Here is a 144,179-nt window from a genome sequence, read left to right on the forward strand (position 1 = left end):
ACAATCTGATTAAGGGAGACTACCTGGGTGTGAGGACTAAGTTAACCTGTCTGGAGAAATGAGTATTCGAGAATCCTTCTCCACAAGAGATATTAACATCACAAAATCACCCAGAGATAGCTACCCGTCAACATGGGTCTGGAAAACCATTTCAGCATATACATCACAAAGAGGCCCAATCCAGCCTCTATGCGAAAAACTAAGCACAAAAGGACATTGCAATTACCAAACTAATAATTCCATCAGGAAACAGTTTTCGAACATCAACTCACCCAAGACGTATCAACTTTTAACGAACCCGCCAAAATATTACAAGAAGAACCAAGCCCGCCAAATTTAAACAAAGAATTCTGAACAGATTTGGCGCCAAGATTAGAACCACTGAAATCGTATAACTGGCCCCTGTTTTCAACAGAGGGGATGACATACTTGGCTATACAACCAAGACCATGCTTGTGTCATCAAGACAAGGAGAGAAACCAACGCGACAGTTGTGAACTAACTTCTCCAGCCTCGAAGTCCTGAAGTCCCGAAGGAAGGAAGAACATCACCATCGCGGCAGCAACCGACCACAGTCAACGTGGTATCAACGGAAAACCACCGCGATCGACCAAACTCGAACAAAACTCCAACAGGGAAAAACCAAAGAATCCAAAATGCGCATTACCACGTCAGTGGACTCAACCCAACTGAAGATTGCGTAGCAGAAAGTCTTCTCCAACATTTGGGGTATGGCAAGCAGACCCTACCAGCGAACCCTGAAACCGCGATCTACCGCTAACTGTCAAAAGGATTGGTAAGCATAGTCCCTGCCTGCCCTGGAGTCCAACTTAGCTAGAATTAGGTATTGGGAGGTGGGAGGTATCATTTTACTGTGACCCCCTTTTGAATGTGTAGTGTATGGTTCTTTATTAGAGTGATTATAAGTTTGACATTGTACCTTTCCTTGTTTTGTTTCTTATTAGAGTAATTCTAAGTTTGTAGTTCCTTGACTGTAATAAAATCAAAGTTCTTTTGCATCAAACCAGTGTCCTTTGCACTTTTGTCACACCCCCCAAATACATCCAGAGACTAGAACCCAAGGGAGTGGGAGCAATTCGAACCGCTCAAGTTGGTCAGAAGGAAACCTGACCCCCTCATAGAGACCACCCCCTTACAGATGTGTTTCATCCCATTGCGGGTCATGAATTCCTTGAATTCAGCACTGGTGAAGCATGGCTCATTGTCGTGACTAGCACATTAGGCAGGCCGTGCGTGGCAAACATGGCTCATAGGCTTTCAATAGTGGCCATGGACGTGCTTACAGACATTATCGCACATTCAATCCATTTTGAGTAAGCGTCCACGACAATTAAAAACATTTTGCCTCGAAATGGGCCCGTGTAGTCCATGTGGATCCTCGACCACGGTTTGGAGGGCCACAACCACAAACTTAGCGGTGTCTCTCTGGGTGCATTGCTCAGTTGAGAGCAAGTGTTGCACTGCCGCACGCATGACTTTAAATCTGAGTCGATGCCGGGCCAGCACACATGGGATCTGACTATGGCTTTCATCATTACAATGCCTGGGTGGATGCTGTGCAGTTCACAAATGAACATATCTCTGCCTTTCTTGGGCAAGACCACACGATTGCCCCACAACAGACAGTCCGCCTGCAGGGACATTTCGTCTTTGCGCCTGTGGAACGGCTTAATCGCCTCCTGCATCTCCGCTGGGACGCTGGACCAGCTCCCTTGGAGGACACAGTTTTTTACCAAGGACAGTAAAGGATCTTGGCTGGTCCAGGTTTTGATCTGGCGGGCCGTAACGAAGGGACTTTTCATTTTCGAATGCCTCCATGACCATGAGCTAGTACGCTGGCTGTGCTATTTCCACCCCGGTGGTGGGCAATGGCAGCCGACTGCGAGCATCTGCGCAGTTCTCTGTGCCCTGTCTGTGGCGGATTACATAGCTGTATGCCAACAGCGTGAGCGCCCATCTTTGGATGCGGGCAGAGGCATTGGTGTTAATCTCTTTGCTCTCAGAGAATAGCGATATGAGCGGCTTGTGGTTAGTTTCAAGCTCAAACTTGAGGCCAATGCATGCCAGAGCCTCTTTTTTAATCATGCTGTAGGCCCTTTTGGCCTTGGACAAACTCCTGGACGCATAGATGATCGGTTGCAAAATCCTCAATTCGTTAGCCTGTTGTAACACGCACCCGACCCTGTATGACGACGCATCACAAGCTAGCACTCATCTTTTACAAGGGTTGTACAGGACAAGCAGTTTGTTTGAACACAACAGGTTTCTGGCTTTCTTAAAAGCAGCCTCTTGTGAATTTCCCCATACCCAGTCGTCTCCCTTACGCAGTTAGCGCATATAGGAGTTCTAGCAGGGTGCTTAACCCGGGTTGGAAATTACTGAAATAGTTAAGGAGTCCCAGGAACGACCGCAGCTCCGTCACGTTCTATGGTCTCGGCGCGTTCTTGATGGCCTCCGTCTTGGCGTCGGTGGGTCTGATGCTATCTGCTGCGATTCTTCTTCCCAAGAACTCGACCTCCTGTGCCAGAAAAACAAACTTCGAGCATTTCAACCTGAGCCCCATGCGATCGAAACCGACTAAGAACCATTTCCAGATTCTTCACATGCTCAATGGTGTCCCGATCTGTAACCAGTATGTTGTCCTGGAAAACCACGGTGCGAGGAACCGACTTTAGCAGGCTCTCCATGTTTCGTTGGGAGATTGCCGCGGCCGACCGAATCCCAAACGGGCACCTGTTATAGATGAACAGACCTTTGTGCATGTTGATGCAGGTGAGACCTTTCGAAGACAACTCCAGCTCCTGCGTCATGTAGGCCGAGGTCAGGTCCAGCTTGGTGAACGTCTTCCCTCCAGCCAGGGTTGCAAATAGGTCGTCTGCCTTGGGTAGCGGGTACTGGTCCTGTAGCGAAAAACGGTTAATCATTACTTTGTAGTCCCCAGAAATTCTAACCGTGCCGTCTTCTTTCAGTACCGGGACAAACGTTGAATTCCACCGGCGTGATGATGCCTTCCAGCTCAATTTCCACTTTCTCACGCATCATGTACGGTACCGCCCGTGCCTTGTGGTGGATGGGTTGCGTACCGGGAACCAAATGGATCTGCACTTTCGCACCCGAGAAGCTTCCAATGCCTGGCTTGAACAACGATGGGAACTTACTCAGAACCTGGGTACATGAGGTGTCGTCGAGAGCGCTCAGATGTCCCAGTTCCAGCGGATTTTTCCCAGCCAGCTTCTGCCAAACAATGTGGGGCTATCCCCTGCCACAATCCACAGCGGGGGTTCGTGTACGTTTCCATCATAGGAGACTTTGGCTTCTGCACTGCCAATTACAGGGATTAGTTCCTTGGTGTAAGTCCTTAGTTTGGTGTGAGTGGGGCTGAGCTTGGGCCTGTGTGCCTTTTTGCCCCACAGCCTGTCGAAGGCCTTTTTATTCATTATGGACTGAGTCACACAAGTATCCAGTTCCATAGATACTGGAATTCTGTTCAGTTCAACATTATTGGTAGACATTTCGTAGTGAATGTGTGTACCCCATACACTTCTGCCTCCTCGGTACGAATCTCCAATTCAGCGTGATCTGCAGTGGATTGATTTTCCTCTGCAATGTGGTGGTTTGCAGGGTTTGCAGCTCGCCTGCACATTCGCTGGAGGTGTCCCATTGTTCTGCAACCATTGCACGCATAGTGCTTGAAGCGGCATTGATGGGGCCGATGATCACCTCCACAGCGCCAACAAGGTGTTAACTGCCTCACATTAACGATTGATGGCGGACTCTGGGTCATCTGAGGTCGGGCAGCAGCAGCCGGCGTGCACGTTCTGCCATGTATATTTCTGCTCGAAAACGACGTTACTTTATGCACAGTACTGGCCAAAGCTTCTTTACTCTGCGAAATCTGTTTGGTGTTGTCACTAGTGGACATAAATGCCTAGGCTATCGTTATGGCTTTACTTAGATTCGGAATTTCAACAGTCAACAGTTTGTTAAGGATTGCCTCATGGCCAATGCCCAGTACAAAAAAGTCTCTCAGCATTTGTTCTTGGAATTCCTGAAATTCGCAATGTCGTGCGATTTGCCTTAGTTCAGCGACATAGCCTGCCACTTCCTGGCCCTCCGACCGTTGACACATGTAGAACCGATATCTCGCCATCAAAACACTTTCCTTAGGATTTAGGTGCTCCCGGACCAGAGTACACAATTCTTCATAGGATTTCTCTGTTGGTTTTGCCGGAGCTAGGAAATTCTTCATGAGGCCATAGGTTGTTGCCCCACAAACAGTTAGGAGGATCGTACTTCATTGGGCAGTATTCTCGCCCCCTTCCAGCTGGGTGGCCACAAAGTATTGATCGAGTCTCTCCACAAAGGCTTCCCAATCATCCCCCTCTGAGAACTTCTCCAGAATACCAACTGTTCTTTGCATTTTCGTGTGGTTGTTCGTTACCTCATCGCCAATTGGTACACTCATAATAAAGGATGAAACTGAGTACTGTGTACAATGAGCAAGTGTGACCTTAGCTCCTTTAATAAAACTCCAGAGTGCAGGTACCTTGTGGGTGGCCTACTTATATACCATGCTCCCAAGGGATGCTGGGATCCCTTGGGACTCCAACAGGTAGGCCCTCTGGTAGTAGTTTAATACAGGTTGCAAGGGGTTAAATACATAACAGATATTAACAGACTTCAGGAGGACAGAGACAGACTGGTGAAATGGGCAGACACGTGGCAGATGAAATTTAACGCAGAGTAATGTGAAGTGATACATTTTGATAGGAAGAATGAGGAGAGGCAATATAAACTAAATGGTACAATTTTAAAGGGGTGCAGGAACAGAGAGACCTGGGGGTAATGTACACAAATCTTTGAAGGTGGCAGGACTAGTTGAAAAGGCTGTTAATAAAGCAAATGGCTTTATGAATAGAGTACAAAAGCAAGGAACTTATGCTAAATCTTTATAAAACAATGGTTAGTCCTCAGCTGGAGTATTGTGTTCAATTCTGGCAACCACACTTTTGGAAAGATGTTAAAGCCTTAGAGAGGGTGCAGAAGAGATTTACTGGAAGGGTACCAGGGATGAGGGGCTTCATTTATGTGAAGAGCCTGGAGAAGCTGGGGTTGTTATCTTTAGAGCAGAGAAGGTTAAGAGATTTGATAGAGGTGTTCAAAATCAATGAAGGGTTTTGGTTGGGTAAATAAGGAGAAATCTTTTCCAGTGGCTGAAGGGTCGGTAACCAGTGGACACAGATTTAAGGCGATTGGCAAAAGAACCAGAGGTCACATGAGGAAACACTTTTTTTTAAACACAGCGAGTTGTTAAACTAATATTGCAGGGGGATGGGAACCTATACAGGGAGACAGAGGGAGACAAAAAGGAGGCAAAAGCAAAAGACAGAAAGGAGATGAGGAAAAGTGGAGGGCAGAGAAAACCAAGGCAAAGAACAAAAAGGGCCACTGTACAGCAAAATTCTAAAAGGACAAAGGGTGTTAAAAAAACAAGCCTGAAGGCTTTGTGTCTTAATGCAAGGAGTATCCGCAATAAGGTGGATGAATTAATTGTGCAAATAGATGTTAACAAATATGATGTGATTGGGATTACGGAGACGTGGCTCCAGGATGATCAGGGCTGGGAACTCAACATCCAGGGGTATTCAACATTCAGGAAGGATAGAATAAAAGGAAAAGGAGGTGGGGTAGCATTGCTGATTAAAGAGGAGATTAATGCAATAGTTAGGAAAGACATTAGCTTGGATGATGTGGAATCTATATGGGTAGAGCTGCAGAACACTAAAGGGCAAAAATCGTTAGTGGGAGTTGTGTACAGACCTCCAAACAGTAGTAGTGATGTTGGGGAGGGCATCAAACAGGAAATTAGGAGTGCATGCAATAAAGGTGCAGCAGTTATAATGGGTGACTTTAATATGCACATAGATTGGGCTAGCCAAACTGGAAGCAATACGGTGGAGGAGAATTTCCTGGAGTGCATAAGGGATGGTTTTCTAGACCAATATGTCGAGGAACCAACTAGGGGGGAGGCCATCTTAGACTGGGTGTTGTGTAATGAGAGAGGATTAATTAGCAATCTCATTGTGCGAGGCCCCTTGGGGAAGAGTGACCATAATATGGTGGAATTCTGCATTAGGATGGAGAATGAAACAGTTAATTCAGAGACCATGGTCCAGAACTTAAAGAAGGGTAACTTTGAAGGTATGAGGCATGAATTGGCTAAGATAGATTGGCTAATGATACTTAAGGGGTTGACTGTGGATGGGCAATGGCAGACATTTAGAGAACGCATGGATGAATTACAACAATTGTACATTCCTGTCTGGCGTAAAAATAAAAAAGGGAAGGTGGCTCAACCGTGGCTATCTAGGGAAATCAGGGATAGTATTAAAGCCAAGGAAGTGGCATACAAATTGGCCAGAAATAGCAGCGAACCTGGGGACTGGGAGAAATTTAGAACTCAGCAGAGGAGGACAAAGGGTTTGATTAGGGTAGGGAAAATGGAGTACGAGAAGAAGCTTGCAGGGAACATTAAGGCGGATTGCAAAAGTTTCTATAGGTATGTAAAGAGAAAGAGGTTAGTAAAGACAAACGTAGGTCCCCTGCAGTCAGAATCAGGGGAAGTCATAACGGGGAACAAAGAAATGGCAGACCAATTGAACAAGTACTTTGGTTCAGTATTCACTAAGGAGGACACAAACAACCTTCCGGATATAAAAGTGGTCAGAGGGTCTATTAAGGAGGAGGAACTGAGGGAAATCTTTATTAGTCGGGAAATTGTGTTGGGGAAATTGATGGGATTGAAGGCCGATAAATCCCCAGGGCCTGATGGACTGCATCCCAGAGTACTTAAGGAGGTGGCCTTGGAAATAGCGGATGCATTGACAGTCATTTTCCAACATTCCATTGACTCTGGATCAGTTCCTATCGAGTGGAGGGTAGCCAATGTAACCCCACTTTTTAAAAAAGGAGGGAGAGAGAAAGCAGGGAATTATAGACCGGTCAGCCTGACCTCAGTAGTGGGTAAAATGATGGAATCAATTATTAAGGATGTCATAGCAGCGCATTTGGAAAATGGTGACATGATAGGTCCAAGTCAGCATGGATTTGTGAAAGGGAGATCATGCTTGACAAATCTTCTGGAATTTTTTGAGGATGTTTCCAATAAAGTGGACAAAGGAGTACCAGTTGATGTGGTATATTTGGACTTTCAGAAGGCTTTCGACAAGGTCCCACACAGGAGATTAATGTGCAAAGTTAAAGCACATGGGATTGGGGGTAGTGTGCTGACGTGGATTGAGAACTGGTTGTCAGACAGGAAGCAAAGAGTAGGAGTAAATGGGTACTTTTCGGAATGGCAGGCAGTGACTAGTGGGGTACCGCAGGGTTCTGTGCTGGGGCCCCAGCTGTTTACATTATACATTAATGATTTAGACGAAGGGATTAAATGTAGTATCTCCAAATTTGCGGATGACACTAAGTTGGGTGGCAGTGTGAGCTGCGAGGAGGATGCTATGAGGCTACAGAGTGACTTGGATAGGTTAGGTGAGTGGGCAAATGCGTGGCAGATGAAGTATAATGTGGATAAATGTGAGGTTATCCACTTTGGTGGTAAAAACAGAGAGACAGACTATTATCTGAATGGTGACAGATTAGGAAAAGGGAAGGTGCAACGAGACCTGGGTGTCATGGTACATCAGTCATTGAAGGTTGGCATGCAGGTACAGCAGGCGGTTAAGAAAGCAAATGGCATGTTGGCCTTCATAGCGAGGGGATTTGAGTACAGGGGCAGGGAGGTGTTGCTACAGTTGTACAGGGCCTTGGTGAGGCCACACCTGGAGTATTGTGTACAGTTTTGGTCTCCTAACTTGAGGAAGGACATACTTGCTGTTGAGGGAGTGCAGCGAAGATTCACCAGACTGATTCCCGGGATGGTGGGACTGACCTATCAAGAAAGACTGAATCAACTGGGCTTGTATTCACTGGAGTTCAGAAGAGTGAGAGGGGACCTCATAGAAACGTTTAAAATTCTGACGGGTTTGGACAGGTTGGATGCAGGAAGAATGTTCCCAATGTTGGGGAAGTCCAGAACCAGGGGTCACAGTCTAAGGATAAGGGGTAAGCCATTTAGGACCGAGATAAGGAGAAACTTCTTCACCCAGAGAGTGGTGAACCTGTGGAATTCTCTACCACGGGAAGTAGTTGAGGCCAATTCACTAAATATATTCAAAAGGGAGTTAGATGAAGTCCTTACTACTCGGGGGATCAAGGGGTATGGCGTGAAAGCAGGAAGTGGGTACTGAAGTTTCATGTTCAGCCATGAACTCGTTGAATGGCGGTGCAGGCTAGAAGGGCTGAATGGCCTGCTCCTGCACCTATTTTCTATGTTTCTATGTTGTGGAATGCGCTGTTTGAAAGGGTGGTTGAAGCAGATTCAGTAGTAACTTTCCAAAGGGATTTAATACTTGAAAGGGAAAACATTGCAGGACTATGGGGAAAAAGCGGGTGAGTGGGACCAGTTGGCTAGCTCTACCAAACAGCCAACACAGGGACGATGGGCTGAATGGCCTCCTTCTGTGCGGTGTCATTCTCGGATTATATGATCGAACAATAGGTTCATAGAACCATAGAATGGTTACAGCGCGGAAGGCCATCCAGTTGGGGGTTCTTTTTTGTTTGCATACACAGCTTTCGTGCATTTAAACCCAGTTGTCTGCTTTTTGCTTCCGGAGGGTAAATATGTTTGTTGGAAAGGGAAAGTGAACACGTGCAACCCCAGAGATCACACAACGCCGTGACATGAACGGAGCACTTCATGAAAGCGGAAGAATGGAGAGAACCTGGTGACATGTCTCTGTACAGGAACGCCGCGTGGTTTCTGAAGGGGTTGCGGGAGTATACAAAGTGAGTACTGATAAATGGTCACCTCCCCCGACAGCAGCAACACTGATCGGCAGTGTCCTTCATCTATCGTCTGTGCCTGTTCACACTAGTCAAGATTTGGTTTTATTCCTGCTGTTAATTTTGCTCGGGGTATTTTTTCCATTTCGTACCAACAGCAGTTCTTGCAAAGAATGTATTTAAGAGCTGTGCGTTCAGTTGGGACATTGATGTTGAGTTTATTCTGTCCATTGCCTTGCAATGTTTCCACCTCCATCCAGTGTTGCATAAACTCCGGGACTGCGTTATATAAATAGGGGTAGGGTCACCCAGCACTTCTATAGCAGAGAAAGCACCAAGAGGAATTAATCTGGAGGTGTTGAGGAGATTCTGTAACATCATAATTCCGGAATAAATCAGTCTTTTTCAGATATTCACTGTAAAGGAGGGAACGTTTAATGTAAAAAAAAAATGGTGCTACCCTCTGGCGGATCCAGTATGTTCCCATTACATTGGAGAAGCCGATTTCTGAGTCATGTATATCAGTTAAAAGTCAAAGTGTCCGGCTTTAGTCGCATTCCCACGGTGGTTGTATCAGCAGCAGTGTTCAAGGGATGCTGGGACTTGTAGTTTCTTGTGCCCTGTTGGCGTTCCTACTTCTGGACTGATCAATTACCAAACTGTTGTACAAGCCTCTTCCCCTGTCAAAAGCTAATCTCCCCCCCAACAAAAAAATCATAGCAACAATTCTGGTGTCATGTTACTTGCTCTTTACATGCAAATTAATTAAATAATAAACCTTTTGAAACGTTAGGTTATAGGGAGAACCACAACTGAAGGTGCTCACAATAGAAGGCAGAAGCAAGACAATCCTGCTGACCATCGAATCTAAAGATTAAATAAAAACCTTTAAATGAAGTATAAAGCATTAAATGTTTATTGTTGTAATACATTTACAGGCGCATAGCATATTTGCATAGGAATAGTAGAGTTAAAAACAGGGCCTCTTTTCCCTCAAGACTGATATGTGAACATGAAAGATAAAAGGAAGCCAGAACGTACATTTATATAGCGCCTTTCGTGACGCCAGGATGTTCAAAAGCACTTTGCAACCAATGAAATACTTTTGAAGTGTAGTCGTCGTTGTAATGTAGGAAACGCAGTAGCCAATTTGCACACAAGCAAGGTCCCACAAACAGCAATGTGATAACTGACCAAATTATCTATTTTTTACTGATATTGGTTGAGGGATAAATATTGGCCAGGAGAGCTCCCCTGCTCTTCTTCAAAATAGTGCCATGGGATCTTTTATGTCCATCTGAGAAGCAGTCCATTTTGGTTTAACTTCTCATTCTAAAGACGGCGCTTCCGTATAAAGTAGATCTGTGTACTAACAAGATGTGCCATAGCATGATAAGGTATGGTTTGTGTCTGCTCACATGGAGTGGGGGTTTCTAGTCAGGGACGGGTGCATTTGGGGAGGAGAAGGAGAGGTTTTAATCCCTACAAACAAAGGAGAGAAATTGTTTCATCAGTTGGAACATATTCTAAATTTGGGCTGTGTTTCATTATCATAGAAAAGATTCTTATTTGAGTTGGTTAAAATCTGCTGATAAATCACCACGAGTTGAGGTAAAAATCAACAGAAATATCTATCTATTTGTGCCTTTAAGTTTCTATCATTGTAAGATCATGATAGTGTTGTTGGTTAGTTTCTGCTAACCAACAAACCAACAACTCTGCTAATCATCACCATAGGCAATCCCTCGAAATTGAGGAAGACTTGCTTCCACTCTAAAAGTGAGTTCTCAGGTGACGATACAGTCCAATACGGGAATTACAGTCTCTGTCACAGGTGGGACAGACAATGGTTAAAGGAAGAGATGGATGGGGAGTCTGGTTTGCCGCACGCTCCTTCCACTCTCTGTGCTTGATTTCTGCATGCTCTCGGTGACAAGATTCGAGGTGTTCAACACCCTCCTGTATGCTCTTCCTCCACTTTGGCCAGGGATTCCCAGTGTCGGTGGGGATGTTGCACTTTATCAAGGAAGCTTTGAGGGTCTTGAAACGTTTCCTCTGCCCACCTGGAGCACGCTTGCCATTAGGTGTTCCGAGTAGAGCGCTTGCTTTGGGAGTCTCATATTGGGCATGTGGATGATGTGGCCCACCCAACGGAGCTGGTCGAGTGTGGTCAGTGCTTCGATGCTGGGGATGTTGGCCTGAGCGAGAACACTGACGTTGGTGCGTCTATCCTCCCAGTGGATTTGCAGGATCTTGTGGAGGCAGCATTGGTGATATTTCTGTAGCGCTTTGAGGTGTCTACTGTATATGGTCCACATCTCTGAGCCATATAGGAGGGCGGGTATCACTACTGCCCTGTAGACCATAAGAATGGTGCCAGATTTGAGGTCCTGGTCTTCAAACACTCTCTTCCTCAGGCGACCGAAGGATGCACTGACACACTAAAGGCGGTGTTGGACGTCGTCATCGATGTCTGCCCTTGCTGACAGTAGGCTCCCGAGGTATGGAAAGTGGTCCACATTGTCCAAGGCCTCATCGTGGATTTTGGTGACAGGAGGGCAGTGCTGTGTGGCGGATCTTTGTCTTACGGATGTTTAGTGTAAGGCCCATGCTTTCGTATGCCTCGGTGAAGATGTTGACCATGGCTTGGAATTCAGCCTCTGAATGTGTGCAGATGCAAGCGTCGTCCACGTACTATACGATGACAGAGGATGGGACGACCTTGGATCTAGCCTGGAGGCGACGAAGGTTGAACAATTCCCATTGGTTTAGTTCCACTCCAATGGGGAGCTTGTTGAGAGTGAAATGGAGCATTGTAGCAAGGAAGATCGCGAAGAGCATTGGCGCGATGATGCAGCCCTGCTTGACCCCGGTCCGGATGTGGATTGGATCTGTGGTGGATCCGTTGGTCAGGATCATGGTTTGCATGTCATCGTGGAGCAAGCGGAGGATGGTAACAAACTTCTCTGGGGCAGCACAAACAGAGGAGGACGCTCCATAGTCCCTCACGGTTGACAGTGTCAAAGGCCTTTGTGAGGTCAAAGAAGGCCATGTACAAGTGTTGGTGCTGTTCCCTGCATTTCTCGTATCACATGATCAATCTCGTCTGGAAAATCAATTCCAGAAAAACACACAACACAGCCATCTTGCTCTTCACTCGTCCCCCAGCTCATCTCGACTCCTCTTTCTCCCAGGCTTGCCACTGCTGGGAAGTCCCATGGTTCTCTTCTTCCCCCTCCTACCTCACCACCATCCCAAATGATCCTCTACCCGCCGACCCATATTGGCAGCTGCTCTGTGACAACTATGGATATCTGGCTTTCTCCACTCCCAACCTGACTGATCCTCACTGCTATTTTTGAACAGCTTTTCCCGCTGCACACTATCAACTCTACCCTCCCCCCACATCTGTTCTCTCCCTAGACCGCCACCCAATTCGAACAACACAAAGGAGATCCACTTATAGTTACTTAAAACATGGCCTTTATATTGACAACATTGTCCATTAATGGACACAAAGATAATTGTTTATTTAAAATTATGCTTCCATGATATTCACTGAAAGCCTTACCAGCAAATAATGTTGTAATTTCTGTTTGCGTTTGAAAACTAAGGGACTAACCTTCGAAGCAGTACGATACAGCGAGCCATCGTTTACAGCAGGGGTTTTCAATCCTTTCGCTTCCGAGGCCTCCTCCCATGTTATAAAAATTCTGCTCCCCCCCATAACACAATGCAAATATTCTGTATAAATATTAGTTATTAATAGCCTGATTACACCTTGTGTAAAAAAGAATTTATTAAGCCCTAAATTTACATAAACAAAATGCTGCGAACGCAGGAAATCTGAAATAAAAACAAAATGCTGGAAATACTCAGTAGATCAGGCAGCATCTGTGGAGAGAGAAGCAGAGTTACCGTTTCAGTTCTGACAAAAGATCATCAACCTGAAACGTTAACTCTATTTTTCTCTTCAAAGATTCTGCCTGACCTGCTGAGTATTTCCACTATTTTGTGTTTTTATCCTAAATTTACATAATGTGCCCATCTGCTGCCCAAGGCCTGCTCCACGCCATTTGTTATGTCCAGAATACATCCACAGGAATATATCGCAAGCTCAAACTGTTGTGACCTTGGTCTCTTTATTCAGACTCCAGAGTGAGGAAGCAGCATGATGAGTCACTTTTTATACCTGCTTGCCCCAAGGTGCACAGGTGACCATTATGTCTCCCATAGGTGTGCCCCCTAGTGGTAAGTTTTACATTTAGGTAAGGTTTACATACATACATAACACCATCAACCATTTGCTTAACAGGAAATGAACCAGGAGCAATAAGCACTGCTCACTACAGGCTCGGTTTGTGCACACTTGGTTAGACTGGACTAAAATTCTGGGTGTACGTCCTCCATTTCGGAAACAGAACTTTCCTCTTATTTCCATACCAAAACCCAACACGGCAGTGAAAGCCAGCGACTTGAATTAACAGCACCAGTAATGGCAGAGGTGGATGGCACATGGAGAAATGGATAAAATAAACAGAGCCCTGGCCTATGAGTGACTTTACCCACCCGACCTCATCGCCATAAACAATTTAGTGACAAAGGCAGCCGCCCTCTTTCTTCCTCGCCAACCCTTTCACAAATAGATGGCGGTAACTCAAAGAACACAAGTGCCCAGACTAGGCCTATCCGTCCTTCAGTTAGAGAAACACATGGCCATGAAGATAAAGCTCCAAGTCTGAGGTCATTTTCTCTTATTTTCTCACCTGTTTGCTTCACCTCCATTTTGTGTGCCTCATTCAATTATTTTAACAGCTTTTTGTTCTTTTGCCTTTTTATTGCTGCATTCAAACAAACAACGGCTTTGTTGGTCAATGTATTAACTGCTCCACGGGGTTGTAGTAATATATTAGCATGGATAGAGGATGTGCCACACATGAATCACAGCTCAGTTCACCAAGGATGGGATTAAAAGTAGAAGGTCAGACAAGCAAATGCTAATACCTGATCCAGAATCCAACAATGTTTTTTCCCCTATAGTTTCAATCCCCATGACTAACCGGAATAGGTTCTTCTGCTTCTTGATCCTAACTGCAGCAACCATATATTCGATAGCCGAATGGACAATGGCTAGTAAACCTGTAATAGTTTCCTAATTCCACTTCAATGATGACAAAAGCTTGGAGGTGAAATTATTCAAATGGAAACAACTGTGAATATCAGTCATTTATTTCCTGAACAAAATCATTGGGTTCTGGATGCCCATCGGGCTTTACTGGTGTCATCCAAAGCTGCCTATGTCCATTCTATGGCCCAAGGTTTATTATGACTCATGAGCCTGTGGATGCTACTTCAGTACAGGTGGGACCAACATACTATTGACCACAGGTGAATTCTATACTACTGCAACCCTCACGCTAGATGTTATGGTGAATGACGTGGTTAGATTATCAGTCTTACTCCATAGTGAGGGCAACGTTGTCTAGATAAGATGGGAAATTATTTCTGCTTCCCCGTCCAAAGATGTTACCTCACCCAAGTATCCTTTCTTCACGTGTGAAACTGAATGCTGGGCTTTCAGGTGCTGGTTGCAGATTGGTTGTGAGAGAAGACTTTGGGGGAGAAATTCGATTGTGCCTCAGTTGGGGCGTTGTCCTGGGCGGAGTGGTAAATTTTGCGGCAGAAAATTGTTTGCGTCTGCCGCAGCAACATTCATCAGCTGGGCCTGGAGTTTATAGCGGGACGCTAAGGGAGGCGTTGCATGCTTCTTTTGGGGCGCTAGGCCGGTTAAGCAAGGGAAAATCCCGAGCTAAACAGCCAGCCTCGGAGCGCCATAACAGAGGCCTGGGCGTGAAAAAAAACCTGAAAAAACCCACCAGAAACCTTCCCAATACATAGCTCACGCCACCACAACATAAATCGCAAAAAAAAAATTGAAAGTAACAATCTCACTTACCTGAGGTCGACATTACTTCCCTCACTGCAGCCGCTACAGCTTGGAACCAGCACCAAATTTCCCGGTGGGCCATTGGAAGCTGGCCGCTCGTGCTCAAGTGCTTTCCGCCGCCATTGCCGCCCCTCCAGAGCGCTAAGAGGGGCGGCAGAAGACCAAAAATCCAGCCCATCATTTTTAATGTGGAGCCAACCTTTGATTTGTTGCATTTTGAAGTGTGTGTGGGGCGAAGACTCGCTCAGCCCTGTCCATCATGCTCAGTGTTGATTTGTGCCCTGCAGAAGTGGATATGAAGCTGCAGCACTACAGTTTGCTCCAAAGGACCTAGATATTGATGTGTCGGGAAGGTGCTTCCTGATCACTGGAGGGAACAGTGGGATTGGCAAGGCCACAGCACTGGAAATTGCGAAACTGGGTGAGTAGTCCCACAATCTAGCATCATTCTGGTTGAATGGTATTCAGACAGATTGTGTACACCATGTGCTTGTTACAATGAGGATCATTAGTCTGGGAGCAGGCGCACGAGATATTTATACACAGCAACAGGACATCTATTCTGCCCATGTTTGCCAAGAGTGTGTTGTGTCTATTACGCCTTTCACCACCTCAGGATGTCCCAAAGCGCATTTCACCCAATGAAGCATTTTGAAGTGTAGTCACTGTTGTAATGTAGGAAGTGAATCAATCTCATTTTCCAGTTTTCTCCATCCTGAGGATGCTGACCCGTGCTGGGTATGGTTCCACAGCCACCGACAGCCCACTGTTCCCTTCCCCAGGTGTGCATTCCTCATATGATCGTGGACGGTGAGTGCTGACAGGTTATTCAACCATGAAGGGTCTTGCAGCCTAATCGAACTTGCAACCTTTGGGTGTATATGGCTTAATGTTTAAATAACAATTCAGAAAAGGTAGTTGTGTATTGGCAGTTTTTAGGAATTTCCCGCATTACAACAGTGACTACACTTGAAAGGTGCTTCACCCATTGCTTGTGAAGCGCTTTGGGACATACTGAGGTTGTGAACGTTGCTGTCAGTTTATGACAACATTCAACTGATTTGCAGACTGGGAGAGTAGTGTCCTCGCCCTGTATTTCTGGATCACAATACGAATGCTGAATCCTTCAGAGCCTCGAATGGTTGTAAAGCAGTATCATCATCATAGGCAGTCCCTCGAAATCGAGGAAGACTTGCTTCCACTCTAAGGGCCCAAGTTTCCACACGCGCCTAGAACGGCACAGTCCCGACCTGGACGCCCATTTTTCGCGCCACAAAGTGCGCCTAAAAAAATCCTCGGTATTCTCCACCTACTTGCAGGTCCTCTGGCCCTCGGCGCAGCCAGCACAAGCTGTGGGGGGGGGGCGGAGCCAGGTCCCTGCGCTGAAAACAGTGCCGGGACCTCTGCACATGCGCGCTACAGTGGGCACGCAAGTGCAGTAGCTCCAGGCGCCGAACTGTGTGGGAGGGGCCCGAAGCACGCAGCCCCTAGCCCTGGCTGAATGGCCTCACTGGGGCTGCGTGAATAAGGCTCCTCCCACGGCCAGCTCCTGCTCCCACCATCCAACCAGACCCGACACTCACTCCCTGCCACCCCCCTGCCTCCGGACCAGACCCGACACTCACTCCCCCCCCCCCCCCTCGCCTCCGGACCAGACCCGACACTCATTCCCTCCCCCCGCCTCCGGACCAGACCCGACACTCACTCCCCCCCCCCCCCCCCGCCTCCGGACCAGACCCGACTCCCGCTCCCCGCCCCCCCCCTGCCTCCGGACCAGACCCGACACCCGCGCCCCCCCCCCGACTGACCCGACCCGACCCGCGCTCCTGTTCCCGCTCCCCGCCTCCCCGACTCAACCCGCGCTCCTGTTCCCGCTCCCCGCTCCCCCGACTGGACCCGACCCGACCCTACCTGCGCTCCTGTTCCTGCTCCCCGCCTCCCCAACTCGACCCGCGCTCCTGTTCCCGCTCCCCGACTGGACCCGACCCGACCCGCGCTCCTGTTCCCGCTCCCCGACTGGACCCGACCCGACCCGCGCTCCTGTTCCCGCTCCCCACCCCCCCGACTGGACCCAACCCGACCCGCGCTCCCGCCCCCCGACCCGACCCCCCCCCCCCACTGGACCCGACCCGACTCCCGCTCCCAGACTGACCTCCCCCCCTCCATTCCTCTCCCTCCCCCCCTCCCTCCCTCTCCTTCCCCCCCTCCCTCCCTCTCCCTCCCCCCCCCTCCCTCCCCCTCCCCCCCTCCCTCCCTCTCCCTCTCTCTCTCTCCCCCCCCGACCCGAACCGAACCGAACCAAACCTCCCCGACCCGACCCAACCCAACGCCACCTACCTGTAAATCTGGTGCTGGGGACGGGCCCTGCCCGAAGTCTCGGGCCGGCCTGTTCCGCCTTCGGTCCCGAAAGGCCTGCCTGAAGTACTTTCACACAGGTAGGAAGATGGTTTATTTAATCTTTTCTTTGCTTATAAATGTTTATTCAGGTTGGATTTATTTGTATAATAGTTGTATAAGTATAAATAAGGATTTATTATAGAATTTAATGAGTTCCCTTCCCCCCCCTCCCCCCCCACCTCGTTCTGGACGCCTAATTTGTAACCTGCGCCTGAATTTTTAATGTGTAGAACAGGTTTTTTCAGTTATACAAAAATCTTCACTTGCTCCATTCTACTTTAGTTTGGAGGACGTTTTCACTGTGGAAACTTTCAAATCAGGCGTCAGTGGCCGGACACGCCCCTTTTTGAAGAAAAAATTCTGTTCCAAAGTAGAACTGTTCCACCTGACTAGAACTGCAGAAAAAAAAATGTGGAGAATTGCGATTTCTAAGATAGTCCGTTCTCCACCAGTTGCTCCTAAAAATCAGGCGCAAATCATGTGGAAATTTGGGCCCTAAAAGTGAGTTCTCAGGTGACTGAACAGTCCAATACGGGAATTACAGTCTCTGTTGCAGGTGGAACAGACAGTGGTTGAAGGAAAGGGTGGGTGGGGAGTCTGGTTTGCCGCACGCTCTTTCCGCTGCCTGTGCTTGCTTTCTGCATGCTCTCGGCGACGAGACTTCCAGTGTACTGTGCTCGTGAGTGACGAGATGTAGGTTTGAGTCTGCAGTTTCCCACATGACAGGCTTTCTGACGGCACCTTTTCTATCATGAGTGCTTGCAGAACGGAGGTTGAACACTTGCTCACGAGGAAGGAGGAGAAAGTTAGAAGGCTAGTCAACAGGTTTTCTTTTGCACCTCACATATATTTTTATAAAGGCCAAGGGACAGGTCTCTAACATATGCCCTAAACAGAAATTGTGCGCGGCAAGGGGGTTGAAGAATGACGTAGAAACATTTTTTACATATCACATAGAATTACCTGGAATATACGGCACAGAAACTGGCCATTCAGCCCAACCAGTCCATGCTGGCGTTTATGCTCCATACAAGCCTCCTCCCATCCTTCCTCATCTAACTCTATCGGTATAACCCTCTATTCCCTTCTCCCTCATATGATTATCTAGCCTCCCCTTAAATGCATCTATACTATTCGCCTCAACCACTCCCTGTGGCAGTGAATTCCACTCTCTTGGTACAGAAATTTCTTCTGAATTCCATATTTGATTTCTTGGTGACTATTTCATACTGATGGCCTCTAGTTATGCTCTTACCCACAAGAGGAAACACTCTATACACTCTATCAAAACCTTTCATCATGGCAGATGCAGTATAATGTGGATAAATGTGAGGTTACCCACTTTGCAGGCAAAAGCATGAAGGCAGAATATTATCTGAATGGCGGTACATTAGGAAAAGGGGAGGTGCAACGAGACCTGGGTGTCATGGTACATGCAGGTACAGCAGGCGGTGAAGAAGGCAAATGGTATGTTGGCCTTCATAGCTAGGGGATTAGAGTATAGGAGCAGGGAGGTCTTACTGCAGTTGTATAGGGCCTTGATGAGGCCTCACCTGGAATATTGTGTTCAGTTTTGGTCTCCTAATCTGAGGAAGGACATTCTTGCTATTGAGGGAGTGCAGCGAAGGTTCACCAGACTGATTCCTGGAATGGCATTCTGACATATGAGGAGAGACTAGATCGACTGGGCCTATATTCACTGGAGTTTAGAAGGATGAGAGGGGATCTCATAAAAACTTATAAAATTCTGACGGGACTGGTCAGATTAGATGCTAGAAAAATGTTCCCGATGTTGGGGAAGTCCAGATCTAGGGGACACAGTCAAAGGATAAGTGGTAAGCCATTTAGGACTGAGATGAGGAGAAACATCTTCACTCAGAGAATTGTTAACCTGTCGAATTCCCTGCCGCAGAGAGTTGTTGATGCCAGTTCATTGGATATATTCAAGAGGGAGTTAGATATGGCCCTTACGGCTAAAGGGATCAAGAGATATGGAGAGAAAGCAGGAAAGAGGTACTGAGGTGAATGATCAGCCATGATCTTATTGAATGGTGGTGCAGGCTCGAGGGGCCGAATGGCCGACTCCTGCACCTATTTAATATGTTTCTAAAGACCTCTATTAGGTCACCCCTCTGCCTTTTCTTTTCAAAGGAAAAGAGACCCAGCATATTCATCCTTTCCTTGTTGCTATAACCTTGCAGTTCTGGTATCATCCTTGTAAATCTTTTTTGCACCCTCTTCAGTGCCTTTCTATCCTTTTTATAATATGGAGACCAGAATTACACACAGTACTCCAAGTGTGGGCTAACCACATTTTTTTTGAAGAGTTACTGAATCTTGAAAAAAAGCTCCAAGTACTCAATCTCTTGCCTCCAACCTTCCCTTTCATTCCAAAGTCCCGAATGTATCACTGCTTTTCCCCTTCACTCCCACCACTCTATGATCACGGGCCTCTATCCTTGACCTCTCTGTTCCCATTAACCATTCCATTCTCCTCCAATGCCTTTCCTCTGTGGTCCATCTCCATGGAACTGCTCTTTCCTGATTCCGCTCCTCTCTGTTGCAATGCAGGCATTAAATCGCCCCATAGCGGCTTCTCCTCCTCTAGTTACGCTGTCCCCTCCCTTACCCCAGTTTTCCTTCATTTGGTCCCCATCTGTTGACTACTTACATGCTACCACTTGGCGATATCACCCGGAAGGATGGGATCAGCTTCCATCTATACGCCAATGACACTCACCTCTACCTCTCTGCCTGCTCCTTTGGTCTAAAGGCTGTTGGCACATTCTCCAACTCCATCTCCAGTATCAAGGCCGACATGAGGCCGAATTTCCTTCAGCTTAATTTTGGCAGAACTGAAATCATCCTCTTCATCTCCAAGCAGCACCTCGGTGCCACTGGCATTCACTCCATCAATTATCCCAGCTGCCATCGCGGGTTGAGCCAGGAGGTGTGGAACCCTGGCTTACTGCTTGAACCTGAGCTCAGCTGCCTCTCCCACATCCACTCCATTAACAAGATTGCACTCTTGTACCTCCGTAACATTGCCTGACTTCTGACCCTCCCTCTAATTCACTGCCAGCAAAACTGTAGTCCATGCGTCCATTACTTGAAGGATTGACTTCTCCCATAATCCTCTTCAGTTAGCCTCCATGTCTCAACCCTCCACAAATGGCAACTCATTTGAAAGGCAAAAGCGTGTATCCTCACTGACACAAAGTCCAGCACTCCAACTGCCCATCTCATCTGCAAACTCCAGTGACTCTTGTCCCATCTAATGAGATTAGTCACCTACTAGAGGTCTTAAAATTATGAAAGGGTTTGATAGGGTAGACGTGGAGAAGATGTTTCCGCTTTTTGGGGAATCCAAAACTATAGACCATAAATATAAGAAAGTCACTAATAAATCCAGTACAGAATTCAGGAGAAACGTCTTTATCCAGAGAGTGGATAAAACATGGAACTTGCTACCACATTGAGTTGTTGAGCTGAATAGCATAGATACATTTAAAGGGGAAGCTGGATAAACACATGAGGGAGAACGGAGTAGAAGGATATGTTGATAGGGTGAGATGAAGTACTGTGTGGAGCATAAACACTGGCGTGGATCTATTGGGTAGAATGGCTGGTTTCTGTGCTTTAAATTCCATGTAATTCTATGTAATCTTGCTGACTTTAAAACTGTCATCCTCGCTTTCAAGTAACTCCCTGGCTTTGCCCCACCTTTAGTGATCAGCTCGAGTCATACATCCCCACTCTCTGCTCCTTTAACACGTCCTCCATCCAATTATTGGTGGCTGCATGTTCTCCAGAACTCCCGGCCTGAAACCCCAATCCTTGACCAGGCTTGTGTCCTCTCAGTTACCCTCTCCATGTTACCTCCTGCTCGATGTGCATTACCTTTTCCTCCGTTTAATATGAAATGCTTTGAGATAATTTTTTGCATATAGAGAGCAGGCTAGAAATACAAATTTTTTGTAGTTTTAGTTTAAAACAAGCTGCATTGCAGATAGCATTAACGGTTGATAAACTGTGAAAAAATAGAACTCTCCTGTATAATGTTTGTAAATGAAAGACACCTAAACTAGTTGTAGCTCAACAGAGATTTTAGTTAATTTGCAAGTTCACAACCAAAATCTCTATTATATGAACCTGGGCCAGTGGAAGTGTTAAATGTGCATAGTATTGAGTTAATCTGAAACAGCATAGAACCAACCCTACAACTGGAGGACTGGCCATTGAGTACAATAATCCTAGTTTTATAACTTTAGGGAAGTTATTTTTTTCTTCAGATTTCAGTTCTTTTGAAGATCGAATGTATAGGATGTCGTTAAAAGGCTGTAAAATTCTGACCTTAAACCGGAAGCGCAGCTTGACTGGTTTAAGAAAGTTCTCCTGAGCTGAGAGACTGCAGAACAAATCCGAGCTTTGAGAACCTGTCCAACATATATATTGTGGATACTGGCTAACAGGTGCGCTGTTAAAATGGGATTGAGTAGAACTTGCAAAGACTGCGAGAAAGGAGGTGTGTTTCCTACATTTTATTTCCCAATGATCTTGGATGGAGGAATATTACTGGAATTCCAGTACTTTGCCTTTATCTAGTATTCTGGGTGCTGAATATTCTAATTAAGGAAAGCCTTGGTTTCCTTCAGGAGGAACCGTTCACCTTGTTTGTTGAAATAAAAAGCGCGCTGAAGAGGCCAAAGCTGAGATTGTGAAGGAAAGCAGTAATGAGGTAAATGAGTCGTCGATGACCAATTTTATAAGGCGTGTGGAGATTTAGTGACCGTAACTTGTTTTTATTCACTATTTTAAAAATGTATTCTCGGGATGTGCGCAAAGCTGGCATTTACTGCCCACCCCTAGTTGCCCTGAGAAGCTGGTGGGCCGCCGCCTTCTTCAACTGCTGCAAGCGGTTTGATAGAGCGAAGTGACCACTTCAGAGTCAACCACTTTGGTGTGAAACATAGAAACATAGAAAATAGGTGCAGGAGTAGGCCATTCGACCCTTCGAGCCTGCACCACCATTCAATAAGATCATGGCTGATCATTCACCTCAGTACCCCTTTCCTGCTTTCTCTCCATATCCCTTGATCCCCTTAGCCATAAGGGCCATATCTAACTCCCTCTTGAATATATCCAATGAACTGGCATCAGCAACTCTCTGCGGTAGGGAATTCCACAGGTTAACAACTCTCTGAGTGAAGAAGTTATTCCTTATCTCAGTCCTAAATGGCTTACCCCTTATCCTTAGACTGTGTCCCATGGTTCTGGACTTCCCCAACATCGGGAACATTCTTCCTGCATCTACCTGTCCAATCCCGTGAGAATTTTATGTGTTTCTATGAGATCCCCTCTCATCCTTCTAAACTCCAGTGAATACAGGCCCAGTCGATTCAGTCTCTCCTCATATTGTCAGTCCTGCCATCCCGGGAACCAGTCTGCAATCCCTCAAAAGCAAGAACGTCCTTCCTCAGATTAGGAGACTAAAACTTAACACAATATTCCAGGTGAGGCCTCACCAAGGCCCTGTACAACTGCAGTAAGACCTCCCTGCTCCTATACTCAAATCCCCTAGCTATGAAGGCCAACATACCATTTGCCTTCTTCACCGCCTGCTGTACCTGCATGCCAACTTTCAATAACTGATGAACCATGACACCCAGGTCTCGTTGCATCTCCCCTTTTCCTAATGTGCCGCCATTCAGATAATATTCTGCCTTCGTGTTTTTGCCACCAAAGTGGATAACCTCACATTTATCCACATTATACTGCATCTGCCATGCATTTGCCCACTCAACTAACCTGTCCAAGTCACCCTGCAGCCTCTTAGAAACATAGAAACATAGAAAATAGGTGCAGGAGTAGGCCATTCAGCCCTTCTAGCCTGCACCGCCATTCAATGAGTTCATGGCTGAACATGAAACCTCAGTACCCCCTTCCTGCCTTCTCGCCATACCCCTTGATCCCCGAGTAGTAAGGACTTCATCTAACTCCCTTTTGAATATATTTAGTGAATTGGCCTCAACTACTTTCTGTGGTAGAGAATTCCACAGGTTCACCACTCTCTGGGTGAAGACGTTTCTCCTCATCTCAGTCCTAAATGGCTTACCCCTTATCCTTAGACTGTGACCCCTGGTTCTGGACTTCCCCAACATTGGGAACATTCTTCCTGCATCTAACCTGTCTAAACCCGTCAGAATTTTAAACGTTTCTATGAGGTCCCCTCTCACTCTTCTGAACTCCAGTGAATACAAGCCCAGTTGATCCAGTCTTTCTTGATAGGTCAGTCCCACCATCCCGGGAATCAGTCTGGTGAATCTTCGCTGCACTCCCTCAATAGCAAGAATGTCCTTCCTCAAGTTAGGAGACCAAAACTGTACACAATACTCTAGGTGTGGCCTCACCAAGGCCCTGTACAACTGTAGCAACACCTCCCTGCCCCTATACTCAAATCCCCTCGCTATGAAGGCCAACATGCCATTTGCTTTCTTAACCGCCTGCTGTACCTGCATGCCAACCTTCAATGACTGATGTACCATGACACCCAGGTCTCGTTGCACCTTCCCTTTTCCTAATCTGTCACCATTCAGATAATAGTCTGTCTCTCTGTTTTTACCACCAAAGTGGATAACCTCACATTTATCCACATTATACTTCATCTGCCATGCATTTGCCCATTCACCTAACCTATCCAAGTCACTCTGCAGCCTCATAGCATCCTCCTTGCAGCTCACACTGCCACCCAACTTAGTGTCATCCGCAAATTTGGAGATACTACATTTAATCCCCTCGTCTGAATCATTAATGTACAATGTAAACAGCTGGGGCCCCAGCACAGAACCTTGCGGTACCCCACTAGTCACTGCCTGCCATTCTGAAAAGTACCCATTTACTTCTACTCTTTGCTTCCTGTCTGACAACCAGTTCTCAATCCACGTCAGCACACTACCCCCAATCCCATGTGCTTTAACTTTGCACATTAATCTCTTGTGTGGGACCTTTTCGAAAGCCTTTTAAAATCCAAATATACCACATCAACTGGTTCTCCTTTGTCCACTTTACTGGAAACATCCTCAAAAAATTCCAGAAGATTTGTCAAGCATGATTTCCCTTTCACAAATCCATGCTGACTTGGACCTATCATGTCACCATTTTCCAAATGCGCTGCTATGACATCCTTAATAATTGATTCCATCATTTTACCCACTACTGAGGTCAGGCTGACCGGTCTATAATTCCCTGCTTTCTCTCTCCCTCCTTTTTTAAAAAGTGGGGTTACATTGGCTACCCTCGACTCGATAGGAACTGATCCAGAGTCAATGGAATGTTGGAAAATGACAGTCAATGCATCCGCTATTTCCAAGGCCACCTGCTTAAGTACTCTGGGATGCAGTCCATCAGGCCCTGGGGATTTATCGGCCTTCAATCCCATCAATTTCCCCAACACAATTTCCTGACTAATAAAGATTTCCCTCAGTTCCTCCTCCTTACTAGACCCTCTGACCCCTTTTATATCCGGAAGGTTGTTTGTGTCCTCCTTAGTGACTACTGAACCAAAGTACTTGTTCAATTGGTCTGCCATTTCTTTGTTCCCCGTTATGACTTCCCCTGATTCTGACTGCAGGGGACCTACGTTTGTCTTTACTAACCTTTTTCTCTTTACATACCTATAGAAACTTTTGCAATCCGCCTTATGTTCCCTGCAAGCTTCTTCTCGTACTCCATTTTCCCTGCCCTAATCAAACCCTTTGTCCTCCTCTGCTGAGTTCTAAATTTCTCCCAGTCCCCAGGTTCGCTGCTATTTCTGGCCAATTTGTATGCCACTTCCTTGGCTTTAATACTATCCCTGATTTCTCTAGATAGCCACGGTTGAGCCACCTTCCCTTTTTTATTTTTACGCCAGATAGGAATGTACAATTGTTGTAATTCATCCATGAATCTTAGCATCCTCCTCACAGCTCACACCGCCACCCAGCTTAGTGTCATCTGCAAACTTGGAGATATTGCACTCAATTCCTTCATCTAAATCATTAATGTATATTGTAAATAGCTGGGGTCCCAGCACTGAGCCCTGCGGCACCCCACTAGTCACTGCCTGCCATTCTGAAAAGGACCCGTTTATTGTTACTCTTTGCTTCCTATCTGCCAACCAGTTATCTATCCATATCAGTACATTACCCCCAATACCATCTGCATTAATTTTGCACACCAATCTCTTGTGTGGGACCTTGTCAAAAGCCGTTTGAAAGTCCAAATACACCATATCCACTGGTTCTCCCTTGTCCACTCTACTAGTTACATCCTCAAAAAATTCCAGAAGATTTGTCAAACATGATTTCCCTTTTATGCTGACTTGGACCGATCCTGTCACTGCTTTCCAAATGCGCTGCTATTTCATCTTTAATAATTGATTCCAACTTTTCCCCACTACTGATGTCAGGCTAACCAGTCTATAATTACCCGTTTTCTCTCTCCCTCCTTTTTTAAAAGGTGGTGTTACATTAGCTACCCTCCAGTCCATAGGAATTGATCCAGAGTCGATAGACTGTTGGAAAATGATCACCAATGCATCCACTATTTCTAGGGCCACTTCATTAAGTACTCTGGGATGCAGACTATCAGGCCCCGGAGATTTATCGGCCTTCAATCCCATCAATTTCCCTAACACAACTTCCCACCTAATAAGGATTTCCTTCAGTTCCTCCTTCTCACTAGACCCTCGGTCCCCTAGTATTTCCAGAAGGTTATTTGTGTCTTCCGTCGTGAAGACAGAACCAAAGTATTTGTTCAACTGGTCTGCTATTTCTTTGTTCCCCATTATAAATTCACCTAAATCTGACTGCAAGGGATCTATGTTTGTCTTCACTAATCTTTTTCTCTTCACATATCTATAGACGCTTTTGCGGTCAGTTTTTATGTTTCCAGCAAGCTTCCTCTCATACTCTATTTTCCCCCTCCTAAATAACCCTTTGTCCTCCTCTGCTGAATTCTAAATTTCTCCCAGTCCTCAGGTTTGCTGCTTTTTCTGGCCAATTTATATGCCTCTTCCTTGGATTTAACACTATCCTTAATTTCCCTTGTTCGCCACGGTTGAGCCACTTTCCCCGTTTTATTTTTACTCCAGGCAGGGATGTACAATTGTTGAAGTTCATCCATGTGATCTTTAAATGTTTGCCATTGCCTATCCACTGTCAACCCTTTAAGTATCATTCGCCAGTCTATACTAGTCAATTCATGTCTCATACCATCGAAGTTATCTTTCCTTAAGTTCAGGACCCTAGTCTCTGAATTAACTGTGTCACTCTCCATCTTAATAAAGAATTCTACCATATTATGGTCACTCATCCCCAAGGGGCCTCGCACAACAAGATTGCTAAATTAGTCCTTTCTCATTATACATCACCTAGTCTAGGATGGCCAGCCCTCTAGTTGGTTCCTGGACATATTAGTCTAGAAAACCATCCCTAATACACTCCAGGAAATCCTCCTCCACCGTATTGCTGCAAGTTTGGTTAGCCCAATCAATATGTAGATTAAAGTCGCCCATGATAACTGCTGTACCTTTATTGCACGCATCCCTAATTTCTTGTTTGATGCTGCCCCCAACCTCACTACTACTGTTTGGTGTTCTATACACAACACCCACTAGCATTTTCTGTCCTTTGGTATTCCACAGCTCCACTCATACAGATTTCACGTCATCCAAGCTCATGTCCTTCCTAACCATTGCGTTAATTTCCTCTTTAACCAGCAACGCTAACCCACCTCCTTTTCCTTTCTGTCTATCCTTCCTGAATGTTGAATACTCCTGGATGTTGAGTTCCCAGCCTTGGTCACCCTGGAGCCATGTCTCCGTGATGCCAATTATATCATATTCATTAATTGCTGCCTGTGCAGTTAATTCGTCCACCTTATTACGAATACTCCTCGCATTGAGGCACAGAGCCTTCAGGCTTGTCTTTTTAACACACTTTGCCCCTTTTGCTGTAATGTGGCCCGTTTTGATTTTTGCCTTGCGTTTCTTTGCCCTCCACTTTTACTTTTCTTCTTTCTATCTTTTGCTTCTGCCCCCATTCTACTTCCCTCTGTCTCCCTGCATAGGTTCCCATCCCCCTGCCATATTAGTTTAACCCCTCCCCAACTGCAGTAACAAACACTCCCCCAAGGACATTAATTCCAGTCGTGCCCAGGTGCAGACCATCCGGTTTGTACTGGTCCCACCTCTCCCAGAACCGGTTCCAATGTCCCAATGTGGAACTGGAGTCACATATAGGCCAGACCAGGTAAAGACGGCAGGTTTCCTTCCCTAAAGGACATTAGTGAAGTAAATTGGGTTTTCACAACAATCCAACAGCTTCATGGTCACTTTTACTGAAATCAGATTTGTTTCGAAACAATTCAAATTCTCACACTGCCATCGGTCGATTTGAACTTGTGTTCTCTGGATTACTAGTCCAGTAACATACGCATTCCTGCACGGGACTATCATTTTGCTTATGCTTACTGCCCTCTAGAGCCTTGCCTAACCAACTATTTTTTCATTTTGACCCCTGGCAGGGAGGTCAGGCTATTTGGCCATTTGGAACATCACAGCTGAGCCTGAATCTCTCCTCACCCGGTATTCCACAGTTGCACTTTACAGCGTAGTGACCAGGAGCAGGAACCTGGCTACTTTTCATTTCATTACTCCTGAGTTTAGCATGTGGTGTACCAGAATGTGAATTTTATGGGCCTTTGATGATCCTGAATTCCTTTCAAAGAAATAAAGAGAAGAACTTGCTCCTGGGGACATCCCAAGGTGTTTCACAGCCAATGAAGAACTTTTGAAGTGTAGTCACTGTTGTAATGTAGGAAACACGGCAGCCAATTTGTGCAAAGCAAGCTCCCACAAACCACAATGCGATAAATGACCAGATAATCTGTTTTAGTGATGTTGGTTGAAGGATAAATGCTGGTCAATACACCATGCTCTTCTTCGAAATAGGGCCATAGAATCTTTTGCAACCATCTGAGAGGGCAGACGGGGCCTCGGTTTCACATCTCATTTGAAAGATGGCACCTCTGACAGTGCAGCACTGGTCGGTACTGCGCTGGAGTGTCAGCCTAGATTATGTGATCAGGTCTCTGGAGTGGGACTTGAACCAACAACATTCTGACTCGGAGGTGAGAGTGCTACCACTGAGCCACGGCTGACATGGATTAGGAGGAATGGCGGAAAGTGAGCTCTAAAAGCTGAGCTCTAGGTAGTGAGAGAAGAGGGAGATGAAAGCGTTTAGGGAGGGAGTTTGGAGAGTCGAGCAGAGGCACCTGAAGGCCCCGTCACCAATGGTGGGGCGAAGGATGGGAAAAGCCCAGGCACAATCCCATCCCAGTTCTGCCCACATTCTTTCCTGAATTGCTGAAAGGTGGCAACCCAAACGCAGTCTACAATGGTGGCTTTGAACCTTGCTTGCTCTCACTGCATCATTTTGTTGCAGTACCATTGACTCGCTACTGGTGGTGCTCCTGAGAGCAAGAAATAGCTGAGCAGCTCCACCAGCAGAGCGCTTCCAGTACTGCAGCTGTCAATATGCAAAGCAAAACCAAGCAAAATATCAGTCGCTGCAAACCTGTCGGCCCTGAACTTGTACAGTGGGATACTCACTTACAAATGCTTAACATGTTTGCTTGAAATTCCTCTCTTTGCTATTTTAAGACAGACATTGACCCTTTTTTTATTTTAAATGTATTAAACTCTGGGATTCCTCCCGAAACATTTCCAGCTCTCTACCTGTCTCCTCCTTAATAACACTCCTTCAAGCCTACCTAATTGATCAAGCTTTGGATCATCAGACCTAATATCTCCTTATGTGGCTCAGTGTCAAATTTTGTTTGATAGCGCTCCTGTGAAGTCCCTTGGGACATTTTACTACATTAAAAGTGCTATATAAATGCAAGTTGTTGTTAATACCTTTACTCAAATAGTGGGGGAAGCGATTTCAGAGTGCACATTAGCAGCTTACACTAGAATCACATGGCAACACTGCATTTAAAAAGAAAATGCCATGAGATATTATGGTCCGTGGTCCTTTCTTGAGGTAAGTGAACAAGGTCTGGGCAAGCAGACAAACCTTATTTTCATTAATGGGTCCCACACTATTCAATAGCAACAACTTGCATTTACATAGCACCTTAACATATTAAAACATCCCAAGGTGCGTTAGCAAACAAAATTTGACACCGAGCCACATAAGGAGATAGTAGGACGGGTGCTCAAAAGAGGTAGGTTTTAAGGAGTGCCTTCGAGAAGGATAGAGAGGCGGAGAGGTTTAAAGAAGGAATTCCAGAGACTGGGATGTAGGCAACTGAATGCACGGCCGTCAATGGTGGCGTGATTAAGAATAATGTGATAATTCGATCTTATTTCCAACATTAGGTTTCTTCATTCAACAGCAAGAGGGTACGCGAACTGCTCTACAAAGTTGTTGTTCCTTATGGAGAGATGTTGGGGGGTTTCTATGGAGATGTTGGGGGGTTTCTGTGGAGATGTTGGGGTTTCTATGGAGATGTTGGGGGGTTTCTATGGAGATGTTGGGGTCTCTATGAAGATGTTGGGGGGAGTTTCTATGGAGATGTTGGGGTTTCTATGGAGATGTTGGGGGGTTTCTATGGAGATGTTGGGGTTTCTATGGAGATGTTGGGGGGTTTCTATGGAGATGTTGGGGTTTCTATGGAGATGTTGGGGGGTTTCTATGGAGATGTTGGGGTTTCGATGGAGATGTTGGGGGGTTTCTATGGAGATGTTGGGGTTTCTATGGAGATGTTGGGGTTTCTATGGAGATGTTGGTTGGTTTCTATGGAGATGTTGGGGTTTCTATGGAGATGTTGGGGGGTTTCTATGGAGATGTTGGGGTTTCTATGGAGATGTTGGGGGGTTTCTATGGAGATGTTGGGGTTTCTATGGAGATGTTGGGGTTTCTATGGAGACATGTTGGGGGTATCTGCAATTAACATCCTGTTGCATACCAAAGGCTAAAAATCTATGGGCTAGACTTTCCACTTTTGTGCAGATCACCCAAAAATGGGTGTTATTTCCAGCGTGGGCGGTAAATATGGGTTTTGAGATCGCCGGATCAAAACCCTAACGTTCCATTTTATAAAATGGGCGTTACCGCGAGCGATCTGAAATGGGCGTTAGCGTTAAATTTTTTGAACTTCTGCCGTAAAATGTCGCCGTCCATAGCAATGGCATGGCAACGCTCATTTCACGCGTTTCTGGAGGTCAGAGGTCATCATTACAGACACAGAAGAGGAGACAGAGATCGAGAGGAAGCAGAGAGGAACTGAAAGCGTGTGTGGGTGTGGTGTGTGTGCTTGTTTGGCTGTTTTGGGAGCTAGGAAGGAGATTTTCAACCAGCAGAAAGAATTCTGAGCAAAAATTAAGTTGTTCCCACCGAGATAATTGCGGAAATTTGGAAGGGATGGGGAAGGCAACACAGCACACTGTGGAGACTGATGCAGGCGGGAGCAGTGAGCTGGGAGAGGAACAATTGGAAGGATGAAAAAGAGCGTGGAGATTCTCGGACGAGGCAAATGCCTCCCTCATGCAGGAGGTCGAGTCACACTGGGGTGATTTGACCCAGGGTGGGCGTGGGATGCCCACCCCAAAGGCCTACCAGTGGATATGGGCCGACATAGCCGAGGTGGTCTCGTCGGCGACCAACGAGGTGTGTGAGGGCAACCAATGCCGCAAGCGCTGGAACGACCTTGTGGGATCCACCAGAGTAAGTATTACATTTATTTACATGTACTTATATATTTATATAATTTGATTTGTAAATGTAATGAGTGATTAAGATCAGATGTGTTGTCTTGCACTTATACAGGGAATGTTGTACTCAAAGCCTGCGTTCACGGTGTACGTCTTTAGGTAAAAAATGATAAGTTTCATAATAATCTTGATTACATCTGTCGGTTATGTGTTGTATCAGTCTCTGTGACAGTACCTAGCAATGATTTCATGCAATGATCTCATGCCATGTTGTGCTGTTGTTACCTTTTACAGAAGAAGCTTTCAAGGAATAGGGCAGAGCAGAAGTGAACTGGTGGCGGGCCACCAGTCATCAGTGACCTCACTGACATTGAGGAGCGGGTGCTGGCACTAGTGGGGAGCCACCCCCAGTCAGCCACGCAAGCAGCTGCAGAACCTGATGTGATGCCATGTGAGTAAAGTATACACCATCGTTTCTCGGCCTTTTGGCTAAGATCAAGTGTAGTATCTGTTCTTATCAGTTTAATATCCCCTATGGGGACATGATATTGAATTGATTTTTGGACAGGGAGCTGGATCAGGGGCATGCCCCGTCCACTCCATGCACCGACCTGGTATTGCAATATTTCCAGGAACGGTGCAACTTCGCCTCTCGGCCTTTTGGCCTAAGATCAAACACATTGGTGCAAAGTGATCTTTGGCGTTAGAGTTGATCTGGAACGAAATTGGATTAAAAAAAAAAATACACCATTGTGTGATATAACCTCAATAGATGCCACACCCACTCATATCTGACCAATAATATATGATAGATGAGTGATAAAAGTGTTCTCTAAATAATGATGGCCTCATGAGAATCATTGCAATGCAGAATTTGGTGATGGTCATGAAATGTGATGTTTGTGATGATTCTGATCGTGCTGGTGCTTTTGTCGTGCATATGCTGTGTGTAGCGCTGGAATCACCTTGTGACCCTAGTACTCTCCTCTAATAACCTCATTTGTGTTTTGCAGCTCAGCCAGCAATGCGGCCCCAGGCCAGACCACAGAGGCCAGAAGCTGGGGGCATGGGGCAGGACTCGCTGGACGATTGGACATCTGGTGCTGAGGAGCTCCGATTCTCGCCCGTGGGTCTGCTGGGTCTGTTCTCCACGGATGACAGTGTGGACTTTGAGGAGCCTGCATCCACCCCAAGGCCATCTAGTGCTCCTGCGGCCATTCCCACCTCCACCGTGGAGATACCGGGCCCAAGTACCTCGCCACAGGGCACCCGAGCTGTCTCCAGGACAGTGCCGACCAAGCGGAGGTTGGTTAGACGCGGCAGGTCTGCTCCACGAGCGGCAGATCTGAGCGGGGACATGGTAGACTTGTCCAGGAGGAGTGTTGACATAGGTCAGCAGATCCAACAGACAATAGGGGACAAATCCGACAGCTGGCCAGGATGTCCGCCACCATAACGGAGTACGTGCCGCGGATGGCAGAGGCCCTGGAGGTAATAAACAGGAACACTGGTGGCAGAGGCCTCCCAGTGATCCCGGAGCGCGACACTGCACCCCAAGGTGCCGCACCCACATTGTCAATGACACATGAGAGCCAGGAGGAAGATCTTGCTTCTGGCTCAGAGCACATTCCCACCTCGGGACCGTGCTCTCCCGTATCCGTCCAACCACCAGTTCTGCCATCAACCCCCCCAATGAAGCAGTGCCTGAGGAGCTCCTTGGCCAGGTGGCATGGAGTAAGAAGGAGAAGGGGAAGGGGTAGAGGTGAGGAGAAGGGGTGGGGGGGCGGGGGGAGAACATGAGGTGCATGGCCGCAGGTGATGGCTTGGTAATACTTCCATGTTGTTGTAGAAAATTTGTTGGAAGGTTTGGGGGAAGGGGGGGAGGGGGCTACTTTGTTGGTTTGCATTTGTGTTCTGTGTTGCTGGAAATGTTGACCATTTGATTGATGTCAATCTGATAAATTTGTTGTGGGGTGCGATAGGGTGTTTTTTACAGTTATAATTATGATTTCACAGAAATGTTCGGGTTAAATGTTTTTTATTTAACATAACCTTGTTGTGCATTGTCTCAAATAGCTGCACTGTTACACACTGGTGATTCCTTAACATCAAAGGGTATAATTAAACTTAACTTGAATCAACTTAAACTTTAACTGTCACCATGGTGATGCACACCATTGGTGTATGAGCTGCAGACACAGCAGTGTTGCAGATTTGTAAATACCAACAATGTTCTTTCAAGCAAAGCGCTCATTTATGAGCTGCTGACGTAAGAGTCTTGCAGCTATGTAGCCACCACGGGCCCTTTCCTGCGGTCTAGAGGGGGGCGGAGGCATGGTTTCAGCGTCAGCTTGATTATCTGGCCCGAGGTCAGCGTCCACCTCCTCATCGTCCTCTTCCTCTCTCTCCTGAGGTGGACTGGCAATCCCTTCTGGCAAGTCTAGTCCCCTCCTGATAGCCAAGTTACACAGCATGGAGCACACCACCACGAATTGAGCTACCTGCTCAGGGTCGTATTGTAGCTTGCCTCCTGAGTGGTCCAAGCATCTAAAGAGCTGCTTAAGCACTCCAATGTTTTCTCGACGATATTGTGTGTGGCTCTGTGGCTCTCGTATCGCTTCTCGGCTTCTGTCTGGGTGTTATGCAGGGGGGGTCATCAGTCAGGTGGCGAGGCCATATCCTTTGTCACCAAGCATCCAGCATTGACCTTGTGGCTGACTGGTAAACATGCCAGATACAGCGCTCTCACGCAGGATGTGAGCATCACGGATGCTGCTCGAAAATTTGGCATTCACTGCCATAATTATTTGCTGGTGGTCGACAACGAGTTGCACATTTAGGAAGTGGAATCCCTTTCAGTTCTGAAAAACCTCTGCATCCTGAAAAAGTGCCCGTATCGCGATGTGCGTACAGTCTATTGCTCCCTGCACCTTGGGGAAGTTAACAATTTGGTAAAATCCTAAAGCCCTCAGTCTGAGCCTCCCTGGTGATAGGGAAGCTGATAAAGTCCATCTTGCGTGCGTAAAGGGCTTCAGTGACCTGTCCAATGTAGCAATATGTGGCATGCTGAGATATAGCGCAAATGTCAGCGGCTGACGCCTGAAAGGAACCCGACGCGTAGAACGAAAGTGCCACGGTGACCTTGACTTCGATGGACAGTGCGGTCCTGGTGCTGCTGGCAGGCTGCAGATCTCCCCTGATGAGCTGGCATATCTCACTGATAACCTCCTTGTGAAGCGCAGTCTCCTAAGGCAGGTGTTATTGGACAAGTTGAGGTAAGACCGCTTCTGCCTATAAGTGCGGGGGGGTGTAAGGTCTCATCCTCCGCATCAGTCTGGCACATCTTAGATTGGGCACATAATGCTGTCGAATATACCTTCTGCCATCTCTAGTCTGCAGCATGTGCGTAGTCATCAAGACAGGCTGAGAAATGACGGGCCCCATTACAATAACTATCAGTATTATATACTTATTGTTCACAAACAATAAATTTCCCCACTAAGACACCTAAACTAAATTCCAATCGTCCACAGTATGATAAGATGTTTGTTCAGATGTTTACATCACCTGAAAAGAACTCCAGAGTACATCAAAACTCTCTTAAATGAAGCGACCTGCGATTTACAACATGGCGTCCATACTGCTGTGATTAGTTCCGGTGAGAGCAACTTTTTCACAAAGTTTTTTTCAGCGAGCGATATTGTCAGCAATATGTGGGTAAGGTGCCGAAAGTAACGCTTGACGATATTTTGGGCGTTAGTTTCACCCATTCTGATCTTTCCGCCAAAAAAAAGTGGGCGGGCGGTATTATTTTTTATTAAATTAAGTACATGCCAAAGTAACGCTCGGCAATAAGTGACCGAGAAATGGGCGTTAGTTTCCATTTTGTGGCTAAATGGGCAATATACCTCATTTCAGCATTAAAATGGATATTAAGTGGGCGGTATGCATTCAAAAATAATGTAAAGTCTAGCCCTTTACTTCAGAAATGCCAGAAATTCAGGTTTCAGTGCTGATGGTTTCAATTAAATCATTGACAAAATGGCTTTGTATCATTTGTTTCAAAGGAGGTTTTTGTTCATATCCTTGACATATCAAGCCCCAAGATGATCTAGGAGTTTGCCGATAAATTCCAACAAGCAAATGACAAACTTAATGTTTTGGTAAGTTTTTTTTTTAACCCATCACTGCAACAGCTTGCATATTTAGTTTGCTTTTAAAGTAATAAAATATCCCAAGGTGTTCCACGTAGGAAAAAGGCAGATCGTGAGTAGTAATGGAAAAGTTAGGAGAGGTGAATGCATGGCAAAAAGAGAGGAAAAGTTAAAGAAGGGATGAGAAGTCCAATGAAAAAGACTATCGGTCGGGGTGTATAATGTCCAGCCGATTCACTGTCATACATTTTGCGCTATCGTACAAGATCAATTTCAACTCCACGAACTTGTCTAAGTTGCCCTTTTCCTGATATTTCTTATGTGGAAAATATTTAACTGTGGTAGAATTAAGCATCTGATTCTCACACAAGGTTGATAGTTCCTCTGACGCGGGAGGCGCTTAATATATTTCTGTTTCTGACTCTCTGAACAAAATTCTGATTATAATGGCGTAGTCACCAGCCCTGTTGGTAGGGGGAGGGGGCGCGGAGAGAGGGGGCATTTATAGATTAAGTAAGTAGGCAAAACTGTGACAGATGGAGTTCAACGTAGGGAGGTGCAAAGTCATCCACTTTGGCCTCAAGATCAGATCTTTTTCTAAATGGTGAGAAGCTAGGAACTGTGGAGGAGCAGAGAGATTTAGGGGTCCGTGTACAGAAATCACTAAAAAACTAAGAACTAGAGGACAGGTACAAGAAATAATTTACAAGGCTAATGGAATGTTAGCCTTTACCTCAAAGGGGCTGGAATGCAAAAGGGGTGGAAATGATGCGATCGTTGTATAAAGCTCTGGTTAGACTGCATCTGGAGAAGAGCGTTCCGTTCTGGGCACCACACCACACCTCAGGAAGGATATACTAGCGTTCGGGGGGGTCGGGGGCGGGGGGCAGCGCAGATTCACCAGAATGATACCAGGGCTAAAAGGGTTAAATTATGAGGATAGGTTCCATACTCTAGGCTTGTATTCAAGGCAGGAACCAAGGCAGGTAAATGGGGTTAACATAGAGATGAGCCATGATCTAATTGAATGGCGGAACAGACTCGAGGTGCTGAATGGCCTACTCCTGTTCCTATCTCTAACTCCAACAAGTGCAAGCAGCTTTGAGTATCTGTTAGAGATAGAATTGGAATTTGCAACAATAGGCATGCAAGTGTTAATGGGTCTATATTGTCATATTGTCATCAAAGTTTAAAACAAAAGCAACTGGTCATGACCGCAGCCTGCACAGAAAGCTAACCTTTAATCTGTGAATCTCATTGACAACATTTGAGTATTAAGAAAGCAAGTTAATGTTTATTTGAATTCTTTACTAGATCAACAATGCGGGGTGTATGATCAATCGGAGAGAGCCGACCGCAGATCAATTAGAAAGTAACTTTGCCACAAATACCTTTGGTAAGCTACAAGCTATCTGATATGAAAGGTCTGGTGTAATTTGTCCTCCACCCTTTCTGACTGCCGACACCCAGCTGACAACACCCAGCTCTATCTTTCCACCACTTCACTCGACCCCTCCATGGTATCTAAATTGTCAGACTGCTTGTCTGACATCCAGTACTGGATGAGCAGAAATGTTCTCCAATTAAATATTGGGAAGACCAAAGCCATTGTCTTTTGTCCCGCCACAAACTGCATTTCATACCACTGACTCCATCCCTCTCCCTAGCATCTATCAGAGGCTAAACCAGACTGTTCGCAACCTAAGTGTCATATTTGATCCTGAAATGAGCTTCCGGCCACATATCCGCAGCATAACTAAAACTGCCTATTTCCACCTCCAAAACACTGCCCGCCTCTGCCCCTGCCTCAGCTCTTCTGCTGCTGAAGCCCTCATCCATGCCTTTGTTACCTCGAGACTTGACTACTCCAACGCACTTCTGGCTGGCCTCCCACATTCTACACTACGTAAACTTGAGGTCATCCAAAACTCGGCAGCCCGTGTCCTAACTCACACCAAGTCCCGCTCATCCATCATCCCTGTGTTCGCTGACCTATATTGGCTCCCGGTTAAACAACACTTCAATTTCAAAATTCTCATCCTTGTTTACAAATCCTTCCATGGCCTTGCCCCTCCCTAACTCTGTAATCTATTTCAGCTTCACAACCCCACGAGATGTCTGCGCTCCTCAAATTCTGCCCTCTTGAGCATCCCTGATTATAACTGCTCAACCATCAGTGGCTGTGCCTTCAGCTGTTTAAGCCCTAAGCTCTGGAACTCCCTCCCTAAACCTCTCCACCTCTCTACTTCTCTTTCCTCCTTTAAGACGTTCCTTAAAACCTACCTCTTTAACCAAACTTTGGGTCATCTGCCATAATTTTTTATGTGGCTCCGTGTCAAATTTATCTGTTGTGTCCTATAACACTGCTGTGAAGCGCCTTGGAACGTTTTACTACATTAAAGGTGCTATATCAGTAAAAATTGTTGTTGTTGCCATAATAGAGATGTATATTGCCAGCATTAATGTTTGCAGAGATCTCTTAGAGCAGGAGTAGGCCATTCAGGCCCTCAAGCCTGTTCTGCCATTCACTTAGATCATGGCTAAGAACTCCTTTTTCCTGCATTTGCTCCATATCCCTCGATGCCATTAGCCAACAAACACCTGTCAATCTCAGTCTTGAAAGCTTCACTGACCCTCAGCATCCACAGCCTTTTGGGTGAGAGAGTTCCAGATTTCCACTACCCTTTGTGTGAAAAAATGTTTCTTGATTTCACTCCTGAACGGCCTAGCTTTAAGACTATAGGCTCAATTTTCCCCAGTGATCTGCGCCATTTTTTTTGGCGCGCGCTGTTTTTTTTGTCGTAAATTAAAATATCCAAGTTTCCCCAAAGATTGTGCGCCAGCGTAACTCAGTTACAATTTTTTTAGGTTAGTTTTTTTTTGCTTCATAGGAGGCATAACCTGATGTCTGCGCCAGTTTTTCACATTTATGCAGGTTTGGCCAACTTACATTTCTCCTAGGACAGCGTATGTGACCACTCCCAAAAATCCTTCTGTGCACTTAAGAAAAGCCAGCGCTCATTAATAAAATCGGTGCAGAAAGACTCCATTGTTTTTAGGAGGGAGTTTTGGAGGGAGTCAGAACACATTAAATATGCATCATGGAGCTTAATTTTTTTCAAACTTAAAACGCAGACAATCGAAGTTTAATGCAATTCTTTAATTTTGGATGTTTTTCCAAGGTGCCACACCATCACCAAACATCTCCAAACCGAGCTCAAGGGTCAGAGCGTCGGCCGACAGAATCGGTCCCTCACCTGAACACAGGGGCTCGGCTTCAAAAGAAGCCCAGGGGTGTGGGGGTGTGTGGAAGCCGAACTAAGGGATAAGCACTCTTACACTATGCAGCAGCATCAAAAGAAGCCTGGTGGGGGGGTGGGGGGGGGTTTGCTGAGCCCCTGTGTCTGGGTGAGGGAGCGATTCTGTCGGTTGAACCTCGAGCCCGATGATGAGAAGTTCAGTCGCTGGTGGGGATGGTACTTTGAAAAAAATCTAAATTTAAAGAATTGCATTAGACTTGGTTGCCCCAAATGTCCTCATTGAATGCCTAACTTCCCGTTCTAAGCAAGCCTATTGCGCATGCGCAGATCTGGGTGTGGTCCATAGTAAGGTGTCAACCTTGGGGAGAGAGACAACATAGAAGCTTGTTCTGCTGTTTTGAGCTTCTTGCAAAGGTACAATTTAATCATGGGGGCAATACTGACAATGCCATACCTTGTGCAAGCCTTCTGCATGATGGTGCTGCGGAGGAGACGATTGCTTCGACATCATCGCATGAGGAACCTCAGAGCACATAGGATGATGAGCAGGAGGCCTTACCCATGCCGGGTATATCGAGACAGGCGTTCATATATGCACCTGAGTGATGCAGACTGTGTGAGAAGGTTGTGTTTCTGCAAAGAAGTTGTAACCGAGATCTGTGAGTTAGTAAAAGCAGACCTGCGACCTAGAAGCATCAGGAGGACTGCTTTGTCAGTTGAAGTGAAGGTTACAGCTGCACTTTCATTCTATGCATCTGGATCATTCCAGGCCACAACTGAGGATGTGTGCACCATTTCTCAACACACAATACATATCTGCATTCGGCAGGTGACTGCTACACTATATGCCTGGAGGAATGACATAAATTTCTCCATGACCACCCAGGCAATGTGTGAAAGGGCTGTGGGCTACTCCAGGATTGCTGGCTTCCCAAAGGTACAGGGCTGCATTGATTGTACCCACATCGCCTTGCCTGCACCTTTGGAGGATTCCGAGATGTACAGGTACAGAAAAGGCTTCCAGTCCATTAATGTGCAGCTCGTATGTGATGACATGCATCACATTATGTCAGTTGATGCGAGATACCCTGGGAGCACCCATAACACGTTCATCCTTCGCGAGAGTGCTACATGTGCCATGTTTCAGCAGCAGCCAGAAGGTCATAGTTGGCTGTTGGGAGACAAAGGGTACGGCCTCGCCACTTGGCTCATGACGCCCCTAATTGTAACCCAGACGGAAGCTGACCAGGAATACAACATGGGGAGCGACCTATTAAAAGCCCGGCGGTAGATCGAGAGCCAGCGGCAGTTGGTGAGAGGGGAGCGGCCTATAAAAGGCCCAGCGGGAGATCGAGAGCCAGCGGCAGTTGGTGAGAGGGGAGCGGCCTATAAAGGCGTACCGGTGCAGCTACAGCGGGAGAGAAAGCAAAATAGAAGTAGAAAGAAATCAAAAAGTGACGTCACAGCCAATGGGGTAAGTGATTGGCTGGTGATTGGTGAGTAGCTTTTCTTTTTATTTTTTATATCAGTAAGTGAACTTTAGCATTGTTACTACCAATTTAAGGGTATCTAAGGGTGAAGACATGGCAGGAGAGCGCGATCACGTGATATGCTCCTCCTGTACCATGTGGGAACTCGGGGACACTTCCGGTGTCCCTGGGCGCTACGTGTGTGGGAAGTGTATCCGCCTCGAGCGCTTGATGGTCCGCGTTGCGGAATTGGAGCTGAGGGTGGATTCACTCTGGAGCATCCACGATGCTGAGAATGACGTGAGTATCACATGTAGTGAGTTGGTCTTACCGCAGGAGAAGGGTTCACAGCCAGATAGGGAATGGAAGACCAGCAGGAAGAGCAGTACAAGAAAGATAGTGCAGGGGTCCCCTGTGGTCATCCCCCTGCAAAACAGATACACTGCTTTGAGTACTGTTTGGGGGGATGACTCATCAGGGGAGGGCGGCAGCAGCCAAGTTCATGGCACCGTGGCTGGCTCTGCTGCACAGGAGGGCAGGAAAAAGATTGGGAGCGCGATAGTGATAGGGGATTCGATGGTGAGGGGAATAGATAGGCGTTTCTGCGGCCGCAACCGAGACTCCAGGATGGTATGTTGCCTCCCTGGTGCAAGGGTCAAGGATGTCTCGGAGCGGGTGCAGGACATTCTGAAATGGGAGGGAGAAAAGCCAGTTGTCGTGGTGCACATTGATACCAACGACATAGGTTAAAAAAAAGGGATGAGGTCCTACGAAAAGAATTTGAGGAGCTAGGAGCTAAATTAAAAAGTAGGACCTCAAAAGTAGTAATCTCGGGATTGCTACCAGTGCCACGTGCTAGTCAGAGTAGGAATCACAGGATAGCGCAGATGAATACGTGGCTTGAGCAGTGGTGCAGCAGGGAGGGATTCAAATTCCTGGGGCATTGGAACCGGTTCTGGGGGAGGTGGGACCAGTACAAACCGGACGGTCTGCACCTGGGCAGGACCGGAACCAATGTCCTAGGGGGAGTGTTTGCTAGTGCTGTTGGGGAGGAGTTAAACTAATATTGCAGGGGGATGGGAACCTATGCAGGGAGACAGAGGGAGACAAAAATGAGGCAAAAGCAAAAGACAGAAAGGAGATGAGGGAAAGTGGAGGGCAGAGAAACCCAAGGCAAAGAACAAAAAGGGCCATTGTACAGCAAAATTCTAAAAGGACAAAGGGTGTTAAAAAAGCAAGCCTGAAGGCTTTGTGTCTTAATGCAAGGAGTATCCGCAATAAGGTGGATGAATTAACTGTGCAAATAGATGTTAACAAATATGATGTGATTGGGATTACGGAGACGTGGCTCCAGGATGATCAGGGCTGGGAACTCAAAATCCAGGGGTATTCAACATTCAGGAAGGATACAATAAAAGGAAAAGGAGGTGGGGTAGCATTGCTGGTTAAAGGGGAGATTAATGCAATAGTTAGGAAAGACATTAGCTTGGATGATGTGGAATCTATATGGGTAGAGCTGCAGAACACTAAAGGGCAAAAAACGTTAGTGGGAGTTGTGTACAGACCTCCAAACTGTAGTAGTGATGTAGGGGAGGGCATCAAACAGGAAATTAGGAGTGCATGCAATAAAGGTGCAGCAGTTATAATGGGTGACTTTAATATGCACATAGATTGGGCTAGCCAAACTGGAAGCAATACGGTGGAGGAGGATTTCCTGGAGTGCATAAGGGAATTATAGACCGGTCAGCCTGACCTCAGTAGTGGGTAAAATGATGGAATCTATTATTAAGGATGTCATAGCAGCGCATTTGGAAAATGGTGACATGATAGGTCCAAGTCAGCATGGATTTGTGAAAGGGAGATCATGCTTGACAAATCTTCTGGAATTTTTTGAGGATGTTTCCAGTAAAGTGGACAAAGGAGAACCAGTTGATGTGGTATATTTGGACTTTCAGAAGGCTTTCGACAAGGTCCCACACAGGAGATTAATGTGCAAAGTTAAAGCACATGGGATTGGGGGTAGTGTGCTGACGTGGATTGAGAACTGGTTGTCAGACAGGAAGCAAAGAGTAGGAGTAAATGGGTACTTTTCAGAATGGCAGGCAGTGACTAGTGGGGTACCGCAAGGTTCTGTGCTGGGGCCCCAGCTGTTTACATTGTACATTAATGATTTAGACGAGGGGATTAAATGTAGTATCTCCAAATTTGCGGATGACACTAAATTGGGTGGCAGTGTGAGCTGCGAGGAGGATGCTATGAGGCTGCAGAGTGACTTGGATAGGTTAGGTGAGTGGGCAAATGCGTGGCAGATGAAGTATAATGTGGATAAATGTGAGGTTATCCACTTTGGTGGTAAAAACAGAGAGACAGACTATTATCTGAATGGTGACAGATTAGGAAAAGGGAAGGTGCATCGAGACCTGGGTGTCATGGTACATCAGTCATTGAAGGTTGGCATGCAGGTACAGCAGGCGGTTAAGAAAGCAAATGGCATGTTGGCCTTCATAGCGAGGGGATTTGAGTACAGGGGCAGGGAGATGTTACTACAGTTGTACAGGGCCTTGGTGAGGCCACACCTGGAGTATTGTGTACAGTTTTGGTCTCCTAACTTGAGGAAGGACATTCTTGCTATTGAGGGAGTGCAGCGAAGATTCACCAGACTGATTCCCGGGATGGTGGGACTGACCTATCAAGAAAGACTGGATCAGCTGGGCTTGTATTCACTGGAGTTCAGAAGAGTGAGAGGGGACCTCATAGAAACGTTTAAAATTCTGACGGGTTTGGACAGGTTGGATGCAGGAAGAATGTTCCCAATGTTGGGGAAGTCCAGAACCAGGGGTCACAGTCTAAGGATAAGGGGTAAGCCATTTAGGACCGAGATGAGGAGAAACTTCTTCACCCAGAGAGTGGTGAACCTGTGGAATTCTCTACCACAGAAAGTAGTTGAGGCCAATTCACTAAATATATTCAAAAGGGAGTTAGATGAAGTCCTTACTACTCGGGGGATCAAGGGGTATGGCGTGAAAGCAGGAAGAGGGTACTGAAGTTTCATGTTCAGCCATGAACTCATTGAATGGTGGTGCAGGCTAGAAGGGCTGAATGGCCTACTCCTGCACCTATTTTCGATGTTTCTATGTTTCTATGTCACATGAGAGGACCATTGGCATCTTGAAGCAGCGTTTCCAATGCCTGGACCATTCCAAAGGCTACTTGCAATACTCCCCTGAGATTGTCGGTCAGTTCACTATTATGTGCTGCATGCTGCATAACTTAGCCATCATGAGGCAGCCCCTGAGGTGATAATGGCTGATGAGGAGGAGGAAGATACAGATGATGAGGAGGAGGAGGAGGAAGCTATGCAACTACCTGAACCCGGAGCATGAAGGCAGAGGAGGGCGGGCGTCATGTCCCTTTAACGATTGCTCGAGCCTTGCGCCAGCAATTCATCCATGAATGCTTTGCTGCCTAAAGGCTCAGCGACAACTATTCCACATGGACCATGTTTACTGTTTGGACCTGTTCCGTAATGTTGTGTTGTGTTAATGGAACAAATAATGGAAATGATTCTTCTTTACTTCAAAAAGTTGTGTTAATAATAAACAAATAATGGAAATGATTCAGTTATAATTAAAAAATATATTTTATTCAAAAGTTTAACAAACACGTGTTTATACTTAACTTTAATAAAAATATTCTGTATCAAACTTTAAAGTTTTCAGTTAAGATCACTTACAAACTTTAAGATCACTTACAAATTTTTAAACTTGTAAATTTACATAACTTACAAAAATTTTTTAATTTGAGAACAGTGACAACAGTAACAATAAGAAGAACAACAGCAGCAAAGAAAGGCTGCACCCATCTCTCCTCCACCTTATTCTAAGACCGCCCGCTGCGCTTGGTCTTGGTGACTCCACCCCTGCCCGCAGGCGGTGACGCAGCGTTTCTCGGGTTGGTACCAAGCTTATTCTTTCAAGCATCTTGGATAATGCACACTTCTTGATGGGAGGGGCAGGCGGTAATGTGGAGGGCCCGGTTTGGGCCTCTTAAGAGGCTGGTCTGGGGATTGGAGTGGGAGTGGCAGTTGATTCTATCAATGGGCACGGGGTCTGAGCGTGTTAACTTATTGCAGCAGCAAACTCCGGCATTCCCTCCCTCATGTGCCCTGACAGCGTCTCAATTACCTGCAATATTCCCTCCCTCATGTTTGCCGACAGTGTATCAGCTACCTGTGACATTCCCTCCCTCATGTTCACCAACAGTGTTTCAACTACCTGCAACACTCCCTCATGTTCACTGACAGCGCATCAGCTACCTGCGACATTCCCTCCCTCATGTGCACTGATATTGTATCAGCTGCCTGCGACATTCCCTCCCTCTTGTTCCTGGACAGTGTTCCCATTTCTCGTGAGAATGTTGTTTCTTCTCCCAACAGTCCCAATACCTCATCACCCACCCCACTGATCGTGTCCAGGAGTAATCGTGTAAGGTCAGTACTCTCCGCACTCATTGCCATCATCTGAACCACATCTGTTAGATCCTGCACCTCAGGAGAGCGCTGTCGAGCTCTCCTTCCCCTCCTCACCCTGGGTGTGCCTCGCAGCATCCCACTGGGACCCACAGCCTCGGACAGTGGGGCCCTGGGTGTGCCTCGCTGCACCCCACTGGAATTCCTAGCCTTGAACTGTGAGAAACCATGGAATGTCCCACCAACACTCGTACCACTCAGGAAAGGACCTGGACCTCAATGGGCGGTGCCTGCACCTCTTCCAGAGTGAGTACAGCAGTGGGGACTTCATCCATCACCTTCCCCTCCCCCTCACCCCTCACCCCATGTTCCTGGTCTGGAAGGTGGGATTGGAAGATGTTCTCCTCTTCAGGCTTGTCCACATCTGAATCTTCTTCTGCATCGTCAGGGTTGGCCTCAAGTTCTGCAAAATATAACAAAACAGCCAAATAGTTAGCAGCAGAGAAGGGGGCAGGGTGGGTGGTGAGTTGGCTCACACAGCACAGGCAGCAGGCTGATTTGAAGGACCATGATGAATGATAGCACATTGCATCAACCGAAGTGTAGCTGACGGAGACATCCCCATGAACCGAAGCATGGCTAGCCCGTGCAGTACTTAACGTTTAGGAAAGCCAGACTGGAATTTGAAGGACTTATCCTCTCCTTCGAGTGAGGGCCCAGCTTGTGCAGTGGTGGTTGCTTTTCTCCAGGCAGGACCCATCAAAGTAGCGACCCTCTCTTCCAAGGGTGTCAGTGGGTGCAGATTTGCCGGGTCTCCTCCTGTTCGAGTTCTTTCCCTTTTGTTTTGTGCCACCTTCCTCTGCAAAGATGAAAATACAACTTTTTAGAGAGGGTGTCTTTCTTCTGGGTGCGACATATAAAGATGGTCACATTTACAATTGCAATTCCATTGAATAAGTGAAAATATTACTTACACTAACTACTTGACCAAGCTCCTGCCACCTTTTGCACTGGCCTCCAGATCTCGGGGTGGTCACCATTGCACAGTAAACTTCTGCGAGTTGGTTCCAGTGTTTCTTCATTTCTTTTGGTGAAACTTTTATGTGACCTCTGCTGGTGTCCAGCTCGTGCCATCTGGTCTCAATCCCAGTAACCAGTGCCTCCACTTCATCCTGTAAGAAATTCTTGGTCCTTGCACCGCATTGCATCTTGTATTGCAGCTCCGATTTTTCCAAAGAGAATTAAAGTTCTCACACACAACTGGCTCTTTAAAAATGGGCGAATGCAGACCGGGAGCTGTACTGGGCATGCGCGCCCACAGCAATCACGTCAAAAACTTCCTTTTTTTTCAGGCATTCACAGAAATGGGGGGGCATCTTTTTTTCGGTGCAAACATTAGGCTCCACCTCCCAAAGCTAAAGGACAGGCTGCGTGGCACCAAATTCAAAAAATAGAACAGGGAAACTTGCTAGTTATTTTTTTGGAGTAGTCAGGGCCAAAAAAAACGGACATAACTCTTGCAGTACGCCAAAAAACGGCATGGGGAAAATTGAGCCCAGAGTCCTCTCATTCTTGATTCACTCACCAGAGGAAATAGTTACTCTGTATCTATCCTATCAAATCCTTTGAACGTTACAAACATCTTGGTTAGATCACACCTCAACCTTCTACAATCAAGGGAATACAAGCCAATGTTATGCAATCTATCTTCGTAATTTAATCCTCCAAGCCGCTCTTGCCATCATTTGGGGGGTCTTTCAGACTAGCAGCCCAGCCTGAAGATCACTTCTGCCCTGAACGGGATCTGTATGCCAGCTTTTTTCTGGCATTCAGGTTGCTGGGCAAAACAGAGATGGGAGCCGAGGAAATTCAGGTTATGTGAAAGCCTTCTCCGTCCTGCCATGGGCTGCGTCGGGAGTAGTTCTGTTCAGAGAATCCCCACTGGAATCTGCCAGCTACTGGGATAGAGGTAAAAACAGAAAATGCTGGAAACACCCAGCAGGTCAGGCAGCATCTGTGGAAAGAGGAACAGAGTTTACGTTTCAGGTCAATGACCCTTCGTCAGAACATTCAAGTGCTTTGTGATTTTGTTCTTGTAAGTGTAGGTTAGTGTCTCTTTCTTTGTTTGCCTGCCTCTCTCTCACACATAGTTATCTGTTATAAAGAGAGAAAAGCAGAGAATGTTAACATTTTCCAACCATCAACAAAACAGAGTGATAATTCGTGATTAGAAGCTCTCTGTCTACTTTCAAAATTCAATTCATTTGATTTTTTTTTTTAAATACTCAGTTAAAGGATGTGAAAATACTCTCAAGGATGAGGAATTCTCCTCGAAGCGGAGTTCCAGTAGAGGAGGATTTCCGCCCACCGCCCCATATCTACCCCATTTTCCTGGGTTGGGTTCCATTTTATATGCAGCCTCCTGAAGGGATTCCTGCCATCAAGTCTGAACTCCCAGTGCAGCCGAGGTATCTCTTACAGTGCTGCAGTGGGCCAAAAGATCAGAAGCAAGGTTCCCTCTCAATGGAGACCAACCTGGATAGACGACCGCTTAACATAAGAACATAAGAATTAGGAACAGGAGTAGGCCACCGAGCCCCTCGAGCCTGCTCCGCCATTCAACAAGATCATGGCTGATCTGGCCGTGGACTCAGCTCCACTTACCCGCCCGCTCCCCGTAACCCTTAATTCCCTTATTGGTTAAAAATCTATCTGAGACTTGAATACATTCAATGAGCTAGCCTCGACTGCTTCCTTGGGCAGAGAATTCCACAGATTCACAACCCTCTGGGAAAAGAAATTCCTTCTCAACTCGGTTATAAATTGGCTCCCCCGTATTTTGAGGCTGTGCCCCCTAGTTCTAGTCTCCCCTACCAGTGGAAACAATCTCTCTGCCTCTATCTTGTCTATCCCTTTCATTATTTTAAATGTTTCTATAAGATCACCCCTCATCCTTCTGAACTCCAACGAGTAAAGACCCAGTCTACTCAATCTATCATCATAAGGTAACCCCCTCGTCTCCGGAATCAGCCTAGTGAATCGTCTCTGTACCCCCTCCAAAGCTAGTATATCCTTCCTTAAGTAAGGTGACCAAAACTGCACGCAGTACTCCAGGTGCGGCCTCACCAATACCCTATACAGTTGCAGAAGGACCTCCCTGCTTTTGTACTCCATCCCTCTTGCAATGAAGGCCAACATTCCATTCGCCTTCCTGATTACCTGTTGCACCTGCAAACTACCTTTTTGGGATTCATGCACAAGGACCCCCAGGTCCCTCTGCACGGCAGCATGTTGTAATTTCTCCCCATTCAAATAATATTCCCTTTTACTGTTTCTTTTCCCAAGGTGGATGACCTCACACTTTTTGACATTGTATTCCATCTGCCAAACCTTAACCCATTCGCTTAACCTATCTAAATCTCTTTGCAGCCTCTCTGTGTTCTCGACACAACCAGCTTTCCCACTAATCCTTGTGTCATCTGCAAATTTTGTTACACTACACTCTGTCCTCTCTTCCAGGTCATCTATGTATATTGTAAACAGTTGTGGTCCCAGCACCGATCCCTGTGGCACACCACTAACCACCGATTTCCAACCCGAAAAGGACCCATTTATCCAGACTCTCTGCTTTCTGTTCGCCAGCCAATTCTCTATCCATGCTAATACATTTTCACTGACTCCGCGTACCTTTATCTTCTGCAGTAACCTTTTGTGTGGCACCTTATCGAATGCCTTTTGAAAATCTAAATACACCACATCCGTCGGTACACCTCTATCCACCATGCTCATTATATCCTCAAAGAATTCCAGTAAATTAGTTAAACATGATTTCCCCTTCATGAATCCATGTTGCGTCTGCTTGATTGCACTATTCCTATCTAGACGTCCCGCTATTTCTTCCTTAATGATAGTTTCAAGCATTTTCCCCACTACAGATGTTAAACTAACCGGCCTATAGTTACCTGCCTTTTGTCTGCCCCCTTTTTTTAAAACAGAGGCGTTACATTAGCTGCTTTCCAATCCGCTGGTACCTCCCCAGAGTCCAGAGAATTTTGGTAGATTATAACGAATGCATCTGCTATAACTTCCGCCATCTCTTTTAATACCCTGGGATGCATTTCATCAGGACCAGGGGACTTGTCTACCTTGAGTCCCATTAGCCTGTCCAGCACTACCCCCCTAGTGATAGTGATTGTCTCAAGGTCCTCCCTTCCCACGTTCCTGTGATCAGCAATTTCTGGCATGGTTTCTGTGTCTTCCACTGTGAAGACCGAAGCAAAATAATTGTTTAAGGTCTCAGCCATTTCCACATTTCCCATTATTAAATCCCCCTTCTCATCTTCTAAGGGACCAACATTTATTTTAGTCACTCTTTTCCGTTTTATATATCTGTAAAAGCTTTTACTATCTGTTTTTATGTTTTGCGCAAGTTTACCTTCGTAATCTATCTTTCCTTTCTTTATTGCTTTCTTAGTCATTCTTTGCTGTCGTTTAAAATTTCCCAATCTTCTATTTTCCCACTAACCTTGGCCACCTTATATGCATTGGTTTTTAATTTGATACTCTCCTTTATTTCCTTGGTTATCCACGGCTGGTTATCCCTTCTCTTACTGCCCTTCTTTTTCACTGGAATATATTTTTGTTGAGCACTATGAAAGAGCTCCTTAAAAGTCCTCTACTGTTCCTCAATTGTGCCACCGTTTAGTCTGTTTTTCTACTTTAGCCAACTCTGCCCTCATCCCACTGTAGTCCCCTTTGTTTAAGCATAGTACGCTCGTTTGAGACACTACTTCCTCACCCTCAATCTGTATTACAAATTCAACCATACTGTGATCACTCATTCCGAGAGGATCTTTTACTCGGAGATCGTTTATTATTCCTGTCTCATTACACAGGACAAGATCTAAGATAGCTTGCTCCCTTGTAGGTTCTGTAACATATTGTTCGAAGAAACAATCCCGTATGCATTCTATGAATTCCTCCTCCAGGCTACCCCGTGCGATTTGATTTGACCAATCGATATGTAGGTTAAAATCCCCCATGATTACTGCCATTCCTTTTTCACATGCCTCCATTTTTCCCTTGATTATTGCCCGCCCCACCATGAAGTTATTATTTGGGGGCCTATAAACTACGCCGACCAGTGACTTTTTCCCCTTACTATCTCTAATCTCCACCCACATTGATTCAACATTTTGTTCATTCGAGCCAATATCGTCTCTCACAACTGCCCTGATATCATCCTTTATTAACAGAGCTACCCCACCTCCTTTCCCTTCTTGTCTATCTTTCAGAATCGTCAGATACCCCTGTATGTTTAATTCCCAGTCATGCCCCCCCCTGCAACCACGTTTCTGTAATGGCCACCAAATCATACCCATTTGCAATGATTTGTGCCGTCAACTCATTTACTTTATTTCGAATGCTGCGTGCGTTTAGGTAGAGTGTTTTAATACTAGTTTTTAAACCATGATTTTTAATTTTGACCCCTCCTGCAGTCCCTTTACATTCAGTGGCCCTTTTTGGTTTTTGCCTTGGGTTTCGCTGCCCTCCACTTTTACTCATCTCCTTTCTGTCTTTTGCTTTTGTCTCCTTTTTGTTTCCCTCTGTCTCCCTGCATTGGTTCCCATCCCCCTGCCATATTAGTTTAACTCCTACCCAACAGCACTAGCAAAGACTCCCCCTTGGACTTTGGTTCCGGTCCTGCCTAGGTGCAGACCGTCTGGTTTGTACTGGACCCACCTCCCCCAGAACCGGTTCCAATGCCCCAGGAATTTGAATCCCTCCCTGCTGCACCATTGCTCAAGCCACGTATTCATCTGAGCTATCCTGCGATCCCTACTCTGACTAGCACGTGGCACTGGTAGCAATCCTGAGATTACTACTTTTGAGGTCCTACGTTTTAATTTAGCTCCTCGCTCCTTAAATTCGTCTCGTAGGACCTCATCCCTTTTTTTACCTATATTGTTGGTACCAATGTGCACCACGACAACTGGCTGTTCTCCCTCCCTTTTCAGAATGTCCTGCAACCGCTCCAAAACATCCTTGACCCTTGCACCAGGGAGGCAACATACTATCCTGGAGTCTCGGTTGCGGCCGCAGAAACGCCTATCTATTCCCCTTACAATCGAATCCCCTATCACTGTCGCTCTCCCACTCTTTTTCCTGCCCTCCTGTGCAGCAGAGCCAGCCACGGTGCCATGAACTTGGCTGCTGCTGCCCTCCCCTGATGAGTCATCCCCCTCAACAGTACTCACAACAGTGTATCTGTTTTGCAGGGGGATGACCGCAGGGGACCCCTGTACTACCTTCCTTGCACTGCTCTTCCTGCTGGTCTTCCATTCCCTAGCTGGCTGTGGACCCTTCACCTGCGGTAAGACCAACTCACTAAACGTGCTATTCACGTTATTCTCAGCATCGTGGATGCTCCAGAGTGAATCCACCCTCAGCTCCAATTCCGCAACGCGGTCCGTCAGGAGCTGGAGGCAGATACACTTCCCGCACAAGTAGTCGTCAGGGACACCGGAAGTGTCCCTGAGTTCCCACATGGTGCAGGAGGAGCATAACACGTGACCGCGCTCTCCTGCCATGACTTAACCCTTAGATACACTTAAATTGGCAACAACAATGCTAAAGTTTACTCACTGTTACAGAAGAGAAAAAAGAAAAACTACTCACCAATCACCAGCCAATCACTTACCCCCTTGGCTGTGACGTCACCTTTCTGTTTCTTTCTACTTTTTTGCCTTCTCCCTGTAGCTGCACAAGCCACGCCTCTTCGACCCTGGACTCGCGCTGCTCCGAGCTCCCGCCTCCTCGACTGACTGCTCGAACTGCCTGACCCCCGCTGGCCTTTATAGGCCTCTCGCCGACCCCGGACTCGCGCTGCTCCGAGCTCCCGCCTCCTTGACTGACTGCTCGAACTGCCTGACTCCCGCTGGCCTTTATAGGCCTCTCGCCGACCCAGGACTTGCGCTGCTCCGAGCTCCCGCCTCCTCGACTGACTACCCTCTCCCTCCTCTGGGAGCCCTCTCCCTTGACTGGGAAAATTTACTGCCACTTCCCAGATGTCAGCCCTGGAAAATCACAGTACGTTGGACAGGAGCAACATCTGCTGTGTGTCCCAAGCCCTGCTCCCTTCCATTATCATTTGCACGCAGCGAGGGAAGGTGCAGTCAGTGGCAGTCCTCACAGTCAGGGGAAGAGAATTTGACTGCGGTAGGCCCACCACCTGAATGTTCATTTTCCACTGCAATTCCACCCAATTTTTGGGTAGGATCATGGAGGATAATCACCACTATATCAGTATATATATATATATGTTATGCATGAAATAAAGGTTCAAACTGAGTACTGTTTAACTAAGCAAGGCACAACCTTGCTTCTGCTTTTTTTGGCCCAAAGTGTCTGACTCACAAAATGGCTGGCCTTTTATACCAGAGCAGCACGATGTACGTGCTGCTCAGTGGCCTCCAACAATGACACCATCTGGTGGCTACAAACAGCATGTACATACATGACAATATCCTCCTCTGGGATCTTATCACAGTCTTTCACAGGTTGAGACAGTCCGGTGCTTTACACTCCCGGGTTGACCGTCTCAGTTCGATTCCGGCCTTGGGTGAATGTGCGGAGGCTGTTGTGGATGGTGGCTGACTTGTTGGGGGTGGCAGTGGCCATGTCAGGAATTGCAAGTCCATTTTTATTGAACAAGTCCGTAATGGAAATTCTGGGTTCACTGATGACCCTTGAGTCCACTGAAGGCTGCTGGTAGGTTGGTTGGTTGTCGACGGTTTCTTCGTCCGACTGTTCTGGCTCATCTGTGTGCCTCAGCTTTGTTTGATCCATGTATTTCCTGCAAGTTTTCCCATTCTCAAGCTTAATAACAAATACTCTGTTGCCCTCTTTGGCCATGACCATACCAGCGATCCATTTGAGACCCTGACCATAATTCAACACATATACAGGATCATTAACAGAAATCTCGTATGACACAGTTGCGCGATGGTGGTACCCTTGTTGACTGTGTCTTCTGTATTCAACATGATTACTCAAATCCGAGTGTACAAGAGATAACTTAGTCTTAAGACCTCTTTTCATCATGAGTTCAGCAGGCGAGACCCCTGTGAGTGTGTGGGGTCGTGTCCTGTAACTCGGCAGTATGCAAGACAAGCGGGTCTGCAGTGACCCTTGCATTACTCTCCTCATGCTTTGCTTGATAATTTGTACTGCACGTTCTGCTTGCCCGTTGGACGCAGACTTGAACGGTGCTGACCTTACATGTTTTATGCCGTTAAGTTTCACAAATTCCTGAAACTCCTGATTGGTGAAGCACGACCTATTGTCGCTCACCACTATGTCAGGCAAACCATGTGTCGCGAACATGACATTGAGATTCTCTATGGTTGCCGTGGACGTACTGGATGACATGATTATGCATTCTATCCATTTCGAATAAGCATCCACCACCACTAAAAACATCTTGCCCAGGAAGGGATCTGCAAAATCTACATGGATCCTGGATCAAGGTTTGGATGGCCATGACCACAGACTCAGCGACGATTCTGCTGGTGCTTTGCTGAGCTGCATGCAGGTGTTGCACTGATGCACGCATGCTTCCAGCTCAGAATCAATTCCTGGCCACCATACATGGGACCTGACGATGGCCTTCATCATCACTATACCAGGATGTGTGCTGTGTAACTCATGCACAAACTTCTCTCTCCATTTCTTAGGCATTACAACTCGATTGCCCCACAATATGCAATCTGCTTGAATAGACAGTTCGTCCTTGCGACGAATGTATGGTTTGGCCTCCTCGCACATTTGCTTGGGTATGACAGACCAATCCCTTTTGAGGATGCAACCCTTTATTACTGATAATATCGGGTCCTGGCTGGTCCAGGTCTTAACTTGTTGAGCCGTGACACGGGTACCTTCACTCTCAAAAGCATCCATGATTAACATTAAATCTGCCGGTTGTGGCGTTTCCACCTCCGGTGTGAGCAACGTCAATCGGCTCAAAGCTTCGGCACAATTCTCTCTGCCTGGTCTGTGGCAAATGACATAATCATAGGCAGATAATGTCAGTGCCCACCTTTGAATAGGGGATGAAGCATTGGTATTGATACCTTTGTTCTTGGAAAACAACAAAATGAGCGGCTTGTGATTGGTCTCTAATTCGAACCTCAGACCGAACAGATATTTATGCATCTTTTTAACACCGTACACACGCTAAAGTTTATTTTTCTACCATACTGTAGGCTCTTTCTGTTTTAGACAAACTTTTGGATGCATACGCAACAGGTTGAAGTTTCCCCGACTCATTGGCTTGTTGTAACACGCAACCAATTCCATATGACGATGCGTCACAGGCCAAAACTAAACTTTGCATGGGTCATAATGTACCAGCAGCTTGTTCGAGCAAAGCAGATTGGTGGCTTTCTCGAAGACTCTGACCTGCGATGCGCCCCACACCCAGTTGTTGCCTTTTCTCAATAGCATTTGCAGTGGTTCAAGTAAGGTGCTCAATTTAGGTAGGAAGTTACCAAAGTAGTTGAGTAGACCCAGGAATGAACGCAGCTCCGTCACGTTCTGCGGCTTGTGTACCTTCTTGATGGCTTTGGTTTTCACATCAGTCGGTCTGCTGCCATCAGCGGCGATTTTCCTCCCGAGGAATTCGACCTCCGGTGCCATGAAGACGCACTTCGGGCATTTAAGTCTGAGTCCCATTCTGTACAAACGTAGTAGAACCTCTTCCAGGTTGTTCAGATGTTCCTTGGAGTCATGACCGGTGATCAGGATGTTATCTTGGAACACGACAGTTCTGGGAACGGACTTCAGTAGACTTTCCATATTCCTCTGGAATATTGCTGCAGCCGAGCGAATTCCAAACGGGCACCTGTGGTAAATAAACAGTCCTTTGTGCGTGTTAATGCATGTAAGTCTCTTTGACGTCTCGACCAACTCCTGCGTCATATAGTCCGACGTCAAGTCCAGTTTTGTGAACGACTTCCCTCCGGCTAGCGTCGCAAACAAGTCATCAGCCTTTGGTAATGGGTACTGATCTTGTTTCGAAACCCTGTTGATCGTAGCCTTGTAGTCTCCACAGATTCTGACTGTGCCACCACTTTTCAGCACAGGAACAATGGGGCTGGCCCATTCATTAAATTCGACCGGTGATATGTTTCCTTCACACTGGAGTCTGTCCAGTTCAATTTTGACCTTCTCCCTCATCATATACGGCACTGCCCGAGCTTTATGATGGACGGGTCTTGCATCTGAGTCCACGTGGATCTGCACCTTGGCGCCTGTGAAGTTGCCGATACCCGGTTCGAACAGCGAGGGGAATTTGCTCAATACTTGGCACGTGTATCTTCCTCTGACAGCATCATCATGTTGATATACAGGTTTTATACACACGTTCGATCGGAGGGCCAGAACGCAATGGAATTCGTTGCCGACCTGAGACGTCTAGCGGGACTGTGGAAGTTCGGGACGGTGTTGGCAGACATGCTGCGGGACTTCTTTGTTATCGGTATCAACCACGAGGTGATCCTGCGCAAACTTCTGGTGGTGGAGGAGTTGGATGTAAAAAAGGCCATCCAGATCGCTCAATCATGTATGACAACGGACAGGAGTCTAAAGCAAATAGCGGTGAAGAACTGAACCTCGGCAAGTACTGTAAATGCGATTGATTCGCCGTTCGGCAGAGCGGCACAGGACCGGGCCTATCCGGCTGCGTTCGCAAAACCTGTGGCTGCCCAAAGTCCGCCAGTGGGAATGTATCCAACTTCTCTGTGTTGGCGTTGTGGGGGAAATCATCGGCACCAGCAGTGCCGATTTAAGCAATATAGTTCCAAAGCTGTCTGAGAGTGGGGCATCTCCAGTGCAAGTGTCAGCAGATGAGCAAGCGAGCTGCAACACACCATGTGGAGGATGAGAGGCAGACTAGCAGGGATCCGCATACGCAATCTGAGATGCTAGAGGAGGAAGTGTATGGACTGTACTCTTTCATAACCAAGAGTAAACCAATTTTGATTAATGTGAAGTTTAATGGGATACCAGTATCGATGGAACTGGACATGGGCGAGTCAATCGATCATGAATGAGAGGGCATTTAATAAGCTGTGGGATACTAAGACTGTGAGGCACAGGCTGAGCCCTGTTAAAGCCAAGCTGCGCACATACACCAAAGAACTGATAAAGGTGATTGGCAGTGCACAAATTAATGTGTCGTATAATGGTGCGGTTCACGAGTTACCGCTGTGGATTGTTCCAGGCAATGGCCCAACGCTGCTCGGCAGGAGCCGGTTGGAGAAAATCAGATGCGACTGGAACGACATAAAGGCATTGTCATCAGAGGAAGATACATGTGCCAAGTATTGGGCAAGTTCCCCTCGCTGTTCGAATCGGGTATCGGCATTTATTATTGATGATGGCTCTTTATTTGTAAAACTGAAGTGTTTAATGTTTGTAAACTTCCCTTTAAACCCCCCCCTCCCCCGTTCCCTACGCCTGATTTGTAACCTACGCCTGATTTTCTAAAGTGTAGACAAGGTTTTTTTCGAGCGTACAAAAATCTTCACTTACTCCATTCTAAGTTAGTTTGGAGTAAGTTTTCACTGCCGAAACTTTGAAAACAGGCGTAAGTGGCCAGACACGCCCCCTTTTGAAAAAAAAATTATTTTCCAAAAAGTGAAACTGTTCTAACTGACTAGAACTGGAGCAAACTAAATGGCGAGAATTCCGATTTCTAAGATACTCCGTTCTACACCAGTTGCTCCTAAAAATCAGGAGCAAATCATGGCGAAACTTGGAGCCATTGTATGTACTGCACATGTTCAGAATGTCTTCAGCTTTGTGTCGTCACTCTGCTCAGCAATATTAAGTCCAAGCCTAGATTAGGACCTTCAAGTAAAAACTGAAATGAAAGTATTGAAAGACCCATTGGCTACACCCAATCATGTTACTGTGAATGTTATTGTTTGAAAATGTGTATTTTGTTGAAACACTTTTTTGAACATTATAAATTTCAATTACTGAGGAGGAAAATGTCAGCTGAACTTTTTTTTCAAAAAGCATTTTGAACTATTAGACTGGATCATGAACAAACTGTGATGCTAAAAGGTTTACAGAGTTTTCTCATTATAAGATGGCTACATACAGGACCCCATTTTAAATGTTTACATAGGAAATTTCCATTACAAATGTCAACACATAAAGTATTACCGGAAGTAGTATTACCAGACAGGAAGTATGCGCCATAAGCAAGATTTTTAATGTACAGATATGCGGCAACCGAAATGACAAGCTAGAATTCTGATAAGATACCTTTGACCTTGCAGGTCCCCTCGTGGCCTCTCTAGGATCCAGGAACCCAGTTTGAAAACCGATGTATTAAATGATGACTAATGTACAGCTTTCACTCTCTGGATTAATGACCTTTGCGAATTGTTATCTAACGGGTTTCTTTTACTCCTTTCCCTCAGGTACGTACATTCTCACTACAGCTTTGGTACCTCTACTAGAACAATGCGAAGATGCCAGAGTGGTGAGCTCATTCGTGTTTTCCACAACGCGTTATAAGCAACAGTACAGTTTCTTCAGTGTTCTTTAACTTGTATAATCTCCTGCCCTCTCCCGCTCCCCCCCCCCCCCAACCATATTTGCTATTTCCTTCTTGACGCAGGCAGATCAAATACTTTACCTGTTTGCTAGTTCACAGTATCGTCAGGAGGAATGTTGGTGCAGAAACTAAATTTGGACGATTTGCAGTTTGAGAAAGGGCAGTTTGATGGGACTATGGCCTACGCACGGAACAAGGTTTGTCGGCAGAAAGTGAACTATGTGTATATGGCATCGGGTCGCCAACTCTGGTTGGACATATTCCTGCAGGTTTCATCACATGACCTCCTGCCCCCAACTGACCCACCCTCGCACTCCCGCCATTGGTCACTCGACACATCAATTCTCACGGTTCATTGCTTTCCGACACCAATCAGAAATCGAACAGACCCTTCATTAACCCGATTGGTTGATTGTTGACTGTCAGTCAGTCAAACAGCCTTTTTCCCCATGTCCGATATTTTTATAACTAGTAAATGTGAAAACAACAGTTTTCTTGCACCAATTTAGCCTATTACCAACAAATACTTGTTTTTTTAAAGTGCCTTTAATGTAATGTTAAAAAAACACCCCAAGGCGTTTCACAAATAAAGTAAGGAAAACAGACACCAATCCAAGAAGGGAATAGGAAGGTTGAAGAGATAGGTTCCAAGTTTATAAAGGGTGGACAGTGAGGTGGAGAAGCACAGGTATTTAGGGGGCAAGTTGCCAAAAGTAGGGCCATGGTGACTGGAGGCTCGGCCGCTAGTGGCAGGGCGATCGGTGGGGAGGAGGGATGCACAGGACTAGAAGGGCTGAGTGTTCATTTGTCAGATCATGTTTTTGCCGCTGCCATTCTCTGCCTTGTTTCCACTTATTTTGTGATTTGAAATTCAAGGACCATATATACCCTACCTCGTATCTCGGTTTTAGTAACAGATGATGCACAAAAGAAACGGAAGTGGCTTAACTGACCTAACAGTACAAGTCACCAAGCAGATTTCTGAATTGCAATCACATTAAGTTTATAACTCGACAATTTGCTGAACGTCCAACCACTTTTGGCTCTGCTACACTGTACCACAGGTGAGGACAGACTGGGAATGGCTTTGTCAGTATCGTTGTGTATCGAAGAACTCTACAAGGCTGAGTACTGTGAGCTAAACTTAGTGTGACCTTAATCTTCTTTATTACAACTCCAGAGTGCCTAAACAACATGGCAGCCAACCTTTTATACTGGCCCTGCACGTGTGCAGGTGACCATTAGGACTCCAACAGTCGCGCCCTCTGGTGGCAAGTATTACATGGTTACATACATAACATCACTCCCCCCCCCAAAGTCTTCGGTATAAGTTATTTACAAGGTGAGGCGATCCGGAGTCCTTCACGCCCTGGTTGATCGTCTAAGTTCAAACCCTGGCATGTGTGAGTTGGTCGGACCATTGCTGCACTGCACCGCGGCTGGTCTGACCGGACTGTCAGGAACGGTGGGTTCATCCTCGCGATTGACAGCGAGGTTGATTGCTTGTTGGGTGTGTATTGGTGGATCACCAATGATGATGCCCTCTTCAAGTCGTTCCTGATTGTCAGTAAATCACAATTTGGTCTGATATAAATGCTTTCTGCACGTTTGGCCATTTAACAGTTTGATTATAAACACCCTATTCTCTTCCTTGACCAAAACAGTGCCAGCAACCCACTTAGGACCATGACTGGAATTCAGGACAAACACAGGGTCATTAACATCAATGTTACGTGAAACAGCCGCACGATCGTGATACATGTTCTGCGGGTATCGCCAGGTTTCCACGTAATCATTAAGATACAGGTGGACTAGGGAGAGCCTAGTTTTGAGGGCTCTTTTCATTAACAGTTCTGCCGTAGGAACCCCGGTGAGCGAGTGGGGTCGCATCCTGTAACTGAGCAGAATGCGAGATAAGCGGGTCTGCAGGGAGCCGTCTTTGATGTGTTTCATGCTCTGCTTGATTGTTTGGACTGCCCGTTCCGCTTGACCTTTAGACGTGGGCTTAAACGGAGCAGAACTGACATGCTTGATGCCATTGTGGGTCATAAACTCCGAGCTGGTGAAACACGGTCCATTGTTGCTGACAAGGACGTCGGGCAAGCCATGGGTGGCGTACATGGCCCGGAGGCTTTCAATGGTGGCTATGAACGTGCTGGATGACATGATTACGCATTCAATCCATTTGGAGTAAGTGTCCACAACTACTAAAAGCATCTTTCCTAGAAAGGGGCCAGCAAAATCTACGTGGATCCTGGACCACGATTTGGAGGGCCATGACCAGACTCAGTGGAGCCTCCCTTGGTGCATTGCTCAGTTGCGAGCAAGTGTTACACTGATGCACGCAGGACTCCAAGTCCGAGTCAATGCCGGGCCACCAAACATGCGACCTGGCAATTGCCTTCATCATGACAATGCCTGGGTGGGTACTGTGTAGGTCGCGTATAAACGTTTCCCTGCCTTTTTTTGGCAAAACTATACGATTACCCTATAAGAGACAATCCGACTCGATGGACATTTCATCTTTGCGTCGGTGGAACGGCTTAATTTCAACTTACATTTCCACGGGAACGACAGACCAGTTCCCATTTAGGACGCAACTCTTTACTAATAACAACACAGGATCCTGGCTGGTCCAGGTCCTGATCTGGCGAGCTGTGACGGTTGACCCCTCGCTCTCAAAAGCATCCATGACCAGTAGCAAGTCTGCGGGCTGCGCCATTTCAACCGCAGTGGTGGGTAATGATAGCCGGCTGAAAGCATCGGCAGTTTTCAGTGCCTGGTCTGTGACGGATAACATAAGTCATAAGCAGATAATGTTAATGCCCATCTTTGGATGCGGGACGAAGCATTGGTATTTATGCCTTTGCTCTCTGAAAACAGCGAAATGAGCGGCTTGTGGTCAGTTTCAAGCTCAAACTGAAGTCCAAATAGGTATTGGTGCATTTTCTTAACCACATATACACATGTTAACGCCTCTTTCTCGACCATACTATAGGCTCTCTCAGCCTTAGACAGACGTCTAGACGTGTATGCAACCGGTTGGAGGTTGCCCGATACATTGGTTTGCTGTAACACACAGCCGACCCCGTACGATGAGGTGTCACAAGCTAGCACGAAAAGTTTACATGGGTCATAGTTTACAAGTAACTTATTTGAACATAGCAGGTTCCTTGCCTTCTCAAAGGCTGTGTCTTGAGATTTGCCCCAAACTCAGTCGTCACCCTTATGTAGCAACATGTTCAAAGGCTCGAACAACGTGCTCAACCCGGGTAGAAAGTTACCGAAATAGTGGAGTCCCAGGAACGAACGCAGCTCCGTCACATTCTGTGGTCTGGATGCATTCTTGATGGCATCTCTCTTTGAGTCCGTAGGTCTGATGCCGTCTGCTGCAATCTTTCTCCTAAAAAATTCAACTTCTGACGCCAGGAAAACACACTTGGAGCGTTTCAGCCTGAGTCCCACTCTGTCTAGGCGACTTAGAACCTCTTCCAGGTTGTGTAGGTGTTCAATGGTGTCACGACCAGTGATCAGGATGTCGTCTTGAAACACAACGGTGCGCGGAACAAATTTCAGCAAACTCTCCATGTTTCTCTGGAAAATGGCTGCAGCCGAAAGGGCACCTGTGGTATATAAACAAACAGCCCTTTGTGTGTGTTGATGTATGTCAATCTTTTCGAAGATTCAGCCAGCTCCTGTGTCACATAGGCGGAGGTTAGGTCCAACTTGGTGAACGTCTTCCCTCCCCCCGCTAACGTTGCGAACAGGTCATCCGCCTTGGGCAGCAGGTACTGGTCCTGTAGTGAGACTCAGTTAATCGTTACCTTGTAGTCTCCGCAGATTCTGACCATGCCATTGCTTTTCAACACCAGAACAATTGGACTGGCCCACTCGTTGAACTCGACTGGCGATATGATTCCTTCGCATTGGAGTCTGTCCAGTTCGATCTCGACTTTCTCCTGCATCATGTACGGAACCGCCCAAGCCTTGTGATGGACGGGGCGTGCATCAGGACCTGGATGGATCTGTACCTTAGCGCCTATAAAGTTGCCGAAGCCTGGTTCAAATAGCGAGGGAAACATACTCAGCACTTGAGCACACGAGGCGTCATCCACTGAAGATAGTGCTTTGATGTCGTTCCAATTCCATCTAATCTTTTCTAGCCAGCTTCTGCCGAACAGCGTTGGGCCATTGCCTAGAACAATCCACAATGATAGGTCATGCACAGCTCCATCATACGATACCAGTCATTGGAAGTGAGGCAGTAAAGGTATGAGCTCTTTAGTTTAGGTACGCAGCTTTGCATTAATCGGGCTCAGTTTGTGCCTTTGTGCCTTATTGCCCCAGTTTCTCGAAAGCCTTCTGGCTCATTATTGACTGACTCGCACCCGTGTCCCACTCAATGGATACTGGAACTCCATTTAATTTAACTTTCAGCATTATAGGATGGCTCTTGGTGGTGAAGGTATATACACCCATACACTTCTTCATCGGGTTGAGTTGCCTGTGCTGTGTGATCTGTGCCGGATCAATCATCCTCTGCCACGTGGTATGTTGCAGCACGTTTGCACATTCACTGAAGGTGTCCCATCGTTGCATAGCCTTTGCACACGTAGTGCTTGAATCAACAGTGATGGGCTCGATGATTGCCCCCGCAGCGCCAACACGGTGCTAATGGATTCACATTCACACCCGATGGCGGATTTTGAGTCATTACAGGTCTTGCAGCCGCAGATGTATAGGCCCTGCCATATGCAGTTCAGCCTGCTAACGACGGCATTTTATGCACAGTACTTACTGGTGAGCTTCGATGTTGAGACGATATCTGTTTGGAGTTATTGTCCGTGGCCATGCTTGCCTGGGCGATCGCGATGTCCCTGCTCATGTCTAGGGTTTCGGCAGCCAGCAGCTTTCGAAGAATGACCTCATGGCTGATGCCCAGCATGAAAAAGTCCTGCAGCATTTGCCTCAACGCAGCTCCAAAATCGCAAAGTCCCACGCGGCTTCTCAGGTCGGCGACATAATCTGCCACGTCCTGGCCCCCGGAGCGATGGCGCGTGTAAAAACGATATCTGGCCATGAGGATACTCTCCTTCGGCTTGAGGTGGTCCCGAACCAGCGTGCACAACTCTGTATATTCCTTCTCTGTTGGTTTTGTCGGTGCGAGCAGATTCTTGATGAGGCCGTATATTTTAGGCCCACAGACGGTGAGGAGAACCGCCCTGCACTTGGCCGCGTTAGTGTCTCCTTCCAGCTTGTTGGCCACAAAGTACTGGTCGAGACGCTCGATGAAGGCTTCCCAATCATCACCCTCTACGAATGTCTTTAATATTCCAATGGCAGCCATGGTTGCGTGAAGCTTTGTATTGTTACTCGTCGCCAATTGTTATGTATAGAAGAACCCCACAAGGCTGAGTACTGTGAGCTAAACTTAGTGTGACCTTAGTCTTTATTACAACTCCAGAATGTCTAAACAACATGGCAGCCAACCTTTTATACTGGCTCTGCACATGTGTGCAGGTGACCATTAGGACTCCAACAGTCGCACCCTCTGGTGGCAAGTATTACATGTTACATACATAACAAGTATCATGCAGGACACGTCTGCAATCACCATGGCCTGGCCTAGATCCGACGAATCCTGGGTCCTAATGTAGTATGCAGTCTGGTTAGATCAACAGATCACACCAATCTTTTTGAATCTCCTGGCCAATTCTGCATTTTGGGTCAAATCTGAGCAACAGTTTGAGGGTTATGAGCCTAATGTTAAACTTTGTCCTCTACTGTGTCCTTTCTTTGGGTTTAACTTATCGTTCCAACCCAGCGGCAGCAAGTTATTATGACTGAGCAATGGGCCAAAATACACACGGACATCCACTTCTCCTCCATGCATTCTGGCTGGGCTGATACAGAAGGTAATGTCAAATGACACCAAATGGTGATTTTTCACAAAAAGAAAACAAACCTGCTTTCAATGCATTACTGACCTGATAGAAAGTAGACAGCAGTTTGACTTTAACCCTCACCATATTCCTTTCTCCTGCTAGCCGTGAGATCTTCCATGCCTGATTTCTATGCAAAGATGAAGAACAAGCTGAGGACAGCAGCACAGGGGGCAGATACATTAGTGTGGCTTGCTATCTCCAGCATGACAGCACAACAACCCAGTGGCCTCTACTTCCAGGGTAAGAGAGACTGATTCAGTCCACCAAGGGCCTGTTTCGAGGCAAATTTTGACCATTTATTCTTATTCCTGCATGAAACCTAAATCTTTCACATTTTGCTATATCAAGCAAGTTATTTTTAATTCATTCATGGGAAGTGGGCGTCACTGGCAAGGCCAGCATTTATTGTCCATCCTTAGTTGCCCTTCAGAAGGTGGTAAGCCATCTTCTTGAACCGCTGCAGTCCGTGTGGTGAAGGTACTCCCACAGTGTTGTTAGGGAGGGAGTTCCAGGATTTTGACCCAGTGACGATGAAGGAACGGTGATATATTTTCAAGTCAATGTGGTGTGTGACTGGGAAAGTCATTCAGATGAAGGAACCGGTCTTCCAACAAACCTGGTAAGTCACATGATCCAAAGATTATGAAGTTGTTGACAATTTCAAGTCAATGTGGTGTGTGACTGGGAAAGTCATTCAGATGAAGGAACCAGTCTTCCAACAAACCTGGTAAGTCACGTGATCCAAAGATTATGAAGTTGTTGACAAATCAAAGCAATCAATATATTTCAATGAGTCTACAACAGACACAGACATCAGGCGAGGAAATGACCAGTGGTGGAGAGCTTTGGGAACCACTGTTCCAAAGTGACCTGTTCCTCCCAAGCATAGTCCACTTGTATGTCATGTCTCAAATTACTCTCCTACTCTATCGCAAAATGTTATTTTCTGAAAGAATTCTCATTTGCATTTGAATTAATGAATACTAACTGCTGCCATCTCCCGAGGGAGCCTGGTCCATAAATTGACCACCGCTCTCGGAAATATTGTTTAGTAGATCCAAGGAGGTATGAATAAGATGTTTTTTTTTGATATGTCGCAAGCTTGGGACCCACTCACCTTTAGATGCTTGATGTATGGGACTGTTGTATATTTCTTAATCTCAGTTAGCAAGCATTGACAGAATCCTGACTCCAGGTTGTTACTTGGCCTCTGGGGTATGTTCACACAGAGGGTTGTTAAGATCTGGAACGCCCCACATGAAAGGGTAGTGGAATCAGATTCCATGCGAACCTTTAAAAGGCGATTGGACATGTACTTGAAGAGGACTAATTTGCAGGGTTATGAAGAAAAAGGGATTCATTGATCTTTCAAAGAGCCGACACAGATGTGATGGGTCTCTTGGCTTCAGAAGTACTCTAAAGTAGCATGTCTAGTGCGGGTACTTTGTGATTAAAATTTCACTCCGTTTCTCTCACTGCATTACAAAGGCTATTTATCATTCTCATAAAATACTATGTTCAACTTCTTTCTTTTTTTCCAATCAGATCAGAAACCTGTATCAACTCATCTTTTTCTGGCCCAAACCAGAGCAGCCCCTGCCGAGGAGGAGAAACTGATGAAAACCCTGGAGGAACTCGCAGCAAGCTTGAAACCTGGCACTACCAGATGATGTCAGTCTGAACTGAAGCCAAATGTAACACTTCAGCAGCGTTACCAAGAGATGTGATGAGCTGCTATGCAAATGCAAATCTTTCTCTCTAGTTCCTCCAATCTAGCAATGTGTTTTTGCTGCTCATTGAGCAATCTCCTCCATTCTGGGGAGACTCAACAGAGATTGGGGGATTACATTTGTTCGACATCTGGTCTGTCTCCAAGTGATCTCCCAGTTACTGACCATTTTAACTCCCCCCTCCTGTTCATCTTCAAACTGCTCCAACCACAGCTCAGTGCAGACAGGAACAGTATTTCATCTTCATCCTTAGCCAACAATTGATTAGCAATTTCAGCCTTTAGCTATTTACCTCCATTTTCCCTTCTGCTTCTTCTCCAACCCCACCTTCCAATTTGTTCACTTTGATTTGAGGTTGTTTTTACTTTTGTCGCGCTAATGGTTTTTCATCATTTTTTTTTTTAAACCTTCTTTCAGCTTTCAAATACTATTCAAGCCTTCAACTGCTGCTTGTTATAATTGGTACAGCTGTACTCTTGTTTTTAACCCTTCTTTACATTCAGTCCTATAAGGGGACTTAACTAGTTTCCAGTTCTGAAAGGATTGATAACTGAAATATTAATCTATATTCTCTCCAAAGAAACGACAGAGGAGTGACCTGATAGAGGTCTTATAAAATTATGAAGGTAGACATAGAAAGGATGTTTCCACTTGTGAGAGAGTCCAAAACTTAGGGCCATAAATAGAAGATAAGCATTAATAAATCCAATAGGGAATTCAGGAGAAACCTCTTTACCCAGAGAGTGGTGAGAAGATGGAACTCATTACCAAATGAAGTAGATGAGGTGAATAGCAGATAGATTTAAGGAGACACTAGATAAGGGAAAAAGGAATAGTAGGATTTATTGATAGTTAGATAAAGCAAAGCGGGAGGAGACTTGTGTGGAGTATAAACAACAGCATAGACCAGTTGGGGCTGTTTCGGTGCTGTAAAATCCTACGTAACTACAGACCGACCTATTGCATGTTTCCAGATTCTTCTACTTTCAGTTTATATTTCCAGCTTTTAAAACAAATCTCTTCTACCTTGTGCTTTTTCTAGCCCAGCTATTAAATATTTAAAATGCTTCCTAGCTATTGGTCCAACTGCTCTTATCTTTGTGAAATCAATAAAATGTCAGCGATTTCAACAGGACTCAATATAACTTTAAATATTTAACGCTCACTTACTTCAAGAATGTTATTCCCACACTGCAACTAGGAGGACATTTAGCAGGTGCCTCCCCCCGAGCAAGGACTTTACATTATGCTATGATATTAAGAGTATGAATGTTTAATACATTCATAAACTCCTTTGTCAACTATTTTAATAGAGGCATAAATAGAGTTTAAAATAGATGATCTTTCCCATTACAAGTAGGCTAAATACCACCAACATAAGAATTAGGAACACGAGTACACTGGTCAAAATGGCAGTATGCAGAGTAAACTAAGCTCGAGCAATGAGTATCTAGAATTTTCAGTGTCTTTATGAAGGGGAATACTGGATCTTTAACAAAACCTGTAGATGAACAGAATGTGGATCGCTAAGTATCACTGCTCTCACCAGAAAACAATTCATGGTCATTTGGTTGCACAACATTCCAAAATTGTGCCAATGGGTGAACAATTTAGTGGGCTCCAGTTATAGTAGTTACAGTTTGTTCAGTCAGATAAACCACATCAATTCAAACCAGACACATTAATACACTTACAATATTACACAAATTAAAACAGAAAATGCTAAGAAACACTCAACAAGTCAGACATCTGTGGAGAACTGATTATCGACCTGAAATTGAAATTTTGTTTCCACAGATGTTAAATGCTACCCAGCATTTTCTGGCTCTAATTCCAGATTTCCAGCATCCGCAGCATTTTGATTTTTGTTACGATTGCAGAGTTTATTGACAGGATTATTGGATTGTCCTGACAGCTCATACCTTATGCACTCCATCAGCCTCAAACCCACTCCTCAACACCAATTCAGGTGTGCAAGGACATCTTGAAATAGTGCATTGGGAGAAAATCCCCACTGTACGTTACTTAATGGTGAAATAATTGATTTTCTTTATACACACACTGATGACATAACTAATGAAATGCAGAAATCATTCCACTAAGTAGATTTCTGACTGCACCTTGAGGTGTTGGGTGAAAACAAAAGGTGACCGGAGAGATATTTGCAAGAGGTCAGACTCAGGTTGCCTCCATGAAGTCTGTTCACATTGATTTAAAAGTCTAGACGAGAGAGAAAGACACAGACTGTGTTAAAATTATGGAATAAAATTTAACACCGAAAAATATTACACAGTACTTGGAAGTATAACTTATGATTCACATCGCCATACAAAATCAATTCCATCAAGTAATTGATACCAATGTTGATTTGAAGATAGCTGCACAGTTTCTCTGAAGATGTCTATATTTTACATTTTGGGTTTATTCAATTTTTACTGTAGATGATGAATACCAGCTCACGTCCACTCTTAAAATTCTACTTTGTAATACCATATGAAGCAGAGGAAATGGATACAAAAAAAGTGTACTCCTCAGAAAGCTGCAAGTTTATTCAATGGCCCACAAATGTTACTGCACAGTTGAGTAAGTGTACTCCTCAGAAAGCTGCAAGTTTATTCAATGGCCCACAAATGTTACTGCACAGTTGAGTAATGTGTTATAAGAACTTCAAAATCAAAATTAAAAATTACACTGAACTTTAGTGTGCAAAATAAGATCCAAAGTTTGTAGATTACAGGAATAGTTTCCACCTTGTGTGTTTTCCAATTGGATTGGGGTAGGCTTGATTATAGCAAGATATTAAAACCTTTCGAGATACTCTGCAATGGATTTTCAAAATTCAAGATATGTTTGTTAGCTTTAAAAGAACAATTTAATGTTCCCACATCTCGAGTGATTTACGCATTCTACAAGAAAATAGTTATCCCAGTTAAAAATGAATCAGAACCATTTGTTGCACTTCATTAGAACTCCCAAATACATTATAATGACACTGGAACATTAGCATTTGTTTCCCAAATCTTCATCTCGCCCATTGGAGAATACTGTGAAATGTCCTAGAGCGTGGGCGTTTGTCAGAAGTTAATAATTTACTTTCTCTTTACAAATAACAAGCAGTCCTGTTGGGAGAAGTGCAGCCTGAGCCATCGCCAACAGCAACAGTATTAGCTGGAATAAAGTTTTGGGACAATTTCAATGTACTATATCCATGCAGGACTTTCACGTAAACTTTCTCCAGTATACAAACAATGAAAGAATTATATTTCTGCTGCCATCTTTGACGCTTGCAACTTTCTGGAAGATATTCCCAATATCTATTGTCTGATTTTCTAGTTCAGCCTAATAATGACTTATTCTCTTCCTATCACCACCTCCCCCACCTACGACAAAATAAAAAGCTAAAGTCCAAAAATTTGGATTACGCCTTGCCAAAACACAAAAGCATCGTCATCTTCATGTCATAATCATGAGAACAATGAATCTTTACTATAATCAAGCAGTACGACAAGGCCTCACACCTGGAGCCGCTAATCCTCAAAATTAGAGCGAGGCAATTGTGGGGTGATATCCAGAAACACATCTTCACACAAAGGGTGGTGGAAATCTAGAATCTATTTTGGTTGGCAGTGTTATAAAGCCAGAGTTTCCCTCACCACTTGAGACAGATTAACTGGGGGACTTTGTTCACCAGCATAACTTGCAAACAAAATGCAAAAAGCTGGATGCTGGATCAAGTGGAACTTTCAAGACTGAAATATTTGTTAGGTTACCGATCCTCTACGTGAAAAAAGCTTCACGGCAAAAAATATGCTGAATTCGGAGTGGCAGGCCACGATTCCTCGTCTTCAACCAGCAGGAGCTGAGCACAGGAACGGTTAAGTGAAGAGATTGAAGCAGAAGTGAGTGGTAAGCACAGCCAGGTCCCCATGTTGAAAGCGATGTCACAGATAAATGGATTCAGAGAGACAGGCCAAGTGTTAAATCCAAATCCTGAATAATCCCCCAAGACTTTAAAGTAATGATACTTAAGTTAGCTTCACTGCTACTTAATGTAGGATATGTTACCATCTTGTTATGTTGAATCCTTGACAAGATACTTCAACCTTCAAAAAGGAAGAAGAAACTCTTGTACTGCAATTCTCACTTAGCAACATCTCCCATGAATTGTGATTAAAAAATTTTAACATCTCAATAATCTGATAAGTAAATTTAGTCATGTTGATCAAACAGGGTTCATCATTTGGAGAAACCTGTCCAGTGTGGGTCAGCTGCTTAATATTGTCCACAATAAGTGCATATAAGGTGCACTTAAACCTGCTGTGGTGACGTGTAGATGCAGAAAAAAAAAAAACTTGAGTGAAGTCTAATACAGCTCTGCAGAAATCTGTGTAGCCCTGCTAACCTGTACCCTGGAGTGGGACATAAATCCATGGCTAGAACATTAAGTTTGGAGATTAGCTGATTAAAGGCAACTGCAGCAAAAACAATGAAGTGAAGACAGAATGCTCATGCAATGCTCCCTTGCAACAAGCCAAGGGTTGGGGATGACGTCTCATTAATGATCAGCACAATGAAGTGGTCACCAAACCCCAACCTAAGCAAAATACCCCTCAAACAATTCCACGAGAAGATATGCATTTTTTACCTGCTAAATTGCCATACTTAATGTTCCAGCCATGGGTTCATGTCCCACTCCAAGATTTGAGCAAGTAATTCAAGCTGAGCCTTCAGTATTGAGGGAATGGTACATTGCGAGTGACATGTTTCAGATGAGATGTTAAAACTGAAGCCACATCTGACTATACACATGGGCATTGAAGATGCCCGGCACCGTTCAAAGAGTAGCAAGAGGTTGTTCTGTTCACCAATAAACTCTTAAGCATCGCTAAAGCAGATTCATTCCTAATTTGTGGTTGAGACAACACTCAATTGGCTCCCCTTCCTCAGCTAAGTGAGGCAGCGTTAGTGTCTAAAGATTAATATTCTATCCCAAGTGTCTCTTCCAAAAGTCCTTGCACTCCCAGCATCACTTATAGGTGTCAGCTACCTCTTAGAATGGCAGAAAGCCTTGTTTTATGATCCAAGTTATGAGCTTGATGTAGCCTAGACACCACTCCAAATTAGTAATTTTAATGATAATGGAGTCACTGGACACTGCTGTAGCCTTGTACCTCTCCAGTCACCTTTAGCTGTGTGCAGAACAGGTGTAACTTCAGTTCCAATGCTAATCTGTTCTTCCCCATGCCCCATATGCAGTATCTAGCTTTGCATTAGTTCATCTGCTTACATACGCTCAAATTCTCACCTGCCTGGAGGATGCACTTGAACGCTAGCCAATTTATTCTTTACTTTATTGAGCATTACAGTGTATGAGGGGAGGTCTACTTCCATCTTTCTCGAGATCCCCAAATCCTTCTCGCTTGCTTTGCATATCGTGGCCTTATAGAATTCAGACTGCTAGTTACTACAACCACCACAATTTGTCATGTGAGGAACAACTGGACCATTGTATGCCCATCTGCCTTCAATTAAAGCTAGTGGACAAAAGCAATCAAAAAAAAGTTAAGGAATGGTGGTCTTTATCTCAAGAGGGCTGAATTAGAGGGGAGAAAGTGATCATTCAGTTGTATACAGCCTTCATCAGACCCCACCTGGAGTACTGAGCTCAGTTTTGGGCATTGCACTCCAATGGATATAAATTTCCTTGGAGGCAGTACGGTGCAGATTTACCAGGACTTAGATGGTTAAATTACAAGGACAGGTTGCATAAACATGGTTTGTATTCCCTTGCGTAAAGAAGATTAAAGGGTGATCTGACCTAGGTGTTTAAAGAGTTAAAAAGGATTAGATAGGGTAGAAACTATTTCCTCTGGTGGGAGAATCAAGAATGAGGGACATAATCTTAGAATAGGAGCTAGGTCATTTAGGAGTGAAATCAGGAAGCACTTTTTCCACAGAAAGGATTGTGGCAATCTAGAGCTTCCTCCTCAAAAAGACTCTGGATGCTGGCAGTCAATTGGAGCTTTTAAATGGAGATAGGCAAGTTTTTTAAAAAATTAGGCAAGGGTATCAAGGGATATGGACCAGGCTCGAGGGGCTGAATGGTCTACTCCTGTTCCAATGTTCTCATTACTCTGCAGAATGCTGTGTGCTTAAATTGGTTATTACTGCTTTATGTTGTACTTTGTGATCTTTGTTCCTTATATTTGATTTTAAAAAAGCACAACAATTTGAATGCAAGCATTCCAGTAAAAACTGAATTTCTCTTTAATTTGTGTAATACGTGATCTATGTAGACTGTCAAACATGGACATGATCTGTTTTCTGAAGGCAAAAAAATACAAATTACAATAATCAAGAATAGCCTGACCAATCTGAGCTATTCTCAAGTCCCTTGTACAGTAGAAAGGATCTATTATGACAGTCACAATTTTTACTGTGCACAAACCACTTTTGTCATTGTACCAACAGTAACCACACTTTAAAATAATGCAGTGGATGTGAATCACTATGGGACGTTATGAAGATGTGAAAGGCACTATATAAATGTCAGTCTTCTATTCTTCCATCTTCACTAATTTCCCTTAGATGGGAGTCAACTCCCTTGTTTAGTGAGGATATCTGCAATCAAGACTGGCCGACCTCAATTCAAATCTGAAAATACAGCACTAAGAACTGAGTAAACCAAAAAAAATAGGGTTGCAGGAAAAAAGCAGGGGATGAGTGAAGTTGAGAGCTCCAATGTGGAGTGAGCAGCAGCACAATCAGCTTCCTTCTGTGCTCAAATGTCAAAGATTTCATGATTAGAGGCACCAGTTCCAACATAAGCTCCCATTCTAATCAACAAACCAACCAGGCAAAGGCGAGGTCAGAACCAACATTAAAATCTCAACTATGTGAAACATGGAAACGAGTTAACTCAAGTCACTGAAAAATGAGAGAAAGAGGTTAAAATTTCCACCATATTTCCAAGAATATAAGAAATATAGTTCATAGTTATTGAAGTGAAAAAAAGATTACTCAACATTTACCAACTAGAAGGTTCAAAGTTCAAATTCCATGTTGGTCACCAGAGTACACCCATTACTGATCAGAGTGGGTTCAACCAGATTGCTGAATGCATCACCAGACTGTAAAGAATGGAGAAGGGGGAAAAGCAGACACCAATAGGAAGCACATGTCGTCTATCTGGAAATCAAGGAACAGTCCTGAAGGTTGCCGTGAAGGGCTCACTGCTCCTCAATTCTCATCTCCCCCTTCAAAAGAGACAATGGGACAACAAAGGTATGAAGGGATAACATGGAGCACAAAAATCAGAAAAAGTATACATTTTTAGTTTATAAGCATCAAAATCTTTATATCTATTCTACATAAAGTAGTCTTGACAGCAAGACTGAGTCAGTCGTTGTAAACCTTGCTGAGTATCTGTTGCATTGATTTGTTTGGAACTACTGTTCATCCTCCAGTCAAAAGTTGCATTAAACATGCCTAGAGCTTGTATTTATACCGTCTAATTATATACACCTTATAAATTCTGGAAAACACCAGGTTTTCACATAATCCACTTCTGCAAATGTCAGAGATCAGATAACTATTTAAATCACCGGAGAAAACTTGGAATGCTTTTAGTACAGAAGTATCACCAGAGAAAAGGAATCTCTGGACAATTAGTAGGCCTTTATCATTTCCCTCACTGGTTTTTAGTACATTTGTTTTGTTCTGCTGTGAAAACCCCTCAAAGTATCAGTCTAAATTATTTCTCACTCAGAAAAAAAAAGTGTTACAGTACAATTACACAGCAATACAATTATATAGAGTACATTACTGAAACAAAATAGGACATGTCTTTTAAGAATGTAGTTTGTTTGCTAATCAGTGACTAACAAAACAAATTGAAACTCAAACACGGACAGACAGATTTTACCACCAATAAAAAAAAAACTCAAAAATTGTTCGAGGTCCATCAGAAAATTATACAAACACCTCAACTGTACAAACTGCCCTCTGGAAAACTTTTTCATTCCTCACAGCCAAGTTTTCCCAGAATCATTGCACAACTTTAGGCTTTCGCCAAAATCTGTTGAGGTTGCTTTGAAAATTGTCAAATTCCTCTCTGTTCCTCGTCGAAGCCATCACACTGCATTACCATTGCAGACTAATCCTCCACGTGCAGTCTAGCCCGCTCGACAGAATGCCTTATTATGGTCACCAAGAGCAGGTCACGACACCACGGGAGTCATATCCCAGAGCTGTGGGGGAAGTATGGTCAAATTTCTCATTAACAAATTAGTAACATTTGTAAACCTGCTTATATGTTAAACTCAACTTGGTAACTTAACATTAACCCCTGGGGTATTGTAGCTCCATTTTGTTTCAGCAACAGTAGTTGCACTCTCGCTATATAGTTGTTTTTCGGAACTTAATGGATCTCTTCAGTGCACCAGCATGTATTGCAGGCAGACACTGGTGTATGTGATTTGAATACTTGGGAGTTCCAGAAGATTAATGCTTTACAGATCACAAATAGCATTACTGGAAATGGCTGCACAGTCTCCCAGTGACATGTAGATAGCCTCTGACCTCGGCTGCCGGGCCCCGCCACATTCATTGCCCCAGTTTCTAGTTGTCCTCCCAAGGCCATTCCACTCAGCTTGCACTCAACGTTGTGATGAGATATATTGAGCACTGAAACACCCATGTGTACTGTACTCCAGAAAAATAAAACCGAATCCAACATCGGCAGCAGCAGCACAGAATCTGGCAAAATACCCAGGAGAATTTAACTTCAATCACAAGTATAAAATTAAATTTTATACTAAAACAAAATCAGATATAAAAGACGTATAATGTAAATGAAACACAAGAAATGGTGCCGAGTGAAATACAGACTTTAAAACATGGGCTTTAACTATCACTGGAATGTCCCCATATAGCTCAATTTTAGAACCATTTACTTTAGTGATCATAGGGTTCTTTGCACACGCTAAAAAAAATCTCCAATATTAGTACTTGAAACATGTCATTCTAAGACCCAATATTATCACTGGAACACAACCAAGACTCAGTCAGCCTGAACAATCATCTCAGGAAGATAAACAGGTGCAACAAGGCTTGCTCCAGGTTCCTGGTTTTTAATGATCGACTTGTTTGTATATTCCTCACTCTGGACATGAGTCAACATTGTGAATGTTATTCCCTAGCCGACTGTTCCCTCTTCCTTTCCTGAAGTTGCTTTTTTGGATCAGTTCCATGGGCAGTACTTTGGGACCTCATCCGAGTAGCCATTCTTGAAGTGTGAGCCTAAACAGAGAGTATCAGGGGTGGTAACTACAGAGGAGCCCAATGCTGTTTGCACCCAACATCCTCACACATGTACTTTCCAGTGGAGGTCATTGGACAGCATTCAGGTGCGAGAGGAGAGAGAGATATTTTCACCTTCCCAGCCAAAGGGCACGGAGGTCCACTGCGTCCTTCTGTACCTAAGTGAAAACCAACTAAATCAGTATAGACTAGGAATCAAATTTGGGACCTTTGCTCCCATCACAATCTTGGGAGGCATTTCCTGACCCACCTTTAACACCAACTGGTTGTTCTGCTCTTGAAATTTCACCTTACAGTTGGGAGGAGAGTTTGAGAGGGGAACATGAGAGTTGTGAGGTAGTGAAATACCAAGGTTAAGACCTGGGACAGAAGGCAGGAGTTGGCAGAGACCTGCGCAGGCATGCAGTTCTATCTTATATTGTCAGCTCATTACAACCCAAGAATCTGCTCTGGGGCCTTAGCTTTTCACCATATTTATTAATGAGTTGGATGAAGGAAGAGAGTTATATATCCAAGTTTGCAGAGGACACTAAATTAGGAGGTACAGCAAGTAGATGTGAGCAGTACAGATTGGCTGCAGGCAAAATTCCCCCTCCTACCTCACGCACTCCAAAAATGATCCTCTAGTGCATCCCCTATAATCAGACTGCGCAGTTAGAGAGCAGAAATGGCATGCCCAACAGAGGCATTGGGATCATTCATCACTTCTTACCTTGATAACCCGGTCATTGCCAGACGTCAACAGCCAACCTCTAGTTACATCAAAGTGCATGCGGACCACGTTGTGCTTGCTATCATGGAAAGTAGCTGTGGGTGCTCGACTGCACACAAGAAGAAAACAAACATTCATAAGACGATCACTAAAAAAGAAACGTTTAAAATCTGATGCTGACAGGCAAATCAGCATCTTACATAATAATACATTCTTCAGGAGATTGCACTGTCTGGCATATGCAGAAGTAAGCAATGTTACAGCTGAGGCAAGGATGTACATTTTCGACAATGAAAAGTGCTTTCAAAATGTTTGGTAAAATTCCTATACAGTCACATACAATTATTGGGGTTTTGTAATTCATCCCTTTATTAATTAGGATGTTAAGATCAACTTTATTGCAAAGAATTGCACTGACATACTGGCCTTGAGCGAGTTGGTCCTTACTGAAGCCTCTCCACACCATACCTGCTCAAACACACCTTCGTCTCTCTTGTGACTCCTTTAGTGCCTTTCCTTCCTTTAAGCGCCTCCATTCACCTCACCACTACTTCAGCTGTCAATCGGCTCAACCTATCCTTCACCTCCAGCCCCAGAAAAATTTTTACAAGCTCCAATATTGGCCATTCCCTCTGGTACGGCTCTCAACTTCACTCCCTCAAGTCAGACAGGACCCCAATTTATCACCTGAAAGACAACACCACACGGCACTGAAGTGTCAGCCTAGAATTGTGTCCCCTGTAATGGGACGAATCAACTATTTTCTGACTCGGGTGAGAATGCTACTGCTGAGTCAAGCTGACTCATTGCACAATGTACATCGTTCCAATTTATATTGATTTTAAAAACAGAAATTGTGTAGCCTGAAATCATAAGCATTAACTAGAAATGGTGACTTGTCCAGAATTCAAATGTTTGAAATATTCAACCAATTTTGGCAAGTGTCCTCAGCAATCAAATGAAGTTTAACCAAAATCAGGTTGCCTTTGAATTATACCAGTATTTTAAAGTTTAATAAAAAGCCCGATGATACCATCTTTCCCAACGAAGTTTGCACTATGCTTACTCCTCATCGGTTATTGATTCATAGCAGCTGTCACAGACTCTCACTTCAAACTCAAATCCCATCAATGGGATGGAGGATCGCTTCGAGCTGCACTTCCCACAGAGAGCTTTCCCACACTTCCTGCAGTGGTGCTAAAGGAAACAAAAAATAGACGTGACATTTGCAACAGAGCCTGGTACAGATTCATCCAAAGAGAAACACAAAAACTAGACAGATAGTTGATATAAAAGGATATATAATCCTGGCTGGACAGTTTAGGGCGAAAAAAATTAAATCATGAGGATGTGGACTTGGCTTGCATGCCCTGGAATATAGAAGATACAGGGGTGCTCCAATTGAGATGTTTAAAATAATTAAAGGATTTGATAGAGTAGCTGCCTGCTTGACTGGCACCCCACCCACCACCTTAAAGCTTCACTCCCTCCACCACCAGCACATCATGGCTGCAGTGTGCACCATCGACAAGGTGCACTGCAGCAACTTGCCAAGGCTTCTTCGACAGCACCTCCCAAATTATTTAATAGAGTTTGGTATTTAATACACACTGGTTCAAGTTTCAAACTCTCTTCTGCAAACAGTAGTTGATGCTGGGTCAATTGTTAATTTTAATTCTGAGATTGATAGATTTCTGTTAACCAAAAGGTATTAAAGGATTTGGGGCAAAGGTAGGCTGATCAAAAAAGTAAAAGCCCATGGGATCCAAGGGAGAGTGGCAAATTGGATCCAAAATTGGCTCAGGCAGGAAGCAAGGATAATGTTTGAGGGGAGCTTGTGACTGGAAGGCTGTTTCCAGTAGGGTTCCACAGGGCTCAGTCCTTTACTTTTTGCGGTATATACTAATGATTAGGGGGGCATGACAAAGAAATTTGCAGATGATACAAAAATTGACTGTGTGGTTGACAATGAGGAGGAAAGCTCCAGACTGCAGGAAGATATGAACTGGTCAGTTGGGCAAAAAAGTGACATGGAATTCAATCCAGAAAACACAAGTGTGAATTAATACATTTGGAGGAGCAAGGTAAGGGAATACACAATAAATGGGAGGATACAGATGTGGAGGAACAGAAGGACCTTCGAGTATATGTCCACAGATCCTTAAAGGAAGCAGGACAGGTCAATACGATGGTAAAAAAAGACACAGAATGCTTTCTTTTATTAGCCGAGGCATAGAATACAAGAGCAGGGAATTATGCAAGAACTGGATACAACATTAGTTAAGGCACAGCTCGAGTATAGCATGCAGTTCTGATCACCACGTTACAGGGATGTGATTGCACCAGAAAGGATGCAGAGGAGATTTACGAGGATGTTGTCCAAACTGGAAAACTTTAGCTAGGAGAAAAAATTGGATAGGCTGGCTTTGATTTCCTTGGAATAGAGGCGGCTGAGGGGAGATTTAATTGAGGTGTATAAAATTATGAGGGGCCAAGAAGGACCTATTTCCCTTAGCAGAGGGGTCAACAACCAGGGGGCATAGATTTAAAAGGAGTTGGTAGAAGGGTTAGAGGGGAAACAAGGAAACATTTCTTCAACCAGAGGGTGTTGAGTCTGGAACTCTCTGCCTGAAAGGGTGGTAGAGGTAGAAACAATCACATTTAAAAAGGTACTTGGATACGCACTTAAAGAGCTGTAATCTACAGGGCTACGGACCTTGTGCTGGAAAGTGGGATCAGGCTGGGTAACTCTCTAAGCAGCAAATGAGAAAGAGCTGCATGGAGACAGAGGGAGACAAAGAGGGAAAATGAGATAAAGAGCAGTGACATGCTAATTAAACTTTCCACAGAAGGGACTGTTTAAAATAATCCATTTCAGATTTATGGTAGACTAAATCTGCAATTATTGAACTAAAGGAATATATGGAGATCAGCTGATTTAATTCCTCAACTAACTAATGGATAAGATTTATTGGCTTCATATTTTGTTTGTAGCTATATGCTTACATCAGCTTACACTTGCTTACAAGAAATTGTTAAATTCGTATATCTGTACATTTATACCAATTATGCAAGCTCACAGGAATTAACACATCCAAGATTATATTTGAAAATTTTCAAAGTCGACAGAACCCCCCAATTAAATGAAATCACATTCCAACATCCATCTTACTGCACATTAAAAATCAGCAATTTCTGGAATACAGTCCACCACAGTTGGTTGGCTTGTGGTAAGATAGTGAATTTATAAATTGTATGCTTATTACAATGTGTATGCATCTCTCCTCCCGCCCATATTACAACTCTTTGCAACCAATCATGTATTTTGCTGGAAGCTGCTGTATTTGGTTGCAAAAAATTCACATCAAGCTAGCATTTAGGGAAAGTAACAATGAGCAGACTCTGGCCAAATGGTTGTTAAAGAGTTACAGTAGTAGCTATCATTATCTGAATGAAGCTCTCCCTCACCAAGCCAGTACAAGATTGTAGGGATTCAAACATGGAATTGTGGGAATTGGGAGTCGCGAGTCACCAGCACATTCAAGGACTTGAGAGGAAAGGGAGGTTGTAGATGGGGCGGCAGTTTGCAAGGATGGAGGGGTGATGACAGTAGATTTGAAGGCAAGGGGGACAGTACCGGAGGAGAGAGAACCATTAACAATGTCAGCTAGCATGGAAGCCAGTAACTGAAGTTAGGTGATCAGCAGTTTGGTGGGAATAGGGTCAAGGGAGCAGGAAGGAGGTCTCAGACAGGATGAGCTTGGAAAGGTCATGAGGGGAGATCAGAGAGAAGCTGGAGAAAGATGAGAGGTCAGGGCTAGGGCAGGGGGGATGCTTAGAGAAAGTTTGGCCTATTGAGCTAGGGGAAGGAAGGGAAGAGGCAGTGCAATGCTGAGTGCACACCGGAGGTGCCAACTTTCAGATGAGATGTTAAACAGAGGCCCCGTCTGCTCTCAGGTAGACGTAAAAAGATTCCATGGCACTATTTCAAAGAAGAGCAGGGGAGTTATTCCTGGTGTCCTGGCCAATATTTATCCCTCAATCAACATAACAAAAACAGATTATCTGGTCATCACATTGCTGTTTGCAAGTCGGCTGCCGTGTTTCCCACATTACAACAGTGACTACCCTCCAAAAGTAAAGCGCTTTGAGACTCTTGAGACAGTGGGCATGAAAGGCACCATATAAATCAAAGTCTTTCTTTTCATGTGACTGAAAGGCAGCCAGCCACGAGATACACATTGAGCTAACTACCTCACCTTCCTCTGCCCCTTATTGGCTGTTCTTCCAAAGCAGTGTACTTCAGGAGGGGGGGGGGGGGGGGGAACACTTGCCTTATTAGACTTGTTAATTGCTGTAGGTTCTATGTTAACTTGGAACACTGATGACAGACAGGGATGGCACCATGCTTCAATGTACTGTCAAGCTGCCCCATAGAATGGTGAGCCAGCAAGGCAGAGGTAGTGAGTGGGGATGAAGCACTGGGGAGAAGGAACAAAAGGTTGACAGGCACATCAGCCTGCGCAATTCTCACATCAAGTGGGCAGCTGAATTCGGAATTAAATTATCTTTAAATGGTGCAATGCAAATTGGAGAACTTTCACTGAAGGCCAGATTACAACAAATTAACTTTAAAAACACAACATTTAAACGTGAAAAAGATGATGTACCTGTCTCAAACCAATTTTCTTACTGTCCCACATTTGTTTGAAGTTCCAGAAGAAAGGCTGGTCACATTTCTGGCAGGAATCACTATCTAGCCAATCAGGAGTCTAGCATCAAAATGGAGGGGGAAAAAATTCACATTATTAAAAACTACTCGGTCCTTTTGGACCAGAGTATAAATCTAACCCAGATAAAGAGATAGTGTCTTTCCTGGATGATTATTATTAAAATCCCTAAAGATTGGGTCTTTTTAAAGCTCTTGTCACTGGACACAGAAATTAAATTCATTTACCATCTGAAGAGAGCACAAGACACTGATGCTACACTGAATACTCCAGCAAGGTTGGGATTCAGGCAGTTATTGCAAAGAGATCAGCATTACACTTTACCCCCACACCCCTGACGTAGGAGTGTTTAATGTGGTCACTGGACATAAACTACACAGGCATAAGTGTAACGTTCCAGAATGGAGCTCGAAAGATGTCACTATGGATCTATGACATTCATTCCCTGAATAAATACTAAGAGTTCACTGCAATAATCTCTTGTATAAACAGAGTGCATAATGCAAGGCATTTGCTCAAAAGTGATCCAATACTGCTTTGTTCACATTGACCCCACAAGAGCCTGAAGTTAGCTGTCTGTTCTGTTCATTCAACTCCAGCTTAATTTTATGGTTGTGGTGGAGGAACACAGATGCAAAACAGCAGACACCAGTTCCATATGAACATACTATTTCATACATTGAAAATGCAAAGAAAAGTTAGATTACCTACCTTGAATATGCTTTGCCTCATTCTTTGAATCAAGGCCAACCTCAACATACAAACTAGCAGGCTATCAAAAGAGAAAATGCTTGGACCATATAGGAGACACAATGGTGACGTGGTCCTCTCCCACACATGCACGAGTCAGGTGTATATATCTCTACGTATACTGTATTTGCCTTATCCTGGAGGCACAAGTCTTTGAAAGGAGGCAGCAGGAAGGCAGCAGCAGGAATACACAAAAACATTGCACTCACTCAAGGGTGCCAAGCATAGGCAGTAATTGTGCGCGTGGAGGGTGAACTACTTTCAAAGAATGAAGACCATACAAATCCTCCCTCATTCAACTTAAACATATAAAAAATTTACGTAAAAACAAAAAACAGGAAATGGAGTTGGGAAATCTCTGATTTAGCACAGCGGCCAGCTTTGAGCACTACAGCACCAAAGCACTTGCCACTTTGTGCAGTCAGTTCAAGATAATGGCGTGTTATGAAGGTGAGCATGTTACACTATGTAGCTACTTTATATACACAGCATTGAGACACCATTTGCATGTTACTTCCAACAGCCATAGTACAAGCAGAATTACCGTTAACATCTCTTGGTGATCCTTACCAATTTTCTCCCACTCAAGAGCACTGACTCCGCTCAACCATGGTCTGATGGGTCCCAGCTGCGCTTGGTGGGTCTAGTGAAGGGTCTGTTGGTCATGGGCAAGCCTAGACAGTGGGAATTCTGCTCGATTTTTCTTTCATTCTGCCGACCTGCTTAATCTCGATGTCCGTATGCAATGTTCTACTTACTTCACAATTCACTATGCGTCTTAGTCTATTGTATTTTTTAAATATAATAAGCTACCACCGATCCCCAAATAGTTTATTTACATATAGAGCGAAAAGCTGGGGGCATCACTTGTCACAGTCAGCCAAAGCGAGAATGTCCCTTGTATTTCAACTCTGCCCATCTCCCAAACAGTTTTCAGACAATACAGAACATTGACCCAGTCAGTAAATGCTGCAGACAAGCAAGAATAGCTGAAATATCTAGGATGGAGAGTTATCCAGGCACCAACAGACCAGCTGTCTGCACTCAAGTGTACGGTGGATGCTTTCTGTGATGCCAATAAACTGCAGTGTGAGCTGCAGACAATGACCTGGTTTATAAAGGGTCTTTGGTCCATAATAAGCTGCAGACGGATACATCTTGGGAGGCTATGCAATGTGTTTAAAGCTGGTTTGGTAACTCTTGCATTCAGTGCATCTTTCAAGAGATAATCAGTGAAACATCAGAAGACCCTGAAATCTTTTTAAAATCACAAACAAGTCAAGGAAAGCTGCAATCTGCATATTAAAAAGATTGAAGAGTCTCCCGACGGAACCAGCTGTACTTTCATTTCCATTTGTCAGACCTAATGTACCAGAGAAACCTCTTCACCAGCAAAGTCTCAAGAGTTGCAAATTTACTCCAGCTTCATTTCGGAGCCAAATATTTGGAACATTGCAAAAGAGGTGCACATTACACTAAATGTCTGACTAAATCCTGTTTGACAACAGATTGTAATCCTCCCAATCCAGTCATCTCATGGGCTGAGGGGTTTGTGTGGATCGGCAGCTGTTCACTGAAAAAAATTGGGGCAGACTTTGCAATACAGGTACAACCTCCGAAATCCGGAAACCTCAGGACCGAGTTTTTCCGGATTTTGGAACAAAAATCCAACGTCCTGAATCCGGAAAGCCCTGGGCCGAGTTTTGTTTTTTTTCTTCCAGATTTCGGAGACAAAATCCGATGTCCCAAAATTTGGCTCAGAACAACCGGCGTTAGGAGGAAAAAAAAACCTGCATTGCAGCCCTTGGAACAGCGGTAGGTATAAAGACCTGCAAAAAAGGAGTTAAAGTTTTTATTTTTTAATTCTTTTGCAGCGATTAAATAGTTAAGTATCTTGTGAATGTTACATGATTTTTTTTTATTTCTTGCAATTTTTTTTGGTGTGTGTCTGTGCGTGGCAGGAAGGGGGGGGCGGTGAAAGAGATTATTTACAGAATACTGATCAGAATACCGGTTTTTGGTACTCCGCATTTCAGAGGTTGCACCTGTATACCGCAAGTTCAGGTTTTCAGCATGAACTTGCACATTCGCTAAATCCCAAACTTGTGATCTCGCAGTGATGAGGAAATACAAATTGCTGGCACAGAGTTTGGCAAATTGTATGGTTAGTGAAAGCAGGAGCAGGAGCCTGTTTCACATCTTAAAAAAATATATGTATAGTGTACACATGTTGGAGGAGGAAACTTTGGCATTTTAATTTGGGAAGTTGAAGAAAGTTAAATAAAATGAACATCCATTGGATTTCAGGGACCAATTCTGCTCTTTCAACTCAAAAATGAACATAAACAACAATTATATAATGCATCTATAACAAGGAAGAGATTGATCTATTACCAGTCTAAATGAGATCGGAATAATATAATTTAAATCCTGAAAATTAAGATTGAATATATGGCTGGGAATCTCTTTCTAAAGTTCAACAACATTACTTGTGGGAGATATAAAACATTGTTTTGACCTTAACAGAGTATCAAAACAGGAAATTGTATACATAGGGACTAATAAATTGAGAGTTTGGATGAAAAAATGAGATGCTGATATGAAATAAGTCCAAGTACCAGATTAAAAGATTTGAGTTTTTAAAATGTAATTTCAATGGGAGAGATTGAAAGAGGTTTCTGTGGGCGCGGCTTAGTTTAGACAGACTTTGTAGTCGTGCCTTCCCTTACACATAGGGTGTATGCTGCACTCAGTCTTCATGGTGTCATACGCTGCGCACAACTCTGCAGCACTGAAAAGCAAGTCATGTCTGGGCCTCACACAAGGCAAATTTGTACTTTTGTAGGTCGCCAGTGTACTCTGTAGCTACACCAACGGCCACAATTTTTGGCCTATTAGAAGCCAAGATCCTGAAAGTCTTGTATAAGGTGGATGGAGGCAACTCAAAACAAAGGGCAATATTTGGAGTTATGCTGTTTTATTCTAGTAAAACAAACATAAAAAATAGGTGCAGGAGTAGGCCACTCGGCCCTTCGAGCCTGTACCACCATTTAATAAGATCATGGCTGATCATTCCCTCAGTACCTCTTGATCCCCTTAGCCGCAAGGGCCATATCTAACTCCCTCTTGAATATATCCAATGAACTGGCATCAACAACTATCTGCAACAGGGAATTCCACAGATTAACACCCTGAGTGAAGAAGTTTCTCCTCATCAGTCCTAAAAGGCCTACCCCTTATCCCAAGACTATGTCCCCTGGTTCTGGACTTCCAACATCGGGAACATTCTTCCCGCATCGAATCAGTCCAGTCCCGTCAGAATCTTATGTTTCTATGAGATCCCCTCTCATCCTTCTAAACTCCAGTGAATAAAGGCCCAGTTGATCCTGTCTCTCTTCATATGACAGTCCAGCCATCGCTGGAATTAATCTGGTGAACCTTCGCTGCACGCCCTCAAAGGCAAGAACATGCTTCCTCAGATTAGGAGACCAAAACTGAACACAATATTCCAGGTGAGGCCTCACTAAGGCTCTGTACAACTGCAGTAAGAACTCCCCTGCTACTATACTCAAATCCCCTAGCTATGAAAACCAACATACCATTTGCCTTCTTCACCACCTGCTGTACCTGCATGCCAACCTTCAATGACTGATGAACCATGACACCCAGGTCTCATTGCACCTCCCCTTTTCCTAAACTGCCGCCATTCAGATAATATTCTGCCTGCGTGTTTTTGCCCCCAAAATGGATAACCTCACATTTATCCACATTATACTGCATCTGCCATGCATTTGCCCACTCACCTAACCTGTCCAAGTCACCCTGCAGTCTCAGCGTCCTCCTCACAGCTCACACCGCCACCTAGTTTAGTGTCGTCTGCAAACTTGGAGATATTACACTCAATTCCTTCATCTAAATCGTTAATGTTTATTGTAAAGAGCTGGGGTCCCAGCACTGAGTCCCGTGGCACTCCACTAGTCATTGCCTGCCATTCTGAAAAGGACCAGTTTATCCCAACTCTCTGCTTCCTGTCTGCCAACCAGTTCTCTATCCACGTCAGTATATTACCCCCAATACCATGCACTTTGATTTTGCACACCAGTCTCTTGTGCGGGACCTTGTCAAAAGCCTTTTGAAAGTCCAAATCCACCACATCCACTGGTTCTCCCTTGTCCACTACCAGTTAGATCCTCAAAAACTCCAGAAGATTCATCAAGCATGATTTCCCTTTCATAAATCCTTGCTGACTTGGACTGATCTTGTCACTGCTTTCCAAATGCATTGCTATTTCATCCTTAATGATTGATTCCAACATTTTCCACACTACTGATGTCAGGCTAACCGGTCTATAATTACCTGTTTTCTCTCCCTCCTTTTTTAAAAAGTGGTGTTACATTAGCTACCCTCCAGTCAATAGGAACTGATCCAGAGTCAATAGACTGTTGGAAAATGACCACCAATGCATCCACTATTTCAAGTGCCACTTCCTTAAGTACTTTGGGATGCAGACCATCAGTCCCCAGGGATTTATCAGCCTTCAATACCATCAATTTTCCTAACACAATTTCCCACCTAATAAGGATATCCTTCAGTTCCACCTTCTCACTAGACCCACTATCCCCTAGTACATTCAGAAAGTTGTGTCTTCCTTCGTGAAGGCAGAACCGAAGTATTTGTTAATTTTGTCTGCCATTTTTGTTCCCCATTATAAATTCACCTGAATCCAACTGAAAGAGACCTACATTTGTCTTCACTGATCTTTTTCTCTTCACATATTTTGGTGTCAGTTTTTATGTTCCCTGCAAGCTTACTCATACTCTATTTTCCCCCTCTTAATTAAACCCTTGGTCCTCCTCTGTTGAATTCTAAATTTCTCCCAGTCCTCAGGTTTGTTGCTTTTTCTAGCCAATTTATATGTCTCTTCCTTGGTTTTAACACTATCCTTAATTTCCCTTGTTAGCCACAGTTGAGGCACCTTCCCAGTTTTATTTTTACTCCAGACAGAGTAAATTGCTGAAGTTCATCCATGTGATCTTTAAATGTTTGCCATTGCCTATCCACCGTCAACCCTTTAAGTATCATTTGCCAGTCTAATCTAGCCAATTCATGCCTCATACCATCGAAGTTACCTTTCCTTAAGTTCAGGACCCTAGTTTCCAAATTAAGTGTGTCACTCTCCATCTTAATAATGAATTCTACCATATTATGGTCACTCTTCCCCAAGGGGCCTCAACAAGATTGCTAATTAGTCCCTTCTCATTACACATCACCCAGTCTAGGATGGCCAGCTCTCTAGTTGGCTCCTCGACATATTGGTCTCGAAAACCATCCCTAATACACTCTAGGAAATCCTCCTCCACCGCATTGCTACCAGTTTGGTTAGCCCAATCTATATGTAGATTAAAGTCACCCATGATAACTGCTGTACCTTTATTGCACATATCCCTTATTTCTTGTTTGCTGCTGTTCCCAACCTCACTACGACTGTTTGGTGGTTTGGACACAACTCCCACTAGCGTTTTCGGCCCTTTGGTATTCCGCAGCTCCACCTGTACCGATTCCACATCATTCAGGCTAATGTCCCTTCTTACTATTGCATTAATTTCCTCAACCAGCAACGCCACCCCACCTCCTTTTCCTCTCTGCCTATCCATCCCAAGTGTTGAATACCTCTGGATGTTGAGTTCCCAGCCTTGGTAACCCTGGAGCCATGTCTCCGTAATGCCAATTACATCATATCCATTAACTGCTATTTGCGCAGTTAATTCATCCACCTTATTCCGAATACTCCTCGCATTGAGGCACAGAGCCTTCAGGCTTGTCTTTTTAAACACATTTTGCCCTTAAAATTTTGCTGTAATGTGGCCCTTTTTTTTTTTTGCCTTGGGTTTCTCTGCCCTCCACTTTTACTATTCTCCTTTCTATCTTTTGCTTCTGCCTCCATCTCCCTGCATAGGTTCGCATCCCCCTGCCATGTTGGTTTAACTCCTCCCAACAGCACTAGCAAACACTCCCCTGAGGACATTGGTTCCAGTCCCACCCAGGTGCAGACTGTTCGGTTTGTACTGGTCCCACCTCCCCCAGAACCTGTTCCAATGTGCCAGGAATTTGAATCCTTCCTTTTTGCACCATTCAAGCCACGTATTCATCTGGGCTATCCTGCGATTCCTACTCTGACTAGCACATGGCACTGGTAACAATCCTGAGATTACTACTTTTGAGGTCCTACCTTTTAGATTTAGCTCCTAGTTCCCTAAATTTATCTTAGGACCTCATCCCGTTTTTTTTTATCTATATCGTTGGTACCTATGTGCACCATGACAACTGACTGTTCATCCTCCCTTTTCAGAATGTCCTGCACCCGCTCAGAGACATCCTTGACCCTTGCACCAGGGAGGCAACATACCATCCTGGAGTCTCTGTTGCGGCCGCAGAAACACCTATCTATTCTCCTTACAAATCGAATCCCCGATCACTATAGCTCTCCCACTCTTTTTCCTGCCCTCCTGTGCAACAGAGCCACCCACAGTGTCATGAACTTGGCTGCTGCCCTCCCCTGATAAGTCATCCCCCTCAACCGTACTCAAAGCGGTGTCTCGGTTTTGCGGGAGTTTGTTAAATGACATTAAATGTGATTAGGTTTTAAAAATCATTTTATTACCACTGTTTAACAAACGGACTCATTTTTCAGCATTCCAGCTCATAACACAGGGTTTAAAGTGAACATTAGCCCATTATATTTAGCAAAGGACTAGTTCACCTGGAAAGGCTGTTGCTTTGTTGAGTGTATTTCAGTAATAGCATATGCTTGCCGGAAGTTTCATGTGCAGATTTTTAACTGGTATCTCCCCCTTCAACACACCTGGATATATATGGTAGAGGAAGCAGACGGTTTTGATTTTTTTTTTAAATCAGTGAAGGATCAATAACTTTTTGCCAGCTTGTTGCTGTCCAGGTGATTGTTGCATTGATTGGGTTTGCTTGATGGCAGAGGGAAAAGATCTACAGATAAAATTCTGCTCCGAGCTTCGAAAGGTCAATTCAAGTTTATCACAGTGCTGACGAGCAAGACCATGGGGGGGGGGGGGGGGGGGGAAAAAAAGGTAAATAATATAATTAAACTGCCAATCCAGACAAACACCCACCCCATTAGTTGACTGTGGATTGGGACGAGTGCAACCTGTCGGATCAAACACAAGTACTTCATTGTTTAAAAAGTAGGCATTTTGTAAACTTGTGTATGGAGAAAGTCAATCTGAATGACTTGGAATTATGAGCTAGTTTGATGGATACATGGGAGTGCTGTAATCACTAGGTCTTCTATAGGCATACTAACAGTAAGAGTGTTGTCAGAGGGCCGATTAGGAACCAAAATGGAGATCTATTGATGGAGGCAGAAGTACTAAATGAGTACTTTGCATCGGTGTTTACCAAGGAAAGGGGCTTTGCTAAAGCCATGGTAAACAAGGAGGTTGTCGGGATACCAGATGTGCCAAAAATAAAGATGTGGCACTCGACAGGCTGGCAGTACTTAGTGGTTAAGTTAACCAGTCCAGATGGGATGCATCCTAGATTGCTGAGGAAAGCAAGGGTAGAGATTGCAGAGGTACTGGCCACAATCTTCCAATCGTCCTTAGATACAGGGGTGGTGCCAAAGGACTGGAGTATTGCAAATGTTACACCCTTGTTCAAAAAAAGGGGAGAAGGATAAACCTGGCAATTACTGGCCAGTCAGTGATGGGGAAGCTTTTAGAAACAATAATCTGAGAGAAAATGAATAGCTACTTGGACAAGTATGGACTAAGAGGAGAGCTAGCACAGATTTAAGGGAAATCATGTTTGACTAACTTGATGTTTGATGATGAGGTAACAGAGGGTCAATGAGAGCAGTGCAGTTGATGTGGTGTACATGGACTTTGAAAAAAGGTGTTTGATAAAGTACCACATAATCGGCTTGTTAGCAAAATTGAAGGCCATGGGATAAAAGGAGACAGTGGCAACATGGATACAAATTGGCTAAGTGATAGAAAACATGTGGTGAATGGCTGTTTATCAGACTGGAGTACAGTACTAGGAACACTGCTATTTTTAAATATAGATTAATGACTTGGACTTGGGGGTACAGGGTACAATTGTGAAATCTGCTGATGAGACAAAACTTTGAAGTGTAGTAAACAGTGAGGAAGATAGTAATAGACTTAGAGGAATGGGCAGGCACATGGCAGATGAAATTCAATGCAGACAAGTGTGAGGTGATATATTTTGGTAGAAAGAATGAGACATGCTAAATGGTATCATTTTAAAGGGGGGGGCGTGTTTGTGCGCAAATCTTTGAAGGTGGCAGGACAGGTCAACAAAGCACTCAAGCACAAGGGATTCTGGGCTTTATAAATAGACAGAAAACAAAAGCCAGGAAATTATTTTAAACCTATATAAAACACGAGTTCAGCCCTGCTGGAGTATTGTGTCCCATTGTGGGCACCACACTTTAGGAAGGACCCGAAGGCTTTACTAGAATGGTTCCAGTGATGAGGGATTACAGTAGAGAAGGCGGCTAAGAGGAGGTTTGATCGAGGTGTTTAAAATCAGGAAAGATTTTGATAGAGTAAATAAAGAGAAATTGTTCCCAATGGCTGAAGGGTCAATAACAATAGGGCACAGATTTAAGGTGATTGTCGCCTCTAGTTCTTTTGCCAAGAAAAAGTTTCTATGCAATGAGCAGTTAGGATTTGGAATGCACTTTCTGATACGGTGATGGAAAAAGATTCAACAGTCGCTTTCAAAAGGGAATTGGATAAATACTTGAAGGACAAAAAATTGCAGGGATGTATGGGGAAAGAGCAAGAGAGTGGGACTAACTGGATCACTCTTCAAAAGAGCTGTCGCAGACCTGATGGATCGAATGGCCTCCTACTGTACTGTACTAATCTTTGATTTTATGAATGCCCTTTCGGGAAAGAAACCTGCTGTCCTTACCCAGTCTGACCTATGTGCCTGCAGTCCCATGCGGACATGGTTGCTGCACTTTACAGTGGTTTAGCAAGTCAGTCACTCAGTTGCAAACAGCAGGAAATGCAAGACGGGCAATAAATGCCGGCCCTGCCATCGACACCCATAGCCAGAGGATTAATTTTGAAAGAAACCCGCAACTATGACGGGTAAATAAGGTTCCACTATACCATCAGTCCACCCTGTAACCAATCATCATCATAGGCGGTACAATACAGTCACCAACAAGCTCCTTTCTTGTGCGACATTTGAGATAACAGATCCCCAATTTCATGGAGTTTGTTTCCTCTCCCCACTCTTTCAACATCACCAACTCACATCAGGATCTGGTCCGACAGGCACCGAACAGCCTCCAGTACCACACCCACCTGTGTATTTCCTGCAGGGCTCATTGGATAGAGTACAGGAGCTGGGGAACACTGACCGATTTCTCCCCTCGAATCCAGGTGTTGAGGTTCATTGTTTTGCACCAAGGGATAAATCAACTCAGCAGAGACTGTGGATCAAGCTTCCCACTCAGATTGGCTCAGCATTCATGCCGTACAATGCTACAAGCTCACATGAAAGCCATGAAATTCTACTTGGCTCCCAATAGTTATGGGAATGTAACCGACACACTGTGCAGAATGGAACTATTACAAGTGGAGTTCTATCTCGCACTCATTCTAGAGCAGTCCACGATCGAGAGAGGTGGAACTTTCACTGTCAAAAGCACGTGAATTAGAGACATCGAAATGAGCTGGACTCTATTTGCATGGTTTTCAAATTTTCAAAGACTGAATGAAATTGCATGCTGACCTCTTGCCTCTTTACATCCATGTTCCACACAACAATCCCACCATCTGCACCGCAAGAGATCAGCTGCCGAGTATGATGCGCATAACAAAGGGACTGAACTTTGTCACTGTATGACAGAAACAGAACAAAGAGTTAGCTAAAGCAGCATAATTGCACTCATGCTCTGGTAGGAAAACAAGTGTACGTGCAAATTATTACAGAAGCTGAGCACTCACTTGTGGCCTTGTAATTCAATAGCAGTTCCCTTTCTTCCTCCTATATCCCACATAATAATGGAATGATCAGAGCTGCCCGAGAATAGTGTTCGTCGAACTGGGTCCCAATAAAGTGCGGTGATGCCGCCTGAAAGAGACGGGATTAGATTTTATGCGGTCCAGGTAAATGCTCTCTTAAAATCCACTTAAAAACTTCAAGGTGGACGAGAAATAAAAAAAAGATTATGACATCCTGCATAGAGGAAATCAATTTAATTTTTGGTCTGTGCACTTACAGAATGCACATCCTACCTTATGTTACTGTTTGGTATTTGCTTTATATCTTTGTTACCTTTTTGTGCTCATCGTGAAAGATGCTAGTACTGGAGAATGGAATACCTTTCATTTGCAGTTACAGCACACACTCCCAAGGCCAGGTATAGGATGTTCAAATGCAAGTCCAAACTTGCTTTACTTTGCTCCAAAAGCACACCTTAACCCCAACCCTTGGAAGTGCATCCTCTATGTCAGTGAAAATTTTTCACTTCTCTGACTAACCATCTTTCTAACCCCTCGAGTTGTGTGCTATGGGCCCATGTCTAGCAGGACTGAGACGACTTTCATCTTTCCAGTCTGAGCTGAATTTAAATTCAGTTCCAGATGTGAAATGATAGTGCTATATATGCATGGAGAGTTTTTATTTTGTCACAATCACAGATTACATCCATTAATTTGCATTCTAACTTAAGGGAATTGAAACTAAACTCTGCATTCAGCTGAACTACCTCACTCTGAACAGAGATTAGTATATAACCTGTTGATGCACAAGGAGCATTTCACCCCATCTGTCGATTACCGATGTACTTTGTTTCCAAACTTTACAATGTACTCAAAAGCAGCAAGAGGCACAGAATACCTGCAATGTAAAGAACATGCCAACAGTCTCTTAAAGAAATGCACACACACACAAGACATGCATGACTTCAATTCGCATGTTAAAACTCTTTGCCAATCATTTTGGGTCTCCTCACAGATCAGTGATTTACACAAAAATCATTTGACCCACATGAATGTTGGGGGCTGGAGGGGTGCACAGAACAGGGCCAGTTGAGTGCTGTGGTGCCATTGTCGTCCATTAACCATTAATATATTAGCATGGGTAAGGGATTGGCTAACTAACAGGAAATGGAGTGTCGGGATAAATGGGTCATTTTCCATTTGGCAATCAGTAACTAGTGGGGTGCTGCAGGGATCGGTGCTGGGTCCTCAACTATTTACAATCTTATTAATGACTTGGATGAAGGGACCAAGTGTAATGTAGCCAAGTTTGCTGATGATACAAAAATGGGTGGGAAAGCAAATTGTGAGGAGGACACAAAAAAATCTGCAAAGGGATTAAAGACAGGCTGAGAGAGTGGGCAAAAATTTGGCGGATGGAGTATAATGTGGGAAAATGTGAGGTTATCCACTTTGGCAGAAAAAAAATAGAAGTGCAAATTTTAATTTAAATGGAGAAAAATTGCTAAGTATTGCAGTATAGAGGGACCTGGAGATCCTTGTGCATTCAACACAAAAAGTTAGTATGCAGGTACAGCAAAAATCAGGAAGGCAAATGGAATGTTGGCTTTTATTGCAAGGGGGATAGAGTAAAAAAAGCAGAGAAGTCCTGCCACACCGAGAGCACTTTTGGGACAGTTTTGGTCTCCAGAGAAGGTTCACTAGGTTGATTCTGGAGATGAGGGGGGTGACTTATGAGGATAGGTTGAGCCTATACTCATTGGAGTTCAGAAGAATGAGAGGTGATCTTATCGAAACATACAAGATAATGAGGGGGCTAGACAAGGTGGATGCAGAGAGGATATTTCCACTCAGGGGAAACTAAAACTAGGGGACATAGTCTGAGAATAAAGGGGATTTTTTTTTCTCAGGGTTATAAATCTATGGAATTCTCTGCCCCAGAGAGCTGTGGATGCTGGGTCATTGAATATATTGAAGGCGGAGATACAGATTTTTGTGCGATAAGGGAACAAAGGGTTATGGAGTGGGCAGGGAAGTGGAGCCGAGTCCATGATCAGATCAGCCATGACCTTATTAAATGGCGGAGCAAGCTCGAGGGGCCAGGTGGCCTATTCCTGCTTCTTATGTTACCAATCGTCCTGGAAACGGCGACTCTCCACGAAGAGGGAACCAACTAACTGCATTAAAACAGTTTGTATAGTTAGATAAAAATGTGCCCAATTCCACCCCGCTCCTGGCTTTCCTTCCTCTTTGACCTTCAGCTTATTACTCAAGTCTTCATAAATACTGCTACAAGTTGCCCCATCGCCCACCAAGCAAGCTCCAAGCAGCTTGGAGTCAGTGCAAGCAAGTAAATGTAGACCAGAAAATAATATTGGATTGATTACAGTGCAGTAATCTAATCAAGTACTTCAGAGACAGAACCTCACCCCTCTCTCCCTTCAGTGAAGATCTAGAGATATGTAATTGATATGAATCAGATCAAACTGCTGCCTAAACCCATTCTCTGGCAAGTTACCACCACCACATTTGATTTCAATTGCATCTGGGTGTTTTGTTCAACTTACTCCCAATAGCAGTTGTCATGCTCACAATCAGCGACACAGAAGGTTTACCAATGATTGGAATGTGACTGGAAAGTTATCTAGAAATAATCTAAAGAAATTTCCATAGTTAAACATATTTGCACACTAGTAATGAGCAAAATATTGCAGAATCACTGGGCGGGGGTTGGGAATTGTGCCATGATGTGTCATTTGGCTAAGACGGAGAGATAAACGTGAACTCCAACCAGAGTAGCTCTGCACAACTTACCACTATGTCCTTTAAATGACGTAACTACAGAGCAATTGTCTGGATCAAGCTTCAAAATCGTCACCTGCCCAGAATAATCCCCGACAAAAGCATGCCGTGTTTGAATGTCAAATCTGAGAACAGCGGTTATGGAAAAGTATGAGAAAAAAAAGCAGTCTTAAATGCTAGCGTTTACATAAAATGTCACGTTACACTCCACACAAGATAACCCAGTATTAGTGTTTAGTTTAGGATACTGCAGACACAACGCCCAAGCAGAGGTTCTGTGGCTACCTAACCTTCGGCCACTCTCCGTACAATGCCAAGTGAAGTTTTTGTCCTGGCCTGTGCTCAGCACCCATTCCATTTCCAAGATGAATTGGACCATTGTCACTCGGTTCTGATGAGCTGACAAAAAAAAACACAAATCACGTTGGTTCTTGAACTCTCATGAATTTCAAGCTATCACACAGCAAAATGTATAAAAGTGGCAAATGGTAGTGGCACCATCCCTTAAATCAGAGTTTACAAAGTCTGCTGCTCAAAGTTTATAGGTCTGTAAACCCATGACATTGCTACATCTATGCATGATTTTACATTGTTCAATGGCAAAGTAAAATGGATAGGCATAAAATATTCCCAAATTATAACTTTTGCCGTTAGTTTCAATATAAACATCTATTTCAGATCGAACTAACTCTCCCGCACATGACTGAAATCTCAATCCGTCCAACACAGAGCGAGTGAGACCTGTTGCTGGCTTGGGCGGAGATCACCTTGTACAAGAGATAGGTACTGTATATCATTCAGGGCCAGAGTGGTCTCCTGGACTTGCTTTAATTGCTTAGGGAGTGGAGATTACGTGGCATTGGTTGGGGTGGGAAGTATCTATCGTAATGCAGGAGTGATGGCCATGGTATGACAGACGGGATCACCCAGTAGGTCTTTTCCTGTCCATTTTTAGAATGCAAGCACAAAGAGTGGAAACAGTCCCATCGTTGGATAGCGAACTCAGAACAAAGCAAAGATGGGTTCCTCCGTAACCTCTGCAATTACAGTACCAACCTGCTGCTTTCAACATCTGAATGAGGCAATACTTCATGCATCTGGCAAACTCAACACAAAACCTCGCAATTCAGGTTTGCCAAGTTAATAGCTCTGGACTACACTAAAACCTTTGGAAACAGTGCGGGTGGAGTAGCCGTTTCCTAGCCCTTGGCAGTAAACAAAATACCCAGTCACCAACCTGTGCTCTCACGCTCAAGGCTCTTGCCTCTTCCTCCCTTCCCAATTAGAAGAGTCAAGGAGTTCCTTACCTGGATAGTTCTTTGCAGAAGTCATTTTGTTGTAGTCCTCTGACAAAATAAACTCCTGATAAAAGATACAAAATTTCTTAAGCTACAACCTTTTCTTAGTCATTCCAATACAGATTTAAGCCAATACATTATATAAACACTGCTTTCTGTCAGTTAAAATTTTAAGAAACTTCAGAGACAAGTTTCAGCATCAGAATTTCTTTTTGCAAAAACAAACTGCAGTCCCTACTGTTTATAGCTGGCGCGCTCGTGTGAACGCAATTTGCCTTCCGCTATATGCAGTGGCCAGTGTAACAAGTGATTGTGTGAAGCAGTGGAGACTGAGAACGGCAGATCTCCAAAGAGGGTAATTCAGAGGCCTGCACTGACAACGAATGACACCAATGGTGCTGAGATTAAAGCCCTGGAATGATCAGTGTCTGTAGGAGGGCTCAAAAATGGAGCCGCAATGTGTCAATTCACTATTATTTTTAAGTTGGATAAGGACAAAACCTTTCAAAGGGTAAAAACTGAGCTGGAATATATCCATATATCCAGCCAACAAGATCTGCAGCCAACAAGCAGGGCTCATAGCAGTAGCAGGAGCTCTAGAGGCCACATGGCAATGGGGGAGCTTTGGACTTCGTGGGGGAATAGTTTCAGAATAAGGGAATTGTGCATTTAAGACAGATGAGGAGGAATTTCTTCTGAGGGTCGTGAATCTTTGGAATTCTCTACTCGAGAGATGTGAAGGCCGAGTCATTGAATATATTCAAAGCCGAGATAGACAGATTTTTGAACTACAGGAGAGTCAAGGGTTACGGGTAACAAGCAGGAAAGTGGACTTGAGGCAAAGATCAGATCAGCTATGATCTTATTGAATGGTGGAGCAGGCTCGAGGGGCCAAATGGCCTACTCCTGCTCCTATTTCTTATTGTCTTATTAACGACCGATAAATCAGGAACTGCCCAAAATAGCCGGCCTACTTAATATGGTTCAAGTGTTGTAATTGACACCTAAAGTAATGGCAATTGGTTAGCACCATTTAGCTGACATAGGCAGCTGCTCAGGATAAACGGAGATGGTCCAAGTGGTGGGGACAGTATGCTGCGAACACTCTTAATTTGTTTATTAACACTTTTTTTAAGTTGACGTGTACACTGATAACAGGGGAAACTGGTTTGGCAGATTTTGTGCTCAGTGTAAGGTGTAGGATTAATACCAGCAGAGATACAAGACAGCAAGGCAGTTGCAATGACAATAATGATTTCAAACATGCTAAATTCAGCTCCTGGATACCACTCTTCCAAGCCAGTTTCCCAGATTATGGTCAGCACACTTTTGATTTATTATAAAGATTGACCCAACTCTCTCCCCTAACACTACATGTTGCCAGGAAACAAAAATTTAAATTGGTGCAATAGTACCAGACCAGTATATTAATATCTGGCCTGAAACAAATTGCAAATCAGACTAGTTCAAATCAAAGTTGACTGTTCATGTGAATTCTAGGTGAATGTAGAACAAGCACACACAAATGTGCTTGCATATCTGCTTCCCTTTAAAGATTTCCAAGTGGCAAAGGGGACTGTTAAGAATCTGCACAAATGCGTTCTCAATGCACAGCTTGACCTCTGATGCAGTGCCAAAGCCTCCCACCAGAGCTACTGGCTCCACAAAGGGTCAACCAGTCTGGGAGCAATTGCTATTAAAACATGCAATTTCTAAAGTCTGATGGCCAAATACCAAAGAGGATTCACCAGCACTCACAGGCAATGACTTAAAATACATAGTTTTTAAATACAGACAAGGGAATCACTTGACATTGACAAAACAGAATCCACTCTTACTGTTTATCCAGAAGCAAAAAAGACCTGGCATTATTGCACGAGATTTTCATTCAGATACCCATATCCCGTGTACATGAACCAAGTCCTGGATTTAGGAAGTTAAAATTAACCAATGCAGCAAAAATTATACTTTGCTCCTTGAGGTGCCTAAATACACTGACTGACTTCATTCTCTACCCTCTGCTCCTCCAGCACCGACCCACTCCTCATTCCTTACCTATACGCCTAGGCCTGCTTACAACTGTTGGTAACAATTTCAGTGCCCCTTACTCTCGATTTTCTCATGCATGACTGCCACTTGTGCTTCCCTGCCCCCGAATGCTTCCACAGTCAAGCACCCAGTCTCTGCCAAGCAACCATAGAACACAATTTCCTGCTCATGTCCAATGGACAGCGATGAAATTCATCAATAAAAAAAGGTAAATATCAAACTGGAGAAGGGCAGTGGACCTTCCTCAAAGGGAAACGCTTCAGTTACTGCGCCTTTGTCTGTAACAACCTCCAATTGCTCACCTGAGAGAATTATTTATTGCCCAAGAGATCAAAGAAATTCCCATTTCCAAATGGACGCTAAATGAACGAGGAAGAAGTTTGTCTCCCAAAATGTGCTGGACACACCAAAGATTGGCGAGACATTTGTTGATAACCATTTACAAGAATTACCTCTAGTTTATAGTCAGGTACTCACGGAGACTGTACCGTTGTCCAGTCCTACAGAGAGCCTCCTTGTTTCTGGATTGAAGGACATGCATGAACATGAAGCTATAAAAGGAAAATGCTCACTGTAATGCTGGATAAGTTAACATATTTTGAACATGTCAAAAGCCACCAATCACTTTTAATTCATATAATTAATTTAAACTTTGCTACTTTATGCTGCAATATCATTCCATGACAATTTTTCTATTGAGATGTACTGCTTGAAACAAAATTGGATAATGCAATTAATTTATAGATTTAGGTTAATTAAACATTGGGAGAACAGGAATTGTGTGCACAAAGGTGAATGTACATGTTTATGCCACACAATAACCGCACTGAGTCTTTGGCAATTCCAAGCCGCAAGTGACTTTTCACTCTGTTTAGCTGCATACCCCAACAATTTAACACAAGAAAGCAGACAATTTCTGACAAGGCTTGGCTTGCAGTCCCAAACCCTGCAGCAAACAATACTGTAAAGATACCATTGATCACATTCCTCCACCCACAAAGAAATCTCAAGCATGTAATGAGTACAAAAGCAGAAATGCCTTCTTGTACAGACCCTGGCATGGTGTTTTAAACCTCAAACCATGGCTGGTTTTCTTAGAGTTGGATAAATGTAGCATAGGAATCTGCATAACCAAAACACTGCTGCAATTTGAGAGGCAGTGAAGCTGTATAAAAACATTTCAGGAGTACGAGTGTACAGTACAACCAATTGTTGTTTGGAATATAGGAATGGGAGGCATTCAGCCCAAGAGCCTGTGCCACCATTCAATTAGATCATGTCCACCTCCGGCTACTGACGGTCCGCGTTGCGGAGTTGGAGCTGAAGGTGGATTCACTCTGGAGCATCCACGATGCTGAGAATGACGTGAGTATCACGTGTAGCGAGTTGGTCTTACCGCAGGAGAAGGGTCCACAGCCAGCGAGGGAATGGAAGACCAGCAGGAAGAGTAGTGCAAGGAAGGTAGTGCAGGGGTCCCCTGTGGTCATCCCACTGCAAAACAGATACACTGCTTTGAGTGCTGTTGAGGGGGATGACTCATCAGGAGCGGGCAGCAGCAGCCAAGTTCATGGCACCGTGGCTGGCTCGGTTGCACAGGAGGGCAGGAAAAAGAGTGGGCGAGCGATAGTGATAGGGGATTCAATTGTAAGGGGAATAGATAGGCGTTTCTGCGGCCGCAACCGAGACTCCAGGATGGTATGTTGCCTCCCTGGTGCAAGGGTCAAGGATGTCTCGGAGCGGGTGCAGGACATTCTAAAAAGGGAGGGAGAACAGCCAGTTGTCGTGGTGCACGTTGGTACCAATGACATAGGTAAAAAAAAGGGATGAGTTCCTACGAAATGAATTTATGGAGCTAGGAGCTAAATTAAAAAGTAGGACCTCAAAAGTAGTAATCTCGGGATTGCTACCAGTGCCACGTGCTAGTCAGAGTAGGAATCGCAGGATAGCTCAGATGAATACGTGGCTTGAGCAATGGTGCAGCAGGGAGGGATTCAAATTCCTGGGGCATTGGAACCGGTTCTGGGGAAGGTGGGACCAGTACAATCCGGACGGTCTGCACCTGGGCAGAATCGGAACCAATGTCCTCGGGGGAGTGTTTGCTAGTGCTGTTGGGGAGGAGTTAAACTAATATGGCAGGGGGATGGGAACCAATGCAGGGAGATAGAGGGAAACAAAAAGGAGGCAAAAACAAAAGACAGAAAGGAGATGAGGAAAAGTGGAGGGCAGAGAAACCCAAGGCAAAGAACAAAAAGGGCCATTGTACAGCAAAATTCTAAAAGGACAGAGGGTGTTAAAAAAACAAGCCTAAAGGCTTTGTGTCTTAATGCAAGGAGTATCCGCAATAAGGTGGATGAATTAACTGTGCAAATAGATGTTAACAAATATGATGTGATTGGGATTACGGAGACGTGGCTCCAGGATGATCAGGGCTGGGAACTCAACATCCAGGGGTATTCAACATTCAGGAAGGATACAATAAAAGGAAAAGGAGGTGGGGTAGCATTGCTGGTTAAGGAGGAGATTAAGGCAATAGTTAGGAAGGACATTAGCTTGGATGATGTGGAATCTATATGGGTAGAGCTGCAGAACACCAAAGGGCAAAAAACATTAGTGGGAGTTGTGTACAGACCTCCAAACAGTAGTAGTGATGTTGGGGAGGGCATCAAACATGAAATTAGGGGTGCGTGCAATAAAGGTGCAGCAGTTATAATGGGTGACTTTAATATGCACATAGATTGGGCTAACCAAACTGGAAGCAATACGGTGGAGGAGGATTTTCTGGAGTGCATAAGGGATGGGTTTTTAGACCAATATGTCGAGGAACCAACTAGGGGGGAGGCCATCTTAGACTGGGTGTTATGTAATGAGAAAGGATTAATTAGCAATCTCGTTGTGAGAGGCCCCTTGGGGAAGAGTGACCATAATATGGTGGAATTCTGCAGTGGGATGGAGAATGAAACAGTTAATTCAGAGACCATGGTCCAGAACTTAAAGAAGGCTAACTTTGAAGGTATGAGGCGTGAATTGGTTGGGATGGATTGGCGAATGATACTTAAGGGGTTGACTGTGGATGGGCAATGGCAGACATTTAGAGACCGCATGGATGAACTACAACAATTGTACATTCCTGTCTGGCATAAAAATAAAAAAAGGGAAGGTGGCTCAACCGTGGCTATCAAGGGAAATCAGGGATAGTATTAAAGCCAAGGAAGTGGCATACAAATTGGCCAGAAATAGCAGCGAACCTGGGGACTGGGAGAAATTTAGAACTCAGCAGAGGAGGACAAAGGGTTTGATTAGGGCAGGGAAAATGGAGTATGAGAAGAAGCTTGCAGGGAACATTAAGACGGATTGCAAAAGTTTCTATCGATATGTAAAGAGAAAAAGGTTAGTAAAGACAAACGTAGGTCCGCTGCAGTCAGAATCAGGGGAAGTCATAACGGGGAACAAAGAAATGGCGGACCAATTGAACAAGTACTTTGGTTCGGTATTCACGAAGGAGGACACAAACAACCTTCCGGATATAAAAGGGGTCAGAGGGTCTAGTAAGGAGGAGGAACTGAGGGAAATCCTTATTAGCCGGGAAATTGTGTTGGGGAAATTGATGGGATTGAAGGCCGATAAATCCCCAGGGCCTGATGGACTGCATCCCAGAGTACTTAAGGAGGTGGCCTTGGAAATAGTGGATGCGTTGACAGTCATTTTCCAACATTCCATTGACTCTGGATCAGTTCCTATGGAGTGGAGGGTAGCCAATGTAACCCCACTTTTTAAAAAAGGAGGGAGAGAGAAAACAGGGAATTATAGACCGGTCAGCCTGACATCGGTAGTGGGTAAAATGATGGAATCAATTATTAAGGATGTCATAGCAGTGCATTTGGAAAGAGGTGACATGATAGGTCCAAGTCAGCATGGATTTGTGAAAGGGAAATCATGCTTGACAAATCTTCTGGAATTTTTTGAGGATGTTTCCAGTAGAGTGGATAAGGGAGAACCAGTTGATGTGGTATATTTGGACTTTCAGAAGGCGTTCGACAAGGTCCCACACAAGAGATTGATGTGCAAAGTTAGAGCACATGGGATTGGGGGTAGTGTACTGACATGGATTGAGAACTGGTTGTCAGACAGGAAGCAAAGAGTAGGAGTAAATGGGTACTTTTCAGAATGGCAGGCAGTGACTAGTGGGGTACCGCAAGGTTCTTTGCTGGGGCCCCAGCTGTTTACACTGTACATTAATGATTTAGACGAGGGGATTAAATGTAGTATCTCAATTTGCAGATGACACTAAGTTGGGTGGCAGTGTGAGCTGCGAGGAGGATGCTGTGAGGCTGCAGAGCGACTTGGATAGGTTAGGTGAGTGGGCAAATGCATGGCAGATGAAGTATAATGTGGATAAATGTGAGGTTATCCACTTTGGTGGTAAAAACAGAGAGACAGACTATTATCTGAATGGTGACAGATTAGGAAAAGGAGGTGCAAAGAGACCTGGGTGTCATGGTACATCAGTCATTGAAGGTTGGCATGCAGGTGCAGCAGGCGGTTAAGAAAGCAAATGGCATGTTGGCCTTCATAGCAAGGGGATTTGAGTACAGGGGCAGGGAGGTGTTGCTACAGTTGTACAGGGCATTGGTGAGGCAACACCTGGAGTATTGTGTACAGTTTTGGTCTCCTAACCTGAGGAAGGACATTCTTGCTATTGAGGGAGTGCAGCGAAGGTTCACCAGACTGATTCCCGGGATGGCGGGACTGACCTATCAAGAAAGACTGGATCAACTGGGCTTGTATTCACTGGAGTTCAGAAGAATGAGAGGGGACCTCATAGAAACATTTAAAATTCTGACGGGGTTAGACAGGTTAGATGCAGGAAGAATGTTCCCAATGTTGGGGAAGTCCAGAACCAGAGGTCACAGTCTAAGGATAAGGGGTAAGCCATTTAGGACCGAGATGCGGAGGAACTTCTTCACCCAGAGAGTGGTGAACCTGTGGAATTCTCTACCACAGAAAGTTGTTGAGGCCAATTCACTAAATATATTCAAAAAGGAGTTAGATGAGGTCCTTACTACTAGGGGGATCAAGGGGTATGGCGAGAAAGCAGGAATGGGGTACTGAAGTTGAATGTTCAGCCATGAACTCATTGAATGGCGGTGCAGGCTAGAAGGGCCGAATGGCCTACTCCTGCACCTATTTTCTATGTTTCTATGGCTGATCTGTACCTTAACTCCATTTACCTGCCTTGGTCTCATATCCCTCAATACCCATGCCCAACAAAAATCCATTCATTTTAGTTTTAAAATTTGGGTTGCAAGATGAAGACTCAATACATCAAAGACAAAAACAGTTCAGCTCAGGCTTTCCAACTCAGTCACCTTACCTCAGTATTCAAAGTAGTTGGATAAATGTATTGCCTCTGCTTAATGAAACCTTTTACATAACAAGAATTAGGAACAGGAGTAGGCCATCGAGCCCCTCGAGCCTGCTCTGCCATTCACAAGATCATGGCTGATCTGGCCATGGACTCAGCTCCACTTACCCACCCACTCCCCATAACCCTCAATTCCCTTATTGGTTAAAAATCTCTCTGATTTGAATACATTCAATGAGGTAGCCTCAACTGCTTCCTTGGGCAGAGAATTCCACAGATTCACAACCCTCTGGGAGAAGAAATTCCTTCTCACCTCGGTTTTAAATTGGCTCCCCCGTATTTTGAGGCTGTGCCCCCTCGTTCTAGTCTCCCCGACCAGTGGAAACAATCTCTCTGCCTCTATCTTGTCTATCCCTTTCATTATTTTAAATGTTTCTATAAGATCACCCCTCTTCCTTCTGAACTCCAAGTAAAGACCCAGTCTACTCAATCTATCATCATAAGGTAACCCCCTCATCTCCGGAATCAGCCTAGTGAATAGTCTCTGTACCCCCTCCAAAGCTGGTATATCCTTCCTCAAGAAAGGTGACCAAAACTGCACACCGTACTCCAGGTGCAGCCTCACCAATACCGTATACAGTTGCAGCAGGACTCCCTGCTTTTGTACTCCATCCTTCTCGCAATGAAGGCCAACATTCCATTCACCTTCCTGATTACCTGCTGCACCTGCAAACTAACTTTGGGATTCATGCACAAGGACCCCCAGGTCCCTCTGCACCACAGCATGTTGTAATTTCTCCCCATTCAAATAATATTCCCTTTTACTGTTTCTCTCTCCCTCCCCCCCCCCCAAGGTGGATGACCTGACATTTTCCAACATTGTATTCCATCTGCCAAACCTTAGCCCAGTCGCTTAACCTATCTAAATCTCTTTGCAGCCTCTGTGTCCTCTACACAACCCGCTTTCCCACTAATCTTTGTGCCATCTGCAAATTTTGTTACACTACACTCTGTCCCCTCTTCCAGGTCATCTATGTATATTGTAAACAGTTGTGGTCCCAGCACCGATCCCTGCGGCACACCACTAACCACCGACTTCCAACCCGAAAAGGACCCATTTATCCAGACTCTCTGCTTTCTGTTCGCCAGCCAATTCTCTATCCATGCTAATACATTTCCTCTGACTCCGCGTACCTTTATCTTCTGCAGTAACCTTCTGTGTGGCACCTTATCGAATGCCATTTGGAAATCTAAATACACCACATCCATTGATACACCTCTATCCACCATGCTAGTCATATCCTCAAAGAATTCCAGTAAATTAGTTAAACATGATTTCCCCTTCATGAACCCATGTTGCATCTGTTTGATTGCACTATTCCTATCTAGATGTCCCGTTATTTCTTCCTTAATGATAGCTTCAAGTATTTTCCCCACTACAGATGTTAAACTAACCAGCCTATAGTTACCTGCCTTTTGTCTGCCCCTTTTTTTAAAAAAAAAATAAAAACAGAGGCGTTACATTAGCGGCTTTCCAATCCACTGGTACCTCCCCAGAATCCAGAGAATTTTGGTAGATTTATAACGAATGCATCTGCTATAACTTCCACCATCTCTTAGTACCCTGGGATGCATTTCATCAGAACCAGGGGACTTGTCTACCTTGAGTTCCATTAGCCTGTCCAGCACTACCCCCCTAGTGATGGTGATTATCTCAAGGTCCTCCCTTCCCACGACCAGCAATTTCTAGCATGGTTTCTGTGTCTTCCACTGTGAAGACCGAAGCAAAATAATTGTTTAAGGTCTCAGCCATTTCCACATTTCCCATTATTAAATCCCCCTTCTCATCTTCTAAGGGACCAACATTTACTTTAGTCACTCTCTTCCGTTTTATATATCTGTAAAAGCTTTTACTATCTGTTTTTATGTTTTGTGCAAGTTTACCTTCGTAATCTATCTTTCCTTTCTTTATTGCTTTCTTAGTCATTCTTTGCTGTCGTTTACAATTTTCCCAATCTTCTAGTTTCCCACTAACCTTAGCCACCTTATACGCATTGGTTTTTAAATTTGATACTCTCCTTTATTTCCTTGGTTATCCACAGCTGGTTATCCCTTCTCTTACCGCCCTTCTTTTTCACTGGAATATATTTTTGTTGCGCACTATGAAAGAGCTCCTTAAAAGTCCTCCACAGTTCCTTAATTGTGCCACCGTTTAGTCTGTTTCCAGTCTACTTTAGCCAACTCTGCCCTCATCCCACTAGTCCCCTTTGTTTAAGCATAGTATGCTCATTTGAGACACTACTTCCTCACCCTCAATCTGTATTACAAATTCAACCATACTGTGATCACTCATTCCGAGGGGATCTTTTACTAGGAGATCGTTTATTATTCCTGTCTCATTACACAGGACCAGATCTAAGATAGCTTGCTCCCTTGTAGGTTCTGTAACATACTGTTCTAAGAAACAATCCCGTATACATTCTATGAATTCCTCCTCACTTGCTACCAACCAATCAGAAACCTGAACCTATAAAATCAGGGCCACCTGTTTTTGACCACCGTAAGCCTGCTTGTAGCCCCGCAGAGCACAATAACCCATTCCTTAAACCCACATCTCTTGCAGGAAATCGGAATCTTCGATTTCACCAAATATGCTGGTTTTCGACTGCATTGCTGCCAGCGGAAATTTCTGGTCCAAGGGGGAACACGAAAAGTCAGTCAAAAATGAATGAACAACACTGGGCTGTTAGTACAGCCACTTGGAAAGGTTGGCGTCATACTTGAGGATGCGCGCTGATAATAGTACATATCTAGTTGGTACAAAGTCCAAAGATACAGTAAGTCATTGAAAAAAAAAATCAATCTTTGGTGGCTACTGCATGAACCTTCACATTTCAATGTGAAGAGAGCGATCTTTTCAACGATTAACACACCAACAGTGGGAGACAGGAGAGCAGCACTCCATGCATGCACTTCACTAAATACATGCAATACTCACCTTTCCAGTTTCATAATGCGAGCAGGTTCCCACGGTGAAAAGAAAATCATCACTACCATCAGTTCAGTACAAAAGTAGAGTATTTCACTCATTTCTTTTCATCTCATTCTCTCTCCCCTTCTCTATTTTTCCTTCACAACCTACAAACTGTAGATCACACATTGTTTGAGGTGCCCAGTTCAGTTAACATTCTCAAGACTTGGTGAGTCTTCTCTTCTACACTATAATCTGGAGCTGCTTTTCTCAACCAATATGCCCCCAAACAACAAAAATACTTGACACCATATGTACATTTCCCCCCCACCCCCCGCAAAGTTTTCCCTTGAGCTTCTGTCTCATACAGCCTCTTCTCGGGGTGGTTGTTCCAGACAATGGCAGCACCTGACTCAAGCAGCCATTCTTCACGAGAGCTTGGCAAGGGTCCACAGCCTGCTCAATTAAAAAAGGAGTTCACCACCAGTGGGCACAATTCTGTTCTTGTCCAAAATGGTCACATCTGCATTTCCAGCAAAAAATGGTTTACTCAACAGGAATGAGAAGTAGTAACCTTTGACAATTTTTCTCCTCCCAAATAAGGGATGCATAATATAATTGTCAAACATACATCGGAACATCACCGATTAAGACCCTCGATGGCATAATCCAATGACTAACAAGTTACTTTCCTCAGGGTTACACTGACTGTTAAAAAGCAGAAGTTCAAGGCTGCAGCAATTAATTATCAATTTAGCAATAAAAAGAAAGAAAATTAGACTGCATACTGTAATTGCTCAATAAAGTTGATGCAATATGCTCTGATCAATACTGGATGTTTATATTTAGAACAAATTATAGAAATTGGAAAGAACAGTTATCACTTTTTATACATGTCCAAAGCCACATCTTGGACCAGTGACAGCTGGAAGGAGGAAAACCCCAGTGTGCCAAGAAGCTAATGCGGCATTCTTCATGTGCCCATTCCTCAGCACATCATTGGATGGCAGTTACAAGCGAGAACTCTGGCCTTCCTTCCAGTGCAACTTTACCACATACATCCTCACTGCAACGCTCCCCAACAGAACACAAGATAGGAACCTGAATGGGAAATTCACTGCCATTAATTTGCAGAGTACCCACTGCAAAATGGAGCAATGTACTGCACCATGAGAAAATTTAATTTGCAACAAAAAGCTAAAAATGAGAGCCGAAACGGAACTTTATGGCTTCAATCCAACTCTCAATCTGTTGTCTGGAAGACCACACTGAAGGAGCCTAGGAACGTGTGTGATCAGTTAATATCAGATTTCAGGCTCAGTATACACGACAGGCAAAGACTGATCATTTGTGCTAATTACACCCTCTTCCTCTGGATTTAGAGTTAATCCTGCAGATATGGGATGTACTCCATTTAAGCCACAAATCAGAGTGCACTGGCCTGCTGGTACACAGAAGGATTGTAAAGCAGACAACCACCAAACTGAAGCAATAAAGTTTAAATCCATCACAGCATCTTGCAGTTAAGTGCTCCTCTTTGGGAATGATCAGATGGAGAATAATTTGTGCCTTAGGGATACCCAGGGGAAATAAATTATTTACCTGCTCAGCTATAGTACTACATTGTATCCAGAGGCAATATGGTGCATCTGATATTTCTCAGTGTCTCCACAAGTCACAGTCAGCAGTTGCTACATTTCTTTTGTCACATTAGACACTAGCCATCAGTCACCCATCAACTTGGACTTGTACAACATCTTCAAAGACCAGTGAGGAAAAGGGGGCTGTGACAGATTGGTAGCAGGAGGGAGGGGTGGAGGGGACTAAATGGATAGCTCTTTCAACAAGCTGGCATAGGAACGATGGGCTGAATGGCCTCCTTCTGTGCTGTATGATTTGATGATTCTAGGGTAGGGCATAATAATGATGGCGGCGGCAGTTTTGAAGAAGGAAAAACAACACCGGTTAAAGGGTCAAAATGATCACTGAATTGAGGAGACGTCCCATGAAGGGGAGGAGTGTATACGAGCTGGAAGAGGAGTGTTGACGGAGTAGGGGGAAAAAGAGCAAAATGGAACTCGAGTCAATCCAAGCTGATCTTGTAAACCTTTCCAGCAAATGGTTGAAGAAACATATTGACAGAGGTCCAGGAGCCAGTCATCTGGTTGTCTTCTTGATCAAGAAATAGATCCGAGCATTGGGCAGGAATGTCTATGTCCAGCAGTGTGCTCCTCAAGAATTATTCAATAAAGGTTTACCAGGAAGCTCATGCAAGGTATATTTGTGAACTGGCCTTTACTATCAAGCAATCCTCATGATCCAAAAATGATATTAAAGCTTACTGTTGCTAATTTATATCTTCTTTAATCTAACAGTTGTCAGAGCTCTGGATAGTCACAGGCATTAACCTGTCTCCATTCTCCATCATCAGGAGGGTTGAAAAAAATGTAATGACATCAGATATTATGGCAGCAGTGGAAGTAATAGCTGAAGCTGTTCAGAAAGCCAGGTCAACAGTTGATTTAAAAACACTTCAATGGCAAGTTTATATTTCATTTTTGATATCAGGATATGTCACTCCCCAAAAGAAAATTCGTAACTAAAATTTTCTGAGCTTTTCCGGGAGTATTCCTTTAATTTTATTCTATGTCGATTAATACACAGGCTGAGTATTTCCAGACACATTCCTGCATTCAATTTTTGATGGAAAAAACACTTACATGCCATTGAGTGGTAAACACTTGGCCAGTACTGACCACTGTCTCTCTTAATCCACACACGAATTGTTCTAGAAAAGGAAAAAAAAAGCAGTTCGTTAATGATTTTATCACCACACACTCATCCAATAAAGGGGAATAAACAAGCTGAACTGTGACAGTGCTCTACTTCTCAACACTTATTTGCACACATTATTAAAAACAGTAGATCATGAGGCTCTGTTTAGGACCATGGTTATCTGCCAACACAACGTCAAGGCTCATGAATAATAAACACTTGGACATAGTATCAGAGGGCACCCTGCTCCCAGCAAAGTGAACTCCATAACCATCTTCACAACAGCAAAGGAGCAGAAGGAAAAAAACAGTTTCAAAATAGAGAAATATCTCAAGCCCGATTTCACCATCAAATTGCTTAAGTCGCAGGACAGTTAAGGCCACATTCACACTGCTGTGGCTTTTGAATTCTCAAATGTGCCCATGTGTCATCTCTGCACATTTAGACTGCTAAATCTGTCTCCCGCAACCTGCTTACAGAATCATTGTTCATTTATAATTCTAACACCAGAATAGTTTAATAGATTGGCACCGGGAAGTCGGGAACCAGTTTAAAAAAACTGCTGTCTCAGAATCTGAACCAACAAAGCACTCGTTAAAAGCTGCTCAAAGTGCCCCACAACAACTATTTGTACACAGTGTGCAATGATGTCATGATATGAATGAACTATTTTAAGCACATTTGCTGATAAAATGCTACCTTGCTTTTGTTAAAAATATGAAAACTTGTGTTTCAAGATCTAGTCACTGTATCGGAAACTTAAGTGACCAACAGGGCACATCCACTGATACATTTTCAAATGACTCTTGCAGGAAACAAGCATGCACCAAGTGTCTATGCCAAGACACCACCTTCAGCAATGTTCTGCCCAGTTGGGTCACAAAGATGATGGTTATGGATTTCACTGCAGTGCGCAACTGTAAGTCACAAAGGGGAGAATGCAAGAAAATGAGATGCTGATCAGCACTGTTAAAGTAACACACACACAGAATAAAAATACAAGGAGTGAGTTCTATCTGTAACAATGCAAGGCATGAGTCAAGATGTGTGCTCATCTAAACTCCACAACCAAATTATAGCCTTCAACTTATTTACTGGTCACTTAACATTTATTTTGGGAGGAGACACAGATTATTTACACTTTCTTTGCTGCTATCCAGCAGTTGTGGTGCCACAGTAGCAGCAACCTTAGATAGTTGCTAAGTGACAGTATGCACGTTCATTCAAGAAAAAGGGAGAAATTATAAGGCTGAGAGCTTGATTAAATGTTTATTTCCTACACGTGAATGCGCTGTGGTTGCTGGGCTAGTCCCAAAATGTAACTTGGTCTCACAGGAAAGCACTGAACCCTAACTGCCCCAAAAGCAGACAAACAGCAAGTGGTAGCCCACTGTCACACAGCAGCAAGCCAATGAGAACCAATCAGGCAGAGGAAGTAGTTCGCTTGATCAGCACTCCATCCACCAGCTCAAACATTCATCCCCCTCCACCACCAGTGTTACTGTGGCTGCAGCATGTACTATCCACAGGATGCACTGCAGCAACTCGCCAAGGCTTCTTCGGCAGCACCTCCCAAACCCTCGACCTCCACCATCTTGAAGGACAAGTGCAGCAGGTGCCATCACCTCCAAGTTAGCCACCATCCTGACCACCACACCATGTATCACCATTCCTCCCTGATCACTGGGTCAAAATCCTGGAACTCCCTACCAACAGCAGTGTGCCAAATTTCCACGAATATCACTGATCTGACTGCAAGAAGCACAGGATAGAACCATGGAGATTGGTCTCCCTCCCTCTGCTAAATAACACCACACAGAATGCAGCTAGTCAGGATCATAACAGAGATGGGGATTGAACCAATATGCGATCATTTTGCACTACCACACACAGCTCCACCTTCATTTTTATCTGGTGACAAAATTAGACCCAGAGGATTTTTGGCACTTGTGGAACCTTAGCTCAATTGTCAGCAACTTGAGAATGGGGGCAGGGCAGGAAACAGTAACAAAAGATACCAGTTTGCTGTAACACCCATAAATGCTAACTTATCAAAATTTTATCTGAACAGTGAAATCTAAATGCCATCATCAATAATCATTAGAGATACTCCTATCATGTGGCTGAATTCCTGTTGCAATTTTAAAAGATTGAGGGGAAAAAAATCGTACTCAAGAGCCAATAAATTTAAATTAAGCTTCTTGCTTTGCAAAAGATAAAATGTGAACATAAGACATACTGGGCATTTTAAAAAGGATTCCAGCCCTCGGACTCTGACAACTCAATCGCAGCGCAGAGCTTATTAAAAATGGGCTACAACAGTTTCATTTTAAACCTATAAATATCAAAAAGTCATTGTGCCCGACAGAACCCCCAAGAATTGAGTTGGATTATTCTGGCTTTGATTTGCAGACTTCTGGAAAGAAGAACTAACTTAAGTCAATGAACTGTACATCGGAAATATGACCACAAGTTTCCTTTGGTCCAAAAATATCACTACCTGAAAAGTGAACACTCTCAAGTTGCATTTATCTGTCTGTGACACGGGAGGCAGAAATAAAAAGCCCATTTAAAAAAACAGCATTGTTTGGGCTTGAAATCTCTGAAGCATGAGTGTGACAGGATCACCCAACAGTTCAGGAATCTAGTTGGCAGTACATAGATAGCTACACAAGCACTATCATTTGACCCAACATTTTACTCCTGGTCATTATTACACAGCACCAAGTGATCAGGGATTAAAGTTAACTAAAGATCCCTCTATTATTGCAGCTGTAAAAAGAATATAGCATGTCTAAATAAATACAAGTGTCACCAGACTGAACTTCATCTCTGTCTGTCTTTCTTGAGAGCTCAGAGGTTTACTGATGAGGTCATGAGGTTTTCACAAACACTGATATCACATTTTATAAAGATCTGGAAAATAGCTAATTGACCCGCTGTTCAATGTTTTATCGAGGGCCACAATCCCAAGCAAAGCATTACTTGAGGTCCACCTTCCACAAGTGCTGCATCAGAGTGGTGGGGTCAGAGGTCAGCAGCAGTGGTTGCTCACACTGTGCCCGAGTTCAACTGTTCCACTGACAGCTGTCAAGGTTCGTGGAGGCACTTTCATGCGAAAAAGAACAGAAGCACTACAGGATTGACAGTTCAAATAAAACTTTTTTAAAAAAAACAAATGCACAACTTGAAAGGTGGTGCAGAAGATTCAATAGCAACTTTCAAAAGGGAATTGGAGATATACTTGAAAAGGAGAAATTTTTAGGACTATGGGCAGAGCACGGAGTGGGACTCCTCTTTCAAAGAGCTGGTACAGACACGCTGGCTGAATGGCCTCCTTCTATGCTCTACAATTCTTTCAATCCAGTCTGTCCTTCACTTGCAATGGAGGAGGCATGCGATGGATCTGACATTTTAGCTGACTCAGACTTTCGCTGCAAAAAGCATGGTGCACATAGTAAAAGTAGAAATTTGTATGATGTCACAATGTGGAAAGCGAATGGACAGCTCCACCATCCAAGACTAATCCACTGCAAAGAATCAATACAAGCCTAAGAAACCCAGGGACACAGAACAGAATATCTGCAAATGGCCACAAGTAAAAGGGCAGACAGCACTGAGAATAGCACTTACTTAAATCAAGACCCCAATTGCTTAATTCACTCACCAGTTTTAAAGGGAACTGCATTCTTGGATTTTGTGTTGCTGGCAACTTTGGTCGGAAAAATAAAAAAGCAAATTATTTAAATGGGGCACGATTACAAAGTGCTGCAATACAGAGGGACCTGGGGGTCCTTGTGCATGAAACACACAGTTTGCATGCAGGTGCAGCAAGTAATCAGGAAGGCAAATGGAATGTTGGCCTTTATTGCAAGGGGGGAGAGAGTATAAAAGCAGAGAAGTCTGCTCCAACTGTACAGGGCATTGTTAAGACCACACCTGGAGTACTACGTACAGTTTTGGTCTCCTTATTTAAAAAAAGAAGGATATACTTGCATTGGAGGCAGCTCAGAGAAGGTTCACAAGGTTGATTCCTGAGATGGAGGGGTTGTCATATGAAGAAAGATTGAGCCTATACTCCTTGGAGTTTAGATGAATGAGAGATGATCTTATTGAAACACAAGATTCTGAGGGGGCTTGACAGGGTAGATGCAGAGAGGATTTTTCCCCTTGTGGGGGAATCTAGAACTAGGGGGCATAATTTTAGAATAAGGGGTCACCCATTTAAAACAGAAATGAGGAGGAATTTCTTCTCAGGAGGGTCGTGAATCTTTGGAATTCTCTACCAGAGCTGTGAAGGCTGGATCTTTGAATATATTTAAGGTGGAGATCAGATTTTTTAATAAGGAGTCGAGGGTTATGCAGAATGGGTCAGGAAATGGAGTGGAGGCCAGGATCAGATCAACCTTGATCTTATTAAATTGCAGAGCAGGCTCAAGGGGCCAAATAGCCTACTCCTGCTCCTATTTCTTCCGTTATGTAATTGCTACAGATTGATTTGATTCTTCCCACCCAAATGAAATAGTGCTCCTGTTACCTCACAGTCAGAGTGAGCCTTCGACACAGTGGTATCATTCCTGCCTCCAAGTCAGATGGTGAAGGCTCTGAATTCTGGATACTCTCGTCCAGTGGGTGAATGGTTCCCCCCGCCGCATCGTATGGGTTTTGGGAAGCCCATAAATCCCTCCCTCCGTAAAGGATTAACCACCCTAATCAGCTGGTATAAGGATGATTACGGCCATGGAAGAAGCGTTTACGTCGCAGCCTGTCAGACTGTTAATCAGCCTGCGAATCCTCCCACTACTTCACACAGTTCTCCAAGAAGAACGAGAGGTACGTAACTAACCACCATTTGGAATCTGTGCAGGCTCAGTGGCAGGTACCCCTGCCTTACTATAGAACCCTAGTTTTCTGCTAATCTTCCTGGAAATCAAGCCCGAGCTTGGCGCAAACCAGATATAATGCAACTGAGCATGTTCATCGATTTTTTTCTGACCGAGAAGTTCTCCTATTTAGCTTTGGATCAATGAGAGATCGAGTTACCGGTCCAGAAAACCAGACTGTCAGCAATTTTTCAAGAATATCTTTCTTTTTAAAAAAAAAAAAGTGACTCTGTAGGAAAGGATGCTTGATTACATGCACACACTGGGAATTCAATTCAGTGGAAAGATAAAGTATTTATGTAATGTCTTATGTTCTCAGGACATCCACAAGCACTTTACATTCAATGGATTACTTTTGAAGCCTAGTTACTGATCTTATGTCAGCAAATACAGCAGCCAATTGGAGCACAGGAAGATTCCACACAGAAAAATTAGTAAGGTGAGCAGATAATCTAGGTTTGGTGGTATAGGTTGAGGGAGGAATGTTGGCCAGGAGACAAGGAGAAGCCCTGCTGTTCTTAAGTGAAATCAGGAAGCATGTTGTCACAAAGGAAATTGGAAATCTGAATTTTCTCTCCCCCAAAAGGCTGTCGAAGCTGGGACAGTCAAAGCTTGCAAGACCGAGATTGATATATTTCTGTTCGGTAAGAGCATCAAGAGAAATGGAACAAAGGCAGGTAGATGGAGTTGAGCCACGATCGGAGTGAATAGCAGAATAGCCTCGTGGGGCTGAATGGCCTCCCCCTGTTCAAATAGTGCCACTGTTTTTTTTTGACTTTCTGCACAGGAAGACGGGGCCTCACTAGAACATCTCATCTCAGACCCCTGCAACATATAGCACTCCCTCAGCACTGCACTGAACCATTGGGCTGCAGAGGGGACAAAACCCACTACCTTCTGACTCAGTGTGCTATCAACTAATGCCAAACTGACACTGAACAGATCAGAGACCAAAACCTCGCCACCAGACTCAGTACAAGAGGATGCTCAATTATTTGTCCATTTCCATTGTGGCTGTGAACAAACGAGGTTCCATCATACAGGAGGCCTGACCCACAATTCAGGAAGTATGTAAAGGAGAAAACCCATTCACTCCAGCTGAGGTAGCAAAGAGCAAGCCCATTACACCTGGAATCAGATTTTTTTTTGAAAAAACAAGCAATGCTTTCAAGAACAGGTGAAGAGAACACAATAACATTTTAGAAAAAAAACTAGTGACCTTCTTACAATGAAATTGGTATCTAGCCAGCATTTTAACTGTTAAGGTTTTGGAAGGGAGGAGTGAATTTTCTAAGTCTCAAGTGGCAAACACATTTTATAGAATTAACAACTTCCTTCCACTTGGCTACTCTTCTCTGAAAATCCAACAACAGATTGTCTCACCTGCTTCCAGTTTATGAGAAATCTCCAGCTTCCTTTGAAAATGCTTCATCTTTAGTGTTTCATTTCAATTGATGACTCCCCTGACTATCTATAAATCTACAATTGGCTAAAGCTATTTTCCATATAGTATGCATACTAAGCCATCACTCCTTTATTTAGTTCTATTGCTAGTGCAAAATCTTTTTTCCTGCCCTCCCTCATTGGAATATCCCATTCTGCTATGAACCATTCCTCCTCAAGCATGCTGATCCCTCACCACTCACTTTTAGCAATCTCTCATTTCCAGACCTACTTCTCCAATCCCTCACCTCTTCCCCTTCCCTCCAAAACATTTCCTCTTCCCATTCAATGGTCCCTCATCTGCCCCAGAGTGCTTCACTTCTTTCTCCCTTGCAGTCCTTCTCTTCTCCCCCAATTCTCAACCCTACTGTCCATCTCCTCTCCTTTCCCTTCCCCACAACTCTATGCTCCTCTCCAACCCACTACCCTGTCCTCTTTCACTTCCACCCTCCATGACTATTTCACCCATCCCTCTCCCTCCTTTCTGTGCCCACTGCCCCATCTTCATATCTCCTCTACACGCTCTTCCCCTCTCTTATCTGCTCCATCACCCTCACTCACTCCCTCCCCCCCCCCCACCATCCCATCACCCGAGGGTTGTAAATCTGTGGAATTCTCTGCCCCAGAGAGCTGTGAGGGCTGGGTCATTGAATATATTTAAGGCAGAGATGGACAGATTTTTGAGCAATAAGGAAATAAAGGGTTATGGGGAGCGGGCAGGGAAGTGGAGCAGAGTCCATGATCAACTTATCCATGATCTTATTAAATGGCAAAACAGGCTCGAGGGGTCAAATGGCCTACTCCTGCTCCTATTTATTAGTGTTTTCCCCCATACCCCTCTCTACCCTTCTCCAACCACCATTCCCCCCCCATTTCATCACCCCCACTCACTCCTCCCCCTCCTCGCACCACCACCCCTCGCCTCGCACCCTCACCGCACCCCCTCGCTCCTCCCCACTCATTCCTCCCGCCCTCCTCGCACCCCCTTCGTCCTCCTCGCACCCCCTCACTCCCTCCTCCGACCTCCTATCAATTCGCTTCTCCTCCCCGTACCCCTTCCTCACTGTCCCCATCTCCTCCCTTCCACTCCCTCTCCCCCGCCAACCCCAGCTACCGACCTGTCCTCACTGACGCTGATGACTCCATCCTCTTTGGGGATGATGACTGCCATGTTCACCACATCCTGCGAGCCCTCGATCTTGTTGAGCAGGACGGGTCTGCGAGTGAGCGGTTGAGGGTTGGTTTCCGCCGCCATGGTAATGTTGCTGTTGCTGTTGCTGCTGCTGCCCGGTCCGGGCCCGGACCCTGCGTCACGCCTACCTATGCGCAGCTCCGGAAACTACTGCAGCCGTTCAGCTCCGATATCCATCCGGCCTGTGTGGCAAAGAAATGCTTCCCCTGGGCAGTGGAGGAACTTTAACTGGTAGACGAAATATGTTCGGCCTATCGCGAAGGAATAGTAATTTATGGTGGTTTAAAAATGTTAACTATTTTGATGTCAATGTCTCACTTAAATAAAGCTTCCCGAGTGTGATTGGATTTGCTACCGGTATAAGTTTTGCTGGTTGTCAATATCCTGCATGACATTTCTCCCATCACTTACTCCACTGATTATGATGTATTTTATTCTGAAAAGTAAACACCATTCTATTTGTCTATCCGCATATCTTTCATATGGAGTATTAAAAATACGGATATATGCACGCATTCCCTGTCAACTTCACCATCAACATTTCCAATGTCCACATTGTAATGGAAACTGTCCATGTAAACTTGTCACGCTGCATCAGTGTATCTGGCAGGAGGATGCAATTACAATGCCACTTGCACTGCAGAGGAAGGCTGATGTAGAAATTTCTGCAGTGGTTTCTCTTCTTTCCCCTGTAACGCTACCGCTGGAATCCCTCAACGTTCTTTGCTTTTGCTCCCTCCTGTTTCTCCTGATGATACAAAGATAGGTGGGAAAGCAAGTTGTGAGGACGATGCAAATAATCTACAAAGGGATGTAGATAGGCTAAGTGAATGGGCAAAAATTTGACAGACAGAGTATAATGTGGGAAAATGTGAGGTCATCCACTTTGGTAGGAAAAATTAAAAAATGAATTATTATTTAAATGGGAAGAGATTACAAAATGCGGTGGTACAGAGGGACCTGAGGGTCCTTGTGCATGATACACAAAAAGTTAGTATGCAGGTGCAGCAAGTAATCAGGAAGGCAAATGGAATGTTGGCCTTTATTGTAAGGGGGAGAGAGTATAAAAATAAGGAAGCCCTGCTACAACTGTACAGGGCATTGATATGATTACACCTGGAGTACTGCGTACAGTTTTGGTCTCCCTATTTAAGGAAGGATATACTTGCATTGGAGGCAATTTAAAGAAGGTTCATGAAGTTGATTCCTGAGATGGAGGGATTGTCATATGAAGAGAGGTTGAGCAGGTTGGGGTTTAGAACAATTAGAGGTGATCTTATTGAAACGTATAAGATTCTGAGGGGGCTTGACAGGGTAGTTGGAGAGAGGATGTTTCCCCTCATGGGGGAAACTAGAACTAAGGGGAATAGTTTCAGAATAAGGGGTCTTCCATTTAAAATGGAAATGAGAAGGATTTTCTTCTTTCAGAAGGTCATGAATCTTTGGAATTCTCTACCTCAGAGAGCTGTGGAGGGTGGGTCAGTCAATGTATTTAAGGTGGAGATAGACAGATTTATGCAGATAAGGGAGTCAAGGGCTATGGGGAGCGGGCAGTGAAGTGGAGTTGAGGCCAGGATCAGATCAGCCATGATCTTATTGAATGGTGGAGCAGGCTCGAGGGGCCAAATTGCCTACTCCTGCTCCTATTTCTTATGAGCTACATGCTGAGACTTGGTGACACACGTCAGGTTCCACATTGACACTGACGACAACCAGCTCTATCTCAGCACAACCTCTCTCGACAATGTCCAGTTCTGGATGAGCCACAATTTAATCAAATAAAAAATTGGGAGATTAAAGCCATTGTCTTCAAACCCGGCCACAAACTCTGTTCCCTCATCACCGATTCCATCTCCCTCCTAGCCTCTGCCTGAGACTGAACCAGACTTTTCCATGTGATCCTGAACTGACCTATCAATTCAATATCCTCTCCATCACAAAGACTGCCTACTTCCACCTCTGTAATATGACACCTCACCATCCCTACATCAGTCCATCTGCTGCTGAGATCCTCCTCCATGCTTTTGTTACCTCCAGACTCGATTATTCCAGTGCTTTACTGGCCAGCCTCCTGTTATATCTCAAATAAAGCAATGTGACTGAATACTGTAGACTTGAGTAAGTGTGACCTTAGTCTCTTTATTCTGACTCCAGAGTGCTGGCACAGCATGGGAGGCCTGCTTATATGCAATGCTCCCAACGGATACTGGGATCCCTTGGTACTCCAACAGATGCATCCTCTAGTAGTGGTAGAATGCTGGTTACAAGGTGTTGCATACATAACATCACTCCCCCCCAAAGTCAATACTACACTTATTTACAGGGTGAGACAATCTGGGCTTTCCGCTCCCTAGTCAATCATCTCGGTACAAACGAAGGTGCAGGTGAATTAGTTGGGCCTTCACTGGGCTGCTGGGGATGATGAGTTCAGCTTTGTGGTCAACTGTGATGTCGGTTGCCACTTGTGTATGTAGCGCAGGATCGAAGTTGGTGGTGTCCTCTTCAGGTTGCTCGTGGCTGTCTGTGAATCGCAGTTTGGTTTGATCCAAATGCTTTCTGCAAGTTAGTCCATTTGCAAGTTTGACCTCAATCACCCTACTCTCTTCTTTGGCTACGACAGTGCCAACAATCCATTTCGGACCATGTCCATAGTTGAGTACAAATACAGGGTCATTGACTTCAATATCGCGTGACAAATTTGCACGATCATGGTATATGCTTTGTTTATGCCGCCTGCCCTCGACATGATCATGGAGATCAGGGTGGACGAGAGAGAGCCTTATTTTGAGTGCCCTTTTCATGAGCAGTTCGGCAGGGGGAACCCCGGTGAGTGAGTGGGGTCTTGTGCGGTAGCTGAGCAGGACTTAGGACAGACGGGTCTGCGGGGAGCCTTCCGACAGACATTTCAAGCTTTGCTTGATGGTTTGGACTGCCCGTTCTGCCTGGCCGTTAGATACGGGTCATGAATTCCTTGAATTCAGAGCTGGTGAAGCACGGCCCATTGTCACTGACAAGGACATCAGGCAGGCCATGCTGGGAAACATGGCTCGTAGGCTTTCAATGGTGGCAATGGACGTGGTTACAGACATTATTACATACTCAATCCATTTTGAATAAGCATCCACAACAACTAAAAACATTTTGCCTAGAAACGGGCCAGCGAAGTCAACGTGGATCCGAGACCACGGTTTGGAGGACCATGACCACAAACTTAGCGGTGCCTCCCTGGATACATTGCTCAGTTGAATGCAAGTGTTGCATTGGCGCACGCAAGACTCCAAAACTGAGTCAATGCCGGGCCACCACACATGGGATCTGGCTATAGCTTTCATGATTACTGTGCCTGGGTGGGTACTGTTTCGGTCGCGTATGAACATTTCCCTGCCTTTCTTAGGCAAAACCACGCAATTACCCCACAAAAGACAGTCCGCCTGTATGGACATTTCGTCTTTGCACCACTGGAATGGTTTGATCTCTTCATGCATCTCCGCTGGGACGCTGGACCTTTTTTACAAGGGACAGTAAAGGATCCTGGCTACTCCAGGTCCTGATCTGGCGGGCCGTAACGGGTGACTTTTCGTTTTCAAATGCATCCATCACCAAGAGCAAGTCTGCAGGCTGTGCCATTTCCACGCCGGTGGTGGGCAATGGTAGCCGACTGAGAGCATCAGCGCAGTTTTCTGTGCCTGGCCTGTGGCGAATTACATAGTGAAACGCAGAGATCGTGAGCGCCCATCTTTGGATGCGAGCAGAGGCATTGGTATTTGCTCTCTGAGAATAGCGATATGAGCGGCTTATGGTCAGTTGCTAACTTGAACTTAAGCCCAAACAGATACTGGTGCATTTTGTTCACCCTGAAAGCGTATGCCAGAGCTTCTTTTTCAATCATGCTGTAGGCGCTTTCGGCCTTGGACAAACTCCTGGACGCATAAGTGACCGATTGCAATGTTCCCGATTCATTTGCTTGTTGTAACACACACCCGACCCCGTACGAAGACGCATCTCAAGCTAGCACTAAACGTTTATATGAGCCATACAGAACAAGCAGTTTGTTGGAACATAACAGATTTCTGGCTTTCTCAAAAACAGTCTCTTGTGATTTCCCCCATACCCAGTCATCTCCCATGCGTAGCAACACATGTAGAGGTTCTAGCAAGGTGCTTAACCCGGGTAGGAAATTACCAAAATAATTGAGGAACCCCAGGAACGACCGCAGCTCCGTCACGTTCTGTGGTCTCAGCGCGTTTTTGATGGCCTCCGTCTTGGCATCGCTGGGTCTGATGCCATCTGCCACGAGTCTTCTTCCTAAGAACTTAATCTCTGGCGCCAGGTAAACACACTTCAAGCGTTTCAACCTGAATCCCACACGATCTAGCCGACTTCGAACCTCTTCCAGGTTCTGTAAGTGTTCGATGGTGTCCCGACCTGTGATCAATATGTTGTCCTGGAAAACAACGGTGCGCGGAACTGACTTTAGCAGACTCTCCATGTTCCTTTGAAAAATAGCCGTGGCCGATCGAATCCCAAATGAGCATCTATTGTAGATGATCAGACCTTTGTGCGTGTTGATGCAGTAAGGCCTTTCGAAGATTCCGCCAACTCCTGCGTCATGTAGGCCGAGGTCAGGTCCAACTTGGTGAACATCTTCCCTCCTGCCAGCGTTGTAAATAGGTCTTCTGCCTTGGGTAGCAGGTACTGGTCCGGCAGCGAAAAACGGTTAATCGTTACTTTATAGTCCCCACAAATTCTGACCGTCCATTGCCCTTGAGAACCGAAACAATCGGACTGGCCCACTCGTTGAACTCAACCGGTGCGATGATGCCCTCTCGTTACAGCCTGTCCAGCTCGATCTCCACTTTCTCTCGCACCATGTATGGCACTACACGTGCCTTGTGGTGGATGGGTCGTGTACCGGGAACCAAGTGGATCTGCACCTTCACTTCAGAGAAATTTCCGGTGCCTAGCTCAAACAACGACGGGAACTTGCTCAAAACCTGGGCACATGAGGCGTCGTCGACGGACAAAAGCGCTCGGATATCATCTCAGTTCCAGTGGATTATTCCCAGCCAGCTTCTGCTGAAAAGTGTGGGGCCACCTCCTGGTACAATCCATAGTGGTAGTTTGTGCACTGCTCTATCAAAGGAGACTTTTACTGCTGCACTATCAATTACAGGGATCAGCTCTTTAGTGTAAGTTCTCAGCTTGGTATGAATAGGGCTCAGCTTGGGCCTTTGTGCCTTGTTGCACCAAAGTCTCTCGAAGGCCTTTTTGCTCATGATAGACTGACTCGCACCCATGTCCAATTCCATGGATACTGGAATTCCGTTCAGTTCAACTTTTAACATGATCGGTGGACATTTCGTGGTGAAGGTGTGTACCCCGTACACTTCTGCCTCCTCGGTTCGAGTCTGCAGTTCAGTTTGATCCGCCATGGATCGGTCTTCCTTTGCAACTTGGTGGTTTACAAGGTTTTGTTGCTAATCTGCACATTCGCTGGAGGTGTCCCATTGTTCCACAGCCTTTGCATGCATAGTGTTTGAAGCGGCATTGATGGGCTCGATGATCACCTCCACAGTGCCAACAAGGTGTTAATTGCCTTGCATTCACACTCGACGGTGGACTCCGAGTAATCTGAGGTCGTGCAGCTGCAGGTGTGTATATTCTGCCATATGCATTCCTGCCTGAAAACGGCGTTACTTTGTGTACAGTACTTGCCGATGCATCTTTATGCTGCAAAATTTGTTTGGGTGTTATCGCTGGTGGATATAACTGCCTGGGCTATCATTATGGCTTTGCTCAGGTTCAGTGTTTCAACAGTCAATAGTTTGCGAAGGATAACCTCATGGCCAATGCCAAGCACAAAAAAGTCTCTTAGCATTTGCTCCAGGAATCCACCGAATTCGCAACGTCCTGCAAGGCAACTTAGTTCGGCGACGCAGCTCACCACTTCCTGGCCTTTAGACCGTTGACATGTATAAAATCGATACCTTGCCATCAGAACACTCTCCTTCGGATTTAGGTGCTCCCGGACCAGCGTACACAGTTCTTCATACAATTTGGTTGTTGGTTTCACCGGAGCAAGAAGATTCTTCATGAGGCCATAGGTTGTTGCCCCGCAGACGGTGAGGAGGATCGTCCTTCGTTTGGCAGCGTTCTCATTCCCTTCCAGCTCGTTGGCCACGAAGTATTGGTCGAGGCGCTTCACGAAGGCTTCCCAATCGTCACCTTCTGAGAATTTCTCCAGGTTACCAACAGTTCTCTGCATTTTCGCGTGATGATTCATTATCTATTACTCATCGCCAATTGCTATATCTCAAATAAAGCAATGTGACCGAGTACTGTAGACTTGAGTAAGTGTGACCTTAGTCTCTTTATTCTGACTCTAGAGTGCTGGCACAGCATGGGAGGCCTGCTTATATACAGTGCTCCCAAGGGATGCTGGGATCCTTTGGGACGCCAACAGATGCGCCCTCTGGTGGCTGGTTACAAAGTGTTGCATACATAACTGCATAACACCTCCCACCTTCCACCTTCCATTAACTTCAACACATCCAAAACTCTTCTGCCCATGTCCTAACTTGTAGCAAGTTCTGTTCACCCATCACCCCTGTGCTCGCAGACATGCATTGCTCCCAGTCCACCAATGTCATCTTGTTTTCAAATCCCTCTATTGCCTCGATCCTGCCTATCTCTGTAACCTCCGCCAGCCCTATATCTCTTCGAGACCTTTGCGTTCCTCCAACTCTGGACTCTTGTCATCCTCCACTCCCTTCAACCCTCCATTGGTGGCCATACCTTCAGTTATCGAGCTCCCAAGCCCGGGAATTCCATCCCACAACCTCTTCATCTCCCTTTGCTCAATACGATCCTCCCTAAAACTGATATAAACTCAAAGTATTTTACAAAATAAAGACAGAATGTATGTCTTTAAAATTGGTATTGAATTGCATCTGCACACTCTGATCCAATTATCTTTCTACCTCTAACCCCACTTCACCTGAAGACTACATTTCTACACTTGATATTGACCCCTGTGTTTGCCACAGGTGATTGACTGTACAATGCACACTTCCTGTCCACAAAACTTAATTCCTGTTGTCATGATACTTGGTTACAGTTTGAGTTCAATATATGCAATGTTAAAAAGGTTTATGATTTTTAAAAATTCATTCTCAGGATATGGGTGTCGCTGGCAAGGCCAGCGTTTATTACCCATCCCTAGTAAGCCTTGAGAAGGTGGTGATGGGCCATGGACTGCTGCAGTCCATGTGGTGAAGGTACTCGCACAGTGCTGTTTGGTAGGGAGTTCCAGGATTCTAACACAGCAATGATGAAGTAATGGCAATATATACTCAAGTCAGGATGGTGTGTGAATTACGGAAAGAAAGACTTGCATTTATATAGCGCCTTTCACGACCACCGGATGTCTCAAAGCTCTTTACAGCCAATGAAGTACTTTTGGAGTATAGACACTATTGTAATGTGGGAAACACGGCAGTCAATTTGCACACAGCAAACTCCCACAAACAGCTGTGTGATAATGACCAGATAATCTGTTTTTTTTGTTATGTTGATTGAAGGAGAAATTTTGGCCAGGACACCGGGAATAACTCCCCTGCTGTTCTTCGAAATAGTGCCATGGGATCTTTTACGTCCACTTGAGAGGGCAAACCGGGTCTCGGTTTAACGTCTCATCCGAAAGATGGCATCCCCTCAGCACTGTACTGGAGTGTCAGCCTAGATTGTTTTGTGCTCAGATCCCTGGGGTGGGACTTAAACCCCCAACCTTCTGACTCAGAGGCAAGTGTGCTACCCACAGAGCCACTGGCTGATACAGGGGTTCTTGGAGGTGATGTTGTTCCCATGCGCCTGCTGTTCTTTTCTTTCGAGGTGGTAGGAGTCGCGGGTTTGGGCGGTGCTGCCGCAGAAGCCTTGGCGAGTTCCTGCAGTTATCCTGCAGATAGTACACACTGCAGCCACGGTGTGCCAGTGGTGGAGGGAGTGGATGTTTAAGCTGGTGGATGGGCTGCTAATCGAGCAGACTAGTTTGTCCTGTACAAGGTAATATTTCTACTTCAACAATGGTTATGATATAGTTGCAGGCTGTGACCACTAAATAGTGCTGTTGCATTCTTCATAACTCCTCCAAGCTCAAATCCCCAAATCCCTGCCTGGAAATCGTAAGCAGGAAAAAATCTTTCCAAACCTTATTTAATTTAGCAAGTATTTTCGTTCAAATAGTTTTATTAGTTCCCACTCTGCTTCTTTTGAAAGTCCCTTGGGACAAATGCCACAAAGATCACTGCGCTGCTCTCCTGCCTCTCCTGAAAGTTGGCTGCTGCTCAGTTGCCCCGAATAAAATGCTCCAAATCAGGCTGACTGAGCTCTCTGGGATGACATCCAGTGAGATATTTGAGTCCGGTGCGTGTGGGTGGCACTCTGCCTCCTCCCCCCCACCCCCGCTCTTCGTATGGGTTGTGGGACATTTTATTTATTTTTTCCTAGGATGTGGGCATCGCTGGCAAGGCTAGCATTTATTGCCCATCCTTAATTGCCCTTCAGAAGGTGGTGGTGAGCTGCCTTCTTGAAGCACTGTAGTCGGTGTGGTGAAGGTACCCTCACCGTGCTGTTAGGGAGGGAGTTCCAGAATTTTGACTCAGCGACGATGAAGCAACAGTGATATACTTCCAAGTCAGGATGGTGTGTAACTTGAAGGGGAATTTGCAGGTGTTAGTGTTCCTATGCGCCTGCTGCCCTTGTCCTCCTAGGTGGACGAGGTCCCGAGTTTGGAAGATGTTGCCGAAGAAGACTTGGCGAGTTGCTGCAGTGTATGTTGCACCGGTGGTGGAGGAAGTGAATGCTCAAGATGGTGGATGGGGTGCCGATCAAGCGGGCTTGTTTGTCCTGGATGGTGTCGAGCTTCTTGAGTGTTGTTGGAGCTGCACCCATCCAAGCATGTGCAGAGTATTCCATCATACTCTTGAATTGTGCCTTGTAAATGGTGGAAAGGCTTTGGGGAGTCAGGAGGTGAGACACTTGCAATAGAATACCCAGCCTCTGACCTGCTCTTGTAGCCACAGTATTTATGTGGCTGGTCCAGTTGAGTTTCTGTTCAATGATGACCCCGCACGAATGATCCGCCATGCGACAACTACAAGATAAATGCAGGGAACCGCACCAACATGGCCTTCTTTGACCTCACAAAGACCTTTGAGACCGTCAACCATGAGGAATTATGGAACGGAACGTCCTCCTCTGTTTTGGCTGCCCTCAAACGTTTGTCACCATCCTCCATCTGCTCCACGATGACATGCCAGCCATGATCCTGACCAATGGATCCACCTCAGACCCAATCCACATCTGGATCGGGGTCAAGCAGGGCTGCATCATCACACCAACACTCTTTCCGACCTTCCTTGCTGCAATGCTTCATCTCACCCTTAGCAAGCTCCCCGCTGGAGTGGAGCTAAATTATAGAACAAATGGGAATCTGTTCAACCTCCGCCACCTCCAGGTCAGATCCAAGATTGTCCCACCCTCTGTCATTGAACTACAGTACACAGACGATGCTTGTGTCTGCGCACACTCAAAGGCCGAACTCCAAATCATCGTCAACACCTTCATTGAGGTGTACGAGAGCATGGGCCTTACGCTAAACATCCGTAAGACAAAGGTCCACTACCAACCTGACCCTGCCATGCAGCACTGGCCCCTGCCGATTATCAAAATCCACGAGTTAACGTGGACCATTTTCCATTCCTTAGGAGCCTACTGTTAGCAAGAGCAGACATTGACGACGAGGTTCAACACCGCATTCAGTGTGCCAGCGCAGCCTTCGGTCATCTGACGAAGAGAGTATTTGAAGACCAGGATCTCAAATCCGGCACCAAGCTTATGGTCTACAGGGCAGTAGTGATACCCGCCCTCCTATATGGCTCAAAGCCGTGGACTATATACAGCAGACACCTCAAAACGCTGGAGAAGCACCACCAGGGCTGCCTCCACAAGATCCTGCAAATCCATTGGCAGGATAGACGCAGTGTTCTTGCTCAGGCCAACATCCCCAGCATCGAAGCATTGACCACACTCGATCAGCTCCAGTGGGTGGGCCACATCGTCCGCATGCCCGACACGAGACTCCCAAAGCAAGAGCTCTACGTTGAGCTTCGACACGGCAAGCGAGCCCCAGATGGGCAGAGGAAACGCTTCAAGGACATTCAAAGCCTCCTTGAGTGCAACATCCCCACCGACTCCTGGGAATGCCTGGCCCAAAACTGCACTAAGTGGAGGTAGAGCATCCGGGACGGCACTGAGCTCCTCGAGTCTCGTCGCCGAGAACAAGCAGAAACCAAGCGTAGACAGCGGAAGGAGCGTGCGTCAACCCAGGCTTCCCACCCACCCTTTCCTTCAACCACTGTCTGTCCCAGCTGCGACAGAGACTGTAGGTCCCATATTGGACTCCTCAGTAACCTGAGAACTCACTTTTAGAATGGAAGCAAGTCATCCTCGATTCCAAGGGACTGCCTATGATGATGATGTATGTGGCTGGCCCAGTTGACTTTCTGTTCAATGATGACCCCCAGGATGTTGATGGTGGAGGTTCGGCCATGGTAATACCATTGAATGTCAAGGGGCGATGGTTAGACTATGGGCTAGAACCTCTACTTTTTTTGCCTGCTTAACGCTCATTTTACTGCTGAAATGACGGATAACGCCCATATATCGCCCATTTTGGCACAAAATGGAAACTGGCGGGCATTTTTCGGAAACTTATCGCCGAGCGTTACTTTCTCCATCTGCTTAATGCCGAGAAAAAATATTATCGCCTGCCCACTTTTTTGGGGCGGAATCAGCAGGATGGGTGAATTCAACGCCCATAATATCGCCCAGCGTTATTTTCGGCACGGAATTAACGGTGAGATTCAATATTAACGCCCGCCGACTGTTTTTTGTCGGAAAGAGCATATTTACCCAAACTAGCAGCCATGGAGATGGCCCATCGTCAATTTCACCACCTCGCACACATTTCGCTCACAATATCGCTCATTCAAAAAACCGCCCACAAAAAAATGGAACTAACCGGAACGAATCACAGCGTTATGGACGCCATGTTGTCGATCACATGTCGCGTCCTTTAAAAGGCTGCTGTGCTTCAAGCTCGGCGGAGTTCGGATATACTCTGCAGGTCGTTAGAGTTGATGTGAACATCTTGATCACACTGTGACCGATTGCAATTGAAGAGGTGTGTTCATCGGGACATTCCTTGTTTGTGTGCAATCGGTGGAAAACAGAGAGCTACTGCAATAAGGCCTATCCTTTCTCACCTTCTCTTGGTGACCAAATACATGCAGCAGACTTAACTTCGCCGAAGGAATGCTGCACTGCAATATGTGCCCTATGTATGAAGTGACAGATAGATGAGGAGGACCAGACGTTACACCCCCCGCAACTACAAGGAGAAGCATTCTTACCTTGACTTGCCCGACACCACCTGCCTTCGAAGACTGTGCTTCCACAAAGAGGTTATCACTGAGGTATGCCAGCTGATAAGGGTAGATCTGCAGCCTGTCAGCACCATCAGAAGTGCACTGTCTGTCGAAGTCAAAGTCACCGCGGCACTGTCGTTCTATGCCTCAGGTAGCAGCTGGCGACATTTGCAGATTTTCTCAGCAAATGCATTAGGCAGGTTACTGAAGCCCTGTATGCATGCAGGAGGGATTGGTCATCTTCCCTACGACCAGGGAGGCACAGAGTGAGAGGGCACTAAGATTCTCCAAAATTGCAAACTTCCCCAAGGTGCAGGGAGCAATAGACTGTATGCACATCGCGATGCGGGCACCTTTTCAGGATGCTGAGGTTTTCAGGAACCGCAAGGGATTCCACTCCCTGAATGTCCAGCTGGTTGTCTACCACCAGCAAATTATACTGGTAGTATAATGCTCAATTTCCAGGCAGCATCCATGATGCGCATATCCTGCGTGAGAGCACTGCATCTGACTTGTTTAACAATGCTGGATGCTTGGGGACAAAGGATATAGCCGCGCCACTTGGCTGATTAACCCCCACACTGAGGCCGAGAGGCGATACAATGAGAGTCACAGAATAACTTGCAATATTGTGAAGAAAACCATTGGAGCGCTGAAGCAGCACTTTAGATGCCTGGACCACTCAGGAGGCGAGCTCCAATACCACGCTGAGCAGGTAGCTCAATTCGTGGTGGTGTGTTCCATGCTACACAACTTGGCTATCAGGAGGGGACAAGAATTGCCTGATGAGTCTGACAGTCCACCTCACCAGAGAGAGGAAGAGGAGGACAAGGAGGTGGACGGTGACATCGGGCCAGACAGAGAAACATAGAAACATAGAAAATAGGTGCAGGAGTAGCCATTCGGCCGTTCGAGCCTGCACCGCCATTCAATGAATTCATGGCTGAACATGCAACTTCAGTACCCCATTCCTGCTTTCTCACCATACCCCTTGATTCCCCTAGTAGTAAGGACTACATCTAACTCCTTTTTGAATATATTTAGTGAATTGGCCTCAACAACTTTCTATGGTAGAAAATTCCACAGGTTCACCACTCTCTGGGTGAAGAAGTTCCTCCTCATCTCGGTCCTAAATGGCTTACCCCTTATCCTTAGACTGTGACCCCAGGTTCTGGACTTCCCCAACATTGGGAACATTCTTCCTGCATCTAACCTGTCGAAACCCGTCAGAATTTTAAACGTTTCAATGAGATCCCCTCTCATTCTTCTGAACTCCAGTGAATACAAGCCCAGTTGATCTAGTCTTTCTTGATATGTCAGTCCCGCCATCCCGGGAATCAGTCTGATGAACCTTCGCTGCACTTCCTCAATAGCAAGAATGTCCTTCCTCAACGTAGGAGACCAAAACTGGACACAATACTCCAGGTGTGGCCTCACCAAAGCCCTGTACAACTGTAGTAACACCTCCCTGCCCCTGTACTCAAAGCCCCTTGCTATGAAGACCAACATGCCATTTGCTTTCTTAACCGCATGCTGTACCTGCATGCCAACCTTCAATGACTGATGTACCATGACACCCAGGTCTCGTTGCACCTCCCCTTTTCCTAATCTGTCACCATTCAGACAATAGTCTGTCTCTCTGTTTTTACCACCAAAGTGGATAACCTCACATTTATCCACATTATACTTCATCTGCCATGCATTTGCCCACTCACCTAACCTATCCAAGTCACTCTGCAGCCTCATAGCATCCTCCTCGCAGCTCACACTGTCACCCAACTTAGTGTCATCCGCAAATTTGGAGATACTACATTTAATCCCCTCGTCTAAATCATTAATGTACAATGTAAACAGCTGGGGCCCCAGCACAGAACCTTGCGGTACCCCACTAGTCACTGCCTGCCATTCTGGAAAGTACCCATTTACTCCTACTCTTTGCTTCCTGTCTGCCAACCAGTTCTCAATCCACGTCAGCACACGACCCCCAATCCCATGTGCTTTAACTTTGCACATTAATCTCTTGTGTGGGACCTTGTCGAAAGCCTTCTGAAAGTCCAAATACACCACATCAACTGGTTCTCCCTTGGCCATTCTACTGGAAACAGCCTCAAAAAATTCCAGAAGATTTGTCAAGCATGATTTCCCTTTCACAAATCCATGCTGACTTGGACCTATCATGTTACCTCTTTCCAAATGCCATGCTATGACATCCTTAATAATTGATTCCATCATTTTACCCACTACTGAGGTCAGGCTGACCGGTCTATAATTCCCTGTTTTCTCTCTCCCTCCTTTTTTAAAAAGTGGGGTTACATTGGCTACCCTCCACTCCATAAGAACTGATCCAGAGTCTATGGAATGTTGGAAAATGACTGTCAATGCATCCACTATTTCCAATGCCACCTCCTTAAGTACTCTGGGATGCAGACCATTAGGCCCTGGGGATTTATCGGCCTTCAATCCCATCAATTTCCCCAACACAATTTCCCGACTAATATGGATTTCCCTCAGTTCCTCCTCCTTACTAGACCCTCTGACCCCTTTTATATCCGGAAGGTTGTTTGTGTCCTCCTTAGTGAATACTGAACCAAAGTACTTGTTCAATTGGTTTGCCATTTCTTTGTTCCCCGTTATGACTTCCCCTGATTCTGACTGCAGGGGACCTTCGTTTGTCTTTATTAACCTTTTTCTCTTTACATATCTATAGAAGCTTTTGCAGTCCGTCTTAATGTTCCCTGCAAGCTTCCTCTCGTACTCTATTTTCCCTGCCCTAATTAAACCCTTTGTCCTCCTCTCCCAGTCCCTGGGTTCGCTGCTATTTCTGGCCAATTTGTATGCCACTTCCTTGGCTTTAATACTATCCCTGATTTCCCTTGATAGCCACGGTTGAGCCACCTTCCCTTTTTTATTTTTACGCCAGACAGGAATGTACAATTGTTGTAGTTCATCCATGCAGTCTCTAAATGTCTGCCATTGCCCATCCACTGTCAACCCCTTAAGTATCATTCGTCAATCTATCCCAGCCAATTCACGCCTCATACCTTCAAAGTTACCCTTCTTTAAGTTCTGGACCATGGTCTCTGAATTAACTGTTTCATTCTCCATCCTAATGTAGAATTCTACCATATTATGGTCACTCTTCCCTAAGGGGCCTCGCACAACGAGATTGCTAATTAATCCTCTCTCATTACACAGCACCAGTCTAAGATGGCCTCCACCCTATTGGTTCCTCGACATATTGGTCTAGAAAACCATCCCTTATGCACTCCAGGAAATCCTCCTCCGCCATATTGCTTCCAGTTTGGTTAGCCCAATCTATATGCATATTAAAGTCACCCATGATAACTGCTGCACCTTTATTGCATGTCCCCCTAATTTCCTGTTTGATGCCCTCCCCAACATCACTACTACTGTTTGGAGGTCTGTACACAACTCCCACTAATGTTTTTTGCCCTTTGGTGTTCTGCAGCTCTACCCATATAGATTCCACATCATCCAAGCTAATGTCCTTACTAACTATTGCATTAATCTCCTCTTTAACCAGCTATGCTACCCCACCTCCTTTTCCTTTTATTCTATCCTTCCTGAATGTTGAATACCCTTGGATGTTGAGTTCCCAGCCCTGATCATCCTGGAGCCACGTCTCTGTAATCTCAATCACATCATATCTGTTAACATCTATTTGCACAGTTAATTCATCCACATTATTACAGATACTCCTTGCATTAAGACACAAAGCCTTCAGGCTTGTTTTTTTAACACCCTTTGTCCTTTTAGAATTATGATGTAGTGTGGCCCTTTTTGTTTCTTGCCTTTGTTTACTCGGCCTTCCACTATTGCTTTTTACCTTTCTACCATCTATTTTTGACTCCATATTACTTCGCACTGTCTCCCTGCATAGGTTCCCATCCCCCTGCCATATTAGTTTAAACAGTCCTGAACTGCATTTGCAGACAATCAGGCTAACACTGAAGCCATGCTCCCACTCCCCTGTAGACCGCATGAAAGGGCCCATGGTGGCATGATAGCTACAAGAGCCATATGTCAGGAGCTCATCAATGAATGTTGGTGTTATTTACAAGGCTGATACACTGCTGGGTGTGCAGGTCATACATCAATGGTGGGCATCACCTTGGTGACAGTTAAAGTTTAAGTTGATTGAAGTTAAGTGTAATTATACCCTTTGATGTTCAGGAATCACCTGCATGTAATGGTGCAGCTATCTGAGCCAATGTGCAACAAGGTTTTAAAATAAAAAACGTTTAAACCAAATATTAGTCTGAAATCATCAGTATTTCTGTACAAACCAACTCTTCCCCCTCCCCACCCCACCCCGCCCCGCTTCCCCTCTCCACCTCTATCCCTTCCCCTGCCCCTCCTGGCTCCAAGCTGCCTGGTTGAGGAGGTCCTCAGGCGATGCTTCACTGGGGGGGAGGTGGGGGGGAGATGGCCAAAGTGCTGCTTGGACACAAGAGAGGACGGTCTTGAGGTGGGAGCGTGCTCCGAGCCAAAAGCAAGATGTTGCTCCTGGCTCTCACATGTGGTTGGCAATAGGGGTGCGTCACCTTGGGGTGCAGTGCAGCGCTCTGGGACCACTGGGATCCCTCTGTCACCAGTGTTCCTGGCTACCAGCTCCAGGGCCTCCTCCATCCCTTCCATTTGATATGTTATTTGTTGGACAAAAACTTGGTGCCAACTATGTTCTTGGTGCTTAGTGGGCTTTTTGCTACTGGTGAATCTCCGTCGTTCCTCCCACAACAGTTAAACAAGCACACATCACAGTAACATTTTCAGTGCCTCTGAGCTCCCTCTCTCTCTGTCTCCTCTTCTGCACATGTCATGATGACCCTTGACCTCCTTAATTTGGGAATTGAGCGTTGCCATGCTGTTGCTAAGGACGGCCACACTTTACGACAGAAGGTCAGAAAAATTTAACGCTACTGCTCATTTGATATTGCTCGTGGTAATGCCCATTTTCAAAAATGTAAACTAAGTGTTTTGAGAATGGACGAGAAGCCAGCGATCCGAAAACCCTTTTTTAACACCCATGCCGGAAATAACGCCCATTTTTGGGCGATAAGCACAAAAGTGGAGGTTCTAGCCTTATGCCTTTTCAGAGATAGTCATTGCCTGGCATTTGTGTGGTGCGAATGTTACTTGCCACTTATCAGCCCAAGTTTGAATGTCATCCAGGTCTTGCTGCTTTCGGGCATGGACTGCTTCATTATCCGCGGAGTTACGAATGGAACTGAACACGATGCAATCATCAGTGAACATCCCCATGTCTGACCTTATGATGGAGGGAAGGTCATTGATGAAGCAGCTGAAGATGGTTGGGCCTAGAACACGGCCCTGAGGAACTACTGCAGCAATGTCCTGGTGCTGAAATGACCTTCAACAACTACAATCATCTTCCTCTGTGCTAGGTATGACTGCAGCCAGTGGAGAGTTTTCCCCCCGATTGCCATTGACTTCAATTTTACTGTGGTTCTTTGATGTCACACTCGGTCAAATGCTGCTTTGATGTCAAGGGCAGTCACTCTCACTTCACTCTGGAATTCAGCTCTTTTGTTCATGTTTGGACCAATACTGTAATGAGGCCTGGAGCCAAGTGGTCCTGGGGAAACCCAAATTGAGCATCGGTGAGAAGGTTGTTGGTGAGTAAGTGCTGCTTGATGGCACTGTCGACGACACCTTCCATCACTTTGCTGATGATCAAGAGTAAACTGATAGGGTGGGGGCGGGGGCGGCGGGGAATTGGCAGGATGGGATTTGTCCTGCTTTTTGTGGACAGGACATACCTGGGCAGTTTTCCACATTGTCGGGTAGGTGCCAGTGTTACAACTGTACTGGAACAGCTTGGCAAGAGACGCGACTAGTTCTGGAGTGCACGTCTTCGGCATGATAGCCAGGATGTTGTTGGGGCCCATAGCCGTTGCTACATCCAGTGTGCTCAGCCGTTTCTTGATATCACATGCAGTGAATCAAATTGGATGAAGATTGGCTTCTATGATGGTGAGGATGTCAGGAGGAGGCCGATATGGATCATTCACTCAGCACTTCTGGCTGAAGATAATTGCAAATGCTTCAGCTTTGTCTTTTGCACTCGGGTGCTAGGCTCTGCCATCATTGAGGATGGGGATATTCATGGAGCCTCCTCCTCCCATAAGTTGTTTAAAAGTCCACCACCATTAACAACTGGATATGGCAGGACAGCAGAGCTTTAATCTGATCCGTTGATTCTGGGATCGAAACATAGAAACATAGAAAATAGGTGCAGGAGTAGGCCATTCGGCCCTTCTAGCCTGCACCGCCATTCAATGAGTTCATGGCTGAACATGCAACTTCAGTACCCCATTCCTGCTTTCTTGCCATACCCCTTGATCCCCTTAGTAGTAAGGACTACATCTAACTCCTTTTTGAATATATTTAGTGAATTGGCCTCAACAACTTTCTGTGGTAGAGAATTCCACAGGTTCACCACTCTCTGGGTGAAGAAGTTTCTCCTCATCTCGGTCCTAAATGGCTTACCCCTTATCCTTAGACTGTGACCCCTGGTTCTGGACTTCCCCAACATTGTAAACATTCTTCCTGCATCTAACCTGTCTAAACCCATCAGAATTTTAAACGTTTCTATGAGGTCCCCTCTCATTCTTCTGAACTCCAGTGAATACAAGCCCAGTTGATTCAGTCTTTCTTGATAGGTCAGTCCCGCCGTCCCGGGAATCAGTCTGGTGAACCTTCGCTGCACTCCCTCAATAACAAGAATGTCCTTCCTCAGGTTAGGAGACCAAAACTGTGCACAACACTCCAGGTGTGGCCTCACCAAGGCCCTGTACAACTGTAGCAACACCTCCCTGCCCCTGTACTCAAATCCCCTCGCTATGAAGGCCAACATGCCATTTGCTTTCTGAACCGCATGCTGTACCTGCATGCCAACCTTCAAAGACTGATGTACCATGACACCCAGGTCTCATTGCACCTCCCCTTTTCCTAATCTGTCATCATTCAGATAATAGTCCGTCTCTCTGTTTTTACCACCAAAGTGGACAACCTCACATTTATCCACATTATACTTCATCTGCCATACATTTGCCCACTCACCTAACCGATACAAATCACTCTGCATCCTCATAGCATCCTCCTCGCAGCTCACACTGCCACCTAACCTAGTGTCATCCGCAAATTTGGAGATACTATATTTAATCCCCTCGTTTAAATCATTAATGTACAGTGTAAACAGCTGGGGCCCCAGCACAGAACCTTGCGGTACCCCACTAGTCACCGCCTGCCATTCTGAAAAGTACCCATTTACTCCTACTCTTTGCTTCCTGTCTGACAACCATTTCTCAATCCATGTCAGCACACTACCCCCAATCCCATGTGCTTTAACTTTGCACATTAATCTCTTGTGTGGAACCTTGTCGAAAGTCTTCTAAAAGTCCAAATATACCACATCAAATGGTTCTCCCTTGTCCACTCTACTGGAAACATCCTCAAAAAATTCCAGAAGATTTGTCAAGCATGATTTCCCTTTCACAAATCCATGCTGACTTGGACCTATCATATCACCTCTTTCCAAAGGCGCTGCTATGACATCCTTAATAATTGATTCCATCATCTTACCCACTACCGATGTCAGGCTGACCGGTCGATAATTCCCTGTTTTCTCTCTCGCTCCTTTTTTAAAAAGTGGGGTTACATTGGCTACCCTCGATAGGAACTGATCCAGAGTCAATGGAATTCTGGAAAATAACTGTCAATGCATCCGCTATTTCCAAGGCCACCTCCTTAAGTACTCTGGGATGCAGTCCATCAGGCCCTGGAGATTTATCGGCCCTCAATCCCATCAATTTCCCCAACACAATTTCCCGACTAATAAGGATTTCCCTCAGTTCCTCCTCCTTACTAGACCCTCTGACCCTTCTTATATCCGGAATGTTGTTAGTGTCCTCCTTAGTGAATACTGAACCAATGTACTTGTTCAATTGGTCCGCCATTTCTTTGTTCCCCGTTATGACTTCCCCTGATTCTGACTGCAGGGGACCTACATTTGTCTTTACTAACCTTTTTCTCTTTACATATCTATGGAAACCTTTGCAATCCGTCTTAATGTTCCCTGCAAGCTTCCTCTCGTACTCTATTTTCCCTGCCCTAATCAAACCCTTCGTCCTCCTCTGCTGAGTTCTAAATTTCTCCCAGTCTCCGGGTTCGCTGCTATTTCTGGCCAATTTGTATGCCACTTCCTTGGCTTTAATACTATCCCTGATTTCCCTTGATAGCCACGGTTGAGCCACCTTCCCTTTTTTATTTTTATGCCAGACAGGAATGTACAATTGTTGTAGTTCATCCATGCGGTCTCTAAATGTCTGCCATTGCCCATCCACAGTCAACCCCTCAAGTATCATTCGCCAATCAATCCTAGCCAATTCACGCCTCATACCTTCAAAGTTACCCTTCTTTAAGTTCTGGACCATGGTCTCTGAATTAACTGTTTCATTCTCCATCCTAATGCAGAATTCCACCATATTATGGTCACCCTTCCCCAAGGGACCTCGCACAACGAGATTGCTAATTAATCCTCTCTCATTACACAACACCCAGTCTAAGATAGCCTCTCCCCTAGTTGGTTCCTCGACATATTGGTCTAGAAAACCCATCCCTTATGCACTCCAGGAAATCCTCTTCCACCGTATTGCTTCCAGTTTGGTTAGCCCAATCTATGTGCATATTAAAGTCACCCATTATAACTGCTGCACCCTTATTGCATGCATCCATAATTTCCTGTTTGATGCCCTCCCCAACATCACTATTACTGTTTGGAGGTCTGTACACAACTCCCACTAACGTTTTTTGCCCTTTGGTGTTCTGCAGCTCTACCCATATAGATTCCGCATCATTCAAGCTAATGTCCTTACTAACTATTGTATTAATCTCCTCTTTAACCAGCAATGCTACCCCACCTCCTTTTCCTTTTATTCTATCCTTCCTGAATGTTGAATACCCCTGGATGTTGAGTTCCCAGCCCTGATCATCCTGGAGCCACGTCTCCGTAATCCCAATCACATCATATTTGTTAATATCTATTTGCACAGTTAATTCATCCACCTTATTACGGATACTCCTTGCATTAAGACACAAAGCCTTCAGGCTTATTTTTTTAACACCCTTTGTCCTTTTAGAATTTTGTTGTACAGTGGCCCTTTTAGTTCTTTGTCTTGCGTTTCTCTGCCCTCCACTTTTTCTCATCTCCTTTCTGTTTTTTGCTTTTATCTCCTTTTTGTTTCCCTCTGTCTCCCTCCATTGGTTCCCATCCCCCTGCCATATTAGTTTAACTCCTCCCTAACAGTACTAGCAAACAATGCCCCTTGGACATTGGTTCCGGTCCTGCCCAGGTGTAGGCCGTCTGGTTTGTACTGATCCCACCTCCCCCAGAACCGGTTCCAATGCCCCAGGAATTTGAATCCCTCCCTGCTGCACCACTGCTCAAGCCACATATTCATCTGTGCTATCCTGCGATTCCTACTCTGACTAGCACGTGGTACTGGTAGCAATCCCGAGATTACTACTTTTGAGGTCCTACTTTTTAATTTACCTCCTAGCTCCTTAAATTCGTTTCGTAGGATCTCATCCCTTTTTTTACCAATGTCGTTGGTACCAATGTGCACCACGACAACTGGCTGTTCTCCCTCCCTTTTTAGAATGTCCTGCACCCGCTCCGAGACATCCTTGACCCTTGCACCAGGGAGGCAACATACTATCCTGGAGTCTCGGTTGCTGCCGCAGAAATGCCTATCTATTCCCTTAACAATTGAATCCCCTATCACTATCGCTCTCCCACTCTTTTTCCTGCCCTCCTGTGTAACAGAGCCAGCCATGGTGCCATGAACCTGGCTGCTGCTGCCCTCCCCTGATGAGTCATCTCCCTCAACAGTACTCAAAGCAGTGTATCTGTTTTGCAGGGGGATGACCACAGGGGACCCTTGCACTACCTTCTTTGCACTGCTCTTCCTGCTGGTCTTCCATTCCCTATCTAGCTGTGGACCCTTCTCTTGTGGTATGACCAACTCGCTACACGTGCTACGTGCTACTCACGTCATTCTCAGCATCGTGGATGCTCCAGAGTGAATCCACTCTCAGCTCCAACTCCGCAACACGGACCGTCAGGAGCTGGAGGTGGATACACTTCTTGCACACGTAGTCGTCAGGGACACTGGAGTTGTTCCTGAGTTCCCACATCGTACAGGAGGAGCATAACACGCGACCGAGCTCTTCTGCCATGACTTAACCTTTAGATCGGCAACAATAATGTTAAAGTTTACTCACTGTTAAAGAGAAGAAGAAAAACTACTCACCAATCACCAGCCAATCACTTACCCCTTTGGCTGTGACGTCACCTTTCTGTTTCTTTTTATTTCTTTTTTGCCTTCTCCCTGTAGCTGCACAAGCAGTCCTTTTATAGGCCTCCGACCCCGGACTCGCACCTCACCAACTGCCACCGCCTCTCGCTGCCGCTGGGCCTTTTATAGGCCTCCGACCCCGGACTCGCACCTCACCAACTGCCACCGCCTCTCGCTGCCGCTGGGCCTTTTATAGGCCTCCGACCCCGGACTCGCGCCTCACCAGCTGCCGCCGCTGCTCGCTGCCGCTGGGCCTTTTATAGGCCTCCGACCCCGGACTCGCACCTCACCAACTGCCACCGCCTCTCGCTGCCGCTGGGCCTTTTATAGGCCTCCGACCCCGGACTCGAGCCTCACCAACTGCCGCCGCTTCTCGCCTTTTATAGGCCTCCGACCCCGGACTCGAGCCTCACCAACTGCCGCCGCCTCTCGCCTTTTATAGGCCTCCGCCCCCGGACTCGAGCCTCACCAACTGCTGCTGGGCCTTTTATAGGCCACGGCCCCTGGACTCGAGCCTCACTAACTGCCGCCGCCTCTCGCCTTTTATAGGCCACTGCCCCCGGACTCGAGCCTCACCAACTGCCGCCGCCGCTCGCTGCCGCTGGGCCTTTTATAGGCCTCTGACCCCGGACTCGCGCCTCACCAACTGCCGCCGCCTCTCGCCTTTTATAGGCCACGGCCCCTGGACTCGAGCCTCACCAACTGCCGCCGCCTCTCGCCTTTTATAGGCCACGGCCCCTGGACTCGAGCCTCACCAACTGCCGCCGCCTCTCGCCTTTTATAGGCCTCTGACCCCTGGACTCGAGCCTCACCAACTGCCGCCGCTTCTCGCCTTTTATAGGCCTCCGACCCCGGACTCGAGCCTCACCAACTGCCGCCGCCTCTCGCCTTTTATAGGCCACGGCCCCTGGACTCGAGCCTCACCAACTGCCGCCGCTTCTCGCCTTTTATAGGCCTCCGACCCCGGACTCGAGCCTCACCAACTGCCGCCGCCTCTCGCCTTTTATAGGCCACGGCCCCTGGACTCGAGCCTCACCAACTGCCGCCGCCTCTCGCCTTTTATAGGCCTCCACCCCCGGACTCGCGCCTCACCAACTGCTGCTGGGCCTTTTATAGGCCACCGCCCCCAGACTCGAGCCTCACCAACTGCCGCCGCCGCTCGCTGCCGCTGGGCCTTTTATAGGCCTCTGACCCCGGACTCGCGCCTCACCAACTGCCGCCGCCTCTCGCCTTTTATAGGCCACCGCCCCCAGACTCGAGCCTCACCAACTGCCGCCGCCTCTCGCTGCCGCTGGGCCTTTTATAGGCCACCGACCCTGGACTCGCGCCTCACCAACTGCCGCCGCCTCTCGCTGCCGCTGGGCCTTTTATAGGCCACCGACCCTGGACTCGCGCCTCACCAACTGGGATCACTTAGCTCCGTTTATAGCGAGCTGCTTCCGCTGTTTAGCACACATGTAGTCCTGCGTTGCAGCTTCCCCAGGTTGGCACCTAATTTTTAGGTACACCTGGTGCTGTTTCTGTCATGCTCTTCTGCACTAATCATTAAACCAGGGTTGGTCCCCTGATGGTAATGGTAGAGTGAAGGATATGCCTGGCCATGGGGTTACAGATTGTGGTGGAGCACAATTATGTTGCTGATGGCTCCACAGTGCCTCATGGATGTCCAGTTTTGAGCTGCCAGATCTGATCTGAATCTATCCCATTTAGTACGGTGGTAGTGCCACACAACACGATGGAGGGTGTCCTCAGTGTGAAGACGGGACTTAGTCTCCACAATGACTGTGCATTGGTCACTGCTACCAATGCTGTCTTGAACAGATGCGTCTGTGACAGGTGGATTGGTGAGGACGAGGTCAAGTAGGTTTTTCCCTTATGTTGGTTCTCTCACCACCTGCTGCAGACCCAGTCTGGAAGCTATATCCTTCAGGATTCTGCCAGCTCGGTCAGTAGTGGTGCTACCAAGCCAATCTTGGTGATTAACATTGAAGTTCCCCACCCAGAGTACATTCAGTGCCCTTGCTTTTTCAGTGTTTCTTCCAAGTGATATTCAACATGGGGGAGTATTGATTCATCAACTGAGGGAGAGCAATAGGTGGTAAACAGCAGGAGGTTTCCTTGCCCATGCTTGACCTGAAGCCATGAGAATTTATGGGGTCTGGAGTCAATGTTGAGCACTCCCAGGGCCGCTACCTCGCATATCACTGTGCTGCCACCCCTGGTGGATCTGTCCTGTCGGTGGGACAGGACATACCCAGGCATGGTGATGGAGGAGTCTGGGACATTGGCTGAAAGGTATGATTCTGTGAGTATGACCATGTCAGGGTGTTGCTTGACTAGTCTGTGGGGCAGCTCTCCCAATTTTGGCACAAGTCCTCAGATGTTGGTGCGGAGGAATTTGCAGGGTCGACTGAGCTGGGTTTGCCGTTGTCCTGTCCAAAGTCGGTGCTGGGCGATCCGCCCGGTTTTATTCTTATTATTGTTTTCTGTATCGATTTGTTACAACTGAGTGGCTTGCTGGGCCATTTCAGAGGGCAGTTAAGAGTCACCCACATTGCTGTGGATCTGGAGTCACATATAGGCCAGACTGGGTAAGGACGACAGATTTCCTTCCCTAAAGGACATGATTGAACCAGATGGGTTTTTACGACAATTCAGTAGTTTCATGGTCACCATTACTGATATTAGCTTGAATTTATTTGCTGCCGTGGTGGGATTTGAATGTATTTCTCTGGATGATTATTCCAGGCCTCTTGATTACTAGTCCAGTAACATAATCACTATGCTACCATAAAACCCTTCTGCTGTAACCACTCTATTGGCTGGTGTTGTGGAGTATTAAAAATAGAACACTCGACACAAAGTTCTGTATATCGACAAAAGAATTGTTTATTAAAACCTGATTAATCAAGGGAGAACCGGTTGTATCAGTACACCGACTGAATGCTCCTAATCACCGGTCTCGTGGGACAGGCTGCGCAGTTACATTTTATACAGTCGAAATACAGTCAAAATGGTGAAACTACGCGGGGAAGTGTTCCATTGGTTATTTGCCACCAATCCCCGCCCACCTGCTACTAATACATTGGTTACTACAGTTTACAGCAATTTCATTGGGTTACTACAGTTTACAGCAATTTCATTGGTTACCACAGTTACAGTAATTTCTAATGATTTCATTGGTACCATTCAGTTATGGCCACTGTTGCTAGGGAAAAGCCCCCGATAGGTTATGTGTTACATTTCTGTGAATGTGTTCCCAGGCTAGCTCTCAGACTGAGTCCTTGACAGATCCATGTCAAAGGGGCCTTGTTTCTGTTAGCTCGTGTGACTGGAGCATGGCTGCCTCAAGCTCATTATTTTTATGAGCTGTCTACATAAATCGTGTGGGTGCTCATAGAAGTGTTATCTTCTCAGAGAATTTCTCTGACCTTAGTCCTAGTCCTTGTGAGACCCATTGTTCTGTGTTTCAGCCTAATTGCTGGAATGTGGTATTCAGCTATTCAACCATGAACGCATGAAACCTTTCTCTCAGCCTTTCTTGCTTTATGTTTTAATTTTACCAAATTACTTTTCCCCTGATTAATGTTTTTGCTCCTACAGCTGGTATAAAAATGGTTGTGGCCATGGAAGGAACATTCAAGCCCCCACAGCTGCTCACCATGCTGAGCTGTGGTTGCCCAGCCTGCTTTCTGTTTCTGGTGCATACTTCCTTACTTCCCATTACTACTGTTTTTGAGTATAGCTTTTTGGTCAGCATGTAAAATATCAACATCTATGGGAAACACTAAGTAAACATTTACAGTCATACTTAATTCAACTTATCTGACAATTCACTATTTTAAACATTAGATTCCCATGTTGCTGTTGTTTTTGTATCTTCTCGCTCTTCTTGTGGAGTAGTGGGAGGATTCACAGGCTGATTAACAGTCTGACAGGCCAGGTCGTGAACCATCTCTATATCCGCCTATAAGGTGCTTAGTCCTATTCGACAGTAGGGTTTTATGAGCTCCCACAACCCATACGATGGGGAAAGGGGGAGACACCCACGCCCGCCGGACATGACTATCCCGCTGGATGTCAACCTGGAATTCAGAGCCGGAGCTCCGGTCTCCACTCGCCGGGACTGTCTGGAGTGAGGTTCGAACCCTGAATCTTCTGACTCAGAGGTGGTATTGTTACCACTGAGTTTACACCTTCCCACTTTGCTATGCTGTTTATGTTCTTTTATTCAAATTATTGGATAATGCAAATATTTAATGCAAAAAAAGACTTAATTATCAGGAGTAAACAATATTTACCCTCTCATAATCTTGAACTTTTTGCTGTACCCTTTCCATAGCTCTAATATCATTCCTATAATGAGATGTTCAACACTGCATGCAAAATTCTAACTGTGGGCTCACCGCTGCCTGGTACAAATTCAACATCACTTCCTTGTTTTTATATTCAATCCGCTCATATATAAAATGAGAAACGTTAAATGTATTCATTAGTGACCTTTTCTATCCATCAATAAAGATCTATATTGTTTTAAATTATTTAGATATGTAATCTAGCTGGTCCCCCTCCCCCTTCTTTGTCTGGAAATTAGCCAGAGTGGCAGAGCTGACAGGGAATCTGTCATGTCTGTAATGAACATGTACTAAGGAGGAAATGGGATCAGATCAAATTGGGTGAGTCAGATAGCTCCACTCCGCTCATCCCTACCACTTCTCCCTGCTATCAACCACTGGGCAGGTTGTCGCTAGAGTTCTCCTCAACCGTCTTCTCCCTGTGGCTGAGGAGCTCCTCCCAAAGTCGCAGTGCGGATTTCGTCCCCTGCGGGGAACAACGGACATGATCTTTGCAGCACGACAACTGCAGGAAAAATGCAGGGAGCAGCGCCAGCCCTTATACATGGCCTTTTCGATCTTACAAAGACCTTTGACACTGTCGACCGTGAGGGCTTATGGAGCGTCCTCCTCCATTTTGGATGCCCCCAAAAGTTTGTCAACTTCCTTTGCCTGCTCCACGACGACATGCAGGTCGTGATCCAGACCAGCGGTTCCATTACAGACCCAATCTACACAACATCACTTGCCCTCAAAGTCAAAATGAAAACTATTTACGAGGTAAGGCGGTCGGGAGCCTTTCTTTCCCTGGTGGACTGCCTCGGTACAAATGTCTGCTCTGGTGTGTTGGCTGTGCCCTCGCTGGGCTGGCGTATTGGCTGCTGGGAACCTGAGTGTTTGCTGGGTGGTTCCCTTTCCAACCACTGGCTGGCTGCTGGGTGAGCCTGGTCTTGCTGGGCTGTTGGGCGTGATGGGTTCGATTTCCTGGTCCGGGGTGGTGTCGTTGATCCTTTGGGTGTGTGTTGTGGGCTCGAAAAAGGTGGTGCCTGCTGTGGGTTGTTCAGGGCAGTCTGTGAACCGCAGCTTCGATTGGTCCAGGTACTTTCTGCAAATTTATCCATTGTCAAGTTTGACTACAAACACCCTACTCCCTTCTTTAGCAATCACCGTGCCCGCGATCCACTTGGGACCATGTCCATCGTTTAGCACATGCACAGGGTCATTCAGATCAATTTCCTGTGACACAGTGGCGCGACCATCGTTTACATTTTGTTGCTGTCGCCTGTTCTCTACCTGATCATGCAGGTTGGGGTGAACCAGCGATAGTTTGGTTTTAAGTGTCCTTTTCATGAGTAGCTCAGCCGGGGGCACCCCTGTGAGCGAGTGGGGTCTCGTGCAGTAGCTGAGCAGTACTCAGGACAGGCGGGTTTGAAGTGAGCCTTCTGTGACTTGTTTGAGGCTCTGTTTGATTGTTTGTACTGCCCGCTCTGCCTGCCCATTGGAGGCTGGTTTAAACGGGGCCGAGGTGACATATTTGATCCCATTGCGGGTCATGAATTCTTTAAGTTCGGCACTGGTGAAACATGGCCCGTTGTCACTGACCAGTATGTCAGGCAGGCCGTGGGTGGCAAACATGGCCCTCAGGCTTTCAATGGTGGCGGTGGCGGTGCTTCCCAACATTATTTCACATTCAATCCATTTTGAAAAAACATCCACCACCACCAGGAACATTTTACCGAGAAACGGGCCCGCAAAGTCAACATGGATCCTCGACCATGGTCTGGAGGGCAAGGACCACAAACTTAGTGCTGCCTTTCTGGGCACGTTGCTCAAGTGAGCACACACGCTGCATTGCCGTACACAGGACTCTAAGTCAGAATCAATACTGGGCTACCACACGTGGGATCTGGCTATCGCTTTCATCATTACTATATGCGGATGTGTGCTGTGGAGATCCGAGATGAACGTCTCCCTGCCCTTTTTGGGTAGCACTATGCGGTTACCCCACAACAGGCAGTCTGCCTGAATGGACAGCTCGTCCTTTCGCCGTTGGAACGGCTTGATTAGCTCTTGCATTTCAATGGGGATGCTGGCCCAGCTCCCATGCAGTACACAGTTTTTTACTCGGGACAGCAGAGGATCTTGGCTGGTCCAAGTCCTAATCTGGCGGGCCATGACAGGTGATTTATCACTTTCAAACGCTTCCATGACCATCAACAAGTCTGCAGGCTGCGCCACCATCAACAACTTTGCAGGCTGCACCATTTCCACCCCTGTGGTGGGCAATGGTAGCCAACTGAGAGCATCCGCACAGTTCTCGGTGCCTGGCCTGTGGCAGATAGTATAGTTATCCGCTAATAGCGCGAGTGCCCACCTTTGTATGCGGGCTGAGGCATTAGTATTTATCCTCTTGTTTTCAGCGAACAGGGATATGAGGGGCTTGTGATCGGTTTCGAGCTCAAATTTGAGGTCAAACAGGTACTGATGCATTTTCTTTACCCCGAACACACACACACCAATGCCCCTTTCTCAATCATGCTGTCGGCCCTCTCGGCCTTAGAGAAGCTCCTGGAGGCACAGGCGACAGGTTGAAACTTCCCCGCAATGTTAGTTTGTTGTAATACACACCCGACTCCGTATGACGACGCATCACATGCTAGCACAAGTCTTTTACACAGGTCATACAATACAAGCAGCTTGTTGGAGCATAAAATGTTTCTGGCTTTCTCAAAAGCAATTACTTGAATTTTTCCCCATACCCAGTTCTCACCTTTACACAATAACACATGTAGGGGCTCTAAGAGAGTGCTTAACCCCGGTAGGAAGTTACCAAAATAGTTGAGGAGTCCCAGGAACGATCGCAGCTCCGTGACATTCTGTGGCCTGGACGCGTTCCTGATAGCCTCTGTCTTGGCGTCTGTGGGCCAAATGCCATCCGCCGCGATCTTTCTCCCCAAAAACATCACTTCTGTTGCC

General features: G+C 45.3%; 2 protein-coding genes and 1 pseudogene across 3 annotated transcripts; 2 read left to right on the plus strand and 1 right to left on the minus strand.

Annotated features, from left to right (window-relative positions):
- Positions 1-8,825: 8,825 nt before the first annotated feature.
- On the plus strand, positions 8,826-67,377 carry dhrs12 (dehydrogenase/reductase (SDR family) member 12). Its single transcript, XM_070894003.1, is given in 10 exon segments — positions 8,826-8,925; positions 15,157-15,290; positions 21,922-22,004; positions 35,090-35,185; positions 36,491-36,572; positions 56,865-56,926; positions 57,094-57,198; positions 62,826-62,916; positions 63,049-63,186; positions 64,492-67,377. Coding segments are annotated over 10 exon segments (1,005 nt in total). The 5' UTR covers positions 8,826-8,836; the 3' UTR covers positions 64,617-67,377.
- Positions 31,492-31,670, plus strand: LOC139276637 (U2 spliceosomal RNA; annotated as a pseudogene).
- Positions 67,378-70,899: 3,522 nt separating the features above from the next.
- Positions 70,900-115,114, minus strand: wdfy2 (WD repeat and FYVE domain containing 2). 2 transcript variants are annotated; one of them, XM_070894000.1, is made up of 12 exons: positions 114,910-115,114; positions 107,411-107,478; positions 96,835-96,908; positions 94,318-94,372; positions 93,259-93,409; positions 93,023-93,135; positions 90,212-90,338; positions 89,997-90,102; positions 79,380-79,481; positions 75,776-75,906; positions 74,710-74,818; positions 70,900-72,925 (listed from the first exon to the last, which is right to left on the minus strand). In XM_070894000.1, exons 1-12 carry the CDS (start codon positions 115,044-115,046, stop codon positions 72,896-72,898), a joined length of 1,203 nt encoding a protein of 400 aa, XP_070750101.1. In that variant the 5' UTR covers positions 115,047-115,114; the 3' UTR covers positions 70,900-72,895. The 2 variants fall into 2 exon arrangements, with proteins under 2 accessions (XP_070750101.1, XP_070750102.1); XM_070894001.1 differs by lacking the exon at positions 96,835-96,908 and having other exon boundaries at positions 114,910-115,027.
- Positions 115,115-144,179: the final 29,065 nt, after the last annotated feature.

The sequence above is a fragment of the Pristiophorus japonicus genome, chromosome 11 (assembly GCF_044704955.1).
Source record: "Pristiophorus japonicus isolate sPriJap1 chromosome 11, sPriJap1.hap1, whole genome shotgun sequence".
Classification (NCBI taxonomy): domain Eukaryota; kingdom Metazoa; phylum Chordata; class Chondrichthyes; family Pristiophoridae; genus Pristiophorus; species Pristiophorus japonicus.

Bases quoted from the DNA above. Each gene is read 5' to 3' on its own strand.
- wdfy2 (XM_070894000.1), bottom strand. From the start codon at position 115,046: ATGGCGGCGGAAACCAACCCTCAACCGCTCACTCGCAGACCCGTCCTG. The intron at 90,103-90,211 runs GTGAGTGCTCAG...TCTGTCATACAG, and splicing joins ATTGAATTACAAGGCCACAA to TGACAAAGTTCAGTCCCTTT. The intron at 75,907-79,379 runs GTACATCATCTT...TGTTTCCTTTAG, and splicing joins AGAAAATTGGTTTGAGACAG to CACCACTGCAGGAAGTGTGG.